The sequence below is a fragment of the Nycticebus coucang genome, chromosome 17 (assembly GCF_027406575.1).
Source record: "Nycticebus coucang isolate mNycCou1 chromosome 17, mNycCou1.pri, whole genome shotgun sequence".
Taxonomy (NCBI): Eukaryota; Metazoa; Chordata; class Mammalia; order Primates; family Lorisidae; genus Nycticebus; species Nycticebus coucang.
The window spans coordinates 21221689-21343584 of NC_069796.1; the positions used below are offsets into that span (position 1 = coordinate 21221689).

Genomic DNA, 121896 nt, shown 5'->3' on the forward strand with positions numbered 1-121896 from the left:
CTTCATTGAATGTACAATGGTTTTGTTTGAGGTTGGGTGCAGTGCTCACACCTGTAATCCCAGCCCTCTGGGAGGGGGAGGCGGTAAATTGCCCTGAGCTCACAGGTTAGAGACCAGCCTAAGCAAGAGCGAGACCCCCATTCTCTAAAAATAGCCAGGTGTTATGGTGAGCGCCTGTAGTCCCAACTACTTGGGAGCCTAGGACAATAGAATTGCTTGAGCCTAAGAGTTGGAGGTTGCTATGAGCAATGACACCACTGCACTCTACCAAGGGTGACAAAGTGAGACTGTCTCAAAAAAAAAAAAAAAAAAAAATGGGGGGAATTTGTTTTCTTGCTATATCTTCTACAATAGGGATGTCACAATGACTTCAAATAAAGGTGTTAAAATCTAGACCTCTATGAAAATAAAAGCACAAGTGTGACATTCAAAATGCTGTCTAATCACTTAAGGTTTATACAGAACTACAAAACTCAATTCAGTTAAACCATGGCACTCAGTAAGGAAGCGTTCCACAAAAGAACATATGTTTTCTTAACAAAGGGACCCTGTTTCCTAACCCCTCAGTGAACCAGATTGTGGGTGGTGTGTGTCCACAAAGGACCAATGTCTTTATCCGTGTTCTCTCTGAGCTGAAGGGTGGGGGCATCTGATGAAACAAGACCCACTGCTGTTCCCTCTGGCCACTTCAAGTGTGGTCCTTGGACTAAGAGCCACCATACTTCCTGGGAGTTTGCTAGAAACACACAGTCTAGGTGCCACTCCACACCTGCTAAGTCAGAAAGTGTATTTTAACAAGATCTCCAGGATAGAGTAATTCAGATTCCAACACTCACCTTTCCCTTTAAATCTTGCCAGTTTGATGTTTCCATCTGGGTCTCTGACGTGTTCCCTCCGTGGCTCCACCTCTTCCGGCCCTAAGGTAGATGCTACCCTCATACCCGGCCTAGATTTTAGCACCTTAGGTTGTGAACCCCTTTGAGAGCAGGGAACAGGATGAAGTCATGATTATATCCATGTCTGTACCTGCCATGTAGTAAAGACTCAGTATTTTTGAAGAATTAATAAATGGATGGCTAAGAAGATGACTTTTCGTATCAAATCATGGTAATTACAAAGCCTCCCTCCTTGGCTTACTAGCTGTGTGACCTTGAATAAATTACTTAATATCTCTGAACTTCACTAAAATGAGAGTCATAATCCTATTTCAGTGAATTCCTCTGAGGATTAAATAAAACAAAATGGACCCGGAGTAATGTACAAATTCCTTTCTAAGGACTCTGGGATTTTTTTTTCACATTTTAATAAAATAGGCTGGGTATGGTGGGTCACACCTGTGATCCCAGCACTTTAGGAGACTGAAGTAGGAAGATCACTGGAGTCCAGGAGTTTGAGACCAAATTGGGCAACATATCAAAACACTGTTTTTACCTTCCCCTCCCCCCCAATTTTTTTTTATTAGCCAGATAAAGTTCTGTGCACCTGGTCCTACTACTCCATAATGAACCAGAAGAATTCCTTGGGCCCACGAGTTTAAATGTACAGTAGTGTCATAGCTCATAGCAATCTCCAACTCTTAGGTTCAAGCAATTCTGTTGCCCCAGCCTCCCAAGTAACTGGGACTACAGGTGCCCACCATAGCACCCAGCTATTTTTAGAGAACAACCAATGACTAGGTCACTGTACTCTACCCCAGGTGAAAGAGTTAGACCCTGTCTCTAAAAAGAAATAAAATAACACTGTATTTTTCCATTTTTAACTGCTGCCCTCTTATCTTAGCCTACTTAGGATTCCATTAAAAAACAAAACAGCAAGACCAGGCACCATGGCTCATTCCTGTAATCCTAGCACTCTGGGAGGTTGAGGAGGGTGGATTGCTTGAGCTCAGGAGTTTGAGACCAGCCTGCTCCAGAGTGAGACCCCGTCTCTGAAAATAGCTGGGCATTGTGGTCATCATCTGTAGTCCTAGCTACTCGGGAGGCTGAGATAAGAGGTTCACATGAGTCCAGGAGGTTGCTTGTGAGCTATGACACCACATATTCTATCAAGGCAACATAGTGAGACTGTCTCAAAAAAATTTTTTTTAATAAAACAAAAATAAAAACTCATAGACTGGGTTGCTTAAACAGAAATTAATTCTCTTCCACTTCTTTTTTTTTTTTTTTTTTGACAGAGTCTCACTTTGTCCCCCTGGGCTTGAATGCTGGTGGCATGTCACAGCTCACAACCTCAGTCTCTTGGGCTCAAGCCATCCTCTTGCCCCAGCTTTTCCCAGCCTTTTGAGTACCTGGGACTACAGGTGCCTGCCACAATTCCCAGCTAGTTTTTCTATTTTAGTAGAGTCGGGATCTCACTCTTGTTCAGGCTGATCTCAAACTTCTGAGCTCAAGCAATCCAGAGCCTCAGCCTCCCAAAGTGCTATGATTACAGGTGTGAGCTCCCGCACCCAGTTTTTCTTCTAGTTCTGGAGGCTAGAAAGCCCAGGCCATGCTTTCAGAAGAGTTCTTTTTCTGGTGAGGAGTCTCTTCCTGGCTTGCAGTCAGCGCTCTTCTTGCCTTCTCCTCCCCCACGTGGCAGAGGAAGACAGCTGTCTGGTGTCTCCCTCTCCTGTAAAACACCAAACTGAGCAGGACTCCACATTCATGGCCTTATTTTGCCTTAATTACCTCCTAAATGCTCTACATCCAGATACAGTCACATTGGGGTTAGAGTTTCAACATACGAATTTTGAGAAGGCCCTTCAGTCCATAGTGTCTCCAAGAAGTAGCATTAAAGTACTAACAGTTGTAACAAAATGTTCCATGTTAGAGACATCTACATTTATGATAGCAGTGCTATTATTTCTTTGGCCTATAATTTCTTAATGTTTCCCTCATTTTAATTTTTGTGTGTCCTTCGTGTTCTCTATCCATCTTAATAAAGAGTTTCATTTGGATCTTTCCTCTAATAATTACTACTGTTTTTTTCTAAGTTCCTCAGAGTTCTAGTAACACAATTCAGCTACTTTTATGCTTCTTAAATCTTTATATCTTTGATTAAGAAAATAAGCTGTCAGAGATGCAAGCAAAACTGATAAGCAATTTCTTACAGCACAAAATAAAAATAGGTTAAGTATACAATTACAGGAGTGCTTAACTTCAAAAAGATCATTCAATCTAGCATCTACTCTTTACTTTCTGCTACTTTGTTCTGATACAAAAGTATATAATTTTTTTTTTTTTTTTTTTGAGACTGAGTCTCATTCTTTCGCCCTGGGTAGAGTGCCATGGCATCATAGCTCACAACAACCTCAAACTCTTGGGCTTGAGCGATCCTCTTAACTCTGAAGTAGCTGGGACTACAGGTATGCACCACCACTCCCAGCTAGTTTTTCTATTTTTAGTAGAGATTGGGTCTCACTCTGGCTCAGGCTGGTCTCCAACTCCTGAACTCAAGTGATCCACCAGCCTCGGTCTCCCAGGATTATAGGCATGAGCCACCAAGCCTGGCCAAAAGTACCTATTTCCCATATGTGACTAGCAACATGTATAAAGAAAATGAACAGGACTTGATCCTAATCCCTAGATGCTGATGTGTTTTTTGACTACTGTGATTATATGAGAACCGTGCCCAGTTGAGCTCTTAAATTTTTTCAAGAACTTTATAGAGTATACTTGGTTGATTAGCTGCCTGAAAAAAAAAAAGAACTTTATAGAGATTGACGAAATAGTTAATCCGAAAAAGCACTTACTACGAAGGTGGTTGTTATTTCATAAACATCTATTTCATGAATTGTGCTTGCCAAAAATAGAAAGATGAGAAAAACACAGTCTATTCTCTCTGGGAGATGGTTGGCTAGTGGGAAAGACATGTCTACGAACAAAAATTATATAAAATGTCACCTTTGATTCCCAAATGAAAGCATCTGTAAGACACAAATGATTGGCGGTGTTTCAAGTATCCTTTGACTGGGGCTATAATTTGATACTGATGGCAGGAAAACTTCTCAAGAGCATTGTCTGGGCTTGCTCTCTTCAATTCCGCTTCTTGCATTTTCTCTTGAGTACATGCCAAGGAGACTTTGATCCTCTCAACTTCACTGAAACGGCTCTTATCAAGGTCACCAACTCCTTAGGTAATCTCAGTGTGCTCCATGAGTTCCATTTCATTGCAACAACTCACAGGTATATCTCTCCAGCCTAGATCTTTCCTCAGCTGAACTCCAGGCCATTCATTTGAACATAAAATAGATGCTTCAAAATTATGTCCCTAAGTGAATCCTCCATTTCCTTCCACAAACCCTCCTCCATGACTGACCATTCCCCCATCCTACCATTCACCTAGCTACTCAGGCCCAAAATCATAGATCATCCTTAATTCTTCTGTTTAGTATCCATTCTTCAAAAAAAAATTTATCAGGCCTGGTGTAGTGGCTCATGCCTGTCATTCTAGCAGTCCAGGAAGCCGAGGCAGCTGGATGGCTTGAGGTCAGGAGTTCAAGATCAGCCTGAGCAAGAATAAGAATAAGACCCTGTCTCTACTAAAAATAGAAAAAAATAGCCATTTGGGGGTATAAACCTATAGTCCCAGTTACTCAGGAGTCTGAGACAAGAGGATCGTTTGAACCTAAGAGTTTAAGACTGATGTGAGCTATGATGCCACGACACTCTATCCAGGGTGACAAATTGAGACTCTGTCTCAAAAAAAAATTCATCATCAAACTCTGTTGACTTCACCTTCAGATAATAACCAAGCACTTCTCATCACCATCAGTGCTCCCAGTGCTCCAAACTACCACTATCTCTCACCTGCATCCTGCAGTGCCCTCTTACCAGCTCTCTCTGCTTCAAACTTTCTCCCTTACAGTTGAGTCTCCGAATAGCTGCCACAGCATCCTGCTCAAATGTCAACCAAGTTGTTCACCCTCCTCTGCAGAATCCTCCAGTAGCTCCTCATCCCACTCACAGGAATAGTCAACCCATTCAGTGGCCCCATCAGGATCCACACAGCCTAGAGTTGCCATCCCCACCCGCCCCTCACCGTCACCTCTCTAGACTCTTCTCCAGCTGCGCCCCACCTCCCCCCGCTGCTCCCCAAGCTCACTGGGCCTGCTCCTGCTTTAGGGCCTCTTCCTGCACCCTTCTCTCTGCCTGATCTCAACCTGAATGACTTGCTCCCCCACCTCCTTTAGGTCTTTGCTCAGACACCACCTTTTCTGTTAGGACTTCCGTTTTAGAGATGGTTCAATCAAAGAAGCAGAATTAGTTGCAGAGAGAAAGAATTGTTGCTGTAATTTTTGCTATATCAGATATAAGAATTGTTCAGGTCACTTTTGTCAGTGGATTGGATATCACCATTTGTCAGAACTCATTAAGCCATCATCTCTGTAAGGCTGTTTAATTTGCACTTGCTGCTAGAGAAGGAAGTCCACAGATTGGACAGTGGGAAGGAAAGACGGGTACAAAGTTGGGAAGAGAATGGACAGGACAGAATCTAACAGGGTACACCAGAACCCAGGTCAGTTCTCACTGCCTTCAACCCAAGGATGTGGTGGTCCTACAAGAGAGGCTAACTCGCTCCATCACAGAACTGAACACACACCTGGGCCAGGAGTCAGCGAGGCTGAAGAAGACAGCAGGGGAAGGTGGAGTAATTGTGGGCCCCACAGAGTAATTGTAGCTCAGCTGGGAGGGTAACACCTGCCTGACCTTCCAAGTGTAAAATATAAAATGGTGGCTGCTTCACATCTTCCCTCCAAACATTAACGCACGCACGCACACACACACACACACACACACACACACACACAGAGGGGAGAGAAAGAATTCAGCCTTGCTCCACTTACAAAACCACCACCCTGCCATGACCATTCAGTCTAAAGTTGCAAGCCTGCTTCCAGCACTGTCATTCCCCCCATGTTATATTTTTTCTCCATGGCACCAACCTTCTATATATTTTATTTGTTTGGTTCACTGTCAGTAGCACCCCTTTTAAATGTGAGCTTCCTGTGGGCAAGGATTTTTTTTCATGTTTGTTCACTTCTCTGTTGACTTAGTAAATAAGTATAAAATATTTGTTGAATAAATGAATCATGCAAACATTCAGATGAACATTTTTAATAGCTCTGTAATTATGATTGCTTGTCTACAGGACAGTTACGGATTTTCTAACTGAAGCAAGTGAGAATAAATGATATAGGCTATGAATTCACAACTTGTAAAATAGTGAGACCTCTAAAGAATTAATGGCCTGTAACTTATTCCCATTCCCTAACCTCTTAGGAATAGAGGAATAGGGACCAAGTTTGAAGAAAATAGCAGAAGAGCAAATAGATGTTTTGTAGCACATTTCAGGGAATATATGGAACAGTGAAGATAACAATTTGTTAATATAAAAAGGAATACTTATCACATTAAATTAGGCACTTGATAAATATATTTGTCAGCTATTGACGATCTTTAAGACTTTGTCTTACCAGCTTAGTGCCTGTAGCTCAGTGGCACCAAGCCACATGCACCGGAGCTGGTGTGTTCAAGTCCAGCCCAGGCCTACCAAACAACAAAGACAACTACAACCACAAAACAGCTGGGCATTGTGGTGGGCACCTGTAGTTCCAGCTACTTGGGAGGCTGAGGCAAGAGACTCGCTTAAGCCCAAGAGTTTAAGGTTTCTGCGAGCTGTGATACCATGGCACTCTACCAAGGGTGACAGCTTGAGACTCTGTTTCAAAAAAAAAAAAAAAGACCGTGTCTTACCTTCCACTCTTTTCAAAATGTGAGACCTGTGTTCCAACATAGTCAAGATAACTAGAGATTAAGCTGGACACAGTGGCTCACACCTATAATCCTAGCACTCTGGGAGGCCAAGGCATGTGGATTGCTTGAGCTCACGAGTTCAAGACCAGCCTGAGAAATAGTGAGACTCTGTCTCTACTAAAAAGGTACAAAAACTGAGGCAAGAGGATCACTTGAGCCCAAGAGTTTGAGGTTTCTGTGAGCTATGATGACATCATGGCACTCTACCCAGGACGGCAGCTTGAGACACTGGGTAGAGTGTCTCGAACAAATAGGATGGCGCCTGTGGCTCAGTGGGTAGGGCGCCAGCCCCATATACAGAGGGTGGCAGGTTCAAACCTGGCCCTGGCCAAACTGCAACAAAAAAATAGCTGGGCCTTGTGGCAGGTGCCTGTAGTCCCAGCTGCTAGGGAGGCTGAGGCAAGAGAATCACCTAAGTCCAGGAGTTGGAGGTTGCTGTGAGCTTCAGTGCTGAATTTTCCCCTGCACCTTGTTTAAGGTTCCCTCCTCAGAAAAAGCTCCTCCATGGCCCAATGGTAGAATGAATTGCTCCCTATTACACTGGCTTATCTGAAACACGGTTTTTCTTTATGATGTCTGTATGTCTTACAGGGCGACAGTCAGGGCCCCAGCACTAAATAGATGGCACACACACATTAGGGTCATTTACAATGAAATTGTAACGCGCAGGTGGACAGGTGCCCAGGAAACATAAGGGGTAGTAAAGGACGCCTGGGAGAGCCAAGAATTGTTGTCACCACCTTAGACACAGGGAGTGGAAGAGGTTGCCAGACCAGAGAGAGATGGACAGTGGGCTTTCTTGACCCGCCATGACCTTCTGTAACAGCAGCTCAAGATAACTTCCCAGGTAGGTCACCAGGATTGTAAATACCATGGCCTCATTATTTCTTTCTCCCATTAACTTCTTGCCAGAACAACCCATTGACTAATTTCAACCACAAGCCAGAAACCACAGGAACTCTTTCCTGGAGAAAAAAGCAGGTTGGAGCAGAACATGGCACGAACCTGGAATGGCATAGGGAAGCTACTACTTCTCCTTTTATCCCCCAGAGCCCCTTTCACAGATTACCTGGTTGTGTGTTGTATCTACACAGGCATACCTAGGAGGCCTACTGGCCTATCTCAAAACATGTGGGCCGAAGCCAATGTGGCTCTGTCCCCTAAGTGGAAGCCATCAGAGTTTCACTGAAATGACTGCAGTGAGTCCTGGAGCTGAAGGACCAGAAACCAGCCTGGAAGGCAAGAATCTTGCAGGGAGAGGTGTGACGAGACCAGGAGCAGAATTAAAGGGGAAAACCCTGAAAGGCCTCTGAAATATTCTTTGGTCATTGGTATGCTAACCAGAAGTGGCCAATACAGTCCTCTCTATGGGACACAAAGGGTGAGATGCAGGGAAAAGGTGCACTGAACTCTCAGAGCCATAAAACACCCAGTTCCTTTGGCAACATGCTTTATGGTAAAATGCTACAGGGTGAGAATTCCTGGGCTGGGCCTCGAAGTGCTGCGTGGGTCACTGGCAAACTCCTCCCTCAAAGCGCCTGTGGCTCAGTGAGCAGGGCGCCGGCCCCATATGCCGAGGGTGGTGGGTTCAAACCCAGCCCCAGCCAAACTGCAACAGAAAAATAGCCGGGCGTTGTGGCGGGCGCCTGTAGTCCCAGCTACTCGGGAGGCTGAGGCAAGAGAATCGCGTAAGCCCAGGAGTTAGAGGTTGCTGTGAGCTGTGTGACGCCCTCTACCAAGGGTGGTACAGTGAGACTCTGTCTCTACAAAAAAAAAAAAAAGAACACTGTAACCAGGGTTTCACAGGTATATCTTGTTACTTATTACACTACTCCTTTAGCCTTGTAACTTGATATATATGATTTATGTGTTCTGTTTAAATGTTGGTCAGTGACAGATTTATAGTGGATCAATAAAGGAAGGAGAAAGATGCCTGAGAACTTTGGAACTTAATTTTTTAAATGTCAAGCTAAGGAAATCAGACAGGGCAACTAGGAACACGGCATATATCGTAAAGACCAATTCGCCTCCTACACGCCTTTCATTAAATGGACACCTCCTTTAACTAGCTATATTGCTTTCACTCAACAGCCTAATAATCCGGAAAGTAGTAAAACTAAATGCCTACCTTATCGATTCGCTGTCGAAAATATTGTAATATTTCACCTTTCACATAAAATATGTGCTACAAAATTTATTAGGACATTAACATACACTTACCTCTTTAGTAGGTGAGCTATGTGCCCAAATAATATCCCTCCTTTGGTCTTTTCCAGAGTAGCATTCTAACACAGAACTGCAGAAAATACATATATGTATGGCAGCTTTTATAAACAAGGATTTGTCCTTGAGCCTTTCACATATCTCTGCTTCTCTCTCTAGGGTTTGAAAATAGCATAATTTTTATGATCACTTAAAGATACTAGAGAAGGAAATAGCATAAACAGATATTGAATAAGGCATATTTGCACATTTTTTCATCCCTGGAAATATATGATAAAAATACAAATTATAGGGTGGCACCTGTGGCTCAGTAGGTAGGGCACTGGCCCCATATACCAAGGGTGGCGGGTTCAAGCCCAGCCCGGCCAGCTAAAAACAGCAGTGACAACTGCAACAAAAAATAGCCGGGCATTGTGGCAGATGCCTGTAGTCCCAACTATTCAGGAGGCTGAGGAAGAGAATCACCTAAGCCTAGGAGCTAGAGGTTGCTGTGAGCTGTGACACCATGGCAGTCTACCCAAGACAACAGTAAAAATAAAACTTACTGTAAAACAATCATGTTTTTATTCCAGGAGGTGGGCCACCTTTTATTAAGCTTTGGATCTGCAAAGCTGAGGCTGGTGCCTGGCACATCACATGTTTTACAAATGTTTTTAACCAACTATATACCATATATACTAAATATATAGCTATCTATCTCTATATAGTTATTTGAAGCTATACTCTTAAGAATTATCAGATGAGGCTCGGCACCACTAGCTCAGTGAGTAGGGCACCAGCCACATACACCAAGGCTGGCTGGTTTGAGCCCAGTCCAGGCCTGCTAAACAACAATGACAACTACAACAAAAAAAATAGCCAGGTGTTGTGGTGGGTGCCTATAGTCCCAGCTACTTGGGAGGCTGAGGCAAGAGAATCACTTAAGCTCAAGAGTTTGAGGTTGCTGTGAGCTGTGATGCCACGGTACTCTACCAAGGGCAACATAGTGAGACTCTGTCTCAAAAAAAAGCAAAAATTATCAGATAGCTATAGGTGTACCACACACATGGCTTACTCTAAAATATTTGAAATTATGCCAGTAGTACATTTTATGAATTGAAATGTTTTCAGCTGCTAGGAACAAAAAGCCTTGTCTTAATTGATGGAAACAATAAGGAAAACACATTCTTGGGTGATAAGAAGTCCTGAGTAGGCGCAGTGGCTCACACCTGTAATCCTAGCACTCTGGGAGGCCGAGGCAGGTGAATCACTTGAGCTCACAAGTTCGAGACCAGCTTGAGCAACAGTAAAATTCTTGTCTGTACTAAAATTCAAAAACTGAGGAGGAATGCTTGAGCCTAAGAATTTGAGGTTGCTGTGAGCTTTGTCGCCATGGCACTCCACCAAGGGTGACAAAGTGAGACTGTCTCAAAAAAAAAAAAAAAGAACCACAATTATCTTCCTACCCTTAGCTCATGCTAATATGTATTGTCAATATTTTGTTTGTTTTCTTCATTAAGTGTTTTTTTCTCACTCACATAGGTCTGTATACTTAGGATACAATGGTGAAGGAAGCAGTCCAAAATTCCTGCTCTCAGAGAACTTATGTGCTATTACTAGTAAGTTACATCTCATATGAAAGACACTGTAACAATAGGTCATAATTTTTAAATATGCAACATTACATTTTGATAGTCTGAAAGAACAACCTAATTTCTTGAAACTTATCCTGAAAAATCAGGCAAAGATGAATGCAAATTATTCACTGTGTTGCTGTTCATCACGAAAGTCTAGGTCACTGCGGTTCTCAACCTGTGGGTCGCAGCCCCTTTTTAACAATGAAAGTACATTGCGGCATTAGGAAGGTTGAGAACCACTGGAGGAGAAAGAAATTGAATAGAGCCTGAGTGTCCAAAATCAGAGGCCTGGTTAGGAAAGAATTATTATATGTCTGTATAGGTAATCATTACAAATAATTGTGCTGTTTAATTATTATTTAGAACATTACGTGACCGGCTCGGTACCTATAGCTCAGCAGCTAGGGCGCCAGCCACATACACTGGAGATAGTAGGTTGGAACCCAGCCCAGGCCTACCAAACAACAATGACAACTACAACCAAAAACTAGCTGGGCATTGTGGCGGGTGCCTGTAGCCAGGTGTTGTTCCAGCTACTTGGGAGGCTGAGGCAAGAGAATTGCCTAAGCCCAAGAGTTGGAGGTTGCTGTGAGCTGTGATGCCACAGCACTCTACCCAGGGTGATGAAGTGAGACTCTGTCTCTACCAAAAAAAAAAAAAATCCTAAAATCTGCTTTGTAAACACTTATGGGATTAATAAATACATAAAATGCAACTAGTTTGGCTAAAAAGTATAAAAAGATAACTTTCCACTTTTCAGTTTATTAATCCTGTGCAGAAATCCTGTACACTGCTTCCTTCCACCACCACCACCCCCTTCTGCTGCTGAGATTAACTCTTTTCTTTTCTTTCTTTTTTTTTCTTGAGACAGAGTCTCACTATGTTGCCCTTGGTAGAGTACCTTAGCGTCACAGCTCATAGTAACGTCCACCTCTTGGGCTTAAGCGATTCTCTTGCCTCAGCCTCCTAAGTAGCTGGGACTACAGGCGCCAGCCACAACGTTTGGTTGTAGCCATCATTGTTTGGCAGTCCTGGGCTGGATTCGAACCAGCCAGCTCAGGTGTATGTGGCTGGCGCCTTAGCCCCTTGCGCCATGGGCGCCAAGCCTGAGATTAACTCTTTAGTAACTGAGGCTGAAGCACAGCAAAGTTGGGTTTCCTGCTAATTAACTACTATTCTACTAATAATGATTTTATAGGACAAAGGTTAAAACCATTCTAATACCCTAACAATAAAACAAAAAAAACATTCTAATAAAAAGCATCTTTTGAGATTATCTGCAGTTTTCACTCAATGTAAGAAATCATTTAAAGACAAATGGGGACTGGCGAGGGGACGGGGGAGGGGCTGAGGCGGCTCACCTGGCGGGACAGGCGCCTGGCTGGGCAGAGCACCAGTGAACCCTGCCCGGGCCTGGACAGCCCGGCTCACCACGCTTGGGAACCCGGAAGCAGCCAACTGAGCTATGTCTGGAAACAAATGATGAGCCACCCCAATCCCCACCGAGCCATCACGCTCATAGGCCAGACCCTGAGGACCTTGGTCACCATGGGCCAGAAAGCATTACCTTCATCTCTGGCTCTGCTGAGCCAGCCGCTGAGCCCCGCACCTGCTGCCTGTTCTGGCGACCCTGGGTGTGGGACTGGTACCCAGCTGCCTTCTGCTTTCGCCCTTCTGGGATTGTCTCCAGCGCTGTGGAGTCTGTGTGCCGGGCTGCAGGCCCTGCTTGTCTGCTGGGGACTCCACTGAAGGAGCTGCTGAAGCCATCTGAGCCAAACAGCACAGTGGAGTTCCCCCAAGTCCCAACCGTGCACCCTCCAGCCGGCGGGATGGCCAGCGGTTCAAGTCAACCATGGGCAGCAGCATCGCCTGCCGAGCAGCCTGGCCCCCAGCCCCCGTGGTTCTGAGCAGTACTATTCCTTCCACGAGTCAGACCTGGACCTGCCTGTGACGGGCAGGGGCTCCACGGAGGAGAGAGATCAACGTGCTCATCTTCAAGAAGCTGACAGAGTGTTCAGCATACACAGATTGATGAGCAGCCAAGGGCACGTCAGACGCTGCCTTCCTGGAGAAGACCAGTAAGATCCCGACCTTATCAGCAGTATCACACGGGACTCCCACCTGGATGAGCATGACTCCCACTGGATGAGCAGGACTCTCACCTGGATGAGCAGGACTCCCACTGGGATGAGCAGGACTCCCACCTGGATGAGCAGGACTCCCACTGGATGAGCATGACTCTCACCTGGATGAGCAGGACTCCCACTTGGATGAGCAGGACTCCCACCTGGATGAGCAGGACTCCCACCTGGATGAGCAGAACTCTCACCTGGATGAGCAGGACTCCCACCTGGACGAGCAGGACTCCCACCTGGACGAGCAGGACTCTCACCTGGATGAGCAGGACTCCTACCTGGATGAGCAGGACTCCCACATGGATGAGGGCCGCCTGGTACTCAGCATCATTCTGATCAGTGCTCCAAAGTGCTGAGCCCATCCGCAGACCTCAGAGGGACATTGGACTAGGGCTGCTGCTGCCCCTGACAGTGGCCATGAGACCATGGTGGGCTCGGGCTGTCATGGAACTGACAGCGCAGATCTCCCAGGAGACAACATCAGATGCCATGTCCCGGAGGCTGAGGCTTTATGGGTCCCAGGGTACCCAGCCAGTCCAACTCATCCCCAGGGCCACCCCTGCTCCAGGTGTACTACTAACGCCCACTGGGCCCAGCAGCCACAGCCCTTCTAGAAGAAGCACGGCCTACAGAATGAGGATGGGGACCAGGAGCTCCTTTGGGGGAGGCTGAGCTCTGAGTCCAGAAGCACTGCCCACTCTGGATCCTCCTGCTTTGGCTGACTGGCTCCTGGAACACGTGCATTTCACTGGCCTTAATACCCACATCCCTGGCTGGCCTGACCCCTGCCTGGGGCTGTTCCTTCCTGCCCATGGTCTTCAGGTGGCCTGATCATGGACAGCAGAGTAAGGAATTACCTCCTGGGACTGAATCCTGACTCCACCCCCATGACACCCACCAATCATGCAGACTCCAACCTCCTTAGGGTACCCAAGAAGCTTGTTAAAAGAAGCTTGTCTTAAATGATTGCACTGGGGAGTGGGCAGTGCACACTCTGTTCTGTTAAGCAGTTTGTTCTTATTCTTGGCTGATGTTCTACATGTTAACATGACTATAGTTTGTAAGCATAAAATAGACATCTGCCTGCCTATCTCAAAAAAAATAAAAAATTAAAAAAAGACAAATGAGATATGCAATAATAAAAAAAAAGCAAACATTATCTCTCCACTCACACAATCCCCACTAGTCTAACTGGGAAGAAAGGCCATGGCTTCTGCTCAGTGCTGTTACAGAATTGTACCAGACACCTTTTGTGCACCACTCTGAGCCTCCTGGCCTGACCTCTTAGTCCTCCCACAGCTTTGGTGACCAGTGAAGAGTCCTACCATCTTCACACTCAGTCTGTCAGGAACAACACCACACCTTGCCTGAAGTACCTCTTGCTCCCAGACCCGGGGCTTCTCTGACACTGTCTCAGGGGACACTTACGGAACCCACCTACTGCTCACAAATACACAACTGCACGTGTGTGTCCTCTGCTCCCAGCAGAGCTGCCTTCTAGAGACTGCATCACCCTACACACACACACACACACACACACACCCTTGCCCTCAGGCTGCTAACTGTGTTCGCCCATCCAGAGGCATTGGCAGGAGATGAGTGACCAGGAGGAAAAGGTGGGCCATTTCTTCCTTCACTCCTGCCCCGCTTTAGCACAAGGTGGAGACTCTGCCTGTTCAAAAGTACAGCGCCTGCGGGCAGCCTCTCCTGCTCAATTCAGTGCCTACTGAGTCATTTCTCCCTTTGGTCCCTTCAGGCCTCGGGGCAAGGATACCTTTGAATTATTGCTAGTCCCTGGATGCCTAGACATACCTTCTTTTCTGAGCCTTATCTGCACCTTCCTTAAATTCTCCAGATCCCAACTGAGCAGCCTTGCTTCCTACCAGAACCCTTCTGATAAAAATTACAGAGTCTCTGGTGGCACCTGTGGCTCAAAGGAGTAGGGCGCCAGCCCCATATGCTGGAGGTGGCGGGTTCAAACCCAGCCCTGGCCAAAAACTGCAAAAAAAAAAAAAAAAAAAAGAAAGAAAATTACAGAATCTCAGAAGAGCTAATAGGCTACCTCCTTTGTGAGAAAAGTACATTATTCTTATTTTTCAAACTAAAGGTACAATTACAAGACTAGCAAAAAGAAATCTAAATATAAGAAATTCACAGGCCAGAGTGGCTCAAAGGGGTAGGGTGCCAGCCCCATATGCCAGAGGTGGCGGGTTCAAACCCAGCCTCAGCCAAAAACTGCAAAAATAATAATAATTATTATTATTTATTAATTATTATTATTAAAAATAATTATTATTATTAATAAAAATAATAATTAATAATAAATTCACAGGCCAGGCTCAGTGGCTCACACCTGTAACCCTAGCACTCTGGGAGGCAGAGGTGGGTAGATTACTTGAGTCCACGAGCTCGAGACCCCCGTTTTTACTAAATAGCCAGGCATTGTGATATATACCTATAGTTCCAGCCTTGAGAGACTGAGGCAAGAGGATTGCTTAAGCCCAAGAGTTTGAGGTTGCTGTGAACTTTGATAATACAGCACTCTACCCAGGGTGACTGAGTGAGACTCTGTCTCAAAAAATGATAATAATAATAATAGTTATCCTCATAAACTGTTTCCAAACAAGTTCAGAGGAAAGATACAGTGGACCAACAATACTAACCACTCTAAAAAAATTGTGTGCCAGCGATTCTCCTGTTAAAAATGATCATAAACAATGACTTCAAGTCTAGATACTATCAGCACAGGTCACTTGATTTATTAATACTAAGATAAATTAATGAGGTTTTAGTAAACACTGACAATAGGCCAGGCCATGTGCTGATGTATTCATATCTATCATCTCCATTTATTTTCTTAAAAACTACGCTGGAATGTGCAGTTGTCAACTTGATTTATTTGGGAACTCTCTTTCTCAGAATCCCCTACTCTGTACTGTTCCAAGTTAGAGCTGGGCACAGAAGAACTTGTTTAAGACTTAGAAGGCAGAGCAAGCATCAGCCGCAACTCTTGGGAGTTGGTCAGACAGTAATGGACAGATGCCAAGGTGCCTGGCAGGTCCCAACCTATCCCCTGGGCCCTCTGTGTGGTGTCCTGCTCACCTGCTTAACCACTAGCCCTGCTGACTAGCTGTGGCTTCAGGCTCAACAGGCAATATTTGGCTGTGGACTAGCACAACCTGTATCTTGGATTAGAAAATATTTTCCTTCTTACACCATCTCACCCAAGAATCAAAGTCCCAGGGGTGGGGATTTAGTTAGTCTAGCTTGGATTACTTGCCTACCCATAAGGACAAGCACCTTGATAGACAAGGGATTGTACACTGAGAAATAAGTAACTTCTAGGAAAAAAAAAAATCAAGGCTTAGGAAGGGGAAATGGATGTGAAGTGGTCGAAAACGAGAGTATCAAGTGTCCACCCCATGCATTTACACAGTATTATCCTTGTCACTGACCAGCTGACAGTAATAGACAACATTTATTTAGCCCCCTCTCTGTGCCAGTAACTCAGCGATTTACTATTTTATTTAATCCTCGCAGCAATCCTAGGAAACAGGTACTTTTCTTTCTCTATTTTACAGTAAGGAAGATGCGTAGTAGATAAAGTTACCATTTGGCCATTTTTCATTTTATAAACTGTAAGTGAATAGAGCTGAATCTATACTAGTTAAGTGTTGATTCTAATTTCAGAACTGAAAATCATTAGATTTTCAATGCCAGTTTTGCTGAGGTAAAATTTTCTTAACCAGTTGTGCAGAAATCCTGTCGTCCACTGCTTCCTTTTTTTTTTTTTAGAGACAAGAGTCTCACTTTATCGCCCTCAGTAGAGTGCCGTAGCATCACAGCTTATGGCAACCTCCAGCTCTTGGGCTTAGGTGATCCTCTTGCCTCAGCCTCTCAAGTAGCTGGGACTACAGGCGCCCACCACAACGCCCAGCTATTTTTTGTTGCAGTTTGGCAGGGGCTGGGTTCAAATCGGCCACCCTCGGTATATGGGGCCAGCACCCTACTCACTGAGCCACAAGCACTGCCCAGGTTAATTCTTTAATAACTGGAGATGTTGAACAACAAATTTGTGTTTCCTGCTAATTGATTAGTATTCTCCTAGGACTGATTTTATGAGGCAAAAGTTAAAACAATTCCAATAGAAAGCAGTTTTTGAGATTATTTGCAGTTTTCACTCATACAAGAAATCATTAAAAGACACATGGGATATGCAGTAAAAAAAAAAAAAAAAAAGAAAGAAAAAATTATCGGCTCGGCACCTGTGGCTCAAGCAGCTAAGGCACCAGCCACCACCATGCCATGGTGTCACACCTGAGCTGGCGGGTTCAAATCCAGCCTGAGCCCACCAAACAATGACCGCTGCAACCAAAAAATAGCTGGGCACTGTGGCGGGTGCTTGTAGCCCCAGCTATTTGGGAGGCAGGGGTAGGAGAATCACTTGAGCACAGGAGTTGGAGGTTACTGTGAGCTGTGACATCAGAGCACTCTATTCAGGGCAACAGCTTGAGGCTCTGTCTCAAAAATAAATAAATAAATGAATAAATAAATAATCTCTCCACTCACACAATCTCTTATAGTCTAACTGGGAAGAAAGAAATCTTCCATCAGTGATTGCAGTACTGCTAATTTATATTGTAATGACTAATTATGTAGCATAAATCTTATCCTCTTATTATGTACAAGAGTTCTAGCATGCATGATTTTTTTCTTTTTTGCAGTTTTTGTGCGGGGCCAGGTTCAAACCCACCATCTCTGGTATATGGGGCCAGTACCCTACTCCTTTGAGCCATAGGTGCCACTCAGCATGATGTATTTTATTTTTATTACTATTCAATTTATTGAAGTTAAATTTATTTTATTTTTATTTATTTTATTTTATTTTTTTTTGAGACAGAGCCTCAAGCTGTTGCCCTGGGTAGAGTGCTGTGGTGTCACAGCTCACAGCAACCTCCAACTCCTGGGCTTCAGCAATTCTCCTGCCTCCACCTCCCAAGTAGCTGGGACTACAGGCACCTACCACAATGCCCAGCTATATTTTGGTTGTAGTAGTCATTGTTGTTTGGCAGGCCTGGGCTGGATTCGAATCCACCAGCCCTAGGTGAATGTGGCTGGCACCCTAGCCACTGAGCTACAGGCGCCAAGCCATCATTTCTATATTTAATTCCAAATCTTCCCAGAGATAAAAATACACACAGGCCCAAGTACAATAATATAGTAGCATGCAGGCTGGGAGCAGTGGCTCCTAGCATTCTGGGAGGCTGAGGCAGGTGGATTGCCTGAACTCAGGAGTTTGAGACCAGCCTGGGCAAGAATGAGACCAGTCTCTACTATAAATAGAAAAACTAGCCCAGCATTATGGTGGTCACCTGTAGTCTCAGCTACTCTGAGAGGATCCTTGAGCCCAGGAGTTTGAGGTTGCTATGAGTTATGGTGCCATAGCACTCTCACCAGGGCAACAGAGTGAGACTCTGTTTGAAAAAAATAACAACACATACACAAAACAAATAAACAAAATATATATAGATAGTGGCATACAGACCCCAGACAGAAAGTTGTGCAAAAAATTTTAAATGGTGAAAATGCTAAAGAATTTTAGGACAGAAATGTCTAATATTCTGCACTGTAATTACTCTATTGTTACCCTGCTGTGGTCTCCTCACCTTCAGAAGAATGATACTCTTGTGTTTAAAACATAAAAATAGGACAATGGGGGATGGCCAAGAGGGCAGTGAGAAACTAAGACACTCTCTAGCAGGTAGCAGTGTGAGCTGACAAAGATGGAAACTGGGCTCTCTCCTCCCCAGAATACCCTGAGCTTTTTAGAGCAGGCTGCAGTGACTTAGCCCTTTGGATATTAAAGGAAAGGTTGACTCCAGAAAGATACAGGGCTTAGGATGCCCCAGGCACCAGAGACTTGGGCTGAAGGAGGATGTAGCCACATGCTTTTTAAGAAACATCTTCTTCTGGGCGGCACCTGTGGCTCAGGGAGTAGGGTGCCAGCCCCATATACCGAGGGTGGTGGGTTCAAACCCAGCCCCAGCCAAACTGCAACAACAGCAACAAAAAAATAGCTGGGCATTGTGGCAGGCGCCTGTGGCCCAGCTACTCAGGAGGCTGAGGCAAGAGAATCACCTAAGCCCAAGAGCTAGAGGTTGCTGTGAGCTGTGACGCCATGGCACTCTACCAAGGGTGACAAAGTGAGACTCTGTCTCTAAAAAAAAAAAAGAAAAGAAAAGTCTTCTTCTGAGGCTTGGGCACAGTCCTAGCCCTTTGGGAGGCTGAGTTGGATGGATTGCTTGAGTTCAGGAGTCGGAGACCAATCTGAGCAAGAGGAAGACCAATTTCTACTAAAAAACGAAAAACTAGCCAGGTGTTGTGGCAGGTGCCTACAGTCCCAGCTACTCAGGAGGCTGAGGCAAAAGATCTTTGAGCCCAGGATTTTGAGGTTGCTGTGAGCTATGATGCCATGGCACTCTACCCAGGGTGACAGAATGAGATTCTGTCTCTAAAAAAAAAAAGTCTTAACAATAGATCAAGTAAAGATAAAAGCAGAGAAGAGACAATGGGTTATTTCTTATTGTTCCTAAGAAGGCCTAGAGTATTGAATTTGTGCTGAGTTACAGAATTCTACACAATTACATTCAGCTACTCAGCACCTCAGCAGCCAGAGGATTTCTAGATCCTCTTTTTCAACTAATGCTAGAAAGAAGGTCTCAGCCTTTCTTGTCCCAAGGGAGGAAATGAATCACTGGACTGTTCTAGTACAAAGTTCTCTTGAGTTGTCTCAATAGCCCCATGAATTTTGAATTCGAGTCTTCCTAATTAAGTGAAATGTTTTGTTAACTTTTCATCAGCATTATTGGTTTACCTTTATAACCCTCTGGCTTGACATTATTTAAAGATTTTATAATAGTTCTTTATGTGAGGCTATGCTCACATGGCCCCAAATATCTCAGCTGTTTGATGAAATCAGTCAAATCACTGGCTAAAAGATAAAAGGAAACAGTTAAACTGGCTACTTGTCATCATGAAAACAAATACTGGCCCTTACTTCCCACTTTTAATTAATAATAACTCATTAGCCCTATTTGACTTTGACACTTTGAGCCCCCAACTATCTATAAAACAGACTTTTTTTTTTAACAAGAGAGAGATAAGCTCTCACTCTATTGCCCAGACTGTACTACTGTGGCATGATCTAGCCCGCTGCAGCCTCAAGCAATCCTCCTGCCTCAGCCTCCCAAATAGGCAGAAGTACAAGTATGTGTCACCACGCCTGGCTTAAAACAGATTTTTGAGAAGTAATGTTACCATACTGACTTTTATTTTCCCCTTTGGGTACGTGTTTTATTAGAAAAGAAATACAGGGCAGCACCTGGGGCTCAGTTGGTAGGGCGCCGGCCCCATATACCGAGGGTGGCGGGTTCAAACCCAGCCCCGGCCAAACTGCAACCAAAAAATAGCCGGGCGTTGTGGCAGGCGCCTGTAGTCCCAGCTACTTGGGAGGCTGAGGCAAGAGAATCGCTTAAGCCCAGGAGTTGGAGGTTGCTGTAAGCTGTGTGAGGCCATGGCACTCTACCGAGGGCCATAAAGTGAGACTCTGTCTCTACAAAAAAAAAAAAAGAAAAGAAAAGAAATACAAAGAGGAAGAGTATGCTGTGCTTCATGCCACTGGGCCCCAGATGCTAGAGCTGCCAACAGGACTCTGGCTGTCCCTAGCAAGAACCCCAGCTAGAAAAGCCCCCCTCCCTCATAGAGTCCGTGAATGCTTAGTGAGAGGACTTGACAAAAACGTGAATGGCCATTAGTCACACTTCCACTTAACTTGCATAAACAGTTAAATCTACCACAAATTAAAGTTTGGGGACATTGTATAGCTTGCTCTGTGGGGTGACTTGTACTACTGGCAGACTCAATAGTCCACTGAAAATGTGTGTTGCTTCAGGAATGCTCTGGAGATAGAGGGTGTAGGTGGACAATTACGTGACTCTCTGCCTGTGAAAGAGAAAAATCATATTCAAGATCGAACAGAACTATGGAATAAGTTTGTTTGGTTCCTTGGCAAGGAATACAACACCCTCCGCATTGCTCCTCCGGGTATGAAAACACTTCTTCCCACAAAATGGTGAGATTCTTCTGAGCCTTTACAGGCCATGCAAGCTACACAGTTTTGTTTTGTTTTGAGTCTTGCTCTGTTGCCCAGGTTAGAGTGCAGTGGCCTAGTCATAGCTCACTATGACCTCAAACTCCTGGGCTCAAGCAATCCTTTTGCCTCAACCTCCTGATTAGCTGGGACTCCAGATATGTGTCACCATGCTTGTAGAGAAAGGGTCTCTTTGGGTTGCCCAGGCTGGTCTTGAACTCCTAGCCTCAAGCAATCCTCCCCATTCGGCCTTCCAAAGTGCTAGAATTACAGGTATGAGCCACCACATTTGGCCCCAGCTGCCCAGTTTAAAACCAAGAACGTGGGCCGGGAGTGGTGGCTCACACCTGTAATCCCAGCACTCTGGGAGGCCAAGGTGGGTGGATTGCTTGAGCTCACAAGTTTGAGACCAGCCTGAGCAAAAAGCAAGACCCTGTCTCTACTAAAAATAGAAAAACTGAGGCAAGAGGATCACTTGAGCCCAAGTTGGAGGTTGCTGTGAGCTAGGACACCACAGCACTCCATCTATCCAGGGTGACAGCTTGAGTCTCTGTCTCTAAATAAACAAATAAAATAATAAAACCAAAAATATACAATAACTAAGAAAATGCCATGAAGGCTACATTGAACAGTTTGATGAGAATATTTTAGATTGTATATGAAACCAGCACATTGTACCCCTTGACTGCACTAATGTACACAGCTATGATTTAACAATAAAAAAATTATCAAAAAAAATAATAATAAAAAAAACCAAAAACATGGCATTCCTTGCAAAGATAGACAATTCACTAAGAAATTGCATCTCAACTTTCATGTTAAATATGCCTGCTTTTTTAATACAAGGGTAAAATTAGGAGCATCTACCTATATCAGAACATTTTGAGTTTTTCCCTCTGTATATAATTATGAAATACATGTGAAACCAAGTGAGTTAATCTGATGTTGTGGGCTGAATTATGACTCCACCCAAGTTCATATGTTGGAATCTAACCCCTAGTTCCTCATAAGGAGGCCTGTTTTGAAGACAGGAGCTTTACAGAGGTAATAAAGTTCAAATGACCTCCTTAGGGTGGGCCAGAGTTCAACACGACTGGTGTCCTTATGAAAAGGGGACATCTGAACACAGAGACACACATACAGGCTGAATGCCATCTGAACATGAAGACAGCCATCTATAAGCCAAGGAGAGTGGCTTGCAACAGATCCTCCCCTCACAGACTTCAGAAGGAACTAACACTTTGCCCTGAGATTTCTAGCCTCCAGGACTGTGAGAATGTTAACTAAGTTGACTAAGTCACCCGGTTTGTTCCTGAATTACAAGTTCAAATGCCAGCAGTGCCCAGGCAGATAACCAAAAGGAGTAAATCTAGCTAGATGGACTGACCAGGGTTATGAGAGGGGACTAAGGCAAACTGGAAAATAGTATCCAGCTCCAGTACCTACCAGGAAGAAATACAAGCCTTATGTTGCCAAGCAGTCTGACTCCGTTGAGAGAAACCCCAAATGAAGAATTTTCTTAAATGTAAAAAATCTCCCTTTTCAAAAATATTGACAACAGGGCGGCTCCTGTGGCTCAGTGAGTAGGGCGCCGGCCCCATATACCGAGGGTGGCAGGTTCAAATCTGGCCCCGGCCAAATTGCAACAACAACAAAAAAATTGACAACATACTGAAAAGTGTCTTAAATATTGTTCCTGGCCAACAATATTGTTGGCCAAATAAAATCTGTCTGAGGCCCAGTTCAGCCTGTAACCTAATTACATTCAAAGAAATGCCCTCCAACAGGCTGCTCCCTGAATCTGAGAAGAGGGTGCCTGGAGCCGCCTTTCCAAGCCTTTTTGCTGCTAGTTGGGCCTATGACAAAATCTGGCCAATGGAATGGGACCAATGGGAATGAAGTGAAGTCTGTCACTGCTGTATGGAGATTGGCAAGTATCTGGGGAGTCCTCCCCTCACTGTCACCCCCTTCCAGAATGACCTTGGAGGTACATACTGATCTTGCCGATTTAAGAGGTCAGATTTGATGAAGACAAGATTCTCAAGTGTGAAGAAAATTACAAGCTATTTACATATGGCATATTGTTCCCTGACCTTGACCCTAAAAAAAATGAGAAAAGAGGCAAGTGAGTAAATTGCCTTGTATTATGATAATCAGGATGCGATGTCCCAACAAACCTGAGTTAGGGTTCAATTCCCAGCATGAAGGGCTCATGGTAAGCAGTGAGTGGAAGACAGCAGTTAGCCCTTACCAGAGAACGTCTGGACAATGATTCTCAAGAATCGCTGATCTCGGAAGAAAGTGGGACCCTTTACATTAACTCCCCAAAAGAGGTCCCACTTAGAAGCACCTATAGTGGAGGAAGGGGAGAGGACGATTGGCAGAAGGAGGGAGGGCGTGAAGGGGAATCTCGCCTACTGTGCACATCGTGAGGGTGTATAACATGCCTCCTGGGTGAAGGGCTCTTTTACAACTGGAACTTTACTCTGGAAGTGAGAAAAATGTAACCTAAACATTTGTACTCTGATGTTAATTTGAAATAAAAATATATATATAATTCAAGTCAATACCTTCAGAAAGCCTACTATAAAAATTAGGCATTACCTCTGCAATTATTTTCATTTATTATTTCTTAAACAAAAAGACTATTTTTCTTAAAAAGAAAAAGAAACACATGCATTGACGGCAAAGGTGTCCATTTGCCTTTTGCTTGTTTGTTTTTCCCATTAGACATGGTGTGGGAAAATGGCTAGATAAAATTTGCACTTCCGTTCTAAATATATTAGCAACACAGTCATTATAAAATTCTGCTTGAATAATCTCATCAGTCATAGTTGTGCTTCTAAGATCTAGTTGGTTACAGAACTTAATGAGATGAAATAAAACACATTTTCTGGATAATGAAGAATACCACAGAATGGTTATCCCCTTTCTTTGGCTTGTAGCTGGACCTTTGAGCTCTTTCAAAATGCCCTACTCTTGTCTACATAAAAGCCCTGGGCCTGTGACTCTGATGAATACATATTAACTTGCTCTTGCTTGCTTATCTAGTATCTTTTACTGCTAATATGAGTTTATGTTCATCATTTCTTTGTCACCCTGAAAGCCTTTGTTGACAATTCCTTCCAGCCTCCCCCCATCATTCCTTCTCCCAAAGAATTTAACTCATTAAGCTGACTTTCCAGCACTTCTGACCTCTTCTTTCTTTCTTTCCTTTTCTGAAACAGTCTCAATATGTCACCCTTTGTAGAGTGCCATGGCATCACAGCTCACAGCCACCACAAACTCTTGGGCTCAAGCAATTCTCTTGCTTCAGTCTCCCAAGTAGCTGGGACTACAGGTGCCCATCACAATCCCTGGCTATTTTTTTGTTATTGTAGTTGTCATTGTTTGGCAGGCCCGGGCCAGGTTCTAACCCGCCAGCCCCAGTTCATGTGGCTGGTGCCCTAGCCACTGAGCTACAGGCACTGAGCCAGATACCTTAAATTTCATACTGTAAATTCCTTGAGTGCAAGAACCATACATTTTAATGATTGGCTTACCCTAAGTACCTACTACACACAGTACCCTTTTATGTTTAATTGGTTACATCCGTATCATTTTAAATTAGTGACATGTAAATAAATGATTTATACCTTCCTCATTTCTACATGCCTGAAATAAACCTTTTGTTAGGAAATACAAATTAATCTAGTTAAGGACTGGCAGGATTTGGTATACATAAATAAGGAAACTAATTCTACCTTTTCCATGAACATCTGTTGGTTGATTTTGACTTTTACTATAACATTTGAAAAGTCTAACATTAAAAAATTGCATTGTCGTTAAAGATCTTTTAACCATGTGATTACTTATCTCATGCGTTTACACTTAAACACTAATAATTGTAAAGTCAAATAAGCCAGTAACAGATATTATCTACAGAAAGAAGAATTCATCTGGGAAACAAACAGGATGTTATACCAACAGGGTGAGTACATTTGTTTTCCTTTGTCGTTTAACATGGACTTGAATAGATTAAATTTTGCATGAATATAAACATTTTAATCTTATCTCTGATGCAACTCTGAGAATATACATCTCTACACGGCTCTCAGAGCTTCTGAATAAATCCCCTGGTCATGGTAACATAATGACTTCTGTTTGTTGCACGACGCTTCATTGTTTTGATGTGTCTCATATTTTTGTTCTTCTTCATAAGTTGGAGTTTCTAAATTTAAGCTTCAGGGCTTATTTCCTAATGATTATTTGGCCTCCAATTTAAGTACAGACTCGTGATCCATCTTGGAGTGATTTAGGAGTGGTTGGAAAGATTCCAGGGCAGGGAGGTAACCAGGAAGCTAAGGGAAGAGCTGGGAGTAGAAGAGTCTGATCTAGGTGCAGATAAGAGGTACAATTCAGCTTCAGGGGTTTGTGGTGGGGATGGCAGAGGCTCAAGAAGAGCTCAGGAAGTTAGTGGGGGGGGGGAAACTGTGTAGAAGAGGTAAATCCTAGGCCCGGTCCCTGGGAAATGGCTGAGGAATGACACCAAAAGCTGGCTAGTGGGGCTTAAGGTGAGTTTCATTTTGAGGAAAGGTGAACACATGTGTATGTCCTTCACCTTAGACTCCTGAGCCTATGGAAGCCAAGCCATCATTCTATCTCCCCAGAAGCATCAGGGGCCTGACAACATGGGCTGACAGCCAACACAGTCCAAGTGCCCAAGGCTTCATATTGAGATTGAATTGCAATTGCAGCAATTTTTTTTTTTTTTTTTTTTGAGACAGAGTCTCATGAGGTCGCCCTCGGTAGAGTGCTATGGTGTCACAGCTCACAGCAACTTCAAACTCTTGAGCTTAAGCAATTCTCTTGCCTCAGCCTCCCAAGTAGCTGGGACTACAGGCACCCACCACAATGCCCAGCTATTTTTTTGTTGCAGTTATCATTGTTGTTGAACTGGCCCGGGCCGGGTTCAAACCTGCCAGCCTGGGTGTATGTGGCTGGCACCCAAACCACTGTGCTGCAGGCACCGTTTTTAACAGAGAGACATCACCTTTCTTTACTAGGGAGAGCTAAACCAAACTGCAAATGATGGAGAACTTGCAGCAAATAGCTAGGATGGAGTTAGAGTAAGATAGTTAACTTGTGTTTCTCCCACAAGTGCCTATCTAGTAAAAATGTATAGGATGCTTTTCCATTCAATAGCATTTTCACACAAATTTATTAAAATTATGAAACTTTGGCCAGGAGCAGTGACTTCATGCCTATGATCCCAGCATTTTGAGAGGCAACAGCAAAAGGATCACTTGAGGCCAGAGTTAAGACCAGCCTGGGCAACATAGCCAGACCCCATCTCTACAAAAAAATGTAAAAGTTTAAAAATTTAAGATTAGCCAGGTGAAGTGGTACATGCCTATAGTCCCAGATACTTTAAGGCTGAGGTGGGACTATAAGCTGTGCTGAAGGCTTTGAAGTTACAGTGAGCTATAATGGCAGCACTGCACTCCAGACATAGCAAGACCCTGTCCCTAAAACAAAAGAAGAAAAATTATATGGCTATATATATATATATATATATATTTTTTTTTTTTTTTTTGAGACAGAGCCTCAAGCTGTTGCCCTGGGTAGAGTGCTATGGCATCACAGCTCACAGCAACCTCCAACTCCTGGGCTCAAGCGAGTCTCCCTCCGCCTCCCAAGTAGCTGGGACTACAGGCGCCCAGCACAACACCCAGCTGTTCTTTGGTTGCAGCCACCATTGTAGTCTGGTGGGCCCGGGGTTGGATTCAAACCCAGCAGCTCAGGTGTATGTGGCTGGCGCTTTAGCTGCTTGAGCCACAGGCACTGAGCCTATATGGCTATATTTTAAAATAGGATTATTGTTAAATACTATACAAAAATAGAGCAATGTGTAATTTTTTAGATACCATTAAATGGTATCACTCACTATAATGTCCTTAAACAGTGATCTACTTTGTTAAATAAAAATGATAAGAAGGGCCCAGCTCAGTGGCTCACACCTATAATCCTACCACTGTAGGAAGCCGAGGCATGAGCATCCCTTGAGCTCAGGAATTTGTGACCAGCCTGAACAAGAGCAAGACCCCTCTTTCTGCTAAAAATAGAAACAATTAGCCAGGCATTGTGGTGGGTACCTGTAGCCTCAGCTACTCAGAAGACTGAGGCAGGAAGACTGCTTGAACCCAGGAGTTTGAGGTTTCTGTGAGCTACACTGAGACCACAATACTTCTAGCCTGGGGACAAAGTGAGACTCTCTTTAAAACGAAAAGGAGAGAAAAGAGACCATTGTTAGGAGGTCAGTCCAACAGACCACCTAAATGGAGTCACTCTGGTTGGGGTTGTACATTAACAAACAGAAACTGAGTTGTTGGCTCGGGGCCTGTGGCTCAAGCGGCTAAGGCGCCAGCCACATACACCTGAGCTGGTGGGTTCAAATCCGGCCTGGGCCCGCCAAACGACAGCTGCAACTAAAAAACAGCCGGGCGTTGTGGCAGGCGCCTGTAGTCCCAGCTACTTGGGAGGCAGAGGCAGGAGACTCACTTGAGCCCAGGAGTTGGAGGTTTCTGTGAGCTGTGATGCCATGGCACTCTACCCAGGGCAACAGCTTGAGGCTCTGTCTCAAAAAAAAAAAATAGAAACTGAGTTGTTATTTGGGCTTCTGGGAAGTCACAGAAATTACAGCCGATTTCCTAAACACACCAGTCTCAAATGGCATAAAAATGAAACTCTCTCTGCTTCAATCCTTATCAAAAAAAGTAACCTGAAATAACTTAACATTAGCCAGTAATTTTTCTGTTGTTCTGTTTCCCTGTTCGTGCCTTACAAGAAAAATAACTTTGCAATAACCAGTCTGCTTTTTCTTCCTTGTTTCTGCTTTCTTCAGCTCTTTTCTGTCTGTAAAACCAACCTCCTCTGCTCCCAGCTCATTGGAACACTTACTCTATTTTACAGGACGGAGTGTTACCCAATTCTAGAATCCCAAGAAAAGCCAATTAAGATTTTTTGTTGTTGTTGTTGTAGAGACAGAGTCTCACTGTACCGCCCTCGGTAGAGTGCCGTGGCGTCACACGGCTCACAGCAACCTCTAACTCTTGGGCTTACGCGATTCTCTTGCATCAGCCTCCCGAGTAGCTGGGACTACAGGCGCCCACCACAACGCCCGGCTATTTTTTTGTTGCAGTTTGGCCAGGCCTGGGTTTGAACCCGCCACCCTCAGCATATGGGGCCGGCGCCCTACTCACTGAGCCACAGGCGCTGCCCCAAGATTTTTTTTTTTTTTAAGACAGAATCTCAAGCTGGGACTCTGTCAGGGTGCTGGGTAGAGTGCTGTTGCGTCATAGCTCACAGCAACCTAAAACTCGGGGCTCAAGGGATCCCCTTGTCTAGTTTTTCTACTTTTAGTAGAGATGAAGGGGGTCTCACTTGTTTTGCTCAGTCTGGTCTTGAACCTGTGAGCTCAGGCAATCCACCTGTCTTGGCATCCCAGCGTGCTAGGATTATAGGCATGAGCCATAGCGCCGGCCGACAATTAAGATCTTCAAGCGTGATTCTGTAATTTTGTCTTTTGACACTTTATGTTGGTTTTACCACATTAGCCATGAACTTTGAGCACTAATGCCTGTGTTTCTCTACTTGAAAAATGGGACTAATAACACATTAATAAACTGAGGTGTTGGCTCGGTGCCTGTGGCTCAAGCGGCTAAGGTGCTAGCTACATACACGTGAGCTGGCGGGTTCGAATCCAGCCCCGGCCAGCCAAACAACAATGATGGCTGCAACCAAAAAATAGCCAGGCATTGTGGAGGGCACCTGTAATCACAGCTACTTGGGAGGCTGAGGCAGGAGAATCGCTTGAGCCCAGGAGTTGGAGGTTGCTGCGAGCTGTGATGCTACGGCACTCTACCCAGGGTGACAGCTTGAGGGTCTGTCTCAAAAAAAAAAAAAACAATAAATAAATAAATAAACTGAAGTGTTCTTACCTCACGGATCTTAAAAATTAGTAGTCAACAATTTCGTCTGTGTTCGCTGCTAAAAAGAGCAGATTAATTGGCAGATCCCCTTTAGAAAATGCCGTGGGCCTCCTGGCATGGCTTCCCTTTTGTAGCACTTTTTTTCAGACTTATCTGAAAGTAATAACTATTAAAAAATTAATTTACAAGCATAATTAAACTCTGCATACAAACTAGAAAATACAGACACAAACACCCCACACTTCCTTCCACCCTTATTCTGCTATTGAGGAATAATCACTACTAACACACATATTCTCGAAGTCTTTCCTCTCTACCTCTAGTTACACATCTAAGTGCATCGAAGTTCAAATAAGTACTTACTTATTTGAAATGCTATTCTACTACTCATATTGTTGTATAGCCTGATTTTTTTTTCATTTAGAAATATACCGTGAATATTTTCTCATGTCAATAGTGTCCTACAAATAAATATTTATCACCTGTGGAGTTTTCCATCCCAAGAATCCATCATGATTACTTAGATTTCCACAGGTGGGAGGAGATAGAACCCAGCACACAGGTGAGAGACTGAATTTAGATAAAAGGGAAACATTTCTCTCATTCTCCACCGGAACAAGAAGAAATGATTGCTACGTGCAGATGAAGGCAGATTGGAAAGACTGGATGCACGGGAATATTGGTCTAGTATAAAAAGAAGCGTGAAAATAACCAAAGAGATCTTCCTCTGGAGACCGGAAAGCAGAAAGTAGTCAAACTCCTATCCTGTAGGCAAGTTCCAATGAAAAAAATAGCAGCCTGAATGGAATTTTGTGGATAAATCTAATTCACATCTCAGGAATCATCTTTTTTTTTTTTGTTTTTTGAGACAGAGTCTCACTTTGTCTCCCAGGAATCATCTCTAAAAAAAAAAAAAAAAAAAAGAGGGCATATCCTCTTTCTTTTTTTTTTTTTTTTTGAGATAGACTCTCAAATTGTCACCCTCGGTAGAGTGCTGTGGCGTTATAGCTCACAGCAACCTCAAACTGTTAGGCTCAAGTGATTATCTTGTCTCGGCCTCCTTCAAGTAGCTGGGACTGCAGGCGCCCGCCACAACACCCAGCTATTTATTTGTTTGTGTGTTTGTTTGTCTGTTTAACAGGCTTAGACTGGGTTCGAACCTGCCAGCCCTGGTGCATGTGGCCGACACCCTAACCACTGAGCTATGGGCGCCGCCAAAAAAGAGTATATCCTACTGAAGCCCATAAATTCAACAGGATTTAAAATGTCAAAAGACAAAATTACAAAATTTAGTTTACCTGCAATTCTAGAATTGGACAACACTCCATTCTGTAAGAGAGATGAAACGTTCTACTGAGCTGTGAGCCCAGGAAGTTGGTTTTATAAACAGGTCTCCATTCAGAGCTTTAAGGTTTGGACCTTATCAAAGAGCATCTATTTAGATAACACCAGGAGAACTCACACAGTGTATGTCTTAAAAACAAACAAAATAATCCTTACAGACCCAATGATCCGAAAGACATAAAACTGCATATCAGATGATTTAAAAACTAACTTTTTAGTTCCAGAGGCAGAGCCAAAAATGTACATGTTGTCTTCTTAATCAGTGGTTCTCAAAATATGATACCCCAACCCATAGCATCAACACTGTGAAGACCTTTTTAGAAAAGTAAATTCCTTTTTTTTTTTTTTTGAGACATAGTCTCACTAGGTCACCCTTGGTAGAGTGCCGTAGCATCACAGCAACCTCAAACTCTTGGGTTCAAGTGATCCTCTTGCCTCAACCTCCCAAGTAGCTGGAACTACAGGTGCCCACCAGAACGCCCAGCTATTTGTTTAGAGACAGGGGTCTCGCCCTGGCTCAGGTCGTGAGCTCAGGCAATCCACCCTCCTTGGCCTCCCAAGTGCTGGGATTATAGGTGCGAGCCACCGCACCCGGCCCTCTTTTTTTTTGAGACACTGTTGCCCTGGGTAGAGGGCCATAGCATCATGGTAACTCACAGCAACTTCAACTCCTGGGATTAAGCGATCCTCCTCCCTCAGCCTTCCAAGTAACTGAAACTACAGGCGCCTGCCACTAGGCCTGGCTAGTTTTTCTATTTTTATTTTTTATTTTATTTTATTTTATTTTTTTTGTAGAGACAGAGTCTCACTTTATGGCCCTCGGTAGAGTGCCGTGGCCTCACACAGCTCACAGCAACCTCCAACTCCTGGGCTTAAGCGATTCTCTTGCCTCAGCCTCCCAAGTAGCTGGGACTACAAGCGCCCGCCACAACGCCCAGCTATTTTTTTGGTTACAGTTTGGCCAGGGCTGGGTTTGAACCCGCCACCCTCGGTATATGGGGCCGGCGCCTTACCGACTGAGCCACAGGTGCCACCCCTAGTTTTTCTATTTTTAGTAGAGATGGGGTCTTGCTCTTGCTCAGACTTGTCTCAAATTCCCAAGCTCAAGCAATCCACTAGTCCCAGCCTCCCAGAGTGCTAGGATTACAACTATGAGCCACCACTAGAAAAGTAAATTCTTATCTCCACCCCAGAGAGTTTGAATCAGAAATGCTGGAGGTAGAGCCCAGAAAACTATTTTCTCCAGCCCTGCAGGGGTTTCTGATGCACATTAAATATTCAGAACCACAGATCACGGTAAGTTGACTTGTACACGAAGACACAGTAAATTGGTTGCACCTCCCCATGCTCTGATGACTTCTGGGAGAGAAAAGAAAGGATCCTTCTGGGAGAGAAAAGAAAGGATCCTTAGCCAAGAAGAGGCTAAAGATTAATTTCTTTCACCAGTCTGGGCAAGAGGAAGAGATGGGTAGGAGGAGATACTTCAGGGAGCTTGAGCTTGACCCTTCTCCAACAAACACGGTCAACACAAATAAGCTGACAGCTAGCTGGATTTGAGCTCCATTGTGTTATGCTGCCCCAGAAAGAAGGTCATCTGGTCCTCTCTCCTATTGGGCTGGCTGGATGTGGTCCTCTCAATGACAGGCAAGACAATGGCAGTGCTGCCCAGCCGTGTCAAGGGAAATCTGTCATTTAGGGAAGGGCTTAAAAGCAAAAGGGACTCTCCAAGTCTTTTAAAACATATCACATACTATTGGTACCTAAAACTTACACTGTTATATTTAATCAAAGGCCATCAGCTTGCTTTATATCTAAGGGAGAGTCAAGCCTCAGAGATGGAAAGTCTCATTGTAATTGCTATTGAGATGGAAGGGTCCTGGCACTATGCAAAGTGATTATCTTCAGAAATTCTCACAAAAAGAAACTGACAACCTTTTAAAGTCATTGTTTGATACTAAGAAAGAGCCAATAGAAATAGGAAAAATGCAGAATATCCATGCCTTTGGGCAATATGCCCCCAAATGCTTTCTTGCTTTTCTTTTTTTCTTTTTTTTTTGTTTCCAGTTAACCCAGCATTTCTCCAATTTTATTTTTTCAGTTTTTTGTTTTTTTTTTATTAAATCATAACTGTATACATTGATATGATCATGGGGCATCATACACTCGTTTCATAAACCATTTGACACATTTTTATCACAGTGGTTAACTGCTACAGATCTGCATTCTTCTACCCAACCCAAATCAAGATGCCCTTAAGGTAACAATTGACTGCCACCTGTCTAGAGAATCAACCGAAACTGTGGACCTCCATGCTGCAAACAAATATTCAAATTCTTTCCAACAAAAAGCAGACACAACAAAGTCATCAAAAGGTTAGATAACTTTAACAAATAGTTTTTATTTTTTGAAATTATTAAGAACATAATAGTTAGGTTTTTACAAAATAATGTACATGTTTAAGTATATCTATTTTTTTTTCTTTTTTGAGACAGAGTTTTACTTTGTTGTCCTCAGTAGAGTGAAGTGGTATCATAGCTCACAGCAACCTTAAACTCTTGGGCTTAAGAGATCCTGTTGCTTCAGCCTCCTGAGTAGCTGGGACTATAGGTCCCCACCACAATGCCCTGCTAGTTTTTCTATTTTTTTTAATTTTTTAAACAAAAACATGGAACGCTCCACAAACTTGCATGTCATCCTTGCGCAGGGGCCACGCTAATCTTCTCTGTATCATTCCAATTTTAGTATATGTGCTGCCAAAGCAAGCACCGTTTTTCTGTTTTTAGTAGAGACAGGGTCTTGCTCTTGCACAGGCTGGTGTCGAACTCCTGAACTCAAGCAATCTACCAGCCTGGGTCTCCCAAAGTGCTAGGATTACAGGTGTGAGCCACTGCATTCAAGCCATTTTTAAGTATATCTAATTGCAGTTTTTTTTTTTGTTCTTTGTGTTTTTTTGCCGGGGCTGGGTTTGAACCCGCCACCTCCAGCATATGGAACCAGCGCCCTACTCCTTGAGCCACAGGCGCTGCCCTGAAGTTTCTTGAATGCAGCCTTCCAACATGAAAAGGTTCCCCACCTGTTTTAGGCTTTGCTGGAGACTATTTTAGGAAAGGGGTAGATATTGGCTTAAACTTTTTTTTTCTTTTTTATAAAAACTCCCCAATGGATGGAATTTCTCACTAATTCTAGTTTGTTGGCTCATTGGTTTCAAAAAAAGAGTTACACAAATGTGTGAAAATTATTATTATTATTTTTTTTTTGAGACAGAATCTTACTACGTCACCCCCGGTAGAGTGCTGTGGTGTCACAGCTCACAGCAACCTCCAACACTTGGGCTTAAGCAATTCTCTTGCCTCAGCCTCCCAAGTAGCTGGGACTACAGGCACCTGCCACAATACCTGGTTATTTTTTAGTTGCAGTTGTCATTGCTGTTTAGCAGGCCTGGGCCAGGCTCGAACCTGCCAGCTTCGGTGTATATGGCCAGCGCCCTACTCACTGAGCTACGAATGCCAAGCCCAATGGTGGCTTAAATAACATGGAAGTTTTTTTCAGTCTCATAAAAGCCTAAGATAGACATCTCTGGGCCGAGGGACCAGAATCTCAGAGCCAGGGACTCAGGCGTCTTTATTGCTATACAAATCTCATGTTTATTATATGGTGCAAAATGGCTGCCAGAGTTCCAGAAATTACATTTGAATTCCAACCTGTAGAAGAAGAAGCTGGGAGTAGGGCAGGCCTCCTCCTTTTAAAGACATTCCCAATAAGTTGCATGTACTGTGTTTGCACATTAAATAGGCAGGCCAGAACTTATTCACATGACCATCCTTGGCTGTAAGGGAGAAGAAATTCTCTTTATTCTGGGTTACCATGATGCCTACTGAAACTGGAGAGGAAGAATGGGGTAAGGATGAATTTGGAGAATCAACAGTCTCTGCCATAATAAAGGAAAACATATTCGTTTTGGATAAACAGCAGGGTGGACAAGGTTGCTCACAGAGATCTGGGCCATATGTAGCCAGGTCTTTAATTTTTTAAAGAGAAGCCCAGAAATCTAGACTTTTATGTGAGATTTCCTGATTCTTAAATATTGCTAGTTGATTAAAATATAAAAAACCAGTGTGGGCCAAATAAAACCCATCTGTGTCAAGCCTTCGGGCTGACAGTTTGCTTCCTTTGATCTAAAAGAATTGGCTCTGTTTCTCTTTTAGATTTACAATTTTCAATCAAACAACAAATATTTTTTTTTTTTTTTTTTTTTTTTCAAACAACAAATATTGATTGAGGACTACAATGTATAAGGCACCATGTCAAGGGTGATGAAGGATAGAAAGATATAATCTTTCACTGGAACAAGAATGTCTCTGATGTAGGAGACAGGGTTCATGACTAGAATTGAAAAAAAAAAAAAGAGGCTGCAGTAAGCTGTTTTTTAGTTTTGTTTTATTTTGTTTGTTTTTAGTCCAGGTTCTTTACCTGACCTCAAATGCTGTTTCTTATTTGCTCAGGCCTTTTCTCAATGTCTCATAGTTTCCATTCCCATTTTAGCTCACTAGGGTAAATAACACTGTCCCTAGAATTCTGTGTTCATAAAAATGTATCTCTCAGAAATACCAAATATTTTTTTGTTTTGTGCTAATGTTCTACTCTACAAAAAAATTATTTTAAGCTTTTCTTTATATGAGCTAGTTCTTGCAAAGTTAAGCACGTACACGTACATGACTGACCTTGACTTACTGTCCTCAAAAGTATGTGTGGTGGGACAGACATAATTAATATGTAAATGTCTACAATTTTCACCCCTGTTCAGGGGTGAAAGAGGGGAGAGCTATGAGTGAGGTGGACCAAAGTCACCTTGTCAATTCTGTTAGGAAAAGCAGTGAGAGGGGGACACCAGCTGGAGTCTTTCCCGCCCTGGGGTGATAAGTCACCCGGTCCTGCTGTCCTTTCATGCCGTGATAACCGGCAGACCGGCTCCCATAATCTGCAGACCAGACTCCTGTTCCAAATGGAAAATGTGAAGCCTCTTATTTAAAATTATTATTTTTTAAATTATTAATTACAAGATGGTGACAGCAGAGCATTAAACCAAGCGTGGAGGGGTTCTGAGAAGCCAACTGTGATCGTAGGGGTGGAACTCAGGACACTTCAGGCCAGGGGAGTATGGAGCAGGTAGGCAGTAGAAAAACACAGCTCAGAGGTGTAGGGTGAAGATTTTGTTACTGGGGTATTTGGGGATGATAGAAGGACACGGAAAGTTGATAGGATGAGTTTTGTTTTTGGTTTTTTTGTGAGACAGAGTCTCACTTGGTCACCCTTGGAAGAGTGTCATGGCATCTTAGCTCACAGCAACCTCAAACTCTTGGTTTCAAGTGATTCTCTTGCCTCAGCCTCCCAGGTAGCTGGGACAACAGGTGCCCGCCACAACACTGGCTATTTGGTAGAGACAGGGGTCTCATGGGCGGCGCCTGTGGGTCAGTGGGTAGGGCGCCAGCCCTGTATACAGAGGGTGGCGGGTTTGAACCTGGCCCCGGCCAAACTGCAACCAAAAAAATAGCCGGACGTTGTGGCAGGTGCCTGCAGTCCCAGCTACTCAGGAGGCTGAGGCAAGAGAATCGCTTAAGCCCAGGAGTTGGAGGTTGCTGTGAGCTGTGATGCCACAGCACTCTACCGGGGGGTGATATACTGAGACTCTGTCTCTAAAAAAAAAAAAAAAAAATAGAGACAAGGGTCTCGCTCTTATTGAGGTTGGTCTTGAACTCATCAGCTCAGGTAATCCACCTGCCTGGGCCTCCCAAGTGCTGTGATTACAGGTGTGAGCCATGGTGCCCAGCCCTGGATTTTTTTTCAATGGAGGAGAAAGTTAAGGTTTTCTTGTTTCGTGGTTCCAGTCTTGCTACCATCTGCATGCCCTCCCTCCCTTCACGGTGTTCAAGAAACACAAGTGAAGAAGCAAGCATGAAAGAATATTTTAGTTTATAGGACTCTGCTGCCATACAGGGACTGGGATATAGGGGTCGCACAATACAGTTGACCCCTGAATAATGCAGGGATTGGGGTACTTACCACCATGCAGTCAAAATTGGCATATAATTTTTTGTTTCCCCCAAACTTAACTATTAATAGCCTATGTTGAGTAGAAGTCTTACTGATAATATAAACATTTGATTAACACAGAGTCTGTATTTATGTATTATATACCGTTTTCTTACCATCAAATAAGCTACAAAAAAGAAAATGTTATTAGGAACATTGTAAGGAGGCTGGGTGAGGTGGCTCCCACTTGTAATCCTAGCACTCTGGGAGGCCAAGGCAAGTGGATGGCCTGAGCTCAGGAATTGAAGATCAGCCTGAGCAAGTGAGAACCCCCCATCTCTACCAAAAATAGAAAAACTAGCCTGCTGTTTTGGTGGGCACCTGTAGTCTCAGCTACTCAGGAAGCTGAGGCAAGAAGATGCTAGAGCTGAAGAGTTTGAGGTTGCTGTGAGCTATGATGCCACAGTACTCTAGCCAGGGTTGACAGAGTGAGACTCTGTCTCAAAAAAAAAAAAAGGAAACATCATAAGGAAAAGAAAATATATTTACAACTGATTAAGTAGAAATGGATCATCATTAAGGTCTTTATCCTCATTACTGTCTTCACATTGAGCAGGCTAAGGAGGAGGAGGAGAGGAGGGGGTTGGGCTCAGAGGTGATAGAGATCAAAGAAGAGCTGCTAGGAGGTGGACCCACAAAGTTCACACTTAAGCTCTTTAAGGGTCAAAGCCACTTCACAGCTATTAGTAATGTCACTAATTAAGGATTGGCTGATGATTTTATAGTAATGGTAGTTTATTTGTTCAAATTATGGCTTATGGAAAAAAAAACAAAACACTATGCTTGACTTCCTCCCTCCCTCCCTTGCTCCGGCATCACGCCTTTCCCTTTATTTCTTTCTTCCTTCCTCCTTTCCTCCCTTTCTTTCTAACAAATAGGAAACCCTTTGTTATCTCCCAATAAGGAGCTTAAATGTTTTCACTTGATAACCAATCATACTTATTTAAGCAATCAAATGATTATTTTCCAATATAAACGTAGAGGATCATAATGAATTCTTTTTTATTAATCAGTTTTTTTCTTTTATTTTATTATTATTTTTTTTTTAGAGACAGAGTTTCACTTTATTGCCCTCGGTAGAGTGCCGTGGCATCACAGCTCACAGCAACCTCCAACTCCTGGGCTTAAGGGATTCTGTTGCCTCAGCCTCCCAAGTAGTTGGGACTACAGGCACCTGCCAGAACACGTGGCTATTTTTTTGTTGCTGTTTGGCCAGAGCCAGGTTCGAACCCACCACCCTCAGTATATGGGGCCGGCACCCTACCTACTGAGCCACAGACACCTCCCCAGTTTTTATTTGTTGAAAGCTGCTGTCCTATATGTCACCTCACTCACCAAGTGTTCAAAGATAAGGTATCTCCTGAGGAGGCCTGACCTGTTCCCTTCAACTCCCACATATTCCTCCATCCATAGTTGAATTCCATCTTCACCCTTTTTACTCTGCCTTCCAGAGCCCCAATTCCCTTAAAAACAAATGTCCTTACCTTATCTGGTTCTTCCCAGAAAGTTACCTTAACCTTCATGCCTTGAGTAATATGCCGCTTCTCCCCAAAAATACAGCTCACGCTGGGTTCTAAATATAGCATACCATCACTTTTTTAAGACTCTTGAAAAAATTCCTTGAGATGATGCCACCTGCCATCACTCCTTGTTCTTGGAAACCACATATTTCTGGGCACTCCTCCCTATTGAGAGGCTTCTAAATCTTTAGCCTCCTTGTCCCTCCACCAAGATGATCCTAAAGAAGCCTGGCGTAGAATTAATCCAACTGTCCAGCTCCACTCCTTCAACATTGCTAGGCTATTGGAGAAAATCACACAAATGCGGGGATTATTTCTATCAGAAGCATATGGTTTCCATCTCATTTAGGCTTTCAATACTACTTGCCAATCCCTTATACATCCCTGGGAATGGTCTAATTCTACGCCTGCTCACTAAAAATACTCTTCAACTTCCTCAGGTCATTTACTCTCACACTGTCCTCTTTTCTCTTAGTAATTAAATTTTCTTCCCCTGGCTAGGCGCAGTGGCTCAAACTTGTAAGTAAGCCTCTGGGAGGCCGAAGTGGGTGGGTCACCTGAGCTGACAAGTTGGAGACCAGCCTGAGCTAGAGTGAGACCCCACCTCTAAAAAAAAAAAAAATATATATATATATATATACACATACATATACATATATATCCAGACGTTGTGGCAGGTGCCTGTAATCCCAGCTACTCGGGAGGTGAGAGAACCTCTTGAGCCCAGGAGTCTGAGGTGCTGGGAGCTGTGATGCCACAGCACTCTACCAATGGGGACAAAATGAGACTCTGCCTCAAAATCAATGAATAAATTTTCTTCTCCTCAAAAAATATTGAGTGTTGACTTTTCCTCTTTTTATTCCTGTATTTACAAACAAATCCACCAATACATCTACGTGGAGTAAACTAATGGCATTACTGGTGTCCCTTTTCCATCCCCTTTGTCCTGCAATTTTGTAGTCCCTTCCCCTTCTGACTCTGGGGTTGGCCATGTAACTTCCTTTTGTGGAGGCCTGAAGAAGTCCCTGTGTATTCCCACCGTCTATTTGGAAGTCTGCCAGGACCCTGAACAGAAGCCCATGCTAACCTGGGGAAGATGAGAGCACACGGAGCAGAGCTGAATGGTCCTCGCCAAGACCAGCACCCAGCCAATCCATCTGTCAGCTGAGCACAGCCTACGAACAAGCCCAGAAACAGGCTCTGCCAAATCTGGTTCACTACGACTGCCTAGCTAACTTGCAAACTCATGAGAAATAATGGTTGTTTTCAACCACTAAGTTTTGGTATGATTTATTATGAAATGATAGCTAACTAGCATAAATTCTCACTCCCATCTCTCTACACTCAGGGGAAGAAATACCCCTTTTCTCTTTCTCTCTCAATCTCTATTTTTTAAGAAATGGATCTTGTTATGTTGTGCAGGCTGGTCTTGAACACCTGGCCTCAAGTAATCCTCCTGCCTCAGCCTCCAGAGTAGCTGTTCCTTCTTTTATTTTTATTTTTGTGGGTTTATAACTTTATTTGATATATCTGACAATCACCAGTTAGTTCTCATCCACATTGACTGCCCGTAGATATTTGAAAGTAGTAACAGGTACGATAGGTAACCAAAGTATAGAACTTGTGGCTCAGCGGCCCTAGCACAGTGGTTATGGCACTGGCCACATACACCCAGGCTGGCGGATTCAAATCCAGCCCGGGTCAGCTAAACAATGACAACTGCAACCAAAAAATAGCCAGGCATTGTGGCAGGCACTTGTAGTCCCAGGTACTGGGGAGGCTGAGGCAAGAGAATCGCTAAAGCCCAAGAGTTTGAGGTTACTGTGAGCTGTGACACCACAGCACTCTACCGAGGGTGACATAGTGAGACTCTGTTTCAAAAAAAAAACAAAGTATAGAGCTTGTTTGGTGAATCTTCATCGTCATTAAGTTTTCTAGTCAACCACACAGGTATACAGTATGGGACATTTGTTATGCCTTTAGCCCAGACAGCTTTGTTGAGCCTGGCATCAATGCACAAAATTTCTGCATTTTCTTGAAGCCCACTCCATGGACTTGTGAGTGTTGATGGTGTATTCTCTCTCAGGTCACCACCTTCTGGCCACCCTTCTTTGTTTGTTTGTTTGTTTGAGACACAGTTTCATTTTGTTGTGCTATACAGAGTGCCCTGGCATCTAAGCGTTATAGCTCACAGCAACCAAAAACTCATGGGTTCGAGCAATCCTCTTGCCTCAGCCTCCCTCGTAGCTGGGACTACAGGCACCTGCCACAATGCCTGGCTATTTTTTACAGATGGGGTCTCACTCTTCCTCAGGTTGGCCTTGAACTCCTGAGCTCAAACCATCTGCCTGCTTTAGCCTTCCAAAGTGCTGGGATTACTTGCATGAGCAACATTAACTGGCCTCCATTTACATTTCTTTCTTTCTTCTTTTTTTTTTTTTTTTCTTGAGACACAGTCTCACTATGTCGCCTTTGGTAAAGTGCCATGGAATCAGAACTCACAGCAACTTCAAACTCTTGGCTTAAGTAATTCTCTTGCCTCAGCCTCCCAAGTAGCTGGAACTACAGGCACCTACCAGAATGCCCAGCTATTTTTTTTGTTTTGTTTTGTTATTGTTGTCATTGTTGTTTAGCAGGCCCTGGCTGGTTCCAACCCACCAGCCAGAGCCCTAACCATGGAGGAAAGGTCTCCAAGCCTCACATTTCTTGAAAGGATAATCTATACTGTGTATTTGTTAGGGATCGCCAGAGAAGCAGAACCAATAGGATGTCTGTTTTTTTGCAGACCTTGGGTCTCTCTCTTGCTCTGAATGATCTTGAAATCCTAGTCTCAAGCAATCCTTCTGCCTGTTTCCCAAAGTGGTAGGATTACAGAAATAAGCCACCTCCCCAGCCTGCTGATATAATTCTTTTCCCTTTCTTTTTTTTTTTTTTTTTTTTGAGACAGTCTCCCTGTTTTCCAGGGATAGAGTGCTATGTCTCAGCTCATAGCAACTTCAAACTCATGGGCTCAAGCAGGAACTTGATCCCTGCCTCAGCTTGCCAAGTAGCTAGGACTACAAGTGCACCACCATACCAGGCCTGGTCCTCCATTAGGCACAGTTAAACTTGTATATTTTCCAAGCCACTTGCAACACGGGTCTCTACATAAGCAATAGCACCTGTATTTCAACTAAATCAGATATGCACTAAAAGATAAGCTGGGGATGTAAATAACCATAGCACAAGACAGAAGGTAGCAATACACAGAAGCATGGGTAAATTCCAAGGAAACAGAGAAGAATTATCTCAAGCTAGGCGGTGAGCTTTCCTAAGAGTTGAAGATTCTCATGGGTGACAGCCAACAGACTATCCATAGATGGTAGAGTGCAGGCCCAGGGATGTGAGCATGGTACTCTTACCATCCGTTGAATTGATTTTCCTGTCACCTTTCCACCCTTTTTGACTCTTACTTTATTGAGGGAAAGACTGTCTGGCTCATGATGAAACTAGAGTAAACTACAGAGAACATATTTATAGGGCCCCTTTGTTACCTGGAGTTGCAATGTGTAATTTACCTTAATTAACATTAAATAAAATGAAAAGGCTGGGCTCTGTGGCTTATGCTATATAGTCCTCGAGGCTGGGGTGGGTGGATATTCTGAGTTTATGAGTTTAGGACCAGAGGGAAGACGGTCTCTACTAAAAATAGAAAAACCGAAAAACTAGCTGGAAGTGGTAGTGGGAGCCTGTAGTCTCAGATACTCTGGAGGTTGAGGCAAGACAATCACTTGAGCCCAGGAGTTTGAGGTTGCTGTGAGCTACAGCACCCAGGGCACTCTACCCACTGCGACAAACTGAGACTCTGTCTCAAAAAATAAGTAAATAGGTGGCGCCCACAGCTCAGTAGGTTGGGCGCCAACCACATACACCCAGGCTGGCGGGTTTGAACCTAGCCTGGGCCTGCTAAACAATGACAACTGGAACAAAAAAATAGCCAGGCGTTGTGGTAGGGGCCTGTAGTCCCAGCTACTTGGGAGGCTGAGACAAGAGAATTGCTTAAGCCCAAGAGTTTGAGGTTGCTGTGAGCTGTGACGCCAAGGCACTCTACTGAGGGCACCATAGTGAGACTCTGTCTCACAACTAAATAAATAAATAAGTTAATTAAATTAAAAATTCCATTCCTCACACTAGCCACATTTCAAGTGCTCTGGAGTCACAAGTGGCCAATGGATACTATACTGGACAGCACAGTACATTTCCATCACATCAGAGAGTTCTACTGGATTGTTCTAAAGAGATTTAAGAAAGTGTACTTATCTCTTCCACCCATATTCAGTCTTGCCCTGAGCCTGGGTGTAATCAAGTCCACTAGTCCCCAAGATACTTCCGACAGAAATTTTAATAACTGTCAGGGCCAACAGAAATATTTGGCCTAGTCCTGCTAAGATGACGTGGTAATAATAGTCCAAGATTCTTCCACCTAAGTCAGGTAAGCACGTTGGCGGGGAAAAGGAGGCAACTTCCCAGATGTGGAGGTGAGAGGAGGGGCGATCACGAGGCTGGGGGCGGGACCTCGCCAGGTGGGCGGGGCCTCAGCAGGCCGGGCCAGGAGGCGGGAGGCGGGGAGTCGGCGGGGCCGCGCGCCAGCCCAGCCGTGCGTGCTCACGTGACAGGTCCGCTAGGCCCCGCTCGCGCAGTCGTCAGGGCGAACGAAGATGGCGGCCGAGAGGGAACCTCCTCCGCTTGGGGACGCGAAGCCCACCGACTTTGAGGAGCTGGAGGACGGAGAGGACCTGTTCACCAGCACTGTCTCCACCCTAGAGGTGAGACCGCGTCGCCATAGGTGCTGCGCTGCGCCGCTGCCGCGCGTCTCACCTTTAGTTGCTTCTTTCCCCGTGCCGACTTGTCCCTCCCCACCCCCCGGGTTTACAGGGACGCACGGGGTGACACCTGTGACGCGGGCCCACCTGGGGTGCCTGTCAGTGGTTTAGGGGTTAGCCTGGGTGGCGAGGCCTCCTAAGGAGAGCAGCTTACGGCCCTGGGGTGCCGATGTGATCCTCTGAGCGGCCGGGCCCCGACGGAGCATCGCAGCGCCCCTTCCCTGCTTAGCTGGCCTTCCTCCGTGTCCGTGGTACCTCTCCTTCCAGGCTGGGGAAGGCTTTGCCCTGGATCCCAGTAAACCGCCACTGCGCTCACCTGGGGCTTCCGTAGCTTCTCTGGAGAGGTGCTTGCTTTCCCTTCCCCTGGGAGAGTGTGCCCCTAAAAGGGGAGAGCGGTGAAGTGAGCGCTGAGGGGCTGAGGGTCTGTAAGGAGCCTGGGAATGCACTTTGCCCGGTCTTGGCCCTTCGTGGTGCGTCTGTTTTGAACTGTTATGTAGGTAAATGCATTTGCCTGTTTTTAACTGTCTTTAGTTCTTAGACTTTTTTAGGGGTCATAGTGTTTTTAATATGTAAGGAGGGAGTAGTCCAGGAAACTGCCCTTGTGTGGGTGTGGGTGTGGGGGTGTGCGTGTGTGTGTGTTAAGTTACCAGGGTAGAAATAGCAGCAGAGCTCTATTCCTTTTTCCTCTTTTCTCGCATGGTCAGCGATCTCTGTTCCTGTTTTTGTCAAAGGAAACACCCTCTATGAACATAACTGTATTGGGTCGTCCTGTATCTAGTTCATGTTTGAATTGCTTTGCATTTGATGAGAGCAGACACGCCTCAAAGTCTCAAGTTGAAGGCTATTTGTATATATTAAAAATATAGCAAATTTTACAGAGTGTTTACCTCAGGCTGTACTTCCTTATAAAGGACTTTTTAATAAGCTTTCTTAGTTTGTTCAACTCTGCACCAAATCAATTAGAAATTACTATAAAATATCCATTATCTGAAATTCAGTTACCTGAAACTGGGAACTAAGGGAACCATTTTTAGCACACTGACCACATTCAGCTAATTGCATGTGCAATGTCCCAGCCAAATGTCACCACCCCTCAGGTTATAGGCTTCCTGGGGCTGGTGTTTTGATCATTTCTGTATTTCTCACAAAATGTTTGACATTTGTATTTAGTAAATGTTTGCTGGATTAATTTTCAAAACCAGCACCTCCTAAGGATTAGTAAAAAGTATTTTGCGGAAGATATTTTAGGAGGTTGTTAACCTTTTAGCTCTTTTTTTTTTTTTTTTGTGGAGACAGAGTTTCACTTTATTGCCCTCAGTAGAGTGCCGTGGCGTCACGCAGCTCACAGCAACCTCCAACTCCTGGGCTTAGGCGATTCTCCTGCCTCAGCCTCCCGAGTAGCTGGGACTACAGGCGCCCGCCACAACGTCCGGCTATTTTTTTGTTGTAGTTTGGCCGGGGCTGGGTTTGAACCCGCCACCCTCGGCATACAGGGCCGGCGCCCTACTCACTGAGCCACAGGCGCCGCCCATCTTTTAGCTCTTAATATGTACTGTACCTTAACGTGTTGAAAGTTACTGCCTGCAGTGTTACCACACAGGTCTGAAACTAAAAAGAAACAAATAAAGAAAGAAAGTTACTGTCTGCAGGATGCTAAGACCTGTATTCCTTTTGGGGGTAACAGGTTTTCTATCAGCAAGAATCAGAACAAACTTGATTGACCCCAGTAAGTATTCTGTTTTAGTGAGGTCGTCTAAAGTTGAATAAAAGGAACTATAATCTGTATTTTTAAAGTTACATGTGGGTGGTTTCAGTAAAAGTCTGTAAAGTTTGATTATGAATATTTTAAATTTACCTTGGTTAATGGTACTGAGAAAATTGTAAATACAGTTGTTTTTGCTTGTTCTTCTAAATCCCTTATTTCATGTAGTCTTTCTGGTTATTGATTTTAGAAGGTGGTATGGTCATGAGGTTTGTAAATTCAAATTTTTTTTTCTTTTCAAACTATTTGGGATAGGATATATAGCAGAATTTTTCAGAATACCTAAACTTCTCTAAAGAAATGCTTTATTGGCTCTACACCCATAGTACAGTGGTTATGGCGCCAGCTACATACACCAAAGTTGGCAGGTTCGAACCTGTCCCAGGCCAGCTAACCAACAATGACAACTGTAACAAAAGAGAGCCGGGCGTTGTGGCTGGCTCCTGTAGTCCCCAGCTACCTGGGAGGCTGAGGCAAGAGAATCACTTGAGCCCAAGAGTTTGAGGTTGCTGTGAGCCGTGACGTCAGGGCACTCTACCGAGGGCAAATTTCTTTTTTGAGACAGTCTTACTATGTCGCTGTCACATACAGTGCCAGATTTTTTTTTTTCTTGAGACAAGGTCTTACTCTATTGCCTGGATTTGACTGGCATCATCATCATAGTTCACTGCAATTTCAAACTCCCAGGCTCTAGCCATCCTTCTGCTTCATCCTCCCCAGTAGCTGAGACTACAAACATGCACCACCATGCCCGGCTAATTTTTTTTAGTTTTTGTAGACACAGTGTCCCGCTCTTGCCCAGGATGGTCTCAAGCTCCTGAGCTCAAGTGATCCTCCCATCTCAGCCTCCCAAAGTGTGGTGATTAGAGTTACTGTACCCCGCCAATGGTCTGCATTTTTAACAAGCTTTCCTGAGGACAGTGGTTCTGGTCTGTAGATAACATTAGTTGCAAGGCCTTGGGTGATGTGATTTTGTTGTGGGTCACCTGCCTTAAATAGTTATTACCTAAGAAATTATTTATTACCCAAACCATAAATCGAAAGAAGACATACAAATGAATGTTCTTTAATTTCTTCCTCTTTTTTCAAGACAGAGGCTCACTTCACCCTAGGTAGAGTGTTATAGTGTTATAGCTCACAGCAACCTCAAATTCTTGGATTTGAGTGATCCTCTTGTCTCAGCCTCCCAATTAGCTGTGACTACAGGTGTGCACCACAGCTCCTGGCATATTTTTTTCTGTTTTTAATAGAAATGATCATGCCCTTGCTTAGGCTGTTCTTAAACTCCTGAGTTCAAGCAGTACACCAGCCTCTGTTTCCCAGAGTGCTAGGATTACAGGTGTGAGCCACCACACCTGGCCGATTATTTTAACTTAGTTTTCTCTTTAGAGTAGGTTTGTCATAGGCAGCGTATTCTGTGTAGTTATTTTTGTGTCCAATTTGGCCATCTCTTCTAATTGGAATATTTAGACTATTTACATTTAATGTAATTATTATCATGGTTGGATTAGATCTACTATTTTATTTGTTTATTTTTTCCTTCTGTTTTTTTCATTTCCTTTTCCTTCTTTCTTTTTTTTTTTTTTTTTTGTAGAGACAGAGTCTCACTTTATGGCCCTTGGTAGAGGGCCATGGCATCACACAGCTCACAGCAACCTCCAACTCCTGGGCTTAAGCGATTCTCTTGCCTCAGCCTCCCAAGTAGCTGGGACTATAGGCGCCCGCCACAACGCCCGGCTATTTTTTTGTTGCAGTTCAGCTGGGGCCAGGTTTGAACCCGCCACTCTCGGTATATGGGGCCGGCGCCTTACCAACTGAGCCACAGGCGCCGCCCTCCTTTTCCTTCTTTCTTTGGTATTACTTTAACTTTCATTAGTATTTCATTTTAATTTAGCTATTGGACTTTTTGCTTACTACCTTTATATATGTGTGTTAGTGGTTGCTCTATGCATTAAAAGACATATACCTAACCTTTCACAGACCAATTAGGGTTAATATACTTCCTCAAGTAAAATGCAGAGTTTTATAATTATACAGTTTCATTTACCTCTTTTATGTTATAGTTATCATATGTATTATATTTTCATGCGTTGAAAACCTTACCAAAGTTACAATTTTTGCTTTCAATCTTCACACCTTATTTTAAATAAATAACTTAGAGAAGAAACAATCTTTTCTGTTTCCTTAGTTACCATTTCCGTGCTTCTGTTATACATGAAGATCCAGTTTTCATTAGTTTATCCTATAAATAATGTCAGTCTGAAGAACTTCTTTTAGCACACTTTTTTTTTTTTTTTTACTTTGAAAGCTGGTCTGGTGACAGCAGATTCTTTGGTTGTTTTTTTTTTTTCCATCTGAGTGTTTGTTTTTTTGTTTTGTTTTTTTTTTAATCCGAGTCTGTCTTAAACTTTTTTACATTTCGTAGACCCTAACAATCATTTTCTTCATTCTTTTTTTTTTTTTTTTTTTAGACAGAATCTCAAGCTGGGTAGAGTGCTGGGGCATCATAGCTCACAGCAACTTCCAACTCAGGTTCAAGCTATCCTTTTTTCTATTTTTAGTAGAGATGAGGTCCCATTTTTGTTCAGGCTGGTCTCCAACTCAAGCAACCCACCCACCTTGGCCTCCCAGAGTGCTAGAATTGCAGGTGTGAGCCACCTCGCCTGGCATGGCTTCATTCTTGAAGGATATTTTTGATAGATACAGAATACTGAATTTACATTTCTTTTCCTTCAGCCCTTTAAAGGTTTTGTGCCACTGTCCTCTGGTCTCTGTGATTTCTGATGGGCATTACATAGTCATTGTAATCATTTCCCTAAATGTAATTTTTTAGGTTTTTTAGTTGCTTTGGGTGGCTTTTTTTGTTGTTATTTTTTTGTTTTTTGCTTTTCAGCCGCTTTGTATCATATGACTGGATCTTGTTTTCTCTAAGATTGTCCTGTTTGGATTTTGCTTGTTCTTGAATCTGTAAACTTACGTATTTCACCAAATTTGAGAAGGTTTTACTCATCATTTCTTGAAATATTTTTCATTTTTTCCTTCATTCACTGCTTTCTGCCTCTGTTTGTAGGACTCCAAGAAGATGAATGTTAAACTTTTTTATATTGTTTCATAGGTCCCTAACAATCTTTTTTTTTTCATTTTTTTTTTTTTTTTGTTATTCAGATCGAATATTTTCTGTTGATCTACAAGTTTACTGACTTTATGTCAAGAACTGTAAAGGGTCTAAAATTTTACCCAGTTTAATGGTTGCTAGAAGACTCAATAAAGGACTTTATTACTCCTACCACAGCAAGCAGCATGAGTATCATGTTTGTGGCAATTCCCCTTGGCCCTTATGTCCCAGAGGGTTGAGGTGGACGGGCCCAGGTGGATGCTGCACCTGTGTTTGATTTGTGTCACAGCTGAGAAACCCAAGCCTAGGGACCCAAAATAATTTATAATAGGAAATGTCTCCCTATCTTTATTATACTGCATAGTAAAGAAACATGATCTTTGCCTAGAAAAGAGACACTTCTCTTTCTCTGTCTTCCAAGGTGGTTCACTATATAATCATTCATGACAAGATAGTCCAGAACAAGCGTAGATGCCTCTGCTTGCAACATGTACTAAAACATGAGAGACCCGTGGAAAATTTATATACTGTTTTGAGTCTATTCTACAAATGTGCAGCTTGGAGGTAAGCCCATGATTTTTGTAGCTTCCTTTGTAGGATTAAGAAATCCTGTTCTCCATTTGTCTCTTTTCTAGGATGCATTGCTTCCTGCTCTTTGCCTCCCAGGGACCTCTCTTTCCAGCTTCTCTGCCTAGAAACATAAGCTCCTCTGAGAGTTGTAGCTACTTGTACTGTCACATACTTTTGCCCTGCTTGAGCCCATCTTGCAGAAAAGCAAAAAAAAACACAGGAGAGAAAATATTAATGAGGGTTCTACCCCTTTCTCATCAGACTACTAGTTCCCTTCTCCTGGTTCAGTTGTTCAGAGAATTAGATGCTCTCTTTAAGGACTGAAACAAAACACATCTAAAACCCACAGCTTCTGGAAGAAATATTAGTTCTTGCCCACTTGTACCTCTCTTCAAACTTTACCTTGGGCTTCCCATTGGGCTTTGCATTTATGAGCAGGACCTCTAGGCCTGGGAGCCCGAGGTGGGTGGATCACCTGAGCTCAGGAGTTTCTCCAGACTGTCCTGAGCAAAGCAAGACCTTCATCTCTACGAAAAATAGAAAAACTAGCTGGATATAGTGGCAGGCACCTGTAGTCCCAGCTACTAAGGAGGCTGAGATAAGAGGGTCACTTAAGCCCAAGAGTTTGACGTTTCTGTGAGCTATGCCACAGCAGTCTATCCAGGGTGACTGAGTAAGACTGTGTCTTAAAAATAAATAAGGCCAGGCTCATGCCTGTGATCCCAGCACTTTGGGAGGTAGAGGCGAGTGGATCACCTAAGCTCATGAGTTCAAGACTAGTCTAAGCTAGAGCAAGACCCCGTCTCTAAAAATAGCCAGGTGTTGTGGCGAGTGTCTATAGTCCCAGCTACTAGGGAGACTAAGGCAAGAGAAATCACTTGATCCCAAGAGTCTGAGGTTGTTGTGAGCTATGGCGCCAGGGCACTCTACCCAAGGGCAGCAAAGGGAGACTCTGTCTAAAAAATAAATAAATAGAAGCAGTCTCTCTGAAGTTGGTTTTGTCCAAGCGTATATCCACAGAACCTTGTAGGCATGAGGCGATTGTAGTTATAAACTTTCCCAAAAGATGATTTCTTGGGTATCACCTTCTTGCCCATGTCAGCTGTCACTGTGTGTGGGTAGTGATCAGTGCTAGCCACTAGAACATGGCGGTAGGGGCAGTCTGAGGTGCCGCCATCAAAGTACTTAACAATGACAGCTTTGTGTTCAGAGTAGCATCTAGCTAAGCCTAGCACTACTTTCCTGGGTTTCATAACCTTGCCTACTTTCACAGCAGCCAGCTGGGTCTACAGCAGAAAAGAAGAAAGGACACTTCCCCTCTTGGCGTTTTTGATGTCAGTATTTTCATCACCGCCGTGTCGTGCCCTTAAGCAACTAGATCAGCCTCAAGCTGGGACCAGGAGAGAAAACAGAGGGAAAAGAAAGAAAAAGGGTTTTATACCCATATTTTCTAAGTTACAGAGACCCCAATGTTATGGCCAGAAAGATGGAATTTTCCTTGAAGTTGTTGCTGACCACACATAGTCATGCATAGTTCTGCAATTGGTGCTATCCTCAGGAAAAACTGAGACAGAATGCAAGAAAAAAATGGCAAAACAGATCCTTGTAAGGATCATTTTTCAAATTTTGGCTCTCTCCCCAATCTGCTGGCTGTTACTTACTTTTATGTTGTTGCTTTTTGTATTCTATCCATCCCGAGGAGTTTTTAGTGTCTGCTGTAGAGGGGAGGAAAAGGGACAATTGTAGTGGGCCTTTTTGATTTTGGATGGAATCCAAACACTACTTTTTAATTGAAAACCTTAAAATTCTTTATTAAAAAACCTCTTCCGGCTCAGCACCTGTGGCTCAAGCAGCTAAGGCACCAGCCACATACATACACCTGAGCTGGCGGGTTCGAATCCAGCTCAGGCCCGCCAAACAATAGTGACCGCTGCAACCAAAAAAAAAGGCGGGCATTGTGGCAGGCATCTGTAAGCTAGATGGGAGGAGGAGGCAGGAGAATCGCTTGAGCCTAGGAGTTGGAGGTTGCTGTGAACCTTGATGCCATGGCACTCTACCCAAGGTGACAGCTTGAGGCTCTGTCTCAAAAAAAAAAAAATCTCTTTCACGGGCAGTGCCTGTGGCTCAGTGAGTAGGGCACTGGCCCTATATACCGAGAGTGGAAGGTTTGAATCCAGCCCCAAACTGCAACAAAAAAATAGCCAGGCGTTGTGGTGAGTGCCTGTAGTCCCAGCTACTTGGGAGGCTGAGGCAAGAGAATCGCCTAAGCCCAAGAGCTGGAGGTTGCTGTGAGCTGTAACGCCCTGGCACTCTACCGAGGGTGACAAAGTAAAACTCTTGTCTCTAAAAAAAAAAACTTCCACACCTCTACTAAGTGATGGTGTGGGGGAGTAAAAGAATATTGATTTGTTAAGAATACTGATGTCTTCTCAGTTGCTTTTTTGTTGTGGAGATAGAGTCTCATCCTGTCACACTGAGTCTCATTCTGTCACACCTCAAACTCCTGGGCTCAAATGATCCTCCTGCCTCAGCTCCCTGATTTGCTTAGACTACAGACCTGCACCATGATGCTCAGCTAATTTTCCTGCTCCTAGTAGTGACAGTGTCTTGATCTTGCTTGGCTGGTCTCAAACTTGCAAGCTCAAGCAATCCTCCCACTTTGACCTCCCAAAGTGCTATGATTACAGGTATAAGCCACTGCGCCTGTCCTGTGGTTGCATATCTTAGACAACTGTGGTTCTGATTACACAGAATTTGTACTTCATTCAGGCAGAGAAGCTCTCAGTCTTCCTTTTCATCATAACTTTCTCCTTTGCTGGTCACTCTCCACAGTCCTTTCCATCCATTAGAGCAGGGGTCCTCAAACTTTTTAAACAGGGGGCCAGTTCACTGTCCCTCAGACTGTTGGACGGCCGGACTATAGTTAAAAAAAAAAAAAAAACTATGAACAAATTCCCATGCACACTGCACATATCTTATTTTGAAGTAAAAAAAAAAAAAAACGGAAACAAATACAATATTTAAAATGAAGAACAAGTAAAGTTAAATCGACAAACTTACCAGTATTTCAATGGGAACTATGGGCCTGCTTTTGGCTAATGAGATGGTCAATGTCGTGTTCCATATTTGTCATGCTAGTCGTAACAAGTGATGCAAGTGTGCGTCAGTTAGTCTAGATCTGGTTGGAGATTTCAGATGTTTCATTCTGGAAAATGTCTGTTCACAGACATAAGTCCTGCCAAAGATGGTTGCCATTTTGAGTGCATGGTTCCTGAGATGAGGATATGTCTCAGAGGGGAGAGATGCGTAGAAATTAGGTGCCGGAAGAGGCACAATTGCAGAGCTGCTTGACTTGAATGCATATTTCAGAGAGTCACAATTCTGCAGGTCAGCCAGTTCCATTTGGTAAATCGTATTCACATTTTCAGTGTCAATATAAAATGGGTTACAGAAAAGCTGTATGTCCTTTTCATGGAGATGAAGCTCTTTAAATCTAAATTGGAATTCCTTTTGCAACTTTTCCAGTGAATCCACACGTTTTGTTTGGGAATGCAACCAATGGATTTTCCGCTAACAGATTTTGAATTGTGGGGAGATGGCAGAAATTTTCCTCCTTCGCTTGTTTGATGAGGAGGCCTAATTTTATTTCAAAAATGGATTTTCCGCTAACAGATTTTGAATTGTGGGGAGATGGCAGAAATTTTCCTCCTTCGCTTGTTTGATGAGGAGGCCTAATTTTATTTCAAATGCTTTCACATGTGATTGCTTAGCACAGATTAGCTTCCTCTTTCCTTAAAGTTGCACATTGAAACTGTTGAGTAGCTCTGTTACATCTCTCAGAAAGGCAAGGTGCCATTTCCATTCTGCATCATTGAGCTCTGGTACTTCTTTGTTTTTTGAAAGCAGAAAAGCTGTAATCTGTGGAAGTAAGTCATAAAAATGTTTCAAAACTCTCCCTCGACTCAGCCAATGGACTTCTTTGTGGTACAGAACATCTTCACAGGCAACATTTAGCTCAGACAGAAATTCCTGAAATTGTGGTTTAGTGCATTACCTGTAATGAAGTTAACACAAGATACCACGGTTTTCATAACAGAGTCCCACTTCAGTGATTTACTACACAGTGCTTGTTGGTGGATGAGGCAGTGTATGGCTATTGGATGAGAATGGTTATTTTTGTCCATCTCTTGGTTAATGCGAGCAATTACTCCTTTCTTAGACCCCACCATGCCAGGAGCACCATCAGTTGTCACACTGGCTAGTTCTGCCCAGACCAGCTCCAGACTATTCAGTTTGGCAAACTTTTTCATAGATATCCTGTCCTGTAGTTGTTCCTTTGATGCTTTGCAGTGCAGCAAGCTCTTCTGTGACTTTGAAATAGTCAGTAGTCCCACGAATAAAAATTAGAAGTTGCACAGAATCACGAACATCATTACTTTCATCGAGTGCCAAGGAAAAATAGGAAAGTTTTTTTTGCAGAGTTTTGCAAATGCTGATGCAAATTGTCTCCCATTTCTTCAATCCTTTGTGTAATTGGTCCTGAAAGACTCACTGTACTAAATAAATCGGCCTTCTCTGGACACATCTCTTTGGCAACAGAAAAAAGGCATTCTTTAACAAATTCTCTCTCCATGAATGGTCTGCCAGTGCATGCTATTAGCTTGGCAACTTGAAAACTTGCTCACAGTGATGAAGTATTTAGCTGTTTCTACTTCACAAAAGTATTTTGCTGAGTTGTCAATGTATATTTCAGTTTTAATATTTTATCTTTTCTCACTTCTCCAACCAAACAATCATGTTTATCTTTATGTTGAGTTTGATAGTGTCAACACAAATTGTATTCTTTGACCACAGACACTATATTCTGGCATATCAAACACATAGCTTTTTCCTTGTACTGCATGAAAAAGTAATCATGAGTCCACTGTTCTTTGAATATCCTACACTCCGAGTCAATTTTTCTCTTTCTTGATATTGTTTCCTAGAGATTCCAAATTGCTATTAGTAAAATACATATATATATATATATACAGCTCTCCAAAAACAATATACCAGCAGTAACTTTGCCCACACAGAGACATATAAACTGCACTGCCCATCAGTGCAGTCTGATCGGTGTCCATCAATGCAGCCTTGCCCGGTCCACATCATTTCAGCCTCGCCAGTGCCCATATGGTGGAACTTCACTTTTACCTCAGGCTCACACTGGTGCGGTGCAGGAACAGGCATGATTACAGACCGGTTCCTCCACCACCTTTCCAGTTCACACTACCCTGTGTGAACTGCACTGTGATCTATGAACTCGCACAGGAATCTGATCGCATGGGTGAGAAGATCAATGCGATCAGATTCCACTGCAGGAAAAAAAGAAGGCATGTATGCCTTTTTTCTTCTGAATCTAATGCAAGTTCAGCCATATGCTTATATATGCACTGCCCAGAGATTGCAGCAGTGTGAACCGGGGCTTACACAGACACAACATACAACATCATACACAACTGAATAGCAATTAGAATATAAATGCACTTACTGTCAGTTAAATTGGGTTTCCTACTCCTCGGCTGTCTGCAGAGCTGGATTAAGTTGCCATGGGACCCTAGGCAGATTACCAGTTTGGGACCCCCATGCGATAATACTGAGCACTGACCAATTGCATTAACACTGACCGCTGACCATTAGCGATAACACTGCTGACAATTCGCATTAATACTGAGCACTAACAATTTGCATTAGCACTGAGCGCTGACTATTTGCATTATCACTGTGATGCAACCCCCCTAGAAACCACCCCCAACCAACTAACTAACTTAAAAAAAAAAAACAGCTCTCCTAACTTCAAAAAAAAGGGCTCTTCTAACTTCAAAAAGAAGGCGCCCACTATCTGCAAAAAAAAGACCTCCTAACTTCAGGAAAAATGGCCTCCCTTAACCGCAAAAAAAAGGCCTTACTAACTGCAAAATAAAATTAAAAAATAGACCTCCTTACTTCAAAAAATGTATATATCCTAACTTGTTCTTACCTCGGTCCTTAGGCAGCAGCAGGCAACCTGGTGACTCCTCCCATTACACAAGAGACTGAGAGGAGGAGTCTAGAGACAGAGAGGAGGGGAGTCAGAGAGTAGGAGGGGAGTCGGAGAGTGTGGGACACATTCCACACATGCGCACTGCGGGCTGGGATGAGTGGGCTGCTAAGCAGGACAGCAAAAACGAGTGGCTGGAAGAGACAGAGAGAAGGAGCGGAGTCGGAGAGTTGGCGCACATTCCACACATGTGCACTGCGGGCCGGGTCAAGTGGGCTGCTAAGCAGAACGGGCAGGGTGGCAAAAACACCCGGCGGGCCAGATAAATGTCCTCAGTGGGCCGCATGTGGCCCGCGGGTCATAGTTTGAGGACCCCTGCATTACAGAATAGCTCTTCTCTCACTCACTAGGAACCTGGAAAAAGTTTGGAAGAAGCAGAGAGAGAGATAAGTGGGTCTTTTCAGGCTTTAGTGAATAACTGCCTCATGGTTGCTCTTTATAAGGTGAAGTGCAGCATTCTTAGCTGCCAATAGATGGACACCCAAAGGAAGTGCACTTCTCATAGCCTTTCCATAGCATTGTGACTGCTGCCCCAGCAGCCTCTTGAAGTTGCCCACCACCCACATCACTCCCATCCTACACTTCATCTTGGGCTCTAGTCTATGAGATGAAAGGGTTTTGTTATATAAACATTAAGTTAGTTTTTCTCTTTCCCTGATTCTGGTGTCAGACAACTATGCTACTAGCATGATATGAATATTCAGTTATAAGAATACATTACAGATTGCAAATAGTTTACCTGTATAATAGCTGTGTACTGTATTTAACATTTCTGTTGCTCTTCTTTCATCCAAGGTTCCCTCCTGTATCATATCTTCAAAATAAACATTCTTTTTTTTTTTTTTTGAGACAGTCTCAAGCTGTTTTCCTAGGTAGAGTGCTGTGGTGTCACAGCTCATCAGCAACCTCAAACTCTTGGGCCCAAGTGATTCTCTTGCCTCAGCCTCCCAAGTAGCTGGGACTACAGGCGTCTGCCACAACGCCCAGCTATTTTTTTCATGCAGTTGTCATTGTTGTTTTCAGCTGGCCCGGGCCAGATTTGAACCCACCACCCTCAGTGTATGTGACTGGTGCCGTAACCACTGTGCTACAGGCATCAAGCCAAGCCACTGGGATTACAGGTGCTTACTGAAGCACCTGGCTGGTTTTTTCCATTTTTTTAGGAGTCAGGGTCTCACTGTTACTCAGGCAGGTCTCAAACTCCTGAGCTCAAGCAATTCTCCCTCCTCAGCCTCTCAGTGCTGTGATTACACCACCACGCCCATCTATTTCTCTGATTTTAATAAAGATAGTATATTGTGTGTGTGAGGAGAGAGAGTAGACTTTTTAGTGAATTTTTATTTACTTTGAAAATGAGATTTAAACTCATGCAAATGTAGTAGACGTTATGGCTGGGAACAGTAATTGGTCAGATAATCAAAAAATCTGAGATTGCATGTATTTGTGTATACCTTAAAGACATTAACTTAAAATAACTAAATGCATTTGCAATTTTTTAAATCTTTAAGTTTGAAATAATTCTAGATTTACAGAAAAGTTGTAAAGAATATTAGAGCCCATGTGTTATAAAGCTAACATTATACACAAAAATAATACAGTTATCAAAACCAAAAAATTGGGCTGGGCATTATAGATCTAAATCTATAATCCTAGATCTTTGGGAGGCCAAGTTGGGAGGATCATCTGAGGCTAGGATTTCAAGAGCAGCCAGAGCAAGAGCAAAACCACATTTCTATAAAAAAATGGAGAGAGCGATTTTGATATGAGGACAATTAATGACAATTATGGTTATGGGGGGGGAACAGAAAGAGGGAGGGGGGTGGGGCCTTGGTGTGTGTCACACTTTATGGGGGCAAGACATGATTGCAAGAGGGACTTTACCTAACAATTGCAATCAGTGTAACCTGGCTTATTGTACTCTCAATGAATCCCCAACAATAAAAAAAAAAAAAAAAATGGAGAGAGGGTGGTGGGGGGAGGGTCACAGTGTGTGACATACCTCTTGGAGGTAGGACACAATTATAAGAGGGACTTTACCTAACAAATGCAATGAGCGTAACCTGGTTCTCTATACCCTCAGTGAATCCCCAACAATAATAATAAAAAAAAATTAGCCAGCAGTGATGGTGTATGCTTATAGTCTCAGCTCTTCAAGAGATTGAGGCAGGAAGATCACTTGAGCCCAGGAGTTTGAGGTTACAATGAGCTATGATGACACCAGCGCACTCTAGCCTGAATGACAGAGCAAGACCGTGTCTCAAAAAAAAAAAGAATTGCAGTTATCTGATGTACCCCTCATTATACGTAGTATATACAAGAAAATTGGTACCCAAAGAAATTCACTGTCTATATTTACTATAGACAGATGAATGTACAAATGGTTCAGACCATTTCTGATTTCCTGGGAAATTTTGAAAGTTTGGATATAAGAAATTATCTAAAATGAAGTTGAATTTACAAGTTATATGTGAAATCTTAGTGTTTGTATCTTATTCAATAGAAATATATCTTAGTTTCTGGAAGGATAAAGAGAAGAAATACAAAGCAACATAATTTTTAATGTATATTGTAAGGAAATTGTGTAGCTACCTATTTCCTCATAATCTTTTATTATAAGCATCTTTCTGTGTCAATAAATGCCACTATGTCACTCTGCTACTTGGGGGAAAAAAAAAAAAGATTTGGCTGGGTTCATGGCTCATGCTTGTAGTCCTAGCACTCTGGGAGGCTGAGGTTGGTGGATAGCTCAAGATCAGGATTTTAAGACCAGCCTGAGCAAGAGTGAGACCGTGTCTCTCTCTCTTTTTTGTAATTAATTAATTAATTTTTTTTATTATTAAATCATAGCTGTGTACATTAATGCGATCATGGGGCACCATACACTGGTTTTATAGACCATTTGACACATTTTCATCACACTGGTTAACATAGCCTTCCTGGCATTTTCTTAGTTATTATGTTAAGACATTTATATTCTACGTTTACTAAGTTTCACATGTACCCTTGTAAGATGCACTGCAGGTGTAATCCCACCAATCACCCTCCCTCCGCCCATCCTCTCCCTCTCCCCCTCTCCCCCTTCCTCCTATTCTTAGGTTATAACTGGGTTATAGCTTTCATGTCATGTCTCTTTTAAAAATAGAAAAAATTAGCTGGGCATTGTGGTGTGTGCACAGCCTTCAGCTACTCAGAACCCAGGAATTTGAGCTTGCTATGAAGTGTGCTGATGGCACGGCACTCTAGCCTGGCCAACAGAGTAAGACTCTGTCTCAAAAAAAAAAAAAAAAAATAGACTTTACCTTTTGAAGCACTTTCAGATTTCACACCAAAATTGAGTGGAAACTACAGGGATTTCATTCATGCCCCTACACATCCATATTTTCTCCGATGATCAGTATCCCACAGTGTACAAGTGTTACACAGTTGGTGAACCTACATTGACACATCATTATTTCCCAAAATGCCAGTTTACATTAGGATTCATTCTTGGGATTGTACATTCTATGGATTTGGGCAAATGAACAGTGGCATACGAAGTCTCACAATTAAGTTCATGGACTCATCGTAGGAAAAAGTGCTACATACCTCATTGCTGAATACCACTATGGTCACCTTTGAAGTATTCCCCTTGGCCTTCTGATTTTTAAAAATTGTTTCCTTAGGCCCGGTATGGTGGTTCACATTGGTAATCCTAGCACTCTGAGAGGCCTAGGTGGGAGGATTGGTTGAGGTCACGAGTTCAAGACCAGCCTGAGCAAGAGCAAGACTCCATCTGTAAAAAATAGCTGGGCATTGTAGTGGGTGCCTATGGTCCAGCTGCTTGGTAGGCTGAGGCAGGAGGATGGCTTGAGCCTAAGAGTTCAAGGTTGCTGTGAGCTGTGTTGCCATGGGACTGTACCGACGGCAACAAAGTGAGACTCTGTTAACAAAAAAAGTGTTTTCTTATATAGATCTTATATATATATTGTTAGATTTACACCTAAGTTCTTACCTGAGCTGTCTGTTCAGGTCTTTTACCTATTTTTAATTGTTTTGTTGGTTTTCTTATTGCTGAATTTTAACAGTTTTTTTCTGTTTTAGATAATGGTCCTTTATCAGATTTGTCTTTTGCAAATATTTTCTTCCAGTGTGTGATTTGTCTTCCCATTGTCTTTACAGTATCTTTTTTGTTGTTTTTAGACAGTTTCACTATGTCACCCTTGGTAGAATGCTGTAGCGTCACAGCTCACAGCAACCTCAAACTCTTGGGCTTACACAACTCTCTTGCCTCAGCCTCCCAAGTAGCTGGGATTACAGGTGCCCACCACAATGCCCAGCTATTTTTGGTTATAGTTGTCATTGTTGTTTGGCAGGCCCAGGCTGGTTTCAACCCACCAGCTCCCGTGTATGTGGCTGGCACCCTAGCTGCTGAGCTACAGGTGCCAAGCCTCTTTACAGTATCTTAAATAGTGCAGAAATCTCTAATTTCTTTCTATTTTTTTAGACAGAGTCTCATTGTCACCCTAGATTGCTGTGGTGTCACAGCTCACAGCAACCTCCAGCTCTTGGGCTTAGGCAATTCTCTTGCCTCAGCCTCTTGAGTAGCTGGGACCACAGGCACCCGCCACAAGGCCCGGCTATTTTTTGTTGCAGTTTGGATGGAGCCAGGTTTGAACCTGCCACCCTTGGTATATGGGGCCAGGGCCTACTCACTGAGCCACAGGCACCACCCCAGAAATCTCTAATTTTAATGTGCAGTCCAACTACCAGTTCTAATCTTTCATGTTATCACGTCTGTGTTGTATCTAAAAACTAATAGCTAATCCCAGTGTCATCTAGATTTCCTATGTTATTCTATAGGAATTTATACTTTTGCATTTTACATTTAGGTCTGTGACCTACTTTGAGTTCATTTTTGTGAAGGTTATAAAGTGTGTTTCTGTATTCAAATTTTTGCATGTGATGCCTTCCTTTGTCAAAGATCATTTGACTATACTTAAGTGGATCTATTTCTGGGATCTTTGTTCTGTTCTTTGATCTATTTGTTTATTCATTTCCCAGTAGGACACTGTCCTGATTACTGTGTGTTTTATAGTAAGTCTTGAAGTTGGTAGTGTCAGTCTTCCAACTTTGTTCTTCAATATTATATGGTGGCTATTCTGCCTTTCCGAATTAGTTCATCGGCACCAACAAAATAATTTGTCAGTCATTTTGCTTCACATTGCATTGAACGTATGAATCAACTTGGAAAGGCTGGACTTTTTGGCAGTATCAAATTTTTGTATCTGTGAACGTGGAATATCTCCTTATTTATTTAGTTCTTCGATTGCTTTCACCAGAATGAAATGTTTCCTTATATAGATCTTGTACACATTTTGTTAGATTTATACCTAAGTATTTCATTTTAGGGGGTGTTAAAGAGTATTAAGATTTTAATTTCAAATTTTACTTGCTCATTACTGGTATGTAGAAAAGCAATTGATATTTGTCAGTTAACCTAGAAAAGCAATTGGTGTTTGTATGTGAACTTTTTTTTTTTTGAGACAGAGTCTCATTATGTCACCCTGGGTAGAGTGCTGTGGCATCACTGCTCACAGCAACCTCAAACTCTTAGGCTTAAGCGATTCTCTTGTCTCAGCCTCCCAAGTAGCTGGGACTACAGGCACCCACCACAACACCTGGCTATTTTTTTGTTGCAGTTGTCATTGTTGTTTGGCAGGCCCAGGCTGGGTTCAAACCTGTCAGCCTGGGTGTGTGTGGCCAGCACCCAACCCTCTGAGTACAGACACCACCAGTTAACATTTCTTGTTCCCAGTCTGCATACCTTTTGTTTCTTTTTCTTATTTTAATTGCATTAGCTAGGACATCCAGTATGATGGCAAAAAGGAATGGGTGAAAGGGGACACCCTTGTCTTATTCTTGATCTTAGAGGGAAAGTTTCTCACCATTTATTATAATGTTAGTAGTGGGCTTCTTATAGATATTCTTTATCAGGCTGAGAAAGTTATCCTTTATTCTCAGTTGCTGAAAATTTTTATCAGTGGTGTTGGAGCCACATTGCTACATTTTTATGTGAATATGCCATTGACTTTCAAATTTTATAGTATCATAGACAATTTGATGGCAGATCTGTGCCTAATTCTTTAGCACAGCCATAATTATTTTCTTAAAATTAATTGATAGTCGTTGTTTGCTGCAAGATACTAAGTAAAAAGTAGCAGATAAGATAAAATCTCTTCCTTTCCTTATAGAGCTTATAGTCTGTGAGCAGGTAGGTATAATGTCGTAAGAGAAATTTTGGGAGGATATAGGCCTGGTACTCATGCTCCTTAATTGGACTTGGTACAGGGTCAGTTGAGGTTGTCAGGAACATCTTTCAGAAGAAATAATAAATTTATTTATTCTTTAAATTCCTTCAAGTGAAATTACTGAGTTAAATGGAGGCCCACTTTTGGGATACTTGGGTCTGTAAAAATTGTTTCCTGAGAGAAAAGAAAGCCGCCTCTTTACATTTTCCTATAACGATTTGGAACTGTTTTTGAATGTTATAAAGGAATGTCCTTGTGCCATGCAGGACAGTTTACTTAAAAAAAGCTAATGAGTAGTGCTGGGTGAGGTGGCTCATGCCTGTAATCCCAGCACTCAGGGAAGCTGAGTTGGGTGGATTGCCTGAGCTCACAGGTTCAATACCAGCCTAAGCCAAAGCGAGACCCTGCCTCTAAAAACAGCCAGGTATTGTGGAGGACGCCTGTAGTCCCAGCTACTCGAGAGACTGAGGCAAGAGAATCTCTTGTGCCCAAGAGTTAGAGGTTGCTGTGAGCTATGATGCCACGGCACTCTACCAAGGGCAACAAAGTGAGACTCTGTCTCCAAAAAAAAAAAAAAAAAAAAGCTAATGTGTTAGCATCAAAGGATTATTGGTCCTACAAAAAGTTTACTAAGCATAACAGAAAAAATTGATAGAATTTGCCCATAATATAAATTAAGAATGTCTGTTGCAAAATCTGCTTATCTTAAAATAAAAAAGTAAGCTACAGAGAGGGAGAAAATACTCATAATACATATCTGACGAAGAATTTGTATCCAGAGGGCGGCGCCTGTGGCTCAGTGGATAGGGCGCTGGCCCCATATACCGAGGGTAGCGCATTCAAATCTGGCCCTGGTCAAACTGCAACAAAAAAATAGCCAGGCGTTGTGGCAGATACCTGTAGTCCCAACTACTCAGGAGGCTGAGGCAAGAGAATTGCCTAAGCCCAGGAGTTGGAGGTTGCTGTGAGCAGTGTGACACCACAGCACTCTACCGAGGGCAATAAAGTAAGACTCTTGTCTCTACAAAAAAAAAAAAATTTATATCCAAAATGTATTTTAAAAACTACTACAAATCAATAAGAACAATAGACAAATGGACAAAATACTTGAAGAGACTCTTCACAAAAAAAGAATATTCAAATGGCCATTGAACATACCAAAAACTACTTGGTATCATTATTCATCAGAGAAGTAGAAATTCCAACCAATATACTTTACACCTTCTTGAGTAGCTAAAGTGAACAAATGAAATATATCAAAATGTTGACAAGGATGTGGAGCTATATATTTTCGTATGCTTCTGGTGGGAGTATAAATTATACAATCACTTTAGAAGATAAATTATACAACCAGTCAAGCAGCTAAGGCGCCAGCCACATACACCTGAGCTGGTGGTTCAAATCCAGCCCGGGGCCCACCAAACAATAATGACAGCTGCAACCAAAAAATAGCCGGGCGTTGTGACAGGTGCCTGTAATCCCAGCTATTTGGGAGGCGGAGGCAGAAGAATCACTTGAGCCCAGGAGATGGAAGTTGCTGTGAGCTATGATGCCACAGAACTCTACCCAGGGTAATAGCTTGAGGCTCTGTCTCAAAAAAAAAAAAAAGAAGATTGTTTAATAAAATCTCTTTAAAGCTGAATATTCGTTTACCCTATGATCCAGCTGTTCCACTCCTAGGTATATACTGTGTTCACCATAGTAGCACTATTGGTAGTAGTAAAAAACTGATAACCACCCACATAGATCAACAGTAGAATGGACCAATTATGGTATTCACACAATGAAATATTATACATCAATGACAATAAGTGGTCTGCTACACAGAACAATATAGAAGAATCTCATGTACATAACATTAAGAACAAAAATCAACAGAAAAGAATATATTTCTTATGATTCCATTTATGAAGAGCAAAACCAGGAAAAACTAATCTAAGTTGGTAGAAACCTGCATGGTAAAGAATGAGAAGGGGGGGGGTCTTAGTTTAACAAGTATGTTGCATTTTTGAAAATATTTATATTTTGAGATATATAATTTTGTATGTGTTTGTGTTATATACTTCATGAAAAAAATTTTAACCATTGTTTAAACTACAGTAAAGCTAAAAGTTACACAACCTAGTTTCCATTACATTGGTCATTATACTTTAAGAAATACAAAAATAATTCTTAGCTTAAAGTGTCAATTTTTTTTAAATGTCAATGTTTTTGATGAAGGCATATTTTTAGTTTGAAACTATAGAAATTTTAGAGAGTCTCACTTTATCTGCCTCAGCCTCCCGAGTAGCTGGGACTACAGGCACTTGCCACAGCGCCCGGCTATCCCTTTGTTGCAGTTCGGCCTTGGCCGGGTTTGAACCCACCACCCTCAGTGTATGAGGCCGGCGCCCACTCACTGAGCCACAGGCGCCGCCCAGAATAATTGTAATCTTAATAGTCAATGCTTTCAACTTTGTTTCCCTGATGTTGAGTTGTGTGGAATTTTGATGCGTGACTACATCTGTCCCCACGGTGGGGGAGGGGAGGAGAACATGGCAATAACAAAAACAAAGCATGGGCCAGATGTGGTGGCTCACATCTGTAATCCTAGCAGTCTAGGAGGCTGGGCGGATTACTTGAGCTCAGGAGTGCAAGACCAGCCTGAGTAAGAACGAGACCCACCCTGGGTGGCGCCTGTGGCTCAACGGAGTAGGGCTCCAGCCCCGTATGCCAGAGGTGGTGGGTTCAAACCCAGCCCCGGCCAAAAACTGCAAAAAAAAAAAAAGAGCCGAGACCCCATCTCCACAAAAAAATAGAAAAAATTAGCCAAGTGTTGTGGTGGGTGCCTTGTAGTCCCAGCTTAACTAGGGAGGCTGAGGCAAGAAGATCATTTGAGCCCAAGAGTTTGATGTTGCTGTGAGCTGTGACATCATGGCACTCTACCCAGGGTGACATAGTGAGACTCTGTCTCAAAAACAAAGAAGCATCAATTCTTAAAAGTCAAGGGACTTGACCTGATTTGGGTTCTATAATATGTGACTGTATAACTATTATAAAGCATTTCATTTGGTTTTTATGAATTATAATTCAACATGACAAACTAGTAATCTCTAAAAGAACAAGTAGAATAAACTTTCTTTTTTCACACTATTGGAAGTTCAGAAGAATAGACTTTTTATTAAATCTTACGTGACATTTTGTTAAAGGAGATGAGCAAAAGTGTGTTTTTGGTTCATTGTTATCCTCAAGGGAGGAAATATAAATAGCTGTTCTTGTTCTTTCCTCCCTTCTTATCAAGAAAATGTTCTATTTCTATAATATAGAGGGAAAATTACACCAGATAAACATGCCAATCTGTTACCTATTATTGTTCCTTTTAACAGTCAAGTCCATCGTCTCCAGAGCCAGCTAGTTTTCCTGCAGAAGATAATAGTGCAAACTCCAATGGCCCAAAACCTGCAGAAGTTGTGCTAGATGACGACAGAGAAGATCTTTTTGCGGGTAATTGTTGTATTTTTATTTTTAAATAATGACCAGAAGTATATATTCTGTTGTATAAAAAATATTCTCTAAAACAAAACTGAAATTCTGTATAAAATGTTAGTAATAGCTCTTCTTGTAGAATCTTAGGAGAGAGAATTTCTAATTAGACCACTCTATGAAAAATAGGTACTGTTGAGAGAAGCAAAAATGTAGTCCTTTCTGGTTTTACATATTTGAAAGTAAGTTCAGTATTATAATTGGATTGTTTTGGTCGGTACTTAGACTTAAAGGCCATTGTATGGCCTTCATACTTTGAGAAATAGTGATTATTTTTTTTTTTATTACAGACAGGTCACAAAGCAAAATTAAACTGTGGATTTAAGAATCTGTTTATATCCCATTTATGTTTGAAATTTATTTTTTGGCCGGGGCCGGGTTTGAACCCGCCACCTCCGGCATATGGGACTGGCGCCCTACTCCTTGAGCCACAGGCGCCGCCCTGAAATTTATTTTAATAAATTGGAAGATTTTTTTTTTTTTTTTTGGAGACAGAGTCTCACTATGTCACCCTTGATAGAGTGCTATGGCATCACAACTCACAGCAGCCTCAAACTCTTGGGCTAAAGTGATGCTTTTGCCTCAGCCTCCCAAGTAGCTGGGACTACAGGTGCCCGCCACAAGCCTGGCCATTTTTTGTTGCAGTTGTTATTGTTGTTTGGCTGGCCTGGGCCGGGTTCAAACATGCCAGCCCTGGTGTATGTGACTGGCGCCATAACCACTGTGCTACAGACGCCAAGCCACCACCTCTTCCATCTTGACTCCCTTTTAGGGGAATAAACTGATGCTTGAGATATTTGTTTTGGATATGAAGGCAAGATTTGGTGTATTCCATCCTAAAGTTTAAAAAGTTAGATTCAAAGAAGTATCAGCTCTAAGGTTAAAATTTAGGTACAAATTAATGTTTTGATAATAAAAGGAAAATCTTCCTTACTATTGATGACACAAAATTAAAGTTGTAGGTCTTCATGTGTTTAACAGATTAATGTGCCTGAGCTGACTTTCATTGAATTAAAATTTAATAATATGGTTGATCCTTTTGGGCTTTATAAGCATAATTGGATTTTCATGCTAATGTGTGTGAGGTATGCATTCCTTCTTGTTACTGTGTTGGCACATTACCCATCTAACTTGCAAAGAGAAAGAAAAAGTAGAAAAAAGAAAAAAATTTAATAATGTGTTCTCAGCTTTCATAATGGTTCAATATTCAGACCATTGTGTACTTTTTGTACAAATATGTTTGAAGATACAGTCTTCTATCCCAAAAGTCCACGTAACTCCCAACTTGCTTAGTTCCATGAAAAGAATTTACATATTTTATCACATTAGAAAATAAAAGTGTGATACACATACCAAATACTAAAATAGTAATCATGTGGAGTGTTTTTTTTTGCCACTTAACAACTTAGAGTCAAAATCCTAGTTAATTTTAATATTTCAGTATTCCTTTGGTGCCTGTTTTGGACTTTTTTCCAGGTACTCCTTAAAGATTCTTTCATGGCATTTATGTTTTTAGCAAAAAGATAACATAAGTCTTGTCTTTCTTTTTTTTGAAAAAAAAAGCTGTCTGCCCTGGGTAGAGTGCTTTGGCGTCACAGCTCACAGCAACCTCCAACTCCTGGGCTTAGGCGATTCTCTTCCCTTAGCCTCCCAAGTAGCTGGGACTACAGGTGCCCGCCACAACACCCAGCTAGTTTTTGGCTGGAGTTGTCATTGTCATTTGGCAGGCCTGGGCTGGATTCAGACCCACCAACTCTGGTGTATGTGGCTGGTGCCCTTGGTAGAGTGCTGTAGTGTCACAGCTCACAGCAATCTCAAGCTCTTGGGCTTATGCAGTTCCCTTGCTTCAGCCTCCCAAGTAACTAGGAGTACAGGCGCCCGACACAATGCCCTGCTACTTTTTGTTGTTGTTGCTATTTTAGTTGTCATTGTTGGTTAGCAGGACGGGGCTGGGTTCAAAGCCACCAGCCCTAGTGTATGTGGCCAGTGCCCTAACCACTGCACATGGGCACTGAGCCGTAAGTCTTGTCTTTACTAAGCAAGTACTAATCTAAAATTGTGTGTATTCTTCTAACAGTATAGGATCATTCATAGAGGTTTTGGATTATCCATTTTATTAAAGACTCTTTCACTTCATAATTTCAGAATTCTATATAAATGAGTGTGCTGAAACCTCTCTAGGACAGAATTGTGTGTGTGTTTGAGCACACATGCATGTATATGGAAAGAAAGAATTTTTTTATGGTTGTACAGTGTGCACAGCTGATTAGTTAGCCAAGCGAAAACTGTATAGTGACATTTGCCCACTTGGTTCAATTAAAAAAAATCTTTACAGTGTTTTAGTCTGTTAGCAGTCTATGCTAAATTCTGTGATTCAAATATAGTCAGTGTTTGTTTTAAAAAGAGAGATGGTGTCTAAAGAACAATAAACATAGTCATCTGTTTGCTTTATTAACCTATAAATATAAACACTTACTAATGTTTTTTTTGTTGTTGTTTTTTTAGAGAGACAAGAGTCTCACTCTATTACCCCAGACTAGGGTGCTGTGGCATTACCCTAGGTCACAGCAACTTAAAACTCCTGCGCCTCCCAAGTAGCTGGGACTATAGATGCCTGCCACAACACCTAGCTAATTTTTTTTTTTTTTTTTTTTTGCAGTTTTTGGCCGGGGCTGGGTTTGAACCCACCACCTCTGGCATATGGGGCCAGCGCCCTACTCCTTTGAGCAACAGACACCGCCCAACACCTAGCTAATCTTTTATTTTTAGTAGAGATGAGATTTTTCTCTTGGTCACATTGGACTTGAACTCCTGAAATCAAGCAATCCACCTGCCTTGGCCTCCCAGAGTGCTAAAATCACAGGTGTGAGCCTGGCCCTATAGACATTTATTTATTATTTTTTTTAATTGAGACAGTCTCACTTCATCACCCTCTTTAGAGTGCAGTGGTGTCATAGCTCACAGCAATCTCAAACTCTTGGGCTCAAGCAGTTCTCTTGCCTCAGCCTCCCTAGTAGCTGAGACTACAGGCACCCGCCACAACACCCCGGCTATTTTTTGTTGTTTTTTTAGCAGGCGTGGGCCAGGTTTGAACCCACCAACCCCAGCACAAGTGGCCAGTGCCCTAATCACTGAACTACGGCCACCCAGCCACACTGTTTTATTTTTTGAGATAGGGTCTTACTCTGTGGCCTGGGCTAGAGTACAGTGGTGTCATCATAGCCCACTGCAACCTCAAATTCCTGGGTTCAAGTGATCCTCCTGCTTCAGCCTCCCAAGTAGCTGGAACTACTGGTGCGTGCCAGCTAATATATTTTTTTAAATTTTTGTAAAGACTGGGTCTTGCCATGTTGCTCAGGCTGGTCTGGAAATCCTGGCTTCAGGTAGTCATCCCTTCTCACCTTCCCCAACTCTTAAGATTACAGAAGTGAGTTACCATGCCTGCCAATAAACAATTTTTATTCTTTAGCATTTATCTTAAATTCAACTGTATTTTATAAAGACATCATTAGGTGATCTAAGACATCTGATTATTTTTGTCTGAGTGAATTAATACTATACTTAGTTCTTATTTATAATACATTTAAGCAGGAGCATCATTTCTCTTTCTATAGAGGAGTATGGTTCTAGGAAATCATAGTATATGTTACCAGCATGGTGAAAAGTGTCGTCTAGTAAAGAGAACATGCACTTGATTTATTTCTCCTATACCAAAGGATAAAATATAAATATTACTCTAGCGCCTAGCCATTAGGACTTGAAAACCATAAGAAGGTTATATTATACTGGTACATGTGCTAATGTGTTTTGGGTAGCATATGTCAGAAGTGATACCGGAAAAAATTCAGCTGTGATACATGTTGTAGTTAATTAGCTTATATAGAGAGTGTTTATCAAATACAGTTTACCTATTGAATCCCTCTCTTGCATCATTTGTTAAAATCTGGCACTAATGCTTTACTGAGCATACCTCAGGAAACTGTCCTAGAGGAGGAGGTAAGTGTGAGCAAATTGATAATTCTGAAATTACCCTAGACCATCGGTTCTCAGCCTGTGGGTCACAACCCCTTTGGGGGTCTCCTACCTATCAGATGTTTACATTACGATTCATAAAAGTAGCAAAATTACAGTTATGAAGTAGCAACAAAAATAATTTTATGGTTGGGGGTCACCACAACATGAGGAACTGTATTAAAGGGTCACAGCATTAGGAAGGTTGAGAACCACTGCCCTAGACCTTCAGACCTTAGAACTACAGAATCCCTCTCCTCCATCATTTGTTAAAATCTAAAAACTTGTTTTTGCCAGACTACCTAGCTTATTTCACTTATGCTGTTCAGGTTATACCAGTTGTAAGTTTAGTGAGTATTCCTTTATTTAAAAATTCTTTGATATCTGTCAAATAAGTGACATTTAGCTGATATTGACATAATTTATATTTGTCTCAAAGTCAGTACCTAGTGGACATCCTCCTGAACTTTTAGATCTGATTTAAATTAAAACTTGTGAATGTGTAATATGTTTACTTAAGGTAAAAGAAGTCACGCAAAGAATTTAAGGCATACTATTTTACTGTTAGTATGCTGAATCTAAATAAATCCTACCATTTATGAAGTTTCCTGTTAGTGTCAAGAGCACAAAACGTGGTATCAGTGAAGTAAATTGTGATTGAAAAGTTAAAATGGGCAAGGTGCCGTGGCCCACACCTCTAATCCTAGTACTTTGGGAGGCCAAAACAGGAGGATCGATTGGGCCCAGGAGTTCAAGACCAGCCTGGGCAAAATAGTGAGAGCCTTGTCTCTACCAAAAAAATTTGTTTTAGTTGGGAATGGTGGTGCATGCCTCTAGTTCCATCTCAGGCAGAAGGATTTCTTGAGCCTACGAGATCCAGGCTGCAGCGAGCACTGATGACACCACTGCACTCTAGCCTGGGTGACAGAGATTCCATCTCTAAAAAGTGTTTTCAAGTTAAAATTATTTTATCTATACTGATTAATTTCTCAATAAAATGATCTCTTCCACAGTTTTTTGGGGGGGAGGTCTGTGGATCTGTTGCCAATAACAGTGCCTCTTTCACAGATATTTGGAGATTTTTTGTTTTGTTTGCTACTTGTTTGCTGTTTACTTATTGGCAGCTAATTGCTTCTACCAGCGTAGCTCATACCTGTAATCCTAGCCTTCTGGGAGGCTGAAGTGGGGGTATTGCTTGAGCTCAGTTCAAGATCAGCCTGACTAAGAGTAAGAACCTATCTCTACTAATAATAGAAAAACTATCTGGGCATCATGGTAGGTGCCTGTAGTCCCAGCTACTTGGGAGACTGAGGCAGGGGAATCACTTGAGCCCAGGAGTTTGAGGTTGCTGTGAGCTAGGTTGACACCACCACACTTTAGCCTGGGACAACAGAGTGAGACTCTGTCTCAAAAAAGTAAATAAATTGCTCCTAGCCTGAAAACATTGCTTTTTTTATTTTTTCATATTGCTTATTGGTTTCATTTGTTTAACAAAAGGATTGTAAATACCAGCAGTCTGCACAGCCTGAGTTGCATGTAAACTTTTATTTTATTATAGTCATCTGTAGTGTATTTCAACACCAAAGGTCCATTTTCCTTCCTCATTACTATAGTTTGAAAGATTTCTGTTATTAAACATTTTTACTTTTAATATAAAAATATAAAGAGATCTATGCCAAGTAAGGATTCATGAACATGAGATACCCGGTAAGCATTGCTTATTAAAATGTTAACCTGTGTAGCCTTATTTCAGGTCAATATGCTATACTTTTTTTTGTTTTAAGAGACAGAGTTTCACTTTGTCACCCTTGGTAGAGTGCTGTGGCATCACAGCTCACAGCAACCTCCAGCTCTTGGGCTTAGGTGATTCTCTTGCCTCAGCCTCCTGAATAGCTGGGACTACGGGCACCCGCCACAATGCCCCACTATTTTTGTTGTTGTTGCAGTTTGGCTGGGGCTTTGAACCTGCCAAGCTCAGTATATGGGGCCGGCGCCCTGCTCACTGAGCCATAGGCGCAACCCAATATGCTGTACTTTTTGAGTATTAAAATTAAAATGGTTCACCATCATAACTATTCTCCCAAACCTCCAGGAATTTAAGAACTTCATGTTGGAAACCACTGTTCTGGTCCTGTGTTTCTCTTACAGTCCTGCCTTCCTTTTCCTGGTATCAGTTTTACAGATCAGCCGAGCTGTGATGTATATTATGGCCTCTGGTTATAATTGTCTCTTTCCTGGCTCTACCTTTTGCGTATGCTATTTGTCCATTTTTGTGGAATTATCTCCTGGTGTTTTCTGTACCTATCCAAATCTTCTCAGATGAGTTTATAAACTACTGATTTTCCATAGCCCCAAAGTACTATCTCTGGGAGCAACTCAGATTGTTGTGTTCGTTCTATAGTTCATGTTGTGTGCAGTTCCCATAGTAATTAAATGCCTTGTGACATTCTTTTTATTGTTCTCTTGCTGCTGTTGTCTTTTATTATCATTTAACATTCCATATGCTTATGTCTTGTTTTCCCCAAATAGATTGTAAAGTCCCTGAGGGAAGGTATGATATTCTACATTTCTTCATTGCCCTCCCCTTAGCACAGTATTATGTACCTGTAGACTTCACAGTTTATTTGGTTTGATTTTAAAAATGTATTTACTTAGAGATTTTTCAAGTGGATGAGCATTTTAAATAAAACCTAGGCTGTGCACAGTGGCTCACGCCCATAATCCTAGCACTCTGGAGCTGAAGTGGGTGGATTATTTGAGCTCAGGAGCTCTGTCCAGGGCGACAGCTTGAGGCTGTGTCTCAAAAAAAAAAAAAAAAAAAAATTAAAACTTTAACATATATTTGCTTTGTGTTGTATTTGTGTATCTAATGAAATATCCAGTAATCTTTGGCAGTTAATTACTTTAAATTACTAACTTTGTGGCTTTTCCATAATTAATTTTTAAACACAGTTGGAATAGTTCTGAGTATCTTTCCACCATAAAATTTGTTTTCTTATGTATAAAATAATCATGATGTTAGCCAGAATAAAATATTTGGAAGGTAAGTTACCACAAGTATAGGATATGTTACAGGTCCAAACACAAATGAATGTGGAATGTTTTCTCCTACCCTTATCCCTACCACTACTGTAGATAATTAAGCTGAGTTACTAGGATTCTTTTTACCTAAAACCAACAAAGTAACTACTGATTTTAAAATTATAATAAACAACTAAGAATTCATTAATTTTTCTTGTAATTATTTTTAAATATTACTTTGGTATTTATTTGTATTATAAAAATATTTTATATAATTATTAACTACTATATAAAATATTAGGGGTTTGGTGCTGGGTGTTCTTAACTAATTTGTTTGATCTGTATCTAGAAGCTACAGAAGAAGTTTCTTTGGACAGCCCAGAGAGGGAACCTATCCTCTCCTCAGAACCTTCTCCTGCAATCACTCCTGTCACCCCTACTGCACTCATTGCTCCTAGAATTGAATCGAAGAGTATGTCTGCTCCTGTGATCTTCGATAGATCCAGGGAAGAGGTACAAGAAAATGTTTGTATTTTAAATGAATATGTAAACAATAAGTCTTTTGTTCCGTTCCCAGTATTATTTTCCTGCTAATCATTCCTAATCAAGGCCGGCCACTCACGCCTGTAATCCTAGCACTCTGGGAGGCTAAGGCAGGAGTATTGCTTGAGATCAGAACTTCGAGATCAGCCTGAGCAAGAGTAGACCCTTCCTCTACTAAAAATAGAAAAATTAGCTGGACATTGTGGCGGGTACCTGTGGTTTCAGCTGCTGGGAGACTAAGGCAGGAGGATCGCTTTAGCCCAGGAGTTTGAGGTTCCTGTGAGCTAGTCTGAGGCCGTAGAGCTCTAGCCTGAGCAACAATGTAAGACTCTGTCTCAAAAAAAAAAAAAGTAAAATAAAAATTATTCCTAATCAAGCCTTTCAGACATTTTTAGAAAAGAACATTGGACTGAAGAAATTAGGGGATCCAGCTACCTATTCACTTTATGTCTAGCACTCTACCCAGTGACCTGGGTGTATCACTTATTTTAATACTTAAATCGATGAATTGTCATTTGTGATCTTACGATGGTAATTTGTGCCTCTCAGTGATCCTATGTTGATCAGTTAAGAGGATGTATAAAAGTGCTTTGAAAACTATTAATCAGAGTAAAGTGGTATTTTGAATAATTTTATTTGATAAAATGAAATTATAATAAATACTATTAGTACATAAACATTGCTATCTTGCCTTTAATTATTTATTTAGAGACAGTCACACTCTGTTGCCCAGGCTAGAGTGCCATGACCTCAGTCTAACTCACAGCAACCTCAAGTTCCTGGGTTAAGGGAATCCTCCTGCCTCAGTCTCCCAGGTAGCTGAGACTACAGGTACCTACCCCAATGCCTGGCTAATTTTTCTGTTTTTAGCAGAGATAGGTCTCAAACTCCTGAGCTCAGGGGATCCTCCCTCCTCAGACTCCCAGAATGCTAGGGTCACAGGTGTGAGCCACTGAGCTGGGCTGTATTCTTTTTTTTTTGAGACAGCATCTCACTATGTCACCCTTGGTAGAGTATCGTGGCATTACAGCTCACAGCAAACTCAGACTCTTGGACTCAAGCAGTTCTCTTGCCTTAGCCTCCTAAGCAGCCGGGACTATAGGCACCTGCTACAACACCCGGCTATTTTTTTGTTGCAGTTGTGTAGCTGGCCTGGGCTGGGTTCGAACACACAAACCTCGGTGTATATGGCTGGTGCTGTAACCACTGTGCTACGGGCGCCAAGCCTGGGCTGTATTTTTTTAAAGGCAGGAATGAATGTATATCCATTAAAGATACTTTTTCATAACTTGGCAATAATTTCTGATAAGGTGAATTTAGAAAAGAAAAAAATCATATAGAGGTTATTGTCAATTCATTTGCATAGAAATAGATCATTAAATTGACTGATTAAATAACCACTACAGGCTCGGTGCCTGTACCTCAAGCAGCTAAGGCACCAGCCACATACACCAGAGCTGGCAGGTTCAAATCCAGCCTAGGCCTGCCAAACAACAATGACAACTACAACCAAAATACAGCTGGGCGTTGTGGTGGGCGCCTGTAGTCCCAGCTACTTGGGAGGCTGAGGCAAGAGAATCACTTAAGCCCAGGAGTTGGAGGTTGCTGTGAGCTGTGATGCCATGGCACTCTACCCAGGGCAATAGCTTGAGGCTCTGTCTCAATAAATAAATAACCACAAGCAAAAACATATAATCTCACGAATACTAAGGGAAGAATGTAAGACATAAAGGAATACTTACATATCTTTCTAATATTGCAATTTTAAAAACAGGGAAAACTAATGTATAGTAGTAGTCGAGGTCACGACAGTGATGATGTTGGTGGGTGGAGCTTGGATTGTGACGGCGGGGTGGGGGGGCACCAAAGGGCGTCTAGGCTGTAATGGTGGCCTGTGTTACTGATACAGGTTCTGATTACCACGGTGGGTTCACTTTTTGAAAGTTGATATGTTTATATACTCTTCTGCATTTATGTTATGATTCAGAAAACATTTGCTTTATAAAATCTATGAAAGAAGACAACCTTGAGAAAAAGATTTCTTTGAGATAATCTTAAGATTATCAATATTGGCTTGGCGCCTGAAGCTCAGCAGCTAGGGTGCCAGCCACATAGACCAGAGCTGGTGGGTTCAAATCCAGCCCGGCCTGCCAAACAACGATGACAACTACAACCAAAAAACAGCCGGGTATTGTAGCAGGCACCTGTAGTCCCAGCTACTTGGGAGGCTGAGGCAAGAGAATCACTTAAGCCCAAGAGTTTGAGGTTGCTGTGAGCTGTGACACTAAGGCACTCTACTGAGGGTGACAGAGTGAAACTCTGTCTCAAAAAAAAAAGAAAAGCTGGATGTGGTGGCTCACACCTGTAATCCTAGTACTCTGGGAGGCTGAGGTGGGTGGATTGCTTGAGCTCACGAGTTTGAGACCAGCCTGAGCCAAAGCGAGACCCCATCTCTACTAAAAATAGTAAAACTGAGGCAAGAGGATCGCTTGAGCCCACGAGTTAGAGGTTGCTGTGAGCTATGATGCCATGGTACTCTACCTAGAATGACAGCCTGAGACTCTGTCTCAAAAAAAAAAATAAAAAGGTTATCAATACTGCCTTGAAAATTTTGCAAAGTTTAATAATCTCTGCACTTTCTTCATAAGAATAACAAAGCTTTCCCGCAGAGCTGATGTTTGGATCGCTTATTTATTTATTTATTTATTTTTTTCTTTCGAGACAGAGCCTCAAGCTGTCACCCTGGGTAGAGTGCAATGGCATCATAGCTCACAGCAACCTCCAACTCTTAGGCTCAAGCGATTCTCCTGCCTCTACCTCCCAAGTAGCTGGGACCACAGGCGCCTGCCACAACACCCGGCTATTGTGTTTGGTTGCAGCTATCATTGTTGTTTGGTGGGCCCGGGCTGGATTCGAACCCACCAGCTCAGGTGTATGTGGCTGGCGCAGAGCCTGCTTATGGATAATGGCATTAAAAAGGGCTCCTCTGTAGTGTCATAGTGTTATCACTTTATTGCTTTTTTTTTTGGTGAAATTTGTAGTGCTTTCATTTACTTTAAGAAGTACATGCGTTTATTAGAAAAGTAGAGAAATTATGCTAGTGAAGTTACCTTTTGGTATCATCATTTCTATTGGTATTTAAGATGCTGATAGTGAAAGTAATGACTACTTCCTAGTTTTTGTTTTTGAGACAGATCCTCAAGCTGTCACCCTGGGTAGAGTTCTGTGGCATCACAGCTCACAGCAACCTCCAACTCCTGGGCTTAAGTGATTTTCCTGCCTCCGCCTCCCAAGTAGCTGAGACTACAGGCGCCTGCCATAATGACCAGCTGTTTTTTGGTTGTAGCTGTCATTGTTGTTTGGTGGGCCCGGGCTGGATTCGAACCCTCCAATTCAGGTGTATGTGGCTGGCACCTTAGCCACTTGAGCCACAGGCACCGAGCCTACTTCCTGGTTATTAAATAGTAGAGATACAACTTTGACAAGTGCTATTATTAAAAGCAATTAAGGAGGTAATTATTTTCGTAATCTGAGTCTATAGATTAAATATATAGAACAAAAATATTCCACAATGTTTATATTTATTCAGAAGACTAGAACACTTTTTCTACATTTTCGGTCTTCAAATGATCTTTTTCCTATTGTCTTTGTGTACTTTTTCTTTTACACAGTCAGAAAATGTGAAAGCCTTTATTGTTTTCTGAAATGAAGCACTGACTGGCTGTTTAATAATTCATTGTGACAGTTACTTTAATAGAAATTAGATGATGATGGCTCGGCACCTGTAGCTCAAGCAGCTAAGGCGCCCGCCACATACACTAGAGCTGGCAGGTTCGAATCCAGCCCAGGTCTACCAAACAACAATGACAACTACAACCAAAAAATAGCCAGGCGTTGTGGCCGGTGCCTGTAGTCCCAGCTACTTGGGAGGCTGAGGCAAAAGAATCACTTAAGTCCAAGAGTTGGAGGTTGCTGTGAGCTGTGATGCAGCAGCATTCTACCCAGGGTGACAGCTTGAGGCTTTGTCTCAAAAAAAAAAAAAAAAAGAAAGAAAGAAATTAGATGATGAAATTATAGATCTTAGTGTTATGACAGTAATATAATTTAAATTTTTGTCGTTTATTAACAACAGAAAAATTATACTTTCTAGATTGAAGAAGAAGCAAATGGAGATATATTTGATATAGAAATTGGTGTATCTGACCCAGAGAAAGTTGGTGAGTCAATATTTGTCTATTTATTTTGTATTCCTTTTTTATTAGTTTAGCTGTATGCTGTTTTTCTTTACTAAATGCAGTATTAAAGTGAGTTTTATCTTTTTAACCCACCCAATCACAACAAATAGTAAGTTTTTATTTTTAATATGTGATTTTTAATAGTATTTTTTGACTTTTCTTACAGGTGATGGCATGAATGCTTACATGGCGTATAGAGTAACGACAAAGGTGAGGCTGTTCCTCTTTTAAAAAAAATATTGAGCATTTGGGTGGCACCTGTGGCTCAAAGGAGTAGGGCTCCGGCCCCATATGCTGGAGGTGGCGGGTTCACACCCAGCCCTGGCCAAAAAAAAAAGAAAAACTGCAAAAAAAAAAGTTACAAGCTTCAGAAACAGGTAGTGCCTGTGGCTCAAAGGAGTGGGGCATGGCCCCATATGCTGGAGGGGGTGGGTTCAAACCCAGCCCCTGCCAAAAACTGCAAAAAAATAAAAATTAAAATTAAAAAATTAAAAAAATATATTGAGCATTTAGTATGTGTGGTGTGGGGATACAGTGATGATTAAGGAGGAAGTAATCCCTGTCTTTGTAAAGGTTACCATCTACTAAAGATTATCAGGAAGTAGTTACAATGAGTTGTGAGTGGTTTGATACTTAAAAGTAGTGTGTGAAGTGAGAATATGCAGGAAGAGACCTAATCTAGGCCTGAAGGGTCAGGAAAATCTTCCTATGGAAAGTAGTATCTCAGCCAAGACAAAGGTGAGTGAAGTAATTGGGGGAGATGAAAAGGAAGAAGAGGGGCGGCACCTGTGGCTCAAGGAGTAGGGCGTCGGTCCCATATGCTGGAGGTGGCAGGTTCAAACCCAGCCCCGGCCAAAAATCAAAAAAAAAAAAAGAAAAGGAAGAAGAATGCTTGTTACAGGCAAAGGGATTTGTTTGTGCAAAAGACAAGAGTCAATAAAGTATGTGGGGCGGTGCCTGTGGCACAGTGGGTAGGGCGCCGGCCCCATATACCGAGGGTGGTGAGTTTGAACCCAGCCCAGCCAAACCGCAACAAAAAAAATAGCCGGGTGTTGTGGCGGGCACCTGTAGTCCCAGCTGCTTTGGAGGCTGAGGTAAGAGAATTCCTTAAGCCCAGGAGTTGGAGGTTGCTGTGAGCTGTGACACTATGGTACTCTACCGAGGGTGACATAATAAAATTCTGTCTCAAAAAAAAAGAGGAAAGTATGTGCTTTCTAGAATCTGTAAGAAGTGATACCTGATTGAATTGTTTGGCAGTAAGCCTCTGTGAATTATGAACAGCCGTGTCAAGGAGTTTGAGCTTTCTCCTAAGTATGATGGAGAGCCATTAAAGAGATTCAGACTAAGAATATAACACAGTTAGATTCTTGTTTTAGAAAGATCTCTCTGGCTTCAGTATGAATCGAGAGGATCAAAATAGAGGTCAGGATTTCCATTTAAGAGGCCGCTGCAGGCTGGGTACAGTGGCCAATGCTTATAATCCCAGTATTTGGGGAACCCAAGGGAGGAGGTTCACTTGAGGCCTCAAGTTCAAGACCAGTCTGAGCAATGTAGCAAATTAATTAAGCGTGATGGCACATGCCTGTAATTCCAGTTACTCAGGTGTTTCGGGTTGCAGTGAGCTATGATGACAGTACTGTACTCTACCTGAGGCAACAGAACAAGACCTTTATCTCCAAAAAGAAAAAAAAAAGAGACAACTGTAATTATTAAAGGATTGTAGGTTTCAATTATGGTTTGAGAGAGTGTCTATTGCAGCAGTCCTAACTGCAAGAAATAATACTTTGCACTAAGGGAGTGGCTCTGGAGATGAGCAAAATAAATGGCTTCTTGAGTTATGTAGGAGGTAGAATTAATAGGATTTGGTTGTAAGGGATGAGGAAAAAGAGGGATACCTAGGTTACCAACTAAAGGTAATTTGTTGTTGGGGGATTGGTAAAAGGCAACATGGGGAGGAACACAGGGAGGACAGGTAGGGTTTGTTAATTCATTAGGCCAGCATCTATTAAATATTTACCATGCTGTCAGGCTCTGTTGGAAGCACAAGGGGATAATAGTGAATAATACAGACAATTTATGTTTTAGCAGGGGTTAATATGGTGGGTTTGAGGTACTGAATGAGATTATGTGGAGTTATCCCATAGGCATTTGGATATATTGGGCTGAAGCTCAAAAGGAGATCTGGGCCAGAAGTAAAGATTAAAAATCATTCCCATAAATAGGGTGGATGAGATGGAGTCTAGGGTAGAATAAAGTTAAATTATTTTTTATTCTCTTAAGATTCTATATAAATATCTGTGATTTAGTTTTTCCTTAGAAATATATATATATATACCATGCTAGATACTCAGCATTCTTGGCAAAGTAGATATATCTGTTGTTCACGATTATATATAACATTACCTTCCAGTAATTACTGACTATTCAAAAGCTTAAATACCTCTTCTTCACTTGTAGACTTCTCTTTCCATGTTCAGTAAGAGTGAATTTTCAGTGAAAAGAAGATTCAGTGACTTTCTTGGTTTGCACAGCAAATTGGCAAGCAAGTATTTACATGTCGGGTATATTGTGCCACCAGCTCCAGAAAAGAGTATAGTAGGTAAGAACAGATTTTTTTTTTAATTAATTTTTGTTGCTGTTACTAGTTTAATTTAAAATATATGGGTTCCATAATCATTCACTATCTGCATTTCATAATGTCTAGAAATACTGAGTTTAAGTATCCCATTTATGTTAATCATGCATTGCTTGAGAAACATATAGATAATGGTTTTATTTTTTAACATCTAAGGATTTTGATTTGTATAATACTGTGATGTTAGATATTGGGTTGAAATTTACCAAGTTAAAAGCAGTTGGAAACCCTAACTTTTTAGGGTAATTAGCATATCATTTTACGAACTCACACTCAGAATACTTCTTGGTTGTTTTTTTTTGTCGCCCTTGGTAGAGTGCCGTGGCATCACAGCTCACCCCAACCTCCAGCTCTTGGGCTTAGGCGATTCTCTTGCCTCAGCCTCCTGAGTAGCTGAGACTACAGATGCCCGCCACAACACCCGACTATTTTTCTGTTGTAGTTTGGCCAAACTACAGGTTCAAACCCACCACCCTTGGTATATGGGGCCAGCGCCCAGAATACTTCATATTATTAATACAGGGTGGCCATAAAGTTCGCGTGCAAGTGTAAATAGTTTACTATCCACCCTGTATATCAAATTTTTCTAAGGGATGGAGGTGTTTGACCCTCAGCTATGTATTGTCCAAAAAGAAAATTTGATATAGCCTTGCCTCACATAAAACCAACCTACTTAAATTTTTCTTAGTTTGTATCGTACTTCAATTTAATGTTTAAAAACATTTCTACTTGTATAAGCAATAAAGGGTGAGTAAAAATGTAGAAAATTTTGAAAGATTAGGAAAACCTTCTCTCAGCTTTTAACTTGGTAGTGTTCTTTTTGTTGTTGTTGTTGTTTGTTTTTTTTTTGGTTTTGTTTTTTGGCCAGGGCTAGGTTTGAACCCGCCACCTCTGGCATATGGAACCGGCGCCCTACTCCTTGAGCCACAGGCACTGCCCAACTTGGTAGAGTTTTTTAAATTTTTTTTTTTTTTTTTTGAGACAGAGCCTCAAGCTGTCACCCTGGGTAGAGTGCTGTGGCATATAGCTCACAGCAACCTCCAACTCTTGGGCTCAGGCGATTCTCCTGCCTCAGCCTCCCAAGTAGCTGGGACTACAGGTACCCGCCACAACGCCGGCTATTTTTTGGTTGCAGCTGTCGTTGTTTGGCGGACCAGGGCTGGATTCAAACCCTCCAGCTGAAGTGTATGTGGCTAGCGCCTTAGCTGCTTGAGCCACAGGTGCTGAGCCTCAATCTTTTTTTAGTCATTTGTTTTTATTTACCCTTCTTACTACTTAGATTATTATTCTGAGGGATAAAGTTAAGATAAATTTCACTAATTTTTAAATTTTTTTTTTTACTTTTTAAATGTTTTTAAATGTTTGAGAAGCAATTTTATTGGTACCTGTTAACGATTTCATAACCTAATGTATTTAGATCGCTTTATTATATTCTTTCTTTCTTTTTTTTTTTTTTAACTCCAAAATCTACTTGAGTGGTTCTTCAACGTTTTGGTCTTAAGACCCCTTTGTATTCTCAAAATTTATTGAAGACCCTAGAGAGAGTTTGCTAATGTTGGCTTTATCTATGGACATTTACTATATTTGAAAACATTTTTAAAATTTTACTTTTTAATTCATTTAAAAAGACAGTGAAGTCATGTTAAAGTTTTTGTGGAAACTAATTTTTGTAAGACAAAAATATTTTTTTGTTTGTTTGTTTGTTTTTGTTTTTTGGGCGCTGGCATATGGGGCCGGCGCCCTACCCCTCTGAGCCACAGGCGCCACCCAAGACAAAAATATTTAATGATAAGAGTGGCTTGCCCTTTTTTTCTTTTACATTTTTCTAAATCTCTTTTTTTTTCTTCCTGAGACAGTCTCAAGCTGTCACCCTGGATAGAGTGCCATGGCATCATAGCTCACAGCAACCTCCAACTCTTGGGCTAAAGTGATCCTCTTGCCTCAGTTTTTCTATTTTTACTAGAGATGGGGTCTTGCATTTTCCTTAGGCTGATCTCAAACTCCTGAGCTCAAGCAATCCACCTGCCTCGGCCTCCCGGAATGCTAGGATTACAGGCGTGAGTCACCGTGCCTGGCCTACATTTCTTTAATTTCCGGCTCAATAGATGATAGCTAGCTATCTTTTTATATCTGTTTCCGCATTCAATTTGTTGTGACGCAACATATCATATAACCTTTATAAAATTGTACTGAACACTCATAAAACTATGAGCATAAAAAGGACGGATAATACATTGATATTATTATCAAAGTAGACTATGCCTCCCAACCTCCTGCCCGAGGGTCTCTGAAACGCTGGTTAGGGCACCGGCCACATACACCAAGGCAGGTGGGTTCGAACCCGGCACGGCCCTGCTAAACAATAATGGCAGCTGCAACAAAATAAATAGCCAGGCATTGTGGCGGACGCCTATAGTCCCAGCTACTTGAGAGGCTGAGGCAAGAGAATCGCTTAAGCCCAAGACTTTGAGGTTGCTGTGAGCTGTGATGCCATGGCACTCTACCAAGGGTGACGTAATGAGACTCTGTCTCAAAAAAAAAAAAGGTAGCGCATGTAAATTCAAAGTAGAAACTATTATAAATCCTAAAAGCATTTTTTTTTGTTATTGATTCTGACAGGCTCCAACTGATAATAAAGGACAGCAAGTCAGTTATACTATCCACATATGTTACCAGCCAACGAATTAAATTCTAGAACTTTTTTTTTGAGACAGAGTCTCACTATGTCACCCTCGGTAGAGTGCTGTGGCATCACAGCTCACAGCCACCTCAAACTCTTATGCTTAAGCCATTCTCTTGCCTCACCCTTCCAAGTAGCTGGGACTATAGGCATCCGCCACAACACGCGGCTATTTTTTTGTTGCAGTTGTCATTGTGGTTTAGCTGGCCCAGGCCGGTTTGAACCCGCCAGCCTCCGTGCATGTGGCTGGTGCTGTAACCACTGTGCTATGGGTGCCAAGCCAAATTGTAAAACTATTAAATTATGAGAATAACTAACAGTCACTCAGTGCTTATTGTGTTAATGCACGTGCTAAGTACTTTATGTGCATTCTCACAACTTTATGAGGTTAACTTATGATTATCTTTATTTAATAGACAAGGAAACTAAAGTTAATCAAGGTTCTTTAACATGCCTCAAGTCATGTAGCTAGTAAGTAGCCAAACTTCAAAGGCAGCTTTCTTATTCCAGAGTTTGTACTCTTTTTATTCTTTTTCTGAGACAGAGCCTCAAGCTGTCGCCCTGGATAGAGTGCAATGACGTCACAGCTCACAGCAACCTCCAACTCCTGGGCTTAGGCAATTCTCTTGCCTCAGCTTCCCAAGTAGCTGTGACTACAGGCACCTTGCCACAATGCCTGGCTATTTTTTGGTTATTGCTTGGCAGGCCCGGTCTGGATTCGAACCCGGCAGCTCTGGTGTATGCGGCTGGCACCTTAGCCGCTGGAGCTACAGGCACCAAGCCAGAGTTTCTACTCTTAACCCCTATTTTTTTCTGCCTCTTAATTTCACTATGGTTATTTCAGTACAATTATAGTTTGCTTGCATTTTTTAACCTACAATAGAAAATAAAACATTCCAGTTTTTAAAAATAACATAATGCTATATTATTGCAGAACTGTCTAAAATAAATTTAAAGTAAATTGTTGAAAAAAATTCTTTTATTTTTTTCTTTTCTTTTCTTTTATTTTATTTTATTGTTTTGTAGAGACAGCGTCTCACTTTATCGCCCTCAGTAGAGTGCTGTGGTATCACACAGCTCACAGCAACCTCCAACTCCTGGGCTTAGGCGATTCTTTTGCCTCAGCCTCCCGAGTAGCTGCGACTACAGGCACCTGCCACAATGCCCGGCTATTTTTTTGTTGCAGTTTGGCCAGGGCTCAGTTTGAACCCACCACCCTCGGCATGTGGGCCGGCACCCTACCCACTGAGCCACAGGCACCACCCTAAAAAAACTATTTTTATACTACCATTCCAAAAAGGATGTGAGGCAACTACATGTGATACAGATATATACGACAAATTAGCAGGAAAATAAACACAGTCAGATAGTAATGTGCAGCCAAGGAAAACGATTTCTTCAAAATATATGCATAAAGTCTTCAATGATTAATAAAGATGCACGACAGATTGATCTTTGAGCTTATTGGCAGCCAACCAAGTAAAGAAGTAATCGTTCATGTTATAAATTTCATATGTCTATAAATTTTTTAAATAAAATTGAAGACATTGTTTACGAAAAACTAAAAACATGAGAGGCCCTTCTAATTACATAATTGGTGGTTTTCAAGTAGCATGGACTTAGAGTGGGATTGTGGAATAAGAGAAGTAACTTTACTGGGAAGTAATAATTCCCTCCAAGGAAGAATAAGGAATCTTCCTGAGCAAATGCATAATTATTACAACTTTAGTAGGACCTTAGTTGACTTAAAAACACTATTAGAAAAGAACAACAAGGCTCGGCACCTATAGCACAATTACGGCACCAGCCACATACACCAAGGCTGGTGGGTTCGAACCCAGCCCAGGCCAGCTAAAAATCAACAATGACAACTGCAATAAAAAATAGCTGGGCGTTGTGGCGGGTGCCTGTAGTCCCAGCTATTCGGGAGGCTGAGGCAAGAGAAACGCTTAAGCCCAAGAGTTGGAGGTTGCTATGATCTGTAATGGCTCTCTATGAAGGGCAACATAGAAAGACTCTATCTCCAAAAAAGAAGAAAAGGAAAAATGAAAAGAAAACAAACTTGAAAAGTTTTTTGTTTGTTTGAGACAGAGTCTCACTGTGTCACCTGGACTGGAGTGCCATGGAGTCAGCCTAGTTCACAGCAACGTCAAACTCCTAGGTTCAAAGAATCTTCCTCCCTCAGACTCCCTAGTAGCTGGGACTACAGGCTCCTAACACAATAGCCAGCTTTTTTTTTTTTATTTTTAGTAGACCTCTCTTGCTCAGGCTGGTCTTGAATTCCTGAGCTCAATGGATCCTCCTGCCTCAGCCTCTGAAAGTGCTAGTATTACTAGCATGAGCCACTGCCCCCAGCCAAGTTAAAAAGTTGTAAAAGTTAATTGGGTAGGGTAAATGGTTTTGGAGTTTTTCTTGTTATTGTTGTCATCCCAGTGGGACACTGTGGTTGTATCTAGGAAGTAGCATTAGTGAAGAAAAAAAATAAGTGAAAAACCACATAATGGTAAGATATTTTTTCAGAGAAATGATACATGAAATGATTCACATCTCACATTCAGTAGTTCAGTTGGGATAAGTAATTTTAAGTGTCTGAATTTTCCTTTTCAGACTATGTATTTCAATGAAATTTTATTAAACAAAGTATTAATAAGTGATAAATACTTTAATTATGCACCAACTGTACCACCCTGAAGAATTGCAAGTTTTTACGTGTTACATTTTTGAAAGGTTCTGTGGAGATACTGTATAATTCCTTCATTTAAAGTACATAATTCAGGCTGTGTACACTGGCTCATACTGTAACACTAGCACTCTGGGAGGCCAAGGCGAGAGTTGTAGCCTGTATCATTTCTACAGAACCCTTGTTTTTTGTTTGGTGGACCTTTCAAGTGCTAGACTTGAAAAAGAAATAGAAAAAAAACAGAGGATTAAAACAGAAAAATATGACTCTAAAATTGAAATTACCAATATAGAAATGATTAACATGACTTTTATTTTTTAAATTTGAAGTGTTGTAAACAACTCTGTGAAAGAGTTTTTTTTTTTTTTGATTCAGACTCTCACAGTGTTGCCCTGGGTAGAGTGCCATGGCCTCACAGCGCACAGCAACCTCCAACTCCTGGGCTTAAGTGATTCTCTTGCCTCAGCCTCCCATGTAGCTGGGACTACAGGCTCCCGCTACAAGGCCGGCTATTTATTTTGTTGCCGTTGTCATTGTTTTAGCTGGCCTGGGCCGTTTCAAACCCACCCTTCTCCTCTCAGTGTATGTGCCCGGCGCCCTGCTGACTGAGCTATGGGCGCTGCCCTGTTTTTTTTTTTTTTTTTTGCAACTACTATAAAATCAGCTGTTATAAATAACAGCACGCTCTTAGAAAATCTGCAGAAAGGAAGATATTTAACAAATTCATGGGTTACATTTATTTTTATTTTTGTCAACCCAAAGTAAAGAACCTTAATTATAACTTGTAAGAAATTAAAGTGCTAATTGAGCTTTAAGCTTATTGATTTGAAATTATGTATTTTGAAATGCAAACATTTTAATTTACTGTGAATGTGAAATACAACAGACAAGGAATATTTACATATAAGCTTTTGTTTAAACAAACAGTGTGGGTCAGAAAACTACAAATACAGCTCAATTCTTGTTTTATCTCTTTTCTCCTGTTGTAAATATTTACCAGGTAGAGTTGTTAATATAAGAGTTAATTCCTCAAAAAGTTTTGTATTTTATGTAAGATACCACTTATATAAGTTATACAAGTTGAGGACTTTTTTGTCAAGTTAACATTCAAACTGTATTCTAAATTATGAAGAAATGATCAGAGAAGGCTGTTTTACAATAATATAAAATCATCATGATTGTCATTCATCTTCTACAAAGGCATGACCAAGGTCAAAGTGGGTAAAGAAGATTCATCATCCACTGAGTTTGTAGAAAAACGGAGAGCAGCTCTTGAAAGGTAATTCTAGACAACTATACTTACTACTCTGATGTGGGTACTTCAGTAATATAAATCTAATTCCACTATATTAGGCACGACTATGTTTTTGTTTTTGTTTTTTATTAAATCATAGCTGTGTACATTGTTATATTCATAGGGCATCATTCACTTGCTTCACAGACCGTTTACCAAGTTTCACATATACCCTTGTAAGATGCACCGCTGGTGTAATCCCACCAATCCCCTACGACTATGTTTTAATAATTACATTTTTTTTTTCAAAGTGCCACTTGATAACCCTTCAGAGTGCTTTAAACTTTTATTAAGAAAATTGCTTCTTTTTTTTTGCAGTTTTTGGCCAGGGCCAGGTTTGAACCCACCACCTCCAGTATATGGGGCTGGCGCCCTACTCCTTGAGCCACAGGTGCCACCCGAAAATTGCTTCTTTCAACAGCACAATACTGTATACTTGTTGGGTTTTTATTCTCATTAATTGTCTAAAAAGATAATGCCTCTTTGTATTGTGTACTACAATAATAAGACTACAAAGGCATGAGTTAATTGGGGATAGAATTATATCAGAGATGTAGTCATCAAGAGCACTAAGAAACCATAGGCTTATAAAAGGAAACTAGAAGTTGTGAATGGGAGGAAAGAGTTGATAAAACTATTTGTATAGGCCAGGTGCAGTGGCTCACACCTGTAATCCTAGCACTAGGCAAATGAATTGCTTGAGGTCAGGAGTTTGAGACTAGCCTGAGCAAGAGTAAGACCCCCCCATCTCAACTAAATAACAGAAAAACTAGCCAGTGTGGTGGCGCACGCCGGTAGTCCCAGCTGCTTGGGAGGCTGAGGCAAGAAGATCTCTTGAGCCCAAAGAGTTTGAGGTTGCTGTGAGATATGGCACCATGGCACTATACCCAGGGCGATAGTAATACTCTGTCTCAAAAAAATTATTTGGATAAAAATAATCCTACTTAGATATTTATTTTTTAGGAAGTTATACCATATTCATGGACTTCGATGGATAATATAGCTAATTATAGTTTACCTAAATTAAATTTCCTTTTGAATTATTACTTGCCATAACACATTACTAAATACAATGAAAACTGCAGTTTGTGCCCCCTCGTTTTTATTTAATTGGTTTTTATTTAAATAGACAAGAATATTAGTCATTGCTTGAATTGACTGTTTATAGTTGGCCCTCTGTATCTGTGAGTTTCACATCTGTGGATTCAACCAACCCTGGATGGAAAATACTCGAAAACAAAATTATATCTGTATTGAACATACACAGGCTTTTTTGCTTATCATAACTCCCTAAATGATATAACAAGTATTTACATAGAATTTACATTGTGCAGGCAGTTCCCAGGCTATAAATGATATAGATTTGTTCTTAAGTTGAATTTGTATGTAAGTTGTAACAGGTACATTTACCTGTTACCTATTGGTATTCCTCTGTTCCTAACTGCAAGTCATTTATCACTAGGGTGTTTATAATTTGGGGGCTGCCTGTAGTGGGCATTATAAGTGGTATAGAGATTATTTAAAGTATATAGGAGGATATAGATGGGTTATATACAAATACTACACCATTTTATGTCAGGGACTTGAGCATCCCTGGATTTTAATAACTGCAGAAAATCCTGGAACCAATCCTCAACAGATACTGAGGGGCAGCTGTACTATAGACTAAGATATATGTGCTCTATCTTCCTTTAGAGCAGTGGTTACAACCTTCCTAATGCCACAATATATTTTCATTGTTAAAAAGGGATCGCGACCCACAGATTGAGAACCACTGCTTTAGAGCATTTGACTCTGTACATTTCCTATAGCTTTGAAGACTTGTCTTCATTATAGCAGACCAAAAGAGGAATGGATAGTCCCAGAATCTTAAGATTTATTTTTCCTTGCTAATGCTGAAAATGTGTAAGAACAAATTTGAAACTTCCTTAAAACCCAACATTTAGAACACAACTTGGTAATTTCTTAGGCTCAAAATATTTTGTAGTTTCATAGGTTTTTTATTTGTTTGTTCTTTATTTTCTCTTTTGCCTTAAGATCAGTGGTTGGAGTGGGGCAGACAAGTTTTGGGATGGTATAACTTTCTCCAGGTACAAAATATTTTTTAAAACTTTTTTAAGGCAACTTGTTTCTTTTTTTTTAGTAGTAAATTGTTTAAATTTTAAGAAAATCTTACAATAGGCCTGGTGCAGTGGCTAACACTTGTAATCCTAGCATTCTGGGAGGCTAAGGTGGTTCAGGAGTTCTCTACTAAAAATAGAAAAACTGAGGCAAGACGATCTGTTGAGCCCAACTTTGAGGTTGCTGGGAGCTATGCTGCCACAGCCCTCTACTCAGGGCAACAGAGTAAAACTCTGTCTCTTAAAAAAGAAAAAATCTCAGTAAAATCAAATTTGAACAATATGCAGTAAGAAAAGCTAAAGAATATGCAGTTTAAAAATCTTATTTTAGTCGTGGTGCCTGTAGCCCAGTTGGTAGGGCACTGGCTACATACACCAAGGCTGGTGGGTTTGAACCCAGGCTGGGCCAGCTAAAACGACGACAACTACAACAACAACAAAAATAGCCAGGCGTTGTGACAGGCGCCTGTAGTCCTAGCTACTTGAAGAGTTTGAGGTTACCGTGAGCTGTGATGCTACAGCACTCTACTCAGGGCAACAGAGTAAGACTCTGTCTCTTAAAAAAGAAAAAGTCTCACTAAAATCAAATTTGAACAATATGCAGTAAGAAAAGCTAAAGAATATGCAGTAAAGGGAGGCGCCTGTGGCTCAAAGGAATAGGGTGCCGGCCCCATATGCTGGAGGTGGCGGGTTCAAGCCCAGCCACGGCCAAACACTGCCAAAGAAAAATAAAAAATAAATTAAATAAAATAATAAAATTCTAAAAAAAAAAATAGGCAGTGAAAATCTTATTTTAGTCGTGGCACCTGTAGCCCAGTGGGTAAGGCACTGGCTACATACACCAAGGCTGGTGGGTTTGAACCCAGGCTGGGCCAGCTAAAACAACGACAACTGCAACAACAAAAAAACAGCCAGGCGTTGTGGCAAACGCCTGTAGTCCTAGCTACTTGAAGAGTTTGAGATTACCGTGAGCTGTGATGTCACTGCACTCTACCGAGGGTGCCATAGTGAAACTCTGTCTCAACAAAAAAAAAAATCTTACTTGAAAGAATACTTAAAATATGGGATTATGTGTGAGAATCAGCAAAGGATTGAAATTGCATGAAGAGAAGTTTAGGTTAGGCGTTTGAATTGATTCTGTTGTAAGAGTGATCACAGACTGAATATCTTTAAGAATAAAGGTAGATCATGCTCTGCCTTGATTTAAGTCCTTCCTGAAAGTGTAACCATGACCCTTTGAGAGACCTTTCAAGTCTTATTTTTCTATGAGTAAGTTTGAAATATTTCAGATGGCATGCCTGATAAGAAACTTAATGAAGATTTATTGTACCAAGGACATATAATTTGATTCTACATTCACCTTTCTTCCAACTTGACTGAATTGCATAGCACTTACCATACCTTCATGAAGCAGGAAATGTGGAGAGGAACTTTAAAAGAAAACTGAAGTTTCTTTACTGGCAAATATTAGTGGGAAAAAAACAACAGTACGGTCATGAGGAAAAGTTCGTTTTCAGTTAGAAAAAATGATTATAGAAAAGTATGGCATAAAGGAATTAGAATGATTTCTTTAGTTTTGTTTTTTTTTTATTTCTTTAGTTTTAATCTAATTCAAATTCTCCTTTCCCAGCCAATTTTAATCATTTCTTGTGCAGATTTATAAAAATTTGTGCAAAATTTTATTTAAAAATAATTTTTTTGATTGATGGGGTCTTGCTCTGTTGCGTGTGCTAGAACGTAGCAGCACAGTCATAGCTTACTGCAACCTCTGATTCCGGAGCTTAAGTGACCTCCTTGTCCTCCCAGATAACTGAGGTTACAGGTTCATGCGACTGCACCTCGCTAATTGTTAATGTTTTATTTATTTATTTATTTATTGTAGAGACGAGCTATATTGCCTAGGCTGCATACAAGTTTTTAAAACTGCATTTTTCTTACAAGCCTTTCATATAGCCGATTTTTCCAAAGAGATTTTTCCCTGGCATTTCTTCGATTTAAAGCCTTGGAACAGGCTTATCTGTGGGATACCTGACTTGGATCTGGTGGGTCAGGAAGTACTTTTCTTTGTATTGCTTTAAAACTATGGTATTTATTTACATATTTATTTGTGTTTGCTCAATTTAGAGAATCCAGATGACTATCTTAGCACAAAAGCTAGGAAGATAAAAGGAATAATTAAGTACGCAAGTTCCATAGTCAGTAAAGGTACTACTTCTATTCAGAGTATCCCCAAGAATGCTTTGCTTTTCTTGAGAGATCATATTGAGTTTATTTTATACATAATGATATACTTCTGCAAATATAAAATGAGAAATTTAGAGGAGGATTAATAATATACACGATTTCACTTGCACCCTACACTACACACTAGTGTGGCCTTGAGCAAGTTATGTAGCCGCATTCTTTATGTTTAAAGTATAAGTGTGTCGCGGCTCAGTAGGTAAGGCACCGGCCCCATATACCGAGGGTAGAGGGTCCCGGCCCTGGCTGAACTGCAACCAAAAAAAAAAAAAAAATAGCCGGGCGTTGTGGCTGGTGCCTGTAGTCCCAGCTACTCAGGAGGCTGAGGCAAGAGAATCGTTTAAGCCCAGGAGTTGGAGTTTGCTGTGGGCTGTGTGACGCCACGGCACTCTACCAAGGGCCATAAAGTGAGACTCTGTCTCTACAAAAAAAAATAAATAAAAATAAAGTATAAGTGTGTCAGTTAGGAATGTGTTCATTTCAACCTAAAAACTCAACTAAGAATGCTTACACAGTTCATGTAGTAACTAATCTACATCAGGTAAGAAGCTGTTGAAGATTATCTAATTCATCAGGGAATTCTTTTGCTTTCTTCTATCTGAAATACAACCAATTCTCTCTCAGCCTACTGACTACTGGTCCAAAGGCCTTAATTGACTGCAATAGCCTCCTAATTGGTCTTCCTCTTCCATTCTTGGCACTTACACTCATTTTTAATATAGTAGCTAGAGTAATCCTTTTAAAACATAAATCAGCTCATATCAACACCCCCCTCCACCATTTCACTTCATTTCATAAAAGTCAGAATCCTTATAATGGATTATAAGACTACATGACCAGTACCACCGTTACCCGTTTGATCTCATTTCTTCTTTGATCACTCATTCTGCCCTAGGCCACGCTGATCTTTTTGCTGCTTCTTAAATATACCAGGTATTTTCCTGCCTTAGAGTCTTTTTACCGCTGTTCCCCCTGCCTGGAATGCTTTCTTCCCAGGTATCTTCATAGCTGACTCTCGTTCCTTTTTCAAGTTCAAATGTTCAAATAATCACCTTTCCAGTGAAGCTTATTCTGATCATTGGTTTAATTCCAACCTACTCTATTTAAACCATCAACCACATCTTACACACTGGGTCCCATTTGCCCTATTGTTCTGTCCTTTTTTTCCATACCACTTGCTACCATGTCACATAATTTATATGATTATTATTTATAGTATATTACCTATCCTCTTGTACTAAAATATAAACTCCACCAAGGAAGGGAACTTGGTCTCCTTTACTCATTGATGTTTTTCAAGTACTCAAAACAGTAACTGATATGTATGAAGACCTTAGTAAATATTTGTGGGTTTTTTGTTTGTTTGTTTGTTTTAAGTCAGAGTCTCAAGCTATCGCACTGGGTTGAGTGCCGTGGCATCACAGTTCACAGCAACCTCAAACTCCTGGGCCAAAGTGATTCTCTTGTCTCAGCCTCCCAAGTAGCTGGGACCACAATGCCCAGCTATTATTTTGTTGTTGTTGGCAGTTGTCATTGTTGTTTCAGCAGGCCCAGGCCAGGTGAATGTGGCCAGCACCCTACCCACTGAGCTATGGGTGCACCCTACCCACTGAGCTACAGGCGCACCCCAGTAAATACTTGTGAAGTGAACAAATGAATGTCATCAAGTACCCAGCTTCTTCCTGCCTTTCTGTTTTCTCATTGTGAACACTTGTGTTTGAGTTTCAAGCAAGAGAAATATTTTTTAACTTTGTTGGTCTCGAACATTTCAATAAACTTTTTTTTTTTTTTAGTAGAGGCAGAGTCTCACTTTATCACCCTCAATAGAGTGCCGTGTGTCACACAGCTCCCAGCAACCTCCAGCTCCTGGGCTTAGGCAATTCTCTTGCCTCAATCTCCTGAGTAGCTAGGACTACAGGTGCCCGCCACAAAACCTGGCTATTTTTTTGTGGCAGTTTGGCCGGGGCTGGGTTCGAACCCTCCACTCTCGGTACATGGGGCCAGCGCCCTACCCACTGAGCCACAGGCTCCTCCCTAATAAACTGTTTTGTTTTGTTTTGAGTTTGGTAAATAGAAATTTGAAAGCGCTAAATCAGGGGTCCTCAAACTGCAGCACGTGGGCCACATAAGACAGTGTGATTGTATTTGTTCCCGTTTTGTTTTTTTATGTCAAAATAAGATATGTGCAGTGTGCATAGGAATTTGTTGTTTTTTTTAAACTATAGTCCGGCCTTCCAACGGTCTGAGAGATAGTGAACTAGCCCCCTGTTTAAAAAGTTTGAGGACGCCTGCCCTAAATGATTGTTCTAAATTTATGGGTAACCTTTACTCAGAGCAAATCTGAGGAAGTTCAGCTACTGACCACCTCTTAGGTGTGGTACTTTCATCATTTCAAAAAAATGTGTCTTCCATTTCTATCTTACTTTAGTTTTACTTTTCTTTTCTTTTTTTTTTTTTTTTTTTTTTTTTTTAGAGCGAGTCTCACTTTGTCGCCCCCAGTAGAGTGCCGTGGCGTCATAGGTCACAACAACCTCAAACTCTTGGTCTCAAGCAGTTCTCTTGCCTCAGCCTCCCAAGTAGCTGGGACTACAGATGCCTGCCACAACACCCAGCTATTTTTTTAGAGGTGGGGACTCGCTGTAGTTCAAGCTAATCTCCATCTCCTGAACTCAGGCGATCCGCCCACCTAGGCCTCCAGAGTGCTGGGATTACAGGTGTGGGCCACTGCACCCATCTGTTTTCTATTTTCCACCTCAGTTTTTCTGTTTCTTCCCAGACCTCTTTTTATGTCTTATTCCTGCACTCTTTTTACCTTTTTGTTCTGTATCCATTCTTTATATATCTACTTCTATGTTCTTAATTCTGAATTGATGTATATTTATAAATATTCGTGTTTTAAAATCTATTTTATATTTCTGTTCTTAATTTTAGCATTTTTTAACATATATATGTATATGTACATTTTTTAAAACTAATTGCTGTTGGCAGGTGCCTGGCTCACACCTGTAATTCTAGCACTTTGGGAGGCCAGGATAGGCTTGCTTTAGACCAGGAGTTTGAGACCAGTCTGGGCAATATAGCAAGATCCCATCTCTACCCAAAAATAAGAACATTAGCCAGGTGTGATGGTATGCACCGGTTCTTCAGCTACTTGGGAAGATGAAGTGGGAGGATAACTTAACCCAGGAGTTTGAGGTTCACAGTGAGCCCTGATCACACTGCTGCATTCTATCCTGGGCAGCAGAGCAAGACCCCGTCTCTTGAAAAATGAATTGCTCTTTATTTCCATATAACCTTTAAGAAGGAAAGTTTCACTGTCTTTCTAGAACATCATTTCTCAAAATTGATTCCTCAGAATGCCAATATGTGATAAGATGAAAAAAGGGATCTATAATCAATTGAGTTTTGTTAACACAGGATTTAACAAAATTAAATTAGGTTTATTTCCTGTAGGTTATCTCACAGCACTTAGTATAAGACTGTTCAGTTTGAATCTTGCCAGGCTAGATTCAAACATTCAGTTTGAATCTTGTCAGGCTACATTGACCTTTGACAGGACTGCTCTCCAGTCTGGGCAATGGAGTGTCTCAAAAAAGAAAACAAAAAACAAACTAACTTAGGATATCTAAGACTTGAGACTTTTCTTGAGTATGGAAGTATTCTCTTTCATGGAATATTACATGAGACTGATACTCTCCAGGGCTCATTTTGAAAAGCTGTTTTAGAATATAAATGATATTAGGTATTTCCATTTCCATTTGAAATATTGGGATATTTCATAAATGTTGGGTACTAGATGTTCTTCCTGCTTGTTTACTATACAAATATCCAAGTACCCAGCTATTGTATGCCCTGAGATGAACAATTTATGCCAACTGCCTTCAAGTATTATAGTATTCAGTCCAGAAACTAACTTACATAACGGTGTTGGGAGAATTTCAGTGTTGAAATTATAAGTTAGATTCCAGTAGGAAATGCCACCATTTCTCGTCTTAAAGAATTAGGGTTACTGCATCTCATTTTTGGTTTCATAGTAGAGGCAGCAAATTTATTTATTTATTTATTTATTTATTTTTTTTTTTGAGGCAAAGTCTTACTATGTCGCCCTTGGTAGAGTGCTGTGGCGTCACAGCTCACAGCAACCTCAAACTCTTGGGCCTAAGCAATTCTCTTGCCTTAGCCTCCCCAGCAGCTGGGACTACAGGCACCCGCCACAACACCCGGCTATTTTTTGGTTGTAGATGTCACTGTTGTTTGATAGGCCTAGGCTGGATTTGAACCTGCCAGCTCCAGTGTATGTGGCTGGCACCCTTAGCCACTGAGCTACAGGCGCTGAGCTAAGCAAATATTTATTTATTTTTTTTTAATTTATTCTTTTTTTTTTTTTTTTTTTGAGACAGAGTCTCAAGCTGTTGCCCTGGGTAGAGTGCCTTGGTGTCATATCTCACAGCAACCTCCAACTCTTGGGCTACAGCTAACCTCTTGCCTCAGTTTTTCTATTTATAGTAGAGACAGGGTCTCGCTTTTGCTCAGGCTGGTCTCACTCCTGAGCTCAAGCAATTCACCCACCTCAGCCTCCCAAAGCGCTAGGATTACAGACATGAGCTACCACGCCCAGCCAAATACTTTTTATTTTAGAAAAGGGCTTATATGGACTGTTGGCTTAAAATGAAGTTTAGTATGGTATATATTTTATTTAAGAAGTTAGTGTTTAACACTTATAAAATAGTCATTTTGACCATTATATAAAATTCAACTGTAAAGAAGTTTATCAGTTTTTCAGACACTTCATTAAATTTAAGCATACCTTATCTTGTAAAAAGATAGAAGAAATTACTATATTTATTCTAAAGAAATCGAATGAATGTGTATTAATTTTGAGGTAAAATACTATAATTGAGATATTTCAAATAGTCATTAGTGTGGGGAAAGTTAATTCTTTAAAAAATGGGATGAGATGAATAATCAAGGATCATCAGATTGTTGATTTTATTTCCTTTTATAGAATTATGGTAGGTGATTTATTATGATGACAGGCAAATGTGAACATTTCTGATGAATGAAAGTAATTAAAGTTGAACAAATAGTGATTTTATAATGGTGTTTCCCTTTTGCATTTTTATTTTATGTGATAGATATTGTGATAAGACGTTTACCAAAAGTAGAAAAACCCTAAAAATAAAAATATTCTAAAGCTAAGCTATTATAAGAAATAGCTTTGAAGAAGTGTGGGGAAAAAAGAAAAGACTTTTTTGGGGCCGCACCTGTGGCTCAGTCGGTAAGGCGCCGGCCCCATATACCGAGGGTGGTGGGTTCAAAACCGGCCCCGGCCAAACTGCAACAAAAAAATAGCCGGGTGTTGCGGCGGGCGCCTGTAGTCCCAGCTACTCGGAGGCTCAGGCAAGAGAATCGCTTAAGCCCAGGAGTTGGAGGTTGCTGTGAGCTGTATGATGCCATGGCACTGTACCAAGGGCCATAAAGTGAAACTCTGTCTCTACAAAAAAAAAAAAAAAGAAAAGACTTTTTTTTTTTTTTTTTGACACAGAGTCTCAACTATGTAGCCCTCAGTAAAGTGCTGTGACGTCACAACTCACAGCAACCTCAAACTCTTGGGCTCAAGTGATTCTCTTGCCTCAGCCTCCCAAGTGGCACATGCCACAATGCCCGGCTATTTTTTGGTTGTAGTTGTCAATTGTTGTTATGCAGGCCCGGACTGGGTTCAAACCCACCAGCTCCACTGTATGTGGCTGGCACCCTAGCTGCTGAACTATAGATGCCGAGCCAAGAAAAGAAATATTGAAGAGAATTTAGTCCTTATCAAATAAGGACTAAAGCTGATTGTCATCATTAAAATCTGTGACAAGCAAAAACATTTATAGGCTCCTCCTCATTTGTGTGCTAGTAGCAATTCATAACTTTTTTGAGTAGAATACACAAAGATATGTGTCTTAGAACTCTAAAATTACAACTGGGAACATACTGACACTACTCAGATTAAATGATTCAGCAGGCTCATGTACCATTTTACAACTTCAATATTTTGCAGTGAGAAGTTTGGTAAGTTATTAATCCTCTCTGTTCCCATTCCCACCCCCAAGCCATTTCTCTTTTTATATAATTATGAAAGGGGATAGCATATCAATTTTCAAAAATGAATCAAAAGCTTTTTAATTATTAAGTTGCTATAAGATTCTAAATAATTGCAGTAAGGGCAGACTGATAGGTAGACTGTGAATACCTTTTAAACCAGTTTTTTTGTTTTTTTATTATTTCATTGAAATAAGATTTAAAATAAAATGCTACTGATAAAGGAGTAATTTTACTCTTAAATATAGGTATCTTCAAAGAACAGTAAAACATCCAACTTTACTGCAGGATCCTGATTTAAGGCAGTTCTTGGAAAGTTCAGAGGTATTATTTCTACTTTGAATTTTTGTATATAAATTTTCTCATTATTTGTCATTGTAATAATTTATATGACTAGATACATAGTAAAAATTGGATTAATAGATGGCATAAAGCAATTTTTTTGGCTTAGTACTTTAATTACCTAACTAAAATACTAGCAAAATATCTTCTTTGCATTTTGGACGATCATTCCCCTTCTTAAAATTTTAAGATTTAAGAGACGATTTGTATAATGGGTTAGCTCTGAATGCCCTAAATTGTTGGTTAGGCATCCTGTTGAAATATGTTTATTCGGACCTCATTTTACAGAACGTTGAATGTGTGTGTATACATTCCGTTTAGTATCTTTATTAAGGTTTTGAAATACAAATTTGTGGCTTAAAAGAGCATAAATTGCAACCATGCTGCTCTTTATATTTGAGATGTTTGGTTCATCATGAGCTCTTTAAGTACAGTTTAGAGTTCTAGTTTGAGATTTTTTTTTTTTTTAATTTACTTGAGTCCCAGTATTTTTATTTATTTATTTATTCATTTATTTTTTGTTGCAGCCATCATTGTTGTTTGGCGGACCCGGGCTGGAGTCGAACCCACCAGCTCACGTGTATGTGGCTGGCGCCTTAGCTGCTTGAGCCACAGGCGCCAAGCCTGAGTCCCAGAATTTTTAAAAAGTCAAAACCACACAGTTCTGAGCATAAGATTTTTCTCAAGACTTTCTTCTTTCCTTATAAACAGTTTATTTCTGTTGGGAAACAGGTGGCCAGTGTTAGGGTGCTTGGCAATTTCTTAATATATTTTGACAGACAGGGTGTTTGTTCCATCTAAATGTAAACGTGCAGAAGAAAACCAAATGGAAAGTCTATTTTTTAAGTTTTCCTTTGAGAATGTACAAGTAGTATATTTGAGAAATTAGATCTCACTATTGAAATGTATGAGAGTGAAGAAACCACAACCTCCTTTCTTTCTTTTTTTTTTGTTTGTTTTTTATTTTGGGGGGGTTTGTGCTTTTGTGCCCAGTTAAACCTCCAAGCTTTTAACTGGTTTGTTTGCCCTTATTTGTCATTCAATTCCAGCTGCCTAGAGCAGTTAATACACAGGCTCTGAGTGGAGCAGGAATATTGAGGATGGTGAACAAGGCTGCCGACGCTGTCAACAAAATGACAATCAAGATGAATGAATCGGATGCAGTAAGAGCTGATTTTTCGACCTGAATAATGAGATGAATTAATGAGCCCAACAATTGCATTTTAAAGCTGTACAAGTAGAAAATAGGATATTAATTTGCTTATTGAGTTTAGTTCTCAGCCACATCAGTTGACCACCATGTATACATGGTTAATTTGTTGCTTTAAAACAAGGAATGTGGCTTGCTATTGGTAACCTAATTTAAAGTGGTTTGTTCTTCCTAAATTAGCTCCATTTTTCATTTTTTTCTTAGTGGTTTGAAGAAAAGCAGCAGCAGTTTGAGAATCTGGATCAGCAACTTAGGAAACTTCATGCCAATGTTGAAGCCTTGGTCTGTCATAGAAAAGGTTTGTTTGCCTAGTTTTTTGTTTGTCTAGAACCATAAGGTTAATTAAAATATTTTCTATAAATTTTATTAAAATAAATATTCTGACGTTATTGTAGAATAAAGAAAACAGTGGTTTAAAAGAATGTTTTCCATTTTGACTTCATTATTTAAAGTTTTTTGTTCTGTTTTGATCTAAAATGTAGTTAGAAATAGAAAAATCCTGAGCATATGTAGAATTTTAGATTAAAACTGTTGATCACTTGATTCTTTGTTAAGTGTACTTACAAATTAATGGGTGAAAATGTTTTATCAGTAACTTTGATTATGATAAAAAACTGGAGATTCGAAAGTCAGTACTTGAAAATTTTCTTGCAAGTGTTTTGTGCCTCTGTCTCTTGGGAAATTCTTTGAAATATTTTCTTCACTTTTGAGCCACACTATTTAAAAATCTAGAATATTTTTAATAAAAATTGGTAGAAAATTTGAGTTGTAAACTTCTAACCCACAACGAGATTTCCTGGTTTGATTTATTTTTAAAGTGTCCAAGGCTTTTAATGTCAATTTTCCAAAATATTTAATAATTGATTAATATGTGACATTGTCAGCAATATATTTCACTAATATAATTACAGAAACTTATTAATACATTTATTATTGAGAGTAGTTATAATAGTTTTTGCCATTTGAGTTACATATCTCTTAGGCAATTGGCTTTATGGTTCTTTTGTAAGATGCTACATAATATAGAGCAACAAAACAATTTCTAGGTAATTCAATTGTTACTCACTGACATAATCAGCTTATAAACATCTATTTTTCCTTATTTAAAATATCTGATGGGGTTATGTTCAAAAATATTTTTAGAGGGCGGTGCCTGTGGCTCATGGAGTAAGATGCTGGCCCCATATGCCGGAGGTGGTGGGTTCAAACCCAGCCCCAGCCAAAAACTGCAAAAAAAAAGAAATTTTAATATTTTACTGACTGCTGTTATACAATGAAGAAAAAAGCAGTAAAATTTATATGAATTGTTTGTAAAGATTTGCTTTTCTCCTGTTAGCTAAAGAATATGTTCATTAAAAATCATAGATACTATTTTTAATGACACATGTTTAAAGACCAAAAATGTAGTATAAATCAATTTTGCATAGTCACACTGTCTCTCATATTAAAAATATATTTCTTGTCTTTTTTAGGTAAAGACAGAGAAAGAATAAGCACTTTAAAAAAAAAAGAATAAGCACTTTAGGTAAAGACAGAGAAAAGAAAGGCAGATTATTGTATTATATTATTTAAATATTGTTCATCCCCTGAGAAGATGGGTAGTACTTAATTTTCAGTAGATTTCTGAACACTTGGCTTTGATGCCCAAGTCATTTTAATGACTAATTGTTTTATGTTAATTAATTTAAAACATTGTTTGAGCATTTGTGAGTAGGACAAATTTAGAGAAAAGTAGATTAATATTTTAAAATTTTACTAGTGAACACTAAAAGTGAATACTTTTTTATTTCAGAACTTTCAGCCAACACAGCTGCCTTTGCTAAAAGTGCTGCCATGTTAGGTAATTCTGAGGATCATACTGCTTTATCTAGAGCCTTGTCTCAACTTGCAGAAGTTGAGGAGAAGATAGACCAGTTACATCAAGAACAAGCTTTTGCTGACTTTTATATGTTTTCAGAACTACTTAGTGACTACATTCGTCTTATTGGTGCAGTGAAAGTAAGCCCTGTTTCGCATTTTTCTTGCATTCTTCTCACTTCAGTGGTTTGCTTTAAAAAGGATTTGGTATCCTTTAGGCATGTATTTAAGTGTATAAATTCCTTACTATACTAGTGTATATAAAATGGCTTCAAAATGAGTATTTATATCTAAATACTTTCTTCCCTTTTGACTTAGACAGTATATTATACAGAATTAATGTTTTTAAGAGGTCTAAGGAATGCTGAATAATATAGAAAACGTTACACATTTCCTTATATATTTACATATACCAGTTTAGAATTAATTGATAGCATTTATTTGCTCATTCTAGCACTAACTGAAACTATACACTGGACTGTGTTATTAGTAAAGCTGAGTATGTAATAAGAAAACCAGAAATGATTGCTGCATTGAATATCTTTAATGGAGGCTTTAGCATGAATTTGGACTTTCTGTGTGTATATCCAGATGTGTAGTCCCTATATTTTATAGATGAGATGTGACTAGGTTAGGTCATAAATTGTGCCATCTAATGGTAATATTTAAATATAAGTAGTCTAATTTCTAAATAGTTGGGAAAGTAATCCAGTTAACCATTCTATAGCTTTCTCTAATATTCAGACAAACTGAACTGAGTATTATCCAATCTATCATATATTTCAGAAGATACTTATACTTTAAGGTATTATGGTGTCTTTGAATTATCATTATAAATATTAGTTATCATTGGTTGAGGATTAACAGCTGTTAACATTTTATCCTGAATTTGAGCATCTGGAAAGTTAATGAGACCTTGTTTCTTGCTCTCTTATGCAAAATTTTTTCATCTAAAGTCTGTGACCCAGGGCTGGGCATGTTGGCCCATGCCTATAATCCTAGCATTCTGGGAGATCAAGGCGGGTGGATTCAAGCTTACTGGTTCAAGACCAACCTGAGCAAGAGTGAGACCCCCGTCTCTAAAAATAGCCAGGTATTGTGGCGGGTGCCTGTAGGCCCAGCCACTCGGGAGGCTGAGGCAAGAGACTCACTGGAATCTAAGAGTTGGAGGTTGCTCTGAGCTATGACGCTGCAGCACTCTATGAAGGGTGACAAAGTGAGACTCTGTCTCAAAAAGTCTCTGACCCAGTTAGTTTTCATCTATCCTCAGAACATTGATATAGTGTGTTTATTCCTGGTTCTCTACTCAAGCCACTGGTAGCAGTTATTAGTAGAGGGTTCTGTAGTACTTCAGAATGGGGTTTTCTTACTTTCAGTAAAATGACCAATATTAGTAGTATTTACTCTTTTAAATGTTACTCATTAGGCTCTCAGTGATCAGTTTTTCTTTTCGGCTATTTAGAGATGTTAATATAGGTAGCATTTATTAGAATATATTTCATTGTGTGTAGGTAACTTGTGGTGTACAGAAATCTAGTTTACAGATGATGATTCCTATTTCTGTCTCACCTGCTCTCACCTCATTCCAGAACTTCCACTAGCTATTGTAAAAAGTATGACATTTAAAAAAAACCTGGGGGCCAACAAAGGGAAGTTGGGCAGTATCTATAAGGAGGTATACCTGCAGAGAAAACCTAACCTAGAAAAAGACCCCCGACAGGGATGGCCTGCCCATGTAAAGGATATTGATCTCTCAAAAACAGCTTTCCTCATACTGCTTAAGTTCTTTTTTGCTATATTTTTATGTTGCATGAAATCATGGTTATATTCATGTTTTCCAAAGTATTTTCTATAGAGCACTGATATCAAAAGTGCTCAAAGTGCCACCATGTTAGATAATTCTGAGGATCATACTGCTATATCTAGAGTCAACTGAGTTTGGAGAACAATGTTTATAGTATTCCTATTTTGGAGATTCAGGATGTATTTTTAAAGCTCAAAACTGGGCTCGGCACCTGTGGCTCAAGCGGCTAAGGCGCCAGCCACATACACCTGAGCTGGCAGGTTCGAATCCAGCCTGGGTCCACCAAACAACAATGATGGCTACAAACAACAAAGAGCCGGGCGTTGTGGCGGGCGCCTGTAGTCCCAGTTACTTGGGAGGCGGAGGCAGGAGAATTGCTTTAGCCCAGGAGTTGGAGGTTGCTGTGAGCTGTGATGTCACGGTACTCTACCCAGGGTGACAGCTTGAGGCTCTGTCTCAGAAAAAAATAAAAATAAATAAAATAAAAAAAGCTCAAAACTGTCCAGGATTCAAAAAGAAAGTAAGTCTTCCAAATTCATATGAGCAGGAATTTCTTTTCTACTGAATATCTGTTCACATATACAGAACACATGGGAAATACTAGATTAAAAGTCCATTAACTTAGAGGAGAACTAAGATCTATAGTCAAGTTATACCCCAAGGTAAATTAAGCTCTTTCAGATTGGTTTTTTAATGAAACCTAACCCAGGCCAGTTGCACAAAGTAGTTAAGATATTATATAAGAGGGTAATTTACAGTTTTGGTTTTCATCTTTGTTTTAAACTAGTTCAAGCCAACACAGTCACTCCTACCTGTATTCTGAGCTATTCTCAAGGCTGAGGTGGGAGGATTGCTTGAGGCTAGGAGTTAGAGAACAGCCTTGGAGATACAGGGACATCCTGATAAATAAATAAATAGATAGATAAAGTAATTGACTCATATATGAAAAAATAATACACACACATGACAATTTTTTTAGCCCCAAAAGACAAATTTCTCTTCTTTGGAGCTGACTAAAACCTCTATAGTCTTGGGCAGTGCCTGTGGCTCAACGGAGTAGGGCGGCCGGCCCCATATGCCGGATGTGGCGGGTTCAAACCCAGCCCCAGCCAAAAAGTGAAATAAATAAAATAAAACCTCTAGTCTCTGACTTCAGTCATAAACTATTAGGTTCTTAGGTAATTCACACTAATTCTTTATTTCTGCTTCCCTCTGCCTCCTCCCTCCTTTCCTCCCGTCTTCTCTTTATCCTTTATGTTATGAAAAAGGAACATACTATGTATATGTGGGGTTTTTTTTTTTTTGACAGGGTCTTTCTCTGTTGCTTAGGCTGGAGCACAGTGGCACATTCATAGCTCATTGTAACTTTGAACTCCTGGACTCAAACAGTCCTCCTTCAGTCTCCCAAATAGCTGGGACTACAGGTAGATGGCACCATGCCTAGCTAATTTTTTCTTATTATTTTTAGAGACAGGGTCTTGCTGTGTTTCTTGGGCTGACCTTGAACTCCTAGCCTCAAGCTAACCTCCTTCCTCATCCTACCAAAGTACTGGGATTACAGGCATGAGCCACCATGCCTAGACCATACACACCGTTTGTCTGCTTTTTTCATCTCCATTTGAGAGAGGTCTCCGTATCGATATAGGTAGATAGGTTGCATTCTTTTTAATGGTAGCGTAGCATTCCATCGTATGACATATAGATGTACCTTGAGTTATTTAACCAGTCCATTCTTAAAGAATGTCAGATAATTTGATAATTCTTTGAGTATAAAATTCCTAGAGGCATAATTGCTGACCAAAGGGTACATTCATTTTATTTTATTTATTTTTTTTGTAGAGACAGAGTTTCACTTTATTGCCCTCAGTAGAGTGCTGTAGCGTCACACAGCTCACAGCAACCTCCAACTCCTGGGCTTAGACGATTCTCCTGCCTCAGCCCTAGTAGCTGGGACTACAGGCGCCTGCCACAACGCCTGGCTATTTCTTTGTTGCAGTTTTGCCGGGGCTGGGTTTGAACCCGCCACCCTTGGTATATGGGGCCGGCGCCCTGCTCACTGAGCCACAGGCGCCGCCTGGTACATTCATTTTAAATTTCTAATAACTATTGTCAAATACTGTTCAAAGGTATTATACTTTATACTGTCACCAACATATTTTCCTTTTTTCTTCCACCTAATGATGAATTTTTTTAATAAGTTGTAATTTCTTTAGTCAGTATGAATTTTGGCATCCTTACAAATGATTAGCCATTTACATTTCTTTTTCTGTGAAAAACTGTTCATTTCTTTGCCCAGTAGTCTTTATCTTATCTGTCTTTAACAGCAACTTAATATTAACTGGCCTTTTGCTATATTCATTTTGAGAGTGATTTTCTGGTGAATATTTTGAAACTAAGAATACTTGCGGAATTAGAGTGTAGAAACTATGGGGAACTGAGAACTTCAGGACTTGGGGCCCTAAAAAAACAAATTTTACCCATTTCTGGACTGGGCACGGTCACTCACACCTATAATCCTAGCACTCTGGGAGGCCGAGGCAGTTGGATTGCTTGAGCTCAGGAGTTCGAGACCAGCTTGAGCAAAAAGCCAGACCCTGTCTCTACTAAAAATAGAAAAACTGAGGCAAGAGGATCACTTGAGCCCAAGAGTTAGAGGTTGTTGTGGCCTATGACGCCAAGAAACTCTACCCAGAGTGACAGTTTGAGACTCTGTCTAAAAAAAAAAAAAAAAATTTTACCCATTTCAAAATATTACCTAAGCCTGGCCTTGACGTGAAGAAATTCCTGTCTTTTTTTTTTTTTTTTTTTTTGCAATTTTTGGCCAGGGCTGGGTTTGAACCTGCCACCTCTGACATACGGAGCCAGCGCCCTACTCCTTTGAGCCACAGGCGCCACCCTCCTCTGTTTTTTTGTACAGTGCATAGCCTCTGACATTTAGGACTACAAATTTTGGCTAGCATCTTTATAAGCATTAACCTATATTGGGCTTCTGTGAACCACTATAGTAGAGTCAGGGATTGAGGGCAATATTTTTAGCATTGGAACTCTTCATAAAAAATTCTTATGGGGGGAGGTCCCAATTTAAGAATACATAAAAATTTGTTTTTAAAAAACTAATAGATAGGTTCCCTAAGGCATGTAGAAGCTTTATTATTTGGCTATAAATACTCAGCACCCCAGGGAGCTGGATAGCATACTTTCAGATTCACTAAATTAGAATATTATAATCATTAAAATTGCAGTGTCAAGTTTCCTGGTGAGCTAAGAAAACAGATCCAGGCTCGGTGCCCATAGCACAGTGGTTACAGCGCCAGCTACATACACCAAGGGTGGCAGGTTTAAACCCAGCCCAGGCCAGCTAAACAACTGCAACAAAAAAAAAGAAAACTGATCCACATCTGCAGCCTTGTATAATCTAGACTAGCGTGCATACAAATGTGTACCACAGGTTTCCAGGGAATAGAGGTCCTAAGTGGATGACGAGTGTCAGTCTATCCTTATCCCTCGCACAGAAACTGTTGGTTCTACTGGAGTGGATTAGAATCTTGACACAGGGCTCTGCGCCTGTGGCTCAAGCGGCTAAGGTGCCAGCTACATACACCTGAGCTGGCGGGTTTAGCCCGGGCCTGCCAAACAACAATGATGGCTGCAACCAAAAAATAGCCAGGCATTGTGGCGGGCGCCTGTAGTCCCAGCTACTTGGGAGGTGGAGACAAGAGAATTGATCTTGAGCCCAGGAGTTAGAGGTTACTGTGAGCTGTGATGCCAAGGCACTCGCAACCAGGCGACAGTTTGAGAGTCTCCAAAAAAAGAAAAAAAAGAATCTTGACACAGAAAGGGAAACATTAAACTGTGATTTAATTAATTTAAAGTGGGGTTACTATAAGTTTGAGTATGGTTCTAATTTTTTTTTTTTAAGACAGAGTCTCACTATGTCACCCCAAGTAGAGTGCTGTGGCATCACAGCTCACAACAACCTCAAACTCTTGGGCTTCAGCGATTCTCTTGCCTCAGCCTCCCAAGTAGCTGGGACTACAGGTGCCTGCCACAACACCTGGCTATGCTTTGATTGTAGTTGTCGTTGTTTGTCAGGCCCAGGCTGGATTCAAACCGCCAGTTCTGGTGTATGTGGCTGAGCTACAGGTGCCGAGCCTGATTCTTTTTTTCTTTTGCTTCTAGTCTTATATTACAGGGGCAGGAGATTTAAATATGTATGTTAGTTGGAAATAATCCATTAACAGTAGTACCCAGTAATTATTAAGCATAGACTAGGTTATGTCACTGTGCAATAATATACCTATCATATTATTTCCTCTTTTTTTTTTCTTTTTTTTTTTGGGGGGGGGAGGGCAACAGTCACACTCCATCACCTGGGCTAGAGACCACAGCCTACTAAGGACTACAGATGCACACACCATGACTCCCAGCTAATTTTTCTATTTGTAGCAGAAACTGGGTCTCACTCAGCTAAAGTGATTCTCCCGCCTTGGCCTCCCAGAGTGCTGGGATTACAGGTGTGAGCCACTGTGCCCAGCTGTCATGTTATTTCTAATCCACAAATATAGACATTTCCCCCTCTTTATATTTTGGAGAACTATGGAGAAATTAAGTGAATTTATCCATGATTATTTAATTTGTTTTGTTCCAGAGCCTACTTTTTTTTTTTTTTTTAGAGAGAGTCTCACTTTGTCTCCCTTGGTGTAGAGTGCCGTGACATCACAGCGCACAGCAACCTCTAGCTCTTGGGCTTAGGCGATCTCTTGCCTCAGCCTCCCAAGTAGCCGGGACTACAGGCACCCGCCACAATGCCCGGCTGTTCTTTGTTGCAGTTTGGCCAGGGCCGGGTTTGAATCCGCCACCCTCAGTATATAGGGCCAGAGCCTTACTCACTGAGCCACAGGCGCTGCCCTCCAGAGCCTACTTTTAAAAAATACATAATGTATTTTTCTCTTCAGCAGGTCCATATAGGAACATGTATTTATTTACTACTTCTTGATTCAAAAATTATTTTATTTGGTATAAATTAAAGTAATTCTGGTTTAATGCTATTTATTACTGTTTGCTTCATGAATGTTCAGTTAGTAAATGCTAAAATAATATTAATAGATCCCCAGCATCAAGCCAGAAAAGGCGTCCTACCCCTTTGAGCCACAGGTGCTGCCCTTCAATCCAGAAAAGGGATTCTTCTGTACTTCAGTTTTTTTCATGAGACTTCTAAGTATTCTGTGTCCGTATTTCATTTGTTTCCTCTGTTCACTTACTCTCACTCTGTCAGATCTTTTGAGAGAATTCCTAGGTTTGTTTGGGTTTATTAGTTGACTTGTACAAGTCTTTTTGCTTATTTTACTTAGTGCTGCATTTTATTGTGTGTGTGTTCATCTGTACATCTTTTGCCTTTTTCATCTTATGTAGGACTTTTTTTTTCTATTTTGTTATCCTTTGCTTTCTTATAGTTTTGCCATATTTTATTTGCTGTTGTAATCTCTTCCATCACATTTTTTACTTAACTTTATTTCCTGTTATCTTATGAGTTTTTCCCTCTTTATTCAATTTCTGACATGTTTCCAACATTTTTTTTTTTTTTAGAGTCTCACTTTGTCACCCTCAGTAGAGAGTAACATGGCGTCACAGCTCACAGCAACCTCCAGCTCTTGGGCTTAGGCGATTCTCTTGCCTCAGCCTCCCAAGTAGCTGGGACCACAGGTGCCCACCAAAACGCCTGGCTGTGTTTTTCTTGCAGTTTGTCTGGGGCCGGGTTCAAACCTGTCAACCTTGGTATATGGGTCCAGTGCCCTACTCACTGAGCCACAGGCACTGCCTGTTTCCAACATTTAAATCTGGTTTCAATGTTACTTGCTAGAAAAATTTCTAATGTAGACATGCCACCACCATTTTCCTGTTACAGACATCTTTCCTCAAAAATGTAAAACTCTGTTAGAGATCTTTTTATAAACCACATTTAAAACCCTAAAGGCTGGTGAAGTGTATTTTGTATGTTGTTTTCTGATTTCAGTTGCTCACTTTTCATCCAATGATGGATTTTCCTTTTAGGTATGAATATGGAAATTACTTTTCTTCGATATTGGTCTGCTCCTTTTCTGTATCTTAGTATGTTAGAATGACACATAAGGCTCAGCGCCTGTAGCTCAAGAGGCTAAGGCGCCAGCCACATATACCAGAGCTGGCAGGTTTGAATTCAGCCCGGGCCTGTCAAACAATGACAACTACAACCAAAAAAAAATAGCCGGGTGTTGTGGCAGGTGCCTCCCAGCTACTTGGGAGGCTGAGGCAAAAGAATCCTTAAGCCCAGGAGTTGGAGGTTGCTGTGAGTTGTGATGCCACAGCACTCTATCTAGGGTGACAGCTTGAGGCTGTGTCTCAAAAAAATAGAGAATGATAACATAAATACTCAGCTTTATTGCTGTCAGTATTATAGCCCTTCTAGTGTTGTGAAAGCATTATGCAGTGTTACTCTTCCTAATAACATTATGTCATTCATTTATAGGGTGTGTTTGACCATCGAATGAAGTGCTGGCAGAAATGGGAAGATGCTCAAATTACTTTGCTCAAAAAACGTGAAACCGAGGCAAAAATGATGATTGCTAACAAACCAGATAAAATACAACAAGCTAAAAATGAAATAAGAGAGGTGATTTCTAAATGCTTTATTTCTTTTCTCAGAATTTTCATAAGTCATTCATATATGCATAATTTTGCATAACTTTCTTTCTGAATCATTCAATACTTAGCTATTTTTCCATATTTTTATGAACCGTGTTGAATTATGTTAACATTTTGATCATCATTAAAATCTCAAAATCCTTTGTACCTCCACATGATTATGTACTAAATTAAGAAGCATACAAAGAAAAGACCTAAAATTATGGTTTATATTAATTATAATTTCTTTTTAGGTGGTTAATTTTATTTTAGATAATTACTTTGTGTCTAAAAATGGTTTTAGAGAGAGAGCTAAACTCACATTTAGCTGACTAGGCAACATTACTGCCCATATATATGTATTATATATGGTATTTTAGTAAATCTGTGTAAGTTTATTATAATTTATACACTTTTTTTGCCATGCTTCAATAAGGAAATTGAAGAGGTAGGACAACCTTTATATTACTAAAAATAAATGTACCTGCTCTTTGAAGAGTATGTACCAGTGTTTTGGTTACATAGTGGGAAAAAATACCATTTCATAGCTTAAAATTTTTCAGTTATTTTATTTTAGCTGTTCCATTGGTCACTAATCACATTTTATTTCTGTGCTGAATTTAATGTTTACGATGGGTCTTTAGTACAACATAATTTCACTTTTAGAAAAAAATCTGGTCATTTTACTGTTACAAAATATTTTTTTAATGTTTGTCATATTTCTAGTTTGAAGTATTTTCATGGGCATATATATTGTATTGAACACATTCTGACATTGACAATAATATTGATATATTCTGAAATAATGATATAAAAAGTGAGAAAATTATACTTGTAACACTGCTAGTTTATTACATAGTAAATTTTATATCCCAGATCTTTCTTCTTACTTATATTTAATTAAGCTTTGGATGTTGGAATTTGTTAAATACAGTATTGGAATGAATATTCTAATCTTAAGCAAATCTATAAGTGAAATAAAACTGAAAAACTGACTTGCATTTCTGTTATTAGAAAGTTAGTTACACATTTGAGTTATGCTAAATTGGGCTTTGCCAATATTGAGCTTTCTTAGGTTTGGGGGGCATACTGTTTAAATTAAATCAGAACAGCTAGTACTATGGTTTTTTTTTCCCCAGACAGCAATAAAATATTAGTTTCTTTTTTTGTTTGTTTTTATTAGTGGGAGGCGAAAGTACAACAAGGAGAAAGAGATTTTGAACAGATCTCTAAAACAATTCGAAAAGAAGTGGGAAGATTTGAGGCATGTATAATAATTTTGTACTTCTTGTAATAGCGTGGTCACATTTTGTTGAAATTTTATGGTAAAATTTATTTTTCTACTAATGGACTTTTTCATGTATTGCACTTTAATAGAAAGAACGAGTGAAGGATTTTAAAACTGTTATCATCAAGTACTTAGAATCATTAGTACAAACACAGCAACAGGTAAGCTGATTTTTTTTTTTTGTAAGTCACAAACTTTTAGAATTTTAGAATCATCTATAATTTAATTAAAATTTTAATTTTTAATTTTAAAGAAGATGATTAGTGAAATAGGTTTTGAACTCAAAGAAGAATAAGAAATGCAGAAAGGAAACCGATGACAACAAAGGAAAAAAGGGTAGTTAAGTACCTGGAAACTATCTCAGGTCCTTTTCATGCTGTCAGGCCGTAAGGAACTTTATAGACAACTTTTCCTTCCCCTATCTTTCTCATTTTCTTTCCTGTTGGTCAGACCTGTTTGAACAAATTCTCATAGTAATTTCTTCTGTAACAGATAGTTTAAATTCTATCTCTTTAACTTTAAAAAAAATTGTACTGTTTTAATTCTTACTTTATTTTGTTTGGGATTGTTGGTGGTTGAATGCTGTAAGTGGCATTTCTCTTAACTAGGTAAGACCATTGGTTTAAATGGTACAGTCAGTAAAAATCAATAACAAGATAGTAACAGTGTTTTTCTGTATATTTTAATGTAAATTTGAATAATAGATCAAATAGTGTAATGTTTTGAAGAGAAGGATTTCTTCTAGTTCTTAAATATACAATCTAGACACTTGTTTTTATAAAATATAAGAGGTTATGTTTTGAATTGACTGATTATAGTGTCTTCAAATTCTCTTAGGCTGGGATACAGTGGCTTGATGGTATATGAATAATATAAATAAGTCAGCTCGGCACCTGTGGCTCTAGCCGCTAAGGTGTCAGCCACATACACCTGAGCTGGCAGGTTCAAATCCAGCCCGGGCTCACCAAACAGCAATGACAGCTGCAACCAAAAATTAGCCGGGCATTGTGGCGGGCACCTGTAGTCCCAGCTACTTGGGAGGCAGAGGCAGGAGAATCACTTGAGCCCAAGAGCTGGAGGTTACTGTGAGCTGTGATGCCATGGCACTTTACCCAGGGTGACAGTTTGAGGCTCCGTCACAAAATATATATGTATATAAATAAGTCATATAAGCTTATTTTTAAAGGAATTATCTTAAAGGCAACTTTAGTCTATACTTCAGTCTATTCTCTGCACAGTCCAGGGAAGACTAGCAGCTAATTCTTTCCAGTCCCTTTTTTTTTTTCATTTTTGTCCAATATTCCTTTTTCTTTTTCCTTTTTATATTTCTTAATTTTTTTCTTTCCTCCTTTTATCTTGTTCTTCTTGGCTAATAATAACAAAATGTGAATATCCTCTGAATTAGGAGATATTATCACTTTATGTTGGAAAAAGTAATCATAGTTGTATTAAGGTAATCTTTAATTTGTAGTGACAATCTGTATCTTTATATAATTTGCATGAATCAAAAAACTTTCAAGTTTTCATAATTGTTCACATTAACCTGTGGCTCAGTGAGTAGGGCGCCAGCCCCATATGCCGAGGGTGGCGGGTTCAAACCCAGCCCCGGCCAAACTGCAACCAAAAAATAGCCGGGCGTTGTGGCGGGCGCCTGTAGTCCCAGCTGCTCGGGAGGCTGAGGCAAGAGAATCGCGTAAGCCCAAGAGTTAAGAGGTTGCTGTTGCTGTGAGCCGTGTGACGCCACGGCACTCTACCCAAGGGCGGTACAGTGAGACTCTGTCTCTACAAAAAAAAAAAAAACTGAAATTAGGAGTAATTGGTGTTTTAAATAGTTGACATATGAATTATATTGACAGACTTCAAATAAGGAGGTTAAAATTATCCCTTTAAGAACCAGACATTACTAAATGTTAATCATTGTTAGCTATTTACATAGTTTTTTTTTTTTTTTTTTGTAGAGACAGAGTCTCACTTTATGGCCCTCGGTAGAGTGCCGTGGCATCACACAGCTCACAGCAACCTCCAACTCCTGGGCTTAAGTGATTCTCTTGCCTCAGCCTCCCAAGTAGCTGGGACTACAGGCGCCCGCCACAACGCCCGGCTATTTTTTGGTTGCAGTTCAGCCGGGGCCGGGTTTGAACCCGCCACCCTCGGTATATGGGGCCGGTGCCCTACCAACTGAGCCATAGGCGCCACCCTATTTACATAGATTTTTGTTTAATGCTGAATAGGATATATGCATAGTTTAAATGACAAAAAATTAATAAGAATATATTTTATTATCCACAGCTGATAAAATACTGGGAAGCATTCCTACCAGAAGCCAAAGCCATTGCCTAGCAATAAGATTATTCCTCTTAAGAAGACCTTGGATGTTTGTTCCAGTTATGCTGACTTCCGCAGTGAAATCATTTAAAAAACATCTAAATAAACCACTATATATTTTATGAATTACATGTGGTTTTATATACATATATATGTACACACATACACTCTGACATTTTGTTACAAGCTGCATGTCCTGATCCTCTTTGATTAAGTGTGGACTGTGGCATGATATTCTGCAATACTTTGCTGAATTGAACACTCTTGTGTCTTAAATGCTTGCACTAAAAAGTGCACTGCAAGGCCAGAAAATTTTACATTTTTTTCTTTACAATATGTTCTGAAGTATGTTTACCCTTATTATGAAGTGAATTATCAATGCATTGATTAATGTTCACTTATACATTCCTGTACAGAAATTATGATTTTGTGATTACAGTAATAAAATGATATTCCCGTGAAGTATTAGTAACAAATTATTTGGGTATATAAACATTTCAGGGATATTTTTAAGGCTTTTTTTTTTTTTCTTTGCAGTTTTTGGCTGGGGCTGGGTTTGAACCTGCCACCTCTGGTATATGGGGCCAGCGTCCTACTCCTTTGAGCCACAGGCGCCGCCCTTTTAAGGCAGTTTTTAATTGGAAGAAACTTTGTCTTCTAAATGTTTATGGATGATGCTATGATTCCTAAACTATTTTAAATAACAGAAAAAACCAAACTCTTAGATTTTTATTTATTTTTCTTTTCTTCAGTTTTGAACTTTAGTTTAAATCTGAACTTAGAACAATGTAACCATTACATATTCCAAACTGATAACTAAATTTTCATAATTTTTTAAGGATATTTAAATCTAATGCTTATATTATGATAGCACAAACTAGGACAGACTGCCTCACTCTAAGCATTTTTTTATTTTTATTTTTTATTAAATCATAACCTTGTACATTGATGCATTTATGGGGTTCAGTATGATGCTTTGATATACAATGTGAAATGCTTACATTGAACTAATACATCCATCATAATTATATTCTTTTCTTAATAGTTTAGAAATGTACCATTGCATCATGTACATTAGGTCAAACTCTTACATTTTTAAATGACTAAATGAATCTTTAGCTTTCTTATGAAACTATGATAAATCAAAGAACATTTATCTCTAGGATATCTTGGGTTTAAGGAAGAAAATAATTATCTTTGCTTGTTTTTATCCATTCCTATTTCAAGTGCCCAACCTAAGAATTAGGGGGAAATGTATTTGTGTGCTTCTGTTACTAGTCCCATAGATATGCTCATCTTTTATTATCTTCAGAATCTAAGACTTTGAATATGTCTAATTTCTTTCTTATCTTAAAAAGAAAAAAACCTAGGCTGGGGGCAGTGGCTCACGCCTGTAATACTAGCACTGTGTGAGGCCAAAGCGGGTGAATTGCCTGAGCTCAGGAGTTCAAGACCAACCTGAGTTAAAGCAAGACCCTATCTCTAAAAAAATAGCCAGGCATTGTGGTGGACACCTGTAGTCTAAGCTATTTGGGAGGCTGAGGCCAGAGGATCGCTTGAACCCAAGAGTTTGAGGTTGCTGTGAGCTATGATGCTACAGCACTCTACTGAGGGTGGCAAAGTGAAACTCCGTCACAAAAAAAAATTAAATAAAATATTTAAAAATTTTTTTAAAACCTAAAAGTAGATCATTTATGGTAATAATTGACAGGGAATGGTACCATACTAAAATATACCATGATTTGATAAATAACCAAGTATAACGTAAAGCAAATTTGAAGTAACATGAAATTTACTTTGTCTTTGGCAATTTTTATACCTATTTTTGTGATTCTTAGACTGCTGTCATCTAATGCTTAATACTGATGAAAATTTAAATTATAACTGGAATCAGAGGAGTTATTTTTTTTTACAAGTATTCTTAAAAATGCTCCTCACCTCAAACTTAACAACTACATCTCCTCCCTTCCAGAGGAACAAAATAGGGCGTGTGTAACTAAGTCCTCTCCCTTGGCGTTCCGGATACAGGTAGTGTATCAGAGTATCCTCAACATGGGTTTGCTTCCATTTAGTGGAAGTGTTAAGACTACTGTAGGTGTTACTCATATTTATACTCCTAGACCCCAGAAGGGTACGTGACACATAAGATAATAAAAAGACTTGGACCAGGCACAATGGCATGAACCTGTAGTCCTAGCTAAGGAGGTTGAGGCAGGAGGATCACGAGGGTCAGGAGTTCAAGGCTACAGTGTGCAATGATTGTGTCTATCAATAGACACTGCACTCCAGCCTGGGCAAACATATTGAGATCCTGTCTCTAAAAAAGAAATAATCAATGACTTGAACAGGAGAAAAAAGATCTCACAGGATGGGCAGCGCTTGTGGCTCAGTGAGTAGGGTGCCAGCCTCATACCACAGGTGGTAGGGTTCAAACCCAGCCCTGGCCAAAAACTACAAAAAAAAGAACTTAGAGGATGCAAAATAATGATTGTTCTTTTTAGAATAAACTGAAGCAGAAATAGTATGTTTTTTTGTTTTTACTATAGATAATTTAATTACTTTTGAGAAGTGAATAATTCGTAGTAATATATAGCAGATGCTATCTTGTCTCATTAATATTGAGCAAAAAATAGGCTTACCAGGAATAGGGTTCCACTAGAATGATGTACTAGTATATATCCATGGAAGATTTTAATACTAAAAAATAACTTAAATAAGTTGTTCCACATACAAAGTGTACCTTTGTAAGTACACTTACAAATCTTCCATTCAGATGTATATTCATTAGAATATAGAATATTCAATACTGAACTGCAGATATAGTATTGGAGGGACGAGAGATAGCAAGACAAGGCCAGGTAGCTAGAAAGAGAGGACTCATTCAAATGCTCAGGAGTTTGGGTGTTATCCTACAGAAAATTAGAGTGTTGGACAAATTTTAAGGAGGGTAGTACCATGATTAGATTTGCTTTTAGAGTTCTCAATACATGTAATTGTAGGGATGGTACTATAAAGTTGTGGAGACATTTATTACTACAACATGCAAAAATGCTACCCTCCATGATCTGGTCATTATACTTACAGTAATAAAAGCTTGTCATGTCCTAAGACTAAAAAAAAAATACATATATATTCAATACCTCCAGTTAAAATAAAGTTTCAGTCTTAAGCTTAAGAAAACAACAGACCCAGACTCCATTCCCCTCACCATTTACTAAAAGTAAGTCGTATTGGAAATTTCAATTATGTGAACCTCTTTTACATATCAATATTTTAACAGGATTTAACTATTTCAACACTCATCAGTTTTCATTTCTCCTGTTCATATTCCTAAAATGCTTTCCTTCTAAATAAAATGAGCATCAGTATTGCTAATATAACCTTTTAGTTGTATAAGTCTGAACTTAAATAGCTTTCTTATGAGATGGGAAGTTAAAGACTAAGGCCTCATAATATGGTAGAACAAGCTAAATTGGGGGGTCAAAATACATGTGTTCTGTCTGCAACGACTTGGTAGCTGTATGACTTGGGGCATATCATGTAAATCTCTTAAATACATAAAAGATTGATTTCTAAAGTGCCTTTCTGCTTTAAAATATTTTGTTTAAAATACCAAACTTCAATATAAATATTAGCAAACCAAATTTTAATCAAAGACTACCTCCTCTTAAGTAAAACAATGCTAGAGCAAAATGAATGTAAAAGTTTGATTTCTAATACAGAAGAATTTTTCTTGTATTTTTTTACTGAACTGTTTTCATCTTGTTTTATACATATATATTTATATTAATCTCAAAATGCCCTTGTTTCATTGTTGCTACTGAAATTTTTTTCTTTTTATTCAGATCAAGTAAAGTTTTCCAAGTTCATTGTGCAAATTGTTTCATCAGTGGTTTTTAAATATAAAGTAAGCCTCTTAACATGATCAGCTCTGTTTAAAGGGAGGAAGTCAGATAAGTAGAGAAGGAAAGTATATTTATTTAAAGATGCTAAATCTTAATGTCTAAGGGAATTTATAATGATTTCCAGTTTTCTGTCTTAAGGGATATGACTAAGCTAGATGGCTCCTTTACTTTTCTGGTCATGGTTCCCTTTGGCAGTCAAGTGATTAACAATAGTCAGGGAGACAGAACATACTGAGTAACTACAGACAGGCTGATGAAAGTCTTTATTTAGCTGAGAGGTGCCCAGTGCCTGTAGTCCCAGCTACTTGGGAAGCGAAATAGGAAGATCACTTGAGCCCAGGAGTTTGAGACAAGTCTCAAGGAGGGGGGGGAAAGTCCCATTTTAAAGGAAGGAAGGGTCACGGTGTCGAGGAGGAAAAATAACTCTTGTGAAAAGGAAGTTCAGTCACTGGCTTAGGAACTCTGGAGGCATTTCTATTCTCCATCATATTCAGTAGTCAAGAAATGTTTATGATACCTCTGTGTGTGTGTGACATATTCTTTGTTTCAAAGTATTAAAGACAATAGAGCTACCATCTCTCTTCTCATCTAAAATTAAAATAAGTATCATTCCTAACCCTCACAGTAATGGATTGGGTTTCAAGTAATCTAATAATAAAAATAGATCAAGGGCCCGACGTGAAAATAGCAAGAAAAAGGAATTACAACAAGAGAAATGTGAATAGTTGCTCATTGCCTTGTGTTTGTGATCAGGGCCTAGAAGAGCGGTCCTGGCAATCTGTAGATGAGATCTTGAGAGTTTAGACCAATATAGGCAAGTGACTCACATCCATTATCCCAGCACCTTGGAGACCAAGGCAGGAGGATTAGTTGAGGGCAACAGTTCAAAACTGCTTCTCTACAAAAAATAAAACTGCTAGGCATAGTGGCGCACACCTATAGTCCTAGCTATTCAGAAGGCTGAGATCAGAGGATCATTTGAGCCCAGGAGTTCAAGGCTGCAGTTAACTATGATAGTGCCAATGCCCTCCAGCCTGGGCAAGATAGCAAGACTGTCTCTAAACAAAACAAACCTTTACACCAATAGAAATGTAATGTGAGCCACAGAAATAATTTTTAAAATTTCAATAGCTAAATATTAAAAAGAAGAAAGAAACAGGCCCAGGTGCCGCGGCTCACACCTATAATCCTATAATCCTCTGGGAGGCCAAGGCAAGAGGATTGCTTGAGCTCAGTAGTTCAATACCAAACCAAACAAGAATAAGGCCCAATCTGTACTAAAAATAGAAAAAAATTACCTGGGCATTATGGTGCTTGCCTATAGTCCCAATTATTGGGAAAGCTGAGGCAGAAGGATCTCTTGAGCCCCAGGAGTTTGAGGTTACAGTGAGCTAGCTATAATGCCACTGTACTCTAGCTGGGTTAACAGAGAAAGACTCTGTCTCAAAAACTGTTTAAACAAACCACAACAGATTTGAATTAATTTTAGTGTTAAATCCAGTAAGTTCCAGCATATTAAAAGTTATTGAGATATTTTACATTCTGTTTTTGAATTGTCTTTGATATCTGGCATTTTACATATTTGTTACATCTCCGACCAGACTAACCACGTTTTCTTTTTTTCTTTCTTTTCATTTATTTATTTATTTATTTATTTTGAGACACAGTCTCACTCTTGTCGCCCTGGGTAGAAGGCTGTAGTATCATAGTTCACAGCAACCTCAAACTCTTGGGGTTGAGCAATCATCCTGTTGCTTCAGCTTCCCAAGTAGCCCGGTCTACAGGTCCTGCCACAAGGCTCAGCTAGATTTTCTATTTTTAGTAGAGACATGGTTTCCCTCTTTCTCAGGCTGGTCTTGAGCTCCTGAGCTCAAGCAATCCACTGCCTCGGCTCCCATAGTGCTAGGATTACAGGCGTGAGCCACCACACCTGGCCCTGACCAGTCACATTTTTTAAGTGATCATTTTAACTTGTAGCTAGTGGCTATAACACTGAACAACACTGGGTTAGACAATACCTATGGAAGTGAAAATACAAAGTTAGGGCCAACAGCTATTTTACCACTCTGAACCCAATGAAGAAATCAAGGCTGAATAAAAGGGAATCCTACTTAATTGCTTTCAAGAGGCAGATAAAATTTAGGTATAAAACTTTGTATCATAATACTTTGCAGGTAATAGATACTCAATGTCTGCTGTGAATATATTGTGGCCTTGTATTGCCAGAAGGAAATTTACTCTATTTATAAAGACTAAAGACTATCTCTTAATAACCTCTTTATTTTACAGATAAACTTATCAGGTCCAGGGCTTAAATCGTGATTGAACTGATTTTTCCTCTTCAATCTGTGTGTTAACTGTGCATGAACATTCTTTGAAAATGTATGTTTTCGAGATTCCTGTTCGAATCATTTATCTATAGAATTCTGGGAAGTCCTTTGAGATACAGAGAGCTTATTCAAACTGTTGCTTCAGAAGCTACTAAGAATAGAAGATTGTGTAGTAGGGAAGTTGTGGCTTTCTAATTTTTTAATGCACATGAAGTAATTAAAAATGCTTATCTTCTCTTGTCACATCATTTTTAAAAAGTCTCTGAAGACTGAGTAAGTTTTAAGTATTTCTTAACTGGGTGAAATGGAAACTTTGTAATTAAAGCAAACCAAGGGGAATCTGCCCATTTGTTAATACATAGAAATTATTTTCTTATTAAGGCCAGTTAGTGGGATAGCCCATTTTAAAAGAGTACTTTGAGGAAAAAAGAAAAAGTTCAATTTTAAATTTATATATGTAACTGCTGAATAAAAACCAAAGTCAAACAAAATTTAACAGAACTATTTAAAAAATAAATTGCCTTCTTAAGGCTTCCATAGTTAAGTGTCAAGTTATTGTGATTTAACCTGTATTTTATTTTCTGTATCCTTATTTCAGATATTCTCACTTTATGTGTGCAGTGTATGTGTGCATATAGGATGTGTGTATATATGACAGTCTTTTAAACCAAACCAGTTTCTAAATTTAAGTTAAAAATTTCACGGCCTTCTGTAATTGAGACATAAAACCAAATGTTTATGTTCTCAAAGTTCCATTTCTTATGTGTCATAATTTTAGCAAGACCAACTTGAGTTAATTGTGTTTCCGAAATCTCTGCCCTTCTCATTTCCACTGTTCTCTCCCGAGGTCACAATCTTCCCCACCCTGGTCCCCAGCCAGAACCAGGGTCAAGATCTTATAACCACTTACCAACTATCTTCAGTCTCCTATAAGTACTATTCTTTTAATCTCTTCCTACCCTGCCTCGCCTACAACCTGCTATTAAAATGATCTTCCTAAAGAACTCACTCCTGCCGCTGTACTGTGCTCAGAAATCCCTATAGACTTCCCGCAGCTTACACATAAAGTCCATATGCTCCATAATCTGGTCCAAACTCCTTTTCCTGTCTTGATTCTTACCCCTTACCTTCACCCGTCTTTTGCTCAACTAAGGCCCCTGTCTTGCCAGCGTAACCTGTCCCTTCCTGGTTCAGTGGCTTTTGTTTTTTTTTTTTTGTAGAGACAAAGTCTCACTGTACCGCCCTCGGTAGAGTGCCGTGGCGTCACACGGCTCACAGCAACCTCTACTCTTGGGCTTATGCGATTCTCTTGCCTCAGCCTCCCAAGCATCTGGGACTACAGGCGCCCGCCACAACGCCCGGCTATTTTTTTTTGTTGCAGTTTGGCCGGGGCTGGGTTTGAACCCGCCACCCTCGGCATATGGGGCCGGCGCCCTACTCACTGAGCCACAGGCGCCGCCCTCAGTGGCTTTTGTTAATGATACACTTTGGCCTTTCCCTTTTAACAGTAATTGTTTATATCCTACTCATCCTTTAAACTTTAAAGCCAAATTTAAAGGCCACATCCTTTTCAGTTCCCTTAGATTAGGAAGGAAGGAATCTCTCTTGATAGCTCTGTAGGACTCTAATGCTTCTTTCAGACCGTGTTTACTTGCCTTGTAGTTGCCTGGCCTTACTTCTTGACTAGTGTGTATGTTTCTTGAGGAACGTCTGTGCCCTTGTTATTTCTGTGTGTTACAGCCAAGGCACTAATGGAGTGATCAAGATCACAGTTACACCTTCAGCCCACAAGTTTGAATCGCGCTCAAGAACCTATAGTATTAAAAAAAAGAAAAATCTATAGTATTGACTATGAGCAAGTTATTTTTCTGTAAAACTTAAGTTTCCTCATCTGCACAATAGAAAGTACTTCTTGGTCCCCTCCCGGAGCGCTCCAGCTGTCTGCAGTCACTGGGCAGCCAGTGCTGCCGGCTCAGGCCAGGGAGGCCCCCGGCCGCGGCCCAGATCCTGCCCCGGGCGAGCAGGAAGGCGCTGAAGAGCGTGATCGCAGGCCATGGCGGCTGGGCAAGACTCAGCTGCTCATGGTGTACTACCAGGGTTCCTTCCCCAAGGTCTACGCAACCGTTGGTGTTGGAGAAGTGCGCGGCCAGCACAACCGTGGGCAGCAAAGAGACACGGCTCCGTGACACGGCCGGCCAGGAAGGCTGTGACCGGCCGCGGCCCGTGTCCTACCAGAACATCCACCTCGCGCTCATCGGCCGTGATGTCATGAACCCCACCAGCTACGACAATGTCCTCATCAGGTGGTTCCCTGAGGTCAGACATTTCTGCCGCGGGACCCCCATGGTGCTCATTGGCTGCGAGACGGACCTGAGGAAAGACAGAGCAGCTGCGGAAGCTCCGGGCTGCCCAGCCGGAGCCCATCACCTACACGCGGGGCCTGAGCGCCTGCCCACAGACTCGAGCTGCACTCCACCTGGAATGTTCTGACAAGTTTCAGGAGAACGTGGAGGACGCCTTTCGAGAGGCTCCCAAGGTGGCCCTGAGTGCTCTGAAGAAAGCACAGCAGCAGAAAAAAACACCAGCTCTGCCTGATGCTCTGATCCCAGGGCAGGTGGCCTTCATGACAGCACTGACAGGGCCCAGGGCCCAAGGGCCCATCCCCAGCAACTCTCCAGCACTTGGTGTCTGGGCCCTGGAGTTAGACTTCCGGAACATTCTGGAATTCTCTTTCCCCATCTGGGGCTCTGACCACAAGCTTGCCTCTGGTTCCCACTGGAACATGGTGGTGATGAGGGTGCTGGATTCTCCTCCATTTGTGCCCTGGAGCCAGCGTTTGTCCCCAGGACCCAGGAGTGTACTCAGCACAGCCACCTCCAACCATGTGTGTGCTCCCTGTGAGACCCAACTTTTGCTTAAAATTGAATTCACATCTGGTAGGGGGTACGTGTGGATTTGGAGTTGTTCCACAAGGGTGCTCCACTGCTCCTGTCACCTGCCTCCCTGGGCTCCTGAGATAGGCACAGGGGCATCCCCAGCTTCTTCCTGTCTTCTGCCCCAGGGGCAGCAGGACCAGGGCCTATCAGGAGAACACAGGCAACAAGCCCTAGATGAGGGGTGCTGCCAACCCTAGCAATACCCTCTGCCTGTGTCCATAGAAGAGGTCAGCCTCAGCCTTCAGCTCAGCCACCATCTGTGCAGAGCTGGGCACATGGGCAAAGAGGGAAAGGAAAGGGCTCTTAGCAGTAAGATGTACACCCCATACCAGCCATCACCCCTCTACTCAAGGTCTCATCCAAATCCCCATTGTCAGATATTGAAAGTGAAAAGGGCCATCTGTTCCCTGTGTGATCTTAGGCAAGGCAGTTCTAGAAGGTTCTTATTTGGAACAAGACAGGATTGGGCCATTTAAATAGTCATCCAGCTACCTACCTTCTGTCTCTCACAGCTTCTGCTTAAGCCAACATGGGGCATGCAGGCCTCTGAGAACTGATGTGATCAATCCCCAGCCCCCACAGGATGGCATCTCAAAACCAGTCAACAGACGCCTTGTCAGCAACAGCCAGACTCTTTCCAGAAGTCTGGGGTCAGAGGTCCAAGACTTTTTGAACAAATGCCCCAGGTGATTTTAACGCCCACCAGATACTGAGAGTTGCTCTGTGCTGGAGTGAGTCTAGGAGTCGGTATTGCCTATGATGGAATAATGGTGTCGGGCAGCACCTGCCCTCCTCACTATCTCCTGCCTCAGCACCCCTTGTGGGCTGCTTCTCAGAAGTCAGGCTGCCAAGGGAAGGAGATCTGAAAGCTCCCCACTCCATCTGGGTTTCCCAAGGCCCTTCCCTCTCCTGGGTAGTCAACCAAGGATGTATTCTGAAAGACCTCATGGACAAATGATAGGCAAAGAGGGAAATGTCAGCAGACTACAGCCTGTGGGCCACATCTGGCTACTGCCTGTTTTTGTAAATCAAGTTTTATTGGAACAAAAAAAATAAAAAGAAAGTACTTCTTCACATACTCCTAAGGGCATTAAGGTAACTGATATGAGTTAGTAAGTGCTTAATAAGTACTAGCTCTTACATATTTAATCAGTGTTTACAGAAACACGGAACATCTCAGTCAGAACATGTATTTATGTTTTGGTTATTTCATCAGTCTTTAAGGCTTTTTCTAAACAACGGGTTCATCTTTGCTAAGGTTTAAATAGTCTTACCAAAAAGGTTCCCTCCCAGAATAGTCTATCCATATCTTCTCTGAGAGCCCAGGGGCTGAAGATCAGATGAGAAGGGGAAGAAAACTTGCAGTCAAAATCCATTAATATTCAGCTAACAAAAGCTTAAAACTCCCCCCAACATGGAGATCCTCTACTGTATTTAAATGAGCATTGTCCATAAATGTCAGAGACCTATAAAGAAGACTGGACGCTTAAAAGGAAGGGTGAAATAGACATGTGGTAATTGCTTTGGGTAAGAGAACTTTATTTCTACACAAATTTACATAAAAGCCTTCAATACAATATAGTATAGACTAAGGGAAATATTATAGTCATCTGTGAAGAAAGATGGTGAGTGCCTGGGGTTGGTGGCTCATGCC

General features: G+C 41.0%; 1 protein-coding gene, 2 non-coding genes and 2 pseudogenes across 4 annotated transcripts; 4 read left to right on the plus strand and 1 right to left on the minus strand.

Annotated features, from left to right (window-relative positions):
* The first annotated feature begins 11726 nt into the window (after nt 1-11726).
* LOC128568497 (keratinocyte differentiation factor 1-like) lies at nt 11727-13440 on the plus strand (annotated as a pseudogene).
* Nucleotides 13441-32890: 19450 nt separating this feature from the next.
* On the minus strand, nt 32891-32997 carry LOC128569349 (U6 spliceosomal RNA). The gene has a single exon (XR_008375313.1). It is a non-coding gene; the product is annotated as a U6 spliceosomal RNA (small nuclear RNA).
* Nucleotides 32998-42443: 9446 nt separating this feature from the next.
* Nucleotides 42444-111197, plus strand: SNX2 (sorting nexin 2). Of its 2 annotated transcripts, XM_053566185.1 has the most exons (16): nt 42526-42646; nt 48002-48144; nt 63882-63999; nt 71420-71583; nt 75764-75830; nt 76015-76058; nt 78306-78447; nt 85044-85122; nt 95834-95909; nt 96977-97090; nt 97342-97435; nt 98930-99135; nt 107304-107447; nt 108642-108726; nt 108840-108907; nt 111036-111197. In XM_053566185.1, coding segments are annotated over exons 2-15 (1350 nt in total). In that variant the 5' UTR covers nt 42526-42646; nt 48002-48129; the 3' UTR covers nt 108842-108907; nt 111036-111197. The 2 variants fall into 2 exon arrangements, with proteins under 2 accessions (XP_053422159.1, XP_053422160.1); XM_053566184.1 differs by lacking the exon at nt 48002-48144 and having other exon boundaries at nt 42444-42646.
* LOC128569447 (small nucleolar RNA U13) lies at nt 65072-65170 on the plus strand. Its single transcript, XR_008375389.1, has one exon. It is a non-coding gene; the product is annotated as a small nucleolar RNA U13 (small nucleolar RNA).
* A 3921-nt stretch (nt 111198-115118) lies between the features above and the next one.
* LOC128568498 (rho-related GTP-binding protein RhoF-like) lies at nt 115119-119909 on the plus strand (annotated as a pseudogene).
* Nucleotides 119910-121896: the final 1987 nt, after the last annotated feature.

What these genes read in the sequence shown, in the direction of transcription:
- SNX2 (XM_053566184.1), top strand. Translation starts at nt 42,539, where the DNA reads ATGGCGGCCGAGAGGGAACCTCCTCCGCTTGGGGACGCGAAGCCCACC. An exon ending in ATCTGACCCAGAGAAAGTTG is followed by an intron (nt 75,831 to 76,014) that starts GTGAGTCAATAT and finishes CTTTTCTTACAG; the next exon opens with GTGATGGCATGAATGCTTAC. An exon ending in CGTATAGAGTAACGACAAAG is followed by an intron (nt 76,059 to 78,305) that starts GTGAGGCTGTTC and finishes CTTCACTTGTAG; the next exon opens with ACTTCTCTTTCCATGTTCAG.